We start from the raw sequence: 123,399 nt of genomic DNA on the forward strand, positions 1-123,399 counted from the left end.
ACCTCAGAGAGTAAATAGAGAGGAAATCTCTGAGCTGTGTGGTTGTAATAATGGTATTAGCATCCCACTTCTTCTCATAGTGTTTTTTTTTTCGCTGTGAGCAGGGGATAGGGAGGCCTATAGCTTGGATTTGGTCTTGAGGGAGTAAAGCAAATGGGACTGTTTATGTAGAAGTGTTAAAATGAAAAGAACTGCCTTGGTAGCACAGTCGATACAGCCACAATGAATGATGAACATGGAAGTGGTTGCCGTAACCATATGTCCATCCATCCATCCACCTTCTTATCTGTTTCCTGGTTAGGGTCACGATGGGTCTAAAGCCTAGCTGGAATCATTGGGAGTGTAGGACAGGAATACCCCCCCCCCCCAGAGCACCAGTCCATTGTAGGGTGCCACACACGCATTCAGTCACACTAGGGGGCAATTTAGCATAGCCAAGTCAACTACCATGTGTTTTTTGGAAAGTGGAAGGAACCCGGAGCGCATAGGGAGAACATAACAAACTCCTCACGGACAGTGATCAGAGCTAGGATTGAACCCACAACTCCAAACCTCTCTTATTACTGTACTTTGGAGTTATGATAAAATGTAGTAATTATGGGTAACAGTACCGTTAAAAATAATATAGGCATTATTGTACTTTTGGTGCTTATTCATAAAGCTGTCTGAGAGAACCGGATCTCCGCCACCTTTAAACCACCGCTTTCAGAACTGCAGATGACCTTTAGATCTAGTTAAAAGTTCCAGCAGTTGTGTCTGGCCCAGTTCGAACCAGTGAATCAAATTTTGCAAAATCAGTCATCTCAGCTCCTCCAGCTTTCCTTTCCGAGACCTTACGCTCTTGCTGATAACTATAAAACAGGTTTGCACAGGTCCCTTTCCTGCAATTGGATAATTAGCGATCTTCAGCAGCCCTGTGGTTACACGGCTGGTTATTTGAGGACAGATGAGGCAGAAACATTTTGGTTCCCGCCTTCAACCTCCAACCAAAGCCCTCAACCTGCAAGTGATCATAATCTCCACAACATGGGCTACACAGCACATCTGTCGAACTGAACTCTAAATAGATAGCAGGCCACAGATAAACGCATCCTCAAACAAAGTCTCGAACCGGCAGACCTGTTTGTAATCAACTGTGGTCCAACAACTCAAGAGGATATCAGTACCACAACATCGAATAGTAGGGAGAATTAGTCACATATGAGGTGGCAATCTTTTAGCGCCAAAATGCCCACACACATGCACGCACGTACACGCAAACACAGCCAGATTGTGAATTCTAGGCAAGGCAATGAGAGCAGGAAGTGAAAGGCGGTATTCTGTGGCAAATTTTTGCACAATCTGGGACACCAAGCTCCACTTCCTTCTTCTACACAGGACTGATCCCACATTCTAACGCCCCAAGGGCCCAGACACACTACGCACACATTGCTCATGAGCAGTTTCAGTCTTTTTATCACTGAAAATGACAATGTGTTACATTAGAAGTTCTTAACCCTGGTCTTGCAGTGCCCTTATCCTGCATGGTTCAGTGTTTTTCCTGCTCCAGCACAGGAAGAGCTTGCTAATGAGCTGAGCAGTTGGATCAGGTGTGCTGAAGTAAGGAAACGGCAGAAAATGCAGGACATGGCTACTCAAAGACAGAGAATAGGAAACACGCTCTTAAGCGTAGCGGTTTCTAAATGGCTCTTGGCTGTAAAGTTCTACAAAACGAAGCTTTGATTGGTACATTTACATTCAGAACAGTCTTCACATTTGCACGTCATATACAAAAATGGTTCTTTCAAAAGTCATCCATTTAAATTTCTTTGAGGAACCAAAGGTTGTTTTTTTGTGGCAATGGTTGCTCTTGCACATTTCATTATTTCCCCTGCTCCAACACCCGTAATCCAACTAATCCAGGCTGGATTTCCCAAAAGGATATTAGCACATGCATTAGATTACTCTTAAATGGTTAAATGTAAGTGTCTAGCAGTTGATATGATTATGTTTGGAAACTGAGGCTTCATTACAGTTTTTCTCAGTCGCATTTCTCAAAACTATGTGTCCAACCTCCACATCATCTGCTCACTGGTGGCCATCATAAAAGTCATATCTCAGGCAGTTTAAACAAATAGCAGATGCTTTTTTTTGTTTGTTTTAGTTTTTTGTTGTTTTTGTCTGCTGTTTCATACATTATCAATCACTTTTTATCAATCACTTGATCAAAACGCCTAGGCTTTAGTTCACTTCATACATCATGACATTCAAAGGTGCTGCACCAGTTGTCAGCACCTGTGAAGCAGATTTTAACATCTATCAGACTTCTTTAGGAAAATTGAACTGCCGATTAGCTCTCTTGTGACTCATGACTGTCACTGATGAAGGTGAACTTTGGATCAACAAATAGTTCTCTAAAATAGCTCAGAAGTGCTTCTCACTAACCTTCAAATGACATACACTGATCAGCCATAACATTAGCAATCTCTGAAGGTGTCCTGTAGAGTTCTGGTTGTTCTTTCTCAGAGCATTGTTGGTAGGTACTGACCACTGTATACTGAGAACAACTCACAGCACCCGTCTGATGTTTTGGAGATGTTCTGACCCAGTTGTCTAGACACCACAGTGGCTCAGATTCTGGGCATTTTTTTCTGCTTTTAACACATCAATACCTTCGAGAATTGACTGTTCACCTGCTGCCTAATATTTAGGCCCCAACCCTTGACAGGAACGTTTTTCACTTCACCTGTCTAATGTTCTGATCGGTCTCTGTGACAGTGGAAGAACAACAAGGAAATTAGACAACAAATTACACTACAAACAGTAAGAGCATGTTAATAGTTTTAATACAAATCGTTAAACAAACAGATAAAGTAACTTTTTTTCTTTCTGATGAAAGATATTTTCTCATGTTTCTGTATAGATATATGTGTAGAAGAAATGTGGGTAAGCTTTAGGACAGCCTTTTACAGAAAAATTAATCCGGCTGGGAATTCTAAGTTGAGTGACATTTGCTTTGATTTTCCGTCAGTGTTTGCTTCCACAGTTACTTCATATTTGGTGTATGGATTTTTACAGCTTTAAACACTTTATTTTTAACCTCTTTTTGAAAACAACATTTTCTCCAAAAAAACTGATCCATATGTACCTGCATCTTCACAACCACGCTTCACAACTTCAAAAGTGCCCAGGAAAATAGTGTTTTTTAAGGTAGCTGACTTTATTTTATTTTTGTATTTTTTTCTTATTGTCATTCAAAAAAAACCTGAAAGAAGAATATTTGACCATATAGGCTGATAGGCATATAGGTAATTTATTGGTCTAGGAAATTGAGTGTATTTCAATATGCAATCATTTAATTCCATGTTAAAATTGTATTTAGAAAATGTATTAAAGTCCCTCTCACCCTTGAACATACACCTACTTGAAGCCCTATAAGAGACTATAAGTGGAGTGGAGTTCTGCTCTGCCCAGCACATCGTAGACTTTTCCTTACCTCTGATTCAACTAATCATCTTATTAACCAGCCTTTCCTGAGTTCATCTGGGTTTATTTGAGGAGTACACTGAGCAAACGAGCTCTATTCCCTGGCCTGAATGGAGAACTGGTTTAGTTGGTCAGAGGCCACTCTCCTCACAGTCTGTTGTGTGGTCGTGTGGTTTTCTTTCAGCTCTTCCGGTCTCTCCCACAGCTTCCATAGGGGCGGCTGCCGATGGAACGTTCTGTCAACAGGAACCCTCTGTCTGATAGGGACCCACTGTGGGGAAACCACCTCCATACAGAGGCACTGCGTCACTCCAACACTTGCAATCATCTCAGAGTCAGACTAGGTCAGATTTTTTTTCCAGCTCTGTATAAGGATGACTAGAGGTGATGCGACCAATTTCCTTATATTCCAAGAAGTTTGTGGACGCCTTTCTTCTAAAAATTAAGTGTATTAAAGCAACACTATGTAACATTTTTGTCTTCACAATCATTGTGATGCTCCACTGACTGAAAAAGAGAGAAAATGCATCTTTTACTTTATTGACAGTTCTGTATCTCTCAGCTTGTCAAGAAAAACACGTTCTTTAGTGGTGGAGCAAAGCATAAATATAGGGGGAGTCCAGGAGCAAGACTCTTATGAAAAGGCTTTACACTCGATATTGGAACATTGCAGTGAGCCCCAGTAGAGAATGTAGTTTCACTACTCCACATCCCAATGCTTAAGGGCATTATACCCTTCTATTCGACACTTGGCATTAATCTGTGTAACTTTAGGCTCATTTGCGATTGCTCCAGAGTGTCCCATTTTATCGGCAATGCTACATTCTTAAGAAACAGTGTTCTTGGACTCACAACAAGAACAATAGTGGAACACATTTTGGTGCTATACGGAACAACAATAATATAATGTTAGGATATTATATATACAGTAGAACCATCATCAATATACATAACCCTTTAACATACCATCCACATGGTTCATTGAGTGCCTATGGTTCAATATAGGACCCTTGAAGAACATTTTAAGAATGTATAATATCTTCAGTCAACAGTGTCAGCAGTGCACCTTAAAAGTGGGAGTGGTGCCTAAGTGGTTGGGTTACAAAACCTTTTAACCAAGCATCCAAATGGATCCATGAAGAGTTTGTAACACCTTTATCAGCAACAGACCCACCTTGAATGTAGTAGTGGAGGCTCCATGTTTAGAGCACTGGGTTACTGATCACAGGGCTGTGGCTTCAATACCACTGCCATTGTTGGGCCCTTGAGCAAGTCCCTTAACCAGGTCCTTGCTCCAGGGTCACCGCAAGGCTGACTTTGTGATCTGACCCCTGCTTTCTAAGCTGGGATAGGCAAAGAGAACCTAGAACTATATGTTGTGAGTGTAATGTTAATAAGAAAATAAGGACGGCGGCTCAGTAGCCTAAACACTAATGTGTTGCCTAATGCTAATGAGGAAGATTCCGAGCCTTGTGCAATGTGGGTCGTCTCACCTTTACGAACAAGGCAGAAATAGTTTCTTTGTGAGAGAAGAAGGGGAAAAAATAAGCTTGACTGTTTCACTCCTCCCTGAAGTCACAGTCACATCCGTGACAGTCTAATGAATGGAGGTGCTGAAGTTTGGATTGCACGTGACGTCATCCACAGTGCAAGTTACACGTACAGAAAATAGAGCTCTACTAGCAGGAAAAAGAAATCTCCCATTACTGTCTATTCAATCATGTGCCAGCATATTTAAGACTGAGGCTGATTCCAGAGCACGGATGGACCTGATCTATGGCCCGAGCTCATCAACAGCAATCGTTCATCATTGAGAGAAATAATTGTTTGTGTAACAAGTGTTTGTTTAGATAACAAATTAATTCAGCAAATAGCACGAGTGCTCGTGAAACAATAGCATCTGTCATTAGGCTCCCATAATCAAAATAACGAGCCACGGACTCGCAAGCAAGCAGCTAATGACGTGACTCTGTAGTGGATGGTGTTGAAATATTTTCCTCTCCTCTTTTTTTTTTTTCCTCTTCCTTGTCGCAGGTCTCAGGTTGCAATCAAGGAGGAGCTGAGAGTCCTGCGGGGCCTCGAGCTGGAAGCTGCTCTTCACATATAAAGCGCTTCCCCCAGCACGCCGGGAAAGAGTGAATCACTGCTTTCTAGGAGGCGTCTCTCTCTCTCTCCCTCTCTCTCTCTCTTTCTCTCCAAAAAAGCTCCCTGCATCCATAGCAGCTCCTCATTAGCACCGGCTCGCTCCTCTTCGGCGTTTAGCGGCTCCGACTCACTTCGCTTCGTTTTTTGCTTTCTTGTTTTACGCGCAGGTGTTGAGCTCACCTGAGCGCAGGTGCTACTAGCGCACACATAACCTGCATCAGACGCGCGTGCACACAGTCCCACAGCTTTGGCGGTCAGCAGCGTGAGCGCGCACATGGCCGCGCTGATCACTTCGTACTCCTCGTGGCCCGAGAGTTTCGAGTGTCCCGCCACGGGAGACGGGGACGGAGGGGACGCGCGCGGGGGCCAGCGCGTTCCCGCGGACAGGGCGCCGGAGCCGCGCATCCGCAGACCCATGAATGCGTTTATGGTGTGGGCCAAGGATGAACGCAAGAGGCTGGCGGTGCAGAACCCGGACCTGCACAACGCGGAGCTCAGCAAGATGCTGGGTAAGAGGAAGAAAAACGGAATAGTGTTGTTGTCATCTTCTTGCTATTATTATTATTGTTATTATTATTATTATTATTATAGCTGTATGTAACATCTTGCTTAGCAACGATTTGAGTTTTAAAAAAAGTTTCGTAGAGCAGCAAAAACTTTTCAAATCAGAGATTATCTTGTCTGAATCGCTGAATTATATTACAATTTAAATATGTAATAATAATAATAATAATAATAATAATAATAAAAGTCTGTAATAACGTGCCTGCTCAGTCAACTCTTCGCTTCCTGTCAGAAATAAAGTTTAGCTGTTTGAAAGATTATAAAACTCCTGCAGCTGAGCAGATTCTGATCATACAGACAGTTGTGGGCATCTCTGAAAATTATTTGAATTATTAAAATTCATGGACAAACTATTAATTCACCATTTACAAAGGTGGAATAAATACTTAGCAGAAATAGCGAGGAAGAGTGCCGGGCGGAATCAGACAGTAATCAGTAATGGTACTGAAATGACGTGCGTAAAAAATGCAACACAAATAGATAACAGACTTAATACAGTTTGTATTATTGATGAATTCATTATAAATTAGTATGTTTTAAAATAACTTAAAACATTATTTGAGTCCTTAGTGTGTGTGTGTGTCTAGGCAGTCTCGAATGTAACATTTACTGATTCAAGATTCAAGAGTTTTATTGTCATATGCACAGCAGAAACAGACAGTTACGCTGTACAATGAAATTCTTACTTTGCTGTCCCTCCATTCACCAATAGATAAAGATAACAAAAAAGAAATTAATAATAAAAAATATATACAAAATAAATAAAGTATAATAATATAAGTTGAAGTAAATAAAATTAAAGTAAACTTTTTCCCTTTTTACAATTAAACAATTAAAATAAAAGTTACATGTGCTTTTATGTGCAAGTATGAGCAAGTATGAAGAGCAGCAGCTATAAAGTGCAGGTTGCAAGTAAGAAATGTAAACAATAAACTGGCATTTTGGTTTGTTTGATCCTAGTATCAATTTAGTTGATCTCTTTCATAACTGAAATGATTATTATCCATTTCTAGCTAATTTGAAATGGTAACAAAATACACAATCCACGAATTCACAACAATTGTCAGTTACAATTTTAATACAATATGAGTATAAATAATTAGAACATAAAAACAACAAGGTTATACAATAAATATATAGAATTATTACCTAGATTTGGTTTTCTATGATATTGTCTTTTACTCTGGTCTACATTAGATTTGTTGAAAAAAAAAATTTATTTAACAGAAATAAGTCAGTAATTAAATTTGCTGCTAATTATTGTTTTCATTTCTGATTCGGAGTAGTAGTTTAGCATAGTTTGTATAATTTAAAATATATATATATATTTTAAGTGAATGTCAATATAATACACACACAAGTACTAATACATATTTTCCAGTTATGTTTTTTTCTGCAATTGCTGAAATGTGCTAATTCCATGCCCAGTCCATAACTTCCTGCTTTTCCTGTTTTATAGGAAAGTCCTGGAAGGCCCTGACTCCATCACAGAAGAGGCCATATGTGGAGGAGGCTGAAAGGCTGCGGGTGCAACACATGCAGGACTACCCCAATTACAAGTACCGTCCTCGCCGGAAGAAGCAGCTGAAGCGTATATGTAAGCGTGTGGACCCTGGTTTCCTGCTGACCGGCCTGGGCCCTGACCAGAACTCTCTGTCAGATCCGCGTGGCTGCTGTCACCCTATGGACAAAGAAGACGAAGGTGGTGTTGGTGGCAGTGGTGGATTCTCCTCAACCAGTGCAACGTTACCTGGTGTGAGGGTCTTCAGGGACTCTGCCAGCACTAGCAACTTTGACACGTACCCCTATGGTTTGCCCACACCACCTGAGATGTCACCTCTGGATGCTGTGGACCACGAGCACTCCTCCTACTACTCGTCCTCCAGCTCCATCCCCAGCAGCTCCTGCTCTGCCTCTGGCTCCGGCCCGGAGGATCGACGCCCAACATCGGCTCACATAAGTAGCCCTCCGCCATACCACCCTGACTACTCCCATCAGGCACCTCTGCATTGTGGTGGCACACACCTGGGTCATATCCCAATGTCCCATCAAGGTAGTGGACCAACTCTCATCCCCACACCTCCACTGTCCTACTACAGCACTCCATTCCCTCAGGTGCCTGTCCATCATGGCCTCCAGGGACACTTAGGCCAGCTCTCGCCCCCACCTGAGCAAGGTCACCTGGAGAACTTGGACCAGCTAAGCCAGGCTGAACTGCTGGGTGAGGTGGACCGTGATGAGTTTGACCAATACCTAAACTCCAACAACTATCACCCAGAACAGGGCGGGATGACCGTGACAGGACACATCCAAGTAACTCCAGCATCTACCGGCCCCAGCAGCACCACAGAAACCAGTCTCATCTCTGTGCTGGCTGACGCGACAGCCGCCTACTACAACAATTATGGCATTTCTTAAGAAATGGGACACAGTGACAAAAAGACACTATGTGTGGACAGAGACCATGGGCTGTAAGTGGGTCACCCATGTAAGCAAGGAAAAGCTGAAGGAAAGGATGTCAAGGGACACCTCAGGGATGCATAGATAAAGCTCTAAAGTTCATTCCCATCTTTGTTTCCAGGAAAAGAGGACAAACTGGACAAACTGTCAGTCCTGCTGAAATGTTCTCAGACGTTGCTACTTGTACATTTGCTCTACAGCTTATTTATGTATCTATATGTTTTTTTTTTTTTTTGCATTAATCCATATTGTATTGCTGTTTTCTTCTGTCTTAATAATCATGTCTTTAATCAAACCTCAGTTGTTTTACCTCAAGACACTGTATTTAAAATGAGACTGGACTCCTCCGCAGATCTTTCACGGGACACATGAAGGAAATAGTCTCGTTTTTTTCTAGCAACACCCATATGAATATATATATATATATATATATATTGTACTCATAAATTGTTACCAAGAAAATAATAATGATGAATATTATTGTATGCTGATTTAGGTTTTTGTGCCATTAATTTAATTGAAATAAAATACCAAAATTACCATAAATCTCCACAGATATAAGTGTCATATGAATAGCCATGGCTGCAATGATATGATATTGAAGATCGACACTGAATGATCATAAAAAGTGAAGGACCTGTACACTGAATTGTCTATGTTCTAACAAGAGCAGCACAACGACACTATCTGCTGTAGTTTTGGACGACCTGGAAAGAATGATCTGTAGATGCTGTTTATGGTTTTGGGAAATATTAAATGAATGTTTTGAGCAGCGGGGTCTGAAAACGGGCGCAGGAAATAAAAACAACATTTGAACGGATTTTAAAACACACACAGTCTCCTGGTTTTCTAGTCTTGAATAGAAAGGCCTTGTTCCATTTAAGGTTTGGTTTGTCTTACGTGTTTTACGCTTCTTTTCATTCTTTTATACCATTCAAATCCAGCGTGGATGCTCCTTCTTTTGTAAATTGGTAATTTACACACAACCGTTTCGGAGTCGTTTACAAGCGAGTCAGTTTGTGTTGTATAATTTGAAAAAAAAAAGATTCATTCAGAATATATATTTTTAGCAAATTACACACACTTTGTTTTAGCTTTGCTTCCAGGAATATGCCTGTACGTTTTTTTTTGGCTGGGCGCTTTGATGCCACATTACGCGCTGCGCTGGGAAGCTGGTGGGATACACCCACCCACCCAGCCCGCGTTCCCGCTGCTAACACCCCGTCTCGCGCTCAGTTTCACTCCTCCACAGTTCAGGGGATTAGTGTTAGAACAGGCTCGGTTGCCGCTGCCTCGCCGCCTCCATCTCTGCTGGCCTTTTGTTCAGCCCTGTCTTATTCTGGGTGCGTGTTTTTTTTAAGTAGCATGCCCCCCCTCACTCCCCTCCCCATAACCCCCCATACCCCAACCCCCCCACCCAACTCTCATCCCCCTCCTCGCTCCTATCTTGCTGATGCAGACTTTCATAATCTCCGCGAAATAAATAAATAGGCTATACCTCTGTTTTACGCGTTCATCGTTTTTCTTTTCTTCCTTTTTTCACTCCCAAATTCTTCTTCTTCTTTTTCGATAAAAGGAATCTGGAAGAATAGGGGTGGGGGCATAGAGGGAGAGAAAGCGGGTGGTGGCGGGCGTTTGACAAATCCTGGAGTCTGGCTTGGTCTTCCTGCATTTTTTGGGAACGGTTGAGTCGCGTTCCTTGTAAAGAGGATGTTGCGGAGGAGCAGTGTTTCCTGCCTGATAAGGGTAAAGCCTCTCTCCGTCAGGATGTTTGGGCCCCGGCCGGTCCCCGCATTAAAAGAGCCCGTGGCGAGGGAAAAGGGAACCTGCTGTTCGTTTTAGCAGGGAGGAAACATGGCTCTCACTGATTAATATCTCACACACCGCAGTTTTTCAGGCCTCTTAATTTGACCCTCTCTCTGGCCTGACCACACACATATTGGACTTCCAGCACAGGTTCTCCCAGCCTATATAATCCTTATACTTCGTTCATAAATACATATAGACATGCTATTATGGATCTTTTTGTTTGTTTGTTTGTTTGTTTTTATTTGTTTATTTTTTATCAGTCGCCACTCCACTTGTGGTTTTGATTCCCATCTCTTAGCTGTTCACCTCTGGTCAATCTGATTACAGGAAATGAAATGATAACATTCATCATGTGCCACTGTTTGAAAGCTACCACGGTCCACTGTGGGAGATTGTTATTCCTTTTGCCTGTGGCTGTATATGCATGCTTGACTAAGATGGCATTTGGGAGACAGGGGCTAAAGGCTGCTTGGTTAGGCAGCCCTCAGGCCAGGGGCTTGCTTTGCCTCATCTCAAGAGTCGGAGCTGGCGGTCCTCCACTTTAACCCGCTGCCCTAGGGGTAGGGCATGGTGACATGCTAAAGAGCAGTTTGTTTTCTCAGTCCAAAGACTGGGCCAGAGTTTCCCAGTCCTTTAGTGAAGTGATTGCTTGTTTTGCTTATTTAGGCTACATACTTACTCCTGATCCACTAAGTTGTGTAATGAAATGAACCAAATGTGTGGAGGCACATACAGACCTTTATTAATGAAATGTTAAATTTATTGAATTGTTTAATTTATGACTTACAATATTTGTCATTTTATAATAACTGCTATATTAAACTCTGTATAATTTCAGCAATGACACACAAGAAATAAATAACAACTAAGTATATTCCTCATATTGCTAAAATTGTTTTGATTGCAATCCAATCAGTTTAAAGTATTACTGATTCCTTCATCATAAAATATCAAATTTCCACTCAACTTTATTAAAAAATAAAAATTGTATACAAATACAATATTGTATTGAGTGTATTATTATATTATTAGAATTTTGTTATTTGAATTATATTATAATTAAGAACGGTAAATAAATCAAATGTTCAAATTGTACACATTCCCTGACTCTTCAAATCTTGTGCTAACACCAAGCAACAATAAACTCTTCTCTAAGAAACTGTTTAAGAAAGATCTGAAAACTAAAGTAATCAATACACATAAGGCATTATTAGGTAATAAGAAGATAGCCAGGTGCAGGTGGTTATTGAGAAATGGCAATTCAGGGTCAGGATGAGATCTGGAATACCAAAACTCTCAAAAACAACTATTAAAACAATTAAAATCCAAAAATGACTGCCAAGAACCTACAGTAAGGTTTCGCTGAGTCAAGAGGGTGGCTATGCAGCATTGTTTGTGCAAACACAAGCTTCATAGAAGACTTGTAAGAAGGAAACCTCACTTGCGACCTCATCACAAAAATTCAGCATCAAGACAAGCCTGATGAGTTTTGGAAACAAGTGCTGTGGACTGGTGAAGTTTCATAAAACTTTTAGGCCACAACAAGGAAAGGTGTGTTTAGGAAAAAAGCATTCCATGTAAAGAACACCTTGCCAACTGTGACGGGTTGATCCATTATGCTTTGGGGTTGTTTTGCTGCCAGTGACTTTGGCAATATTACACTAGAAGAGAGAAGAATGGATTCCACAAAATACCAGAACATCCTGGACGAAATATAATTTGTTAAAGCTGAGGCTAAAGCTGAAATAATACCCAAGAATATTTCAGAACTATAAGCCATCTGTAAAAAAAACCTACTACATTTACAATAAATTAATAAAAAATAAAAGGACAAAGTGTGTTTGACCAATGATGCACAATATGAATATATACATTGAATGAGCATGCTCCAGGATCAATGATCACGCTCAACCAGAGCTGGCCAGTCGTGAATATATGAGTGCTCAGTTTTGCTTGACACAGGAAATGAGGGCAAACATTCAGCTCATCTGCTCCAGTCCTTTCCTGTGTGAGACTTGAGTCTTTCTGAGCTTGAGCTAAGAATATACTGTTCTCAGTGTCATCCAAAAAGTGGCCACTATTTCCCTTCTGTTCCCTAAATAGGCTAAAGAGGTAGGTCGATCCCAACAAGGTTGCTGAAAAACATGCTAAGTGTTTGAGATTGTGGCCTGTATAATGTTTTAAAGACACAAAATTGACCCGTTATCTTATAACCTGAACATTTTCACATACACAGTTTCTGTCCTGTTCGATAAGAAATGTGTATAAAACAGTATTTTATTTGCCATTTTAGTCATATTCACATATGTTGTTTTTACTGGAACCCTCAAGATGCACAGTACTTGTCTCTGCAGGAAACAGGCTGAGTAAACAAATTTCCCTTTTTTTAATGGCCTCTTCTTGTTTTTTTCTCCGTGATTGCTCCCTGGATTGGGTCCAGTCTCAGGTCAGCTCTGTGGAACGTGGCCGTCAGGTAGTCTCAACTATTTCCTGTTTCCTTTGTGGTGACGTCACATCGCCAGGCAGATAAACAAGCTAACCTTTGCAGTGCGAGCCATCCCTCTCATGGCAGGTATATGATGCTGTGACAGTATGTGGGCGGCCCTGGTGAGCACATCTGGCTAAAATATTAAGCATCCTGAGGGAGAGGAGATCATACTTAATGACGTCCCTAATGGAGACACACTGGCTTGGGTTCTGACCGCCAAGCCTGCCCGGGTGTGGACAAAAGCTGCACGAACGCATTAGACCTTGTGTGGAAACGAGCAATGATAAACATCATATAGTGCCAGTCTTAAAGGAAGTCTGGAACTTAAAGGAAGTGACTTACTGGAGGTACGTGTCATGAGTGTAGTAGCTTGGCTTTTTTACAGATAAGGGATTTTGATGGCCAAAGCATATATCCAAACGCATGCATCTAGTAATCTAGGGCACAGTGGGGCACTTTCATCTACTGTGAGGCTGTAGGGACAAGCTGTTTGGTCACCTTATTGACCAAATATCTGAAAAGGAGACCAGATACATTTTGAAATGACATCACAGAATTCAAAGTTCTATGTTAATACACACAGTCATTGCCCTGTCTCTTTAAATCCACATTAATACAATGCCATCCTACTCAGTCACTCCAGTAGAACATATCTTCTCTTCCAAGCCGTCCTACCTGAACAGTAGCCTGCCTGGTGTGGTCACTCTGCAGACTAGCACATTCAGCCACCTGGGACACAGAGCAATAATAACCTGCTTACTATTCATACTTGGCATCGATTACTGGTGGCTGGGGATTATAGGTCTAGCTATTCTCCTGCCCATTGTGGTGGAACAACAGACTCGGCAGGCAGCGGTGGTGCAGGCGTGGTGTAGGGTTGGTTGAAGAATGGAGCAGACCCGGCCCAGGGCCCTGTGCCATGCGGTGGAGCCAGCACACCCCTACAGATGGGGACCCCTGGAAAACTTGAGGGACGCTGGAGCCGGCCAACGGCCACCCACCTGTACCTGCATATGAATACGCCAGCAGTATGGAGTACAACACCTGTTTTCTGCAGATACCGAAAGGTGCCATTAACTGGGAAAATGAGGCTGGTTTTCTTCTGCCAGTCTCGCGGATGGGAATACAGCTCTTCATTTGCCGCTCCAGAGGAAACTGATTCCAATATTAACATTGTATATGCCATGTTTGCTACTGTTTATCCAGTAGTTTTGCCATGCATAGCAATTATGGGATTATTCTAATTTGGATTCAACCTTATGCGAAAGAAAAATGCATACATAATTAGTAAAACAAGAAAGATCAATGTACAGAGGACATTTCTGAAAACTAACTGATAACACCGAAATCAGCTTTGGAAAAAAGCTTTAGTAATCACAACTAAACACACCTTTGACCTAATGCTAAAAAGAGCTCTTCCTCAATCTCTGTGACATGTGTGTCAGATTCTGCCTCACTTGTGATATGAAACACACATGATGAAATGATGTGTGTAGATAATTAGTGGCTCTATGCCATACACATGGCAAATGCCTGATAATACTAATGTGCACCTCCTACCAGGGTCAGTGTGAGTAAGCATCACCGGCTGCAGGTTTGTTTTTGTGCAGCAACGAAGCTCCCTGGGGTGCAATAACTCTTAACCCCAATGTGGAGGAGGATGTTCCTATTGTGCTTCCTAATTGCAATGTGGATCTTTCATTTAGTCTGTGCAACAATCTCGTCACATCCTGTTATACCACTGGCAAGAGGTCTTGGTGGACACCCAAATGTGGTGAAATGGCTTTGACTCGCTGGCATTGCAAAGTTATCATTGGTTCCTCTAATTCCTTCCAAAATACAGTTTATCTATTCACCAATCAGCTTGCATTACCAATGAGAAGGCTGTGATATCTTTTACATGATATATTATGATTTGTTAATTATAAAGAAGCAACTTAAGCTTGAAGTATTCTGGATATTTATAACCTAAGCCTCTGAAAGACGGTGTTCATCATCCCTGTTTACAATGCAGACGGTGTAGCTGCACTGTTTGTGGATAGCATTGCATTACCATTGTCTTCAGTTCCTAGAGGCCTTTGAGCTTCAAGTACATCTCAGCTTGACCCACCATTCTTCAAGACCTCTGTCCAGCCACCCAAAAATAAACTTGGCTGTCTTGGAGTCCCTTGCTGTCATTAACACAATCAACAAATAAATGTCATCAATTGTGCGTCTTTGTAGGTATCAGCACTGACTCTTGTGTTAAGCAATGTCTTAGCTCAGTGGTACACTCTTAAAAATAAGGTGCTATAAACAGTATTTTGAGTGATGCCAAAAAAGAACCACCTTTGGTTCCATAAAAAACTGTTTCTTGTAGACATGTGTGAGTGTAAAGAACATTTTAAATATCCCAAAAAATGTACTCTTGATTTAAAGGTCCTTTATTGATTTAAAGGTCTTTATCGATTAAAAGGTTCTTTGAGCGATGCCATAGAAAAAACACTTTTGGCTCCATATAGAACCTTTTCCGATGACAGAGATGTGATAAATCAATAAAGAACCTTTTCATCGATAAAGACCTTTAAATCCATAAGTAAATGAGTGTAACTGAGTTTAGAGAACCCTCTTAAATTCACCAAAACAATCTGTGTTCACTGAACAAAACAGTGGGCATGTTTAGAAGAGCAGCAAGACAGGAAGGAAGAACTAGGCTTCCCCCTCATTCCTCTGGGTCTTATTACATTATTATTTCATGTAAGCTTTGGTTATACCATATTATTCTCAGTCTGAAGATCTATAAATATATTTACATAAACATATATATTCATAGATCTATAAAAGTAAATATATACGTTTGAGTCTTGGTTCGTCTCAAGGTTTCTTCCTCTTGAAGAAACGCCACAGTTGGCCTTGGCTTGCTCAAAAGTGGCTCAGACCCAAATCTCTATAAAGCTGCTTTGTGACAAACATTCATTTAAAAAAACTCTATATCAATAAATTCGAATTGAATTGAATTCATATAACATATATGCCGGCTCTGTTCCATTACCACACTATATACAGTACACCAGTTTTTTCTAAACCTTCCATAAGGTTTTGAGATATCAGTATTATTCTCACTAATCAGAACCATATTTCTAAAACAATATGTCAGAGATATGAAAGAGCACATATTTTAAATGCATTTCAAACTAGTCAAAATCTACAGTGTAGGTCTTTGTAATTATAATTTCTACTTAAAATAATATGTAAAAATACTTTCTACTAAAAATAATATAAAGTGGATATATTTAACTGGACCTTTTATTTGACCATAATTATGTAAAGATGATCTTTGAAACATTTGTTAACATACACATTATATGTGGACCTCAAGAAAAATGATAAAGAGTACATAATAATTAGTAAATAAAGAGTATTAGTATATAAAGAGTATATAATAAAAACATCTACAAACCTTGTTTACAAACCTTACTTTAATTATCTTTATTTATATTTAATATTTTTCTTATTCATATTATGTTATATTAAATAAGCATTTCACAGAACTTTAATTGGGCTAATTAAAAATATATAAATGCAATAAGTCACTAGAATTTTAAGTTGGCCAGACGTTTACATACTTGTTTAGCGTATTTACACTAAACAATAAAAAATACATTTTCTGGCTAGACAATACAGCACTTTTGTAAGTCACTCTGGATAAGAGCACTTGCTTAAAATATAAATGCAAAGACAAATGTGCTATAAAAAACATACCAAGAATCAGAGGAACTTAAGAGGAGTACTGATTCACTTTTAGTGTTGGAAAGTGAAATGTTTAAATATCTGTGATGACATTCCACCCTATTAAAGGTGCGTCCAATTGTCCAGAAATCACAAATTCTGTTGCATTTTGGGCATGTGAAATCTGGATCGATGACTCATTTTGATAAAATGAATCCGTTTTATTATTAGTGTGTATTAGTAAAAAACAATAATAACAATTGTTTGGTTTTGGAATGGAACTCTTCATTTCTTTATTTTGTAAGTCTGGCATGTAATATATCAGAAAATTATTTTAATATCATTTACAAATATGGTTCTTTAAAAAAGCACCCATTACCCATTTTAAAACATGTGCTCAGAAGCGTTACAGGACTAAATATAAGTACAAAAACAACACCTCAAAGCTCTTATATTCCATATCTTCTGCACCATCCTGTTTTTAAAGAAAGGAAAGAAAATGAGCTTTTGTTTACACAACTGATTTCCTGAAATGGTAGTAATGATCATGATGAGTGATGTCTTAAAGTGTTCCATCCTGCTGTCTGTCTATTGTGGGCAGTGCCATTTCTTGTAGACACATCAAACTGGCAGTGTGACCTAAGTGCTAAATAAATGTACTTCTTGGCCTCTGAAGTATGTTGAAATCAGATAACTTTAAGTACAAGTAGAACTATGTTCAAAGGAGTCACAATAAGTACAAGTCAAGATATTATGAGCTGAATTTAAGTCCTCCTAAACATTAGTTGAAAAAAATGTTCACAGTCAAATATGTCAGTGCAGTAAAAAAAGGAATTTCCAGCACCTTGATCCTACATGTTTATGTGTGGTAACAGCGGGAGGAGCAGTAGCATGCTGACCTTGGCTACTGCACAAAGCAGCAGCACTTCCCCACATGTGTGCGGACATTTCTGTATGAATGTTGTTGATGTCTGGACGTTGTTGATGTCTGTTAGGAATCTCTTCCTGGTGGATGCTCAGGCTCATTTCCTTTAAGAATTCACATCAAATGAAGCTCCTGGAAATGACTCATATGTCCCCAAAGGTTGACAGCGTGTCATGACAGCATCTTGACAGGTGCAAAACAGGATGTTCACAATTTAATGCATGTTGTGAACACCATATGCTAGAGCACTTCTTCAAGGAGGGCCAAAAGTTAGTGATAGTATGTCTTAAAGCCAGTTAACTTTAGCTGTCTGGTTAAAAAAAAGTACATACCTGGGTTGAATATACTGGACCACAATTCATGTTTTGCCTAGGAATAGAATTCAAATCTGGTATAAAAAAAACACCTTTAAATTGAAAAAACCTACTTATCACAAGACTGTGGCCCTAAAGACCTGGGTTTGACATCCTGGCTACAAAGTTGTAGTTTACTGTGATCTTGGAAAGAATATAACCTCTAACCACTGTGGGTTTTTTTTCAAATGTCACTTTACTGGGTTATTTTTAGAGTGCTGGAAGGTTTTGAGTAGTTATCTTAGCCCAATGACACTGACACAACTTATTTTCTCACCAAAAGTCACAGAAACAACCCAGCCAATGGATTAATTATTAATTAACAGCACTTGATGATACTGATTACAACATAATCAGTTAGACAGCTTTTCTTTAGATAGTTTTGCAAACTCACAGCTGGCAGAAATTGGTGAGTAAACATCCATAAAAATGTTTTACCAATTAGTTACTGAAACCTATGTGTTTGAACTTTGAACTGCTGACTGCTAGGATTGATGTTAGCCATGTTCCAATGTTTTTCTAGAGGGATGCTGGAAATTTTTACATTAGTTCAAGTAGATATTAATATTACCTTGTATTAGCCTACCAGTGTTACTTAGCTAACCTAGTTAGAAAACAAACATGCATGGGTGCGCATGATGGTGTTTGCATTTTCCCTTGATATGTGGTCTTTCTCACTATGGAATTTACCTTATCAATGAGGAGATTGGGGTAGAGGATTGGGGCATTAAGGAGATGAGGGTGAAGTAATGAGGTATTGAGGAGACATGGGTGAAGTGATTAGGCATTGAGGTAAATTAATAAGGCATTGAGGAGATGAAGGCTGAGTATTGGGGTATTGAGGAGATGAGGCTGAAGTAATGAGGCATTGAGGAGATGTGGGTAAAGTAATGGGCATTGAGGAGATGAGGGTAAAGTAATGGACATCGAGGAGATGAGGGTAAAGTAATGGGCATTGAGGAGATGAGGGTAAAGTAATGGGCATTGAGGAGATGAGGGTGAATTAATAAGGCATTGAGGAGATAAGGGTAGAGTATTGGGGCATTACGGAGCTGAGGGTGAAGTAATGAGGAGTTGAGGAGATGTGGATGAAGTAATGGACATTGAGGAGATAAGGGTGAATTAATAAGGCATTGAGGAGATGAGGGTGAAGTAACGAGGCGTTGAGGAGATGAGGGTGAAGTAACGAGGCGTTGAGGAGATGGAATGGAGTATTAGGGAGTTGGTGACTGACAGGAGTTTTGTCAGACACTTACACATGTGGTGATGTGGTGATGTCATTGCCAATGTATATTTTTTATAATGTTCTACATATTTCAGTCTGTTTGAATTAGTATGTATAAGGATAAATCTTAGACTGCTCGCCAGCAGCGTTAAAATGTCCAAATTCCAAGTTATTATTCGAACATTTTATAGATGGCTGAAAAGCATTGAGTGCTCCCAACAACAGCGTTATTTCAAAGACAAAGCTGTCCTATATAAATATGTCAATATATGTATTTTGAAGCCATGCAATGATGTGGCGCAGTCAGGATGGCCGAGCGGTCTAAGGCGCTGCGTTCAGGTCGCAGTCTCCCCTGGAGGTGTGGGTTCGAATCCCACTTCTGACAGCATTTATCTTTATTGTTTCTGTGCCTTTAAAACAACAGGAGAAGAGAAAACATACACAAATAAACTCTCTTTAGGAGTCAAACTACAGGAGAATAGATTACACAAACTTTTATAACAACAGCAGATACTGCATGATACACAGTGTACAGCAGAAAGTGAAAGTACTATCTCTCACTGCTTTTTTTTGACGGTTTTAGCCCTGTTGCTTTGTACCAAGTAACGATGTTGACACAGTAGGTTTAATATTTTGCTCTTTGTTGTTCATTAGTCCTTAGGTCATGGGCTCACATGACACAGATAAACAAGCCAAATAAAGCTTGTTTGAAATATGTAAAACTTTTCATTCTCCCACTTAAAAAAATGAGAGAAGTCTGTAATTGACCTCATAGGTAGACCTCAACTATGAGAGACAAAACGAGAGAAAAAATATCAGAAAATCACATTGTCTGATTTTTAAAGAATTTATTTGCAAATAATGGTGGAAGATAAGTATTTGGTCAATAACAGAAGTTCATCTCAATACTTTGTTATATATCCTTTGTTGGCAATGACAGAGGTCAAACGTTTTCTGTCTTCACAAGGTTGGCACACACCATTGCTGGTATGTTGGCCCATTCCTCCATGCAGATCTCCTCTAGAGCAGTGATGTTTTGGGGCTGTCGGCGGGCAACACAGACTCTCAACTCCCTTCAAAGGTTTTCTATGGGGTTGAGATCTGGAGACTGGCTAGGCCACTCCAGGACCTTGAAATGCCTCTTACGAAGCTACTCTTATGTTGCCCTGGCAGTGTGCTTGGGATCATTGTCATGCTGAAAGACCCAGCCACGTTTCATTTTCAATGCCCTTGCTGATGGAAGGAGGTTTGCACTCAAAATCTCACAATACATGGCCCCATTCATTCTTTCATGTACACGGACCAGTCATCCTAGTCCCTTTGCAGAGAAACAGCCCCAAAGCATGATGTTGCCACCACCATGCTTCACAGTTGGTATGGTGTTCTTTGGATGCAACTCAGCATTCACTCTCCTCCAAACACAACGAGCTGTGTTTGTACCAAACAGTTCTACTTTGGTTTCATCTGACCATAAGACATTCTCCCAAAACTCTTCCGGAATATCCAAATGCTCTCTAGCAAACTTCAGATGCGCCCGGATATGTACTGGCTTAAGCAGGGGACCGCGTCTGGCACTGCAAGATCTGAGTCCCTGGCGGCGTAGTGTGTTACTGACGGTAGCCTTTGTAACGTTGGTCCCAGCTTTCTGCAGGTCATTCACTAGGTCCCTCCATGTGGTTCTGGGATTTTTGCTCACCGTTCTTGTGATCATTCTGACCCCACGGGCTGAGATCTTGCATGGAGCCCCTGATCGAAGGAGATTAGCAGTGGTCTTGTAGGTCTCCCATTTTCTGATTATTGCTCCCACAGTAGATTTCTTCACACCAAGCAACAGAAGAAATCACTAATCATGGATAAGAACCAGAATTGTTTTTTAACTGAACTAAAACTACAATCAATACTTATGTTACATATCAACGTCGTATTTGTTGCTAAATAAACATTTTTCAGTTGATCAAGTGGAGTAACATATACTTTTGAGCACAGCAAAGGATTTCTAAAACAATGTATTTGTAGATGGGGTTTCAGTGGTTGTCTAAACAAAAACAAAAGCCTAATAATAACGTAAGTCTCAGAAAAGTGTTTTTGGTATCTCAGACTGCTCGCCAGCAGCATTAAAATATTCCAAATTCCAAGTTGTTACCCGAAGATTTTATAGATGGTTTAAAAGCATTGAGTGCTCCCAACAACAGCGTTATTTCAAAGACAAAGCTGTCCTAAAAACCTGTGATAAATATCTCAAAATATGTACATTAAATCCATGTCGTGACACGTTGCGTGGAAAAGTGTCACTTCGTGATGTTGCAGCGTTTAAATCAGCTGTGCAGCACAGTCAGGATGGCCGAGCGGTCTAAGGCGCTGCGTTCAGGTCGCAGTCTCCCCTGGAGGCGTGGGTTCGAATCCCACTTCTGACAACACAAATCTTTATTCTTTCTGTGCCTTTAAAACAACAGGAGAAGAGAAAACATACACAAATAAACTCTCTTTAGGAGTCAAACTACAGGAAAATAGATTACACAAACTTTTATAACTACAGCAGATACTGCATGATACACAGTGTACAGCAGAAAGTGAAAGTACTATCTCTCACTGCATTTCTGACGGTATTAGCCCTGTTGCTGTATGCCAAGTAACGATGTTGACACAGTGAGTTTAACATTTTGGTCTTTGTTGTTCATTAGTCCTTAGGTCATGGGCTCACATGACACAGATAAACAAGCCAAATAAAGCTTGTTTGAAATATGTGAAACTTTTCATGGGATGATCCATTGTTTTTTCACTGTACTTGGTTTGGCAGCAAATGCGAGGAGATGCATTCATTTAATAATTCTTATTACAATATATTATAAATATGCATACACGTTTTATTAACTTTATTTATATGTTTCAGTTATTTTATTTCTGTTGGAGTTAGAAGGCTGAAACATGCATTGGGACATTGAACAATCACACTATCACTATATAAGAAACCAGGTGTGTGTTGCTTTAGTGTGAGTAGATCAGACACAGCAGTGCTGCTGCAGCTTTGAAGCACTGTGTCCACTCACTGTCCACGCTACTAGACACTCCTACCTAGTTACTCTACTCTGTAGATGTAAAGTCAGAGACAGAAGCACGTCTATTACTGGACAGTTTGTGTTTTGAGAGAAACGTCTTAACAAGCCTGGCGCATTTTGACACATATTTGAGCACATATTTAACTGATAATTAGAAAAGTGTAATACTATGATATACTAATGAAGTAAAGCAGCTCTTTTACACCACGAGTGAATCCAGGAAAATGTTGCTAGTGTTTAATTTTAGTCTGTTTTTGTCTTTAGTGTAAGTAAAGCTGCAGCAACGGCAATGAACAGGTGAAGACATTCGGATTCACCCAGTTAAACATCACCTTACTAACTGTAGTAATCTCTCCTTTATGTGTTACATGAATCTTGATTAAGCACTTTTGGCGGAGAAGGTGGATGCCTCTATCTTTTAGCCCAGTTTGAACGGCCCGTGTTGAACTCCCGACCAGCAACTGCCGCCCTCTGAAAAGGGATGGCGGAAAGGAGAGTGCGCTAGGTAGTCGGTCTTAGACAGTCCTGTTGTAGATGTTATATCAGGGCAGAGACCTGGACCTATAGCTACAGCAAACCAGTGGTAGACCTCTCTGAGATGAACAGTGCACTCCTGTGTGCGGTGATATATACAATAGAAGAACCTCAACGTCGCATATTTTGCTAAATAAACGTTGTTCAGTTGATCAAGTTCCGTTTATCAGCTTGTATATTTTAACATTCAGTGGTTGTCCAAACAAATGACCAAAAAAGCCTAATAATAACGTAAGTCTCAGAAAAGTGTTTTTGGTATCTCAGACTGCTCGCCAGCAGCATTAAAATGTTCCAAATTCCAAGTTGTTACTCAAAGATTTTATAGATAGCTGAAAAGCATTGAGTGCTCCCAACAACAGCGTTATTTCAAAGACAAAGCTGTCCTATATAAATATGTAAATATATGTATTTTGAAGACGTGCAGTGAAGCGGCGCAGTCAGGATGGTCGAGCGGTCTAAGGCGCTGCGTTCAGGTCGCAGTCTCCCCTGGAGGCGTGGGTTCGAATCCCACTTCTGACAGCATAAATCTTTGTTCTTTCTGTGCCTTTAAAACAACAGGAGAAGAGAAAACATACACAAATAAACTCTCTTTAGGAGTCAAACTACAGGAGAATAGATTACACAAACTTTTATAACAACAGCAGATACTGCATGATACACAGTGTACAGCAGAAAGTGAAAGTACTATCTCTCACTGCTTTTTTTTGACGGTTTTAGCCCTGTTGCTTTGTACCAAGTAACGATGTTGACACAGTAGGTTTAATATTTTGCTCTTTGTTGTTCATTAGTCCTTAGGTCATGGGCTCACATGACACAGATAAACAAGCCAAATAAAGCTTGTTTGAAATATGTAAAACTTTTCATTCTCCCACTTAAAAAAATGAGAGAAGTCTGTAATTGACCTCATAGGTAGACCTCAACTATGAGAGACAAAACGAGAGAAAAAATATCAGAAAATCACATTGTCTGATTTTTAAAGAATTTATTTGCAAATAATGGTGGAAGATAAGTATTTGGTCAATAACAGAAGTTCATCTCAATACTTTGTTATATATCCTTTGTTGGCAATGACAGAGGTCAAACGTTTTCTGTCTTCACAAGGTTGGCACACACCATTGCTGGTATGTTGGCCCATTCCTCCATGCAGATCTCCTCTAGAGCAGTGATGTTTTGGGGCTGTCGGCGGGCAACACAGACTCTCAACTCCCTTCAAAGGTTTTCTATGGGGTTGAGATCTGGAGACTGGCTAGGCCACTCCAGGACCTTGAAATGCCTCTTACGAAGCTACTCTTATGTTGCCCTGGCAGTGTGCTTGGGATCATTGTCATGCTGAAAGACCCAGCCACGTTTCATTTTCAATGCCCTTGCTGATGGAAGGAGGTTTGCACTCAAAATCTCACAATACATGGCCCCATTCATTCTTTCATGTACACGGACCAGTCATCCTAGTCCCTTTGCAGAGAAACAGCCCCAAAGCATGATGTTGCCACCACCATGCTTCACAGTTGGTATGGTGTTCTTTGGATGCAACTCAGCATTCACTCTCCTCCAAACACAACGAGCTGTGTTTGTACCAAACAGTTCTACTTTGGTTTCATCTGACCATAAGACATTCTCCCAAAACTCTTCCGGAATATCCAAATGCTCTCTAGCAAACTTCAGATGCGCCCGGATATGTACTGGCTTAAGCAGGGGACCGCGTCTGGCACTGCAAGATCTGAGTCCCTGGCGGCGTAGTGTGTTACTGACGGTAGCCTTTGTAACGTTGGTCCCAGCTTTCTGCAGGTCATTCACTAGGTCCCTCCGTGTGGTTCTGGGATTTTTGCTCACCGTTCTTGTGATCATTCTGACCCCACGGGCTGAGATCTTGCATGGAGCCCCTGATCGAAGGAGATTAGCAGTGGTCTTGTAGGTCTCCCATTTTCTGATTATTGCTCCCACAGTAGATTTCTTCACACCAAGCAACAGAAGAAATCACTAATCATGGATAAGAACCAGAATTGTTTTTTAACTGAACTAAAACTACAATCAATACTTATGTTACATATCAACGTCGTATTTGTTGCTAAATAAACATTTTTCAGTTGATCAAGTGGAGTAACATATACTTTTGAGCACAGCAAAGGATTTCTAAAACAATGTATTTGTAGATGGGGTTTCAGTGGTTGTCTAAACAAAAACAAAAGCCTAATAATAACGTAAGTCTCAGAAAAGTGTTTTTGGTATCTCAGACTGCTCGCCAGCAGCATTAAAATATTCCAAATTCCAAGTTGTTACCCGAAGATTTTATAGATGGTTTAAAAGCATTGAGTGCTCCCAACAACAGCGTTATTTCAAAGACAAAGCTGTCCTAAAAACCTGTGATAAATATCTCAAAATATGTACATTAAATCCATGTCGTGACACGTTGCGTGGAAAAGTGTCACTTCGTGATGTTGCAGCGTTTAAATCAGCTGTGCAGCGCAGTCAGGATGGCCGAGCGGTCTAAGGCGCTGCGTTCAGGTCGCAGTCTCCCCTGGAGGCGTGGGTTCGAATCCCACTTCTGACAACACAAATCTTTATTCTTTCTGTGCCTTTAAAACAACAGGAGAAGAGAAAACATACACAAATAAACTCTCTTTAGGAGTCAAACTACAGGAAAATAGATTACACAAACTTTTATAACTACAGCAGATACTGCATGATACACAGTTACAGCAGAAAGTGAAAGTACTATCTCTCACTGCATTTCTGACGGTATTAGCCCTGTTGCTGTATGCCAAGTAACGATGTTGACACAGTGAGTTTAACATTTTGGTCTTTGTTGTTCATTAGTCCTTAGGTCATGGGCTCACATGACACAGATAAACAAGCCAAATAAAGCTTGTTTGAAATATGTGAAACTTTTCATGGGATGATCCATTGTTTTTTCACTGTACTTGGTTTGGCAGCAAATGCGAGGAGATGCATTCATTTAATAATTCTTATTACAATATATTATAAATATGCATACACGTTTTATTAACTTTATTTATATGTTTCAGTTATTTTATTTCTGTTGGAGTTAGAAGGCTGAAACATGCATTGGGACATTGAACAATCACGCTATCACTATATAAGAAACCAGGTGTGTGTTGCTTTAGTGTGAGTAGATCAGACACAGCAGTGCTGCTGCAGCTTTGAAGCACTGTGTCCACTCACTGTCCACGCTACTAGACACTCCTACCTAGTTACTCTACTCTGTAGATGTAAAGTCAGAGACAGAAGCACGTCTATTACTGGACAGTTTGTGCTTTGAGAGAAACGTCTTAACAAGCCTGGCGCATTTTGACACATATTTGAGCACATATTTAACTGATAATTAGAAAAGTGTAATACTATGATATACTAATGAAGTAAAGCAGCTCTTTTACACCACGAGTGAATCCAGGAAAATGTTGCTAGTGTTTAATTTTAGTCTGTTTTTGTCTTTAGTGTAAGTAAAGCTGCAGCAACGGCAATGAACAGGTGAAGACATTCGGATTCACCCAGTTAAACATCACCTTACTAACTGTAGTAATCTCTCCTTTATGTGTTACATGAATCTTGATTAAGCACTTTTGGCGGAGAAGGTGGATGCCTCTATCTTTTAGCCCAGTTTGAACGGCCCGTGTTGAACTCCCGACCAGCAACTGCCGCCCTCTGAAAAGGGATGGCGGAAAGGAGAGTGCGCTAGGTAGTCGGTCTTAGATAGTCCTGTTGTAGATGTTATATCAGGGCAGAGACCTGGACCTATAGCTACAGCAAACCAGTGGTAGACCTCTCTGAGATGAACAGTGCACTCCTGTGTGCGGTGATATATACAATAGAAGAACCTCAACGTCGCATATTTTGCTAAATAAACGTTGTTCAGTTGATCAAGTTCCGTTTATCAGCTTGTATATTTTAACATTCAGTGGTTGTCCAAACAAATGACCAAAAAAGCCTAATAATAACGTAAGTCTCAGAAAAGTGTTTTTGGTATCTCAGACTGCTCGCCAGCAGCATTAAAATGTTCCAAATTCCAAGTTGTTACTCAAAGATTTTATAGATAGCTGAAAAGCATTGAGTGCTCCCAACAACAGCGTTATTTCAAAGACAAAGCTGTCCTATATAAATATGTAAATATATGTATTTTGAAGACGTGCAGTGAAGCGGCGCAGTCAGGATGGTCGAGCGGTCTAAGGCGCTGCGTTCAGGTCGCAGTCTCCCCTGGAGGCGTGGGTTCGAATCCCACTTCTGACAGCATAAATCTTTGTTCTTTCTGTGCCTTTAAAACAACAGGAGAAGAGAAAACATACACAAATAAACTCTCTTTAGGAGTCAAACTACAGGAGAATAGATTACACAAACTTTTATAACAACAGCAGATACTGCATGATACACAGTGTACAGCAGAAAGTGAAAGTACTATCTCTCACTGCTTTTTTTTGACGGTTTTAGCCCTGTTGCTTTGTACCAAGTAACGATGTTGACACAGTAGGTTTAATATTTTGCTCTTTGTTGTTCATTAGTCCTTAGGTCATGGGCTCACATGACACAGATAAACAAGCCAAATAAAGCTTGTTTGAAATATGTAAAACTTTTCATTCTCCCACTTAAAAAAATGAGAGAAGTCTGTAATTGACCTCATAGGTAGACCTCAACTATGAGAGACAAAACGAGAGAAAAAATATCAGAAAATCACATTGTCTGATTTTTAAAGAATTTATTTGCAAATAATGGTGGAAGATAAGTATTTGGTCAATAACAGAAGTTCATCTCAATACTTTGTTATATATCCTTTGTTGGCAATGACAGAGGTCAAACGTTTTCTGTCTTCACAAGGTTGGCACACACCATTGCTGGTATGTTGGCCCATTCCTCCATGCAGATCTCCTCTAGAGCAGTGATGTTTTGGGGCTGTCGGCGGGCAACACAGACTCTCAACTCCCTTCAAAGGTTTTCTATGGGGTTGAGATCTGGAGACTGGCTAGGCCACTCCAGGACCTTGAAATGCCTCTTACGAAGCTACTCTTATGTTGCCCTGGCAGTGTGCTTGGGATCATTGTCATGCTGAAAGACCCAGCCACGTTTCATTTTCAATGCCCTTGCTGATGGAAGGAGGTTTGCACTCAAAATCTCACAATACATGGCCCCATTCATTCTTTCATGTACACGGACCAGTCATCCTAGTCCCTTTGCAGAGAAACAGCCCCAAAGCATGATGTTGCCACCACCATGCTTCACAGTTGGTATGGTGTTCTTTGGATGCAACTCAGCATTCACTCTCCTCCAAACACAACGAGCTGTGTTTGTACCAAACAGTTCTACTTTGGTTTCATCTGACCATAAGACATTCTCCCAAAACTCTTCCGGAATATCCAAATGCTCTCTAGCAAACTTCAGATGCGCCCGGATATGTACTGGCTTAAGCAGGGGACCGCGTCTGGCACTGCAAGATCTGAGTCCCTGGCGGCGTAGTGTGTTACTGACGGTAGCCTTTGTAACGTTGGTCCCAGCTTTCTGCAGGTCATTCACTAGGTCCCTCCGTGTGGTTCTGGGATTTTTGCTCACCGTTCTTGTGATCATTCTGACCCCACGGGCTGAGATCTTGCATGGAGCCCCTGATCGAAGGAGATTAGCAGTGGTCTTGTAGGTCTCCCATTTTCTGATTATTGCTCCCACAGTAGATTTCTTCACACCAAGCAACAGAAGAAATCACTAATCATGGATAAGAACCAGAATTGTTTTTTAACTGAACTAAAACTACAATCAATACTTATGTTACATATCAACGTCGTATTTGTTGCTAAATAAACATTTTTCAGTTGATCAAGTGGACTAACATATACTTTTGAGCACAGCAAAGGATTTCTAAAACAATGTATTTGTAGATGGGGTTTCAGTGGTTGTCTAAACAAAAAAAAAAGCCTAATAATAACGTAAGTCTCAGAAAAGTGTTTTTGGTATCTCAGACTGCTCGCCAGCAGCATTAAAATATTCCAAATTCCAAGTTGTTACCCGAAGATTTTATAGATGGTTTAAAAGCATTGAGTGCTCCCAACAACAGCGTTATTTCAAAGACAAAGCTGTCCTAAAAACCTGTGATAAATATCTCAAAATATGTACATTAAATCCATGTCGTGACACGTTGCGTGGAAAAGTGTCACTTCGTGATGTTGCAGCGTTTAAATCAGCTGTGCAGCACAGTCAGGATGGCCGAGCGGTCTAAGGCGCTGCGTTCAGGTCGCAGTCTCCCCTGGAGGCGTGGGTTCGAATCCCACTTCTGACAACACAAATCTTTATTCTTTCTGTGCCTTTAAAACAACAGGAGAAGAGAAAACATACACAAATAAACTCTCTTTAGGAGTCAAACTACAGGAAAATAGATTACACAAACTTTTATAACTACAGCAGATACTGCATGATACACAGTTACAGCAGAAAGTGAAAGTACTATCTCTCACTGCATTTCTGACGGTATTAGCCCTGTTGCTGTATGCCAAGTAACGATGTTGACACAGTGAGTTTAACATTTTGGTCTTTGTTGTTCATTAGTCCTTAGGTCATGGGCTCACATGACACAGATAAACAAGCCAAATAAAGCTTGTTTGAAATATGTGAAACTTTTCATGGGATGATCCATTGTTTTTTCACTGTACTTGGTTTGGCAGCAAATGCGAGGAGATGCATTCATTTAATAATTGTTATTACAATATATTATAAATATGCATACACGTTTTATTAACTTTATTTATATGTTTCAGTTATTTTATTTCTGTTGGAGTTAGAAGGCTGAAACATGCATTGGGACATTGAACAATCACGCTATCACTATATAAGAAACCAGGTGTGTGTTGCTTTAGTGTGAGTAGATCAGACACAGCAGTGCTGCTGCAGCTTTGAAGCACTGTGTCCACTCACTGTCCACGCTACTAGACACTCCTACCTAGTTACTCTACTCTGTAGATGTAAAGTCAGAGACAGAAGCACGTCTATTACTGGACAGTTTGTGCTTTGAGAGAAACGTCTTAACAAGCCTGGCGCATTTTGACACATATTTGAGCACATATTTAACTGATAATTAGAAAAGTGTAATACTATGATATACTAATGAAGTAAAGCAGCTCTTTTACACCACGAGTGAATCCAGGAAAATGTTGCTAGTGTTTAATTTTAGTCTGTTTTTGTCTTTAGTGTAAGTAAAGCTGCAGCAACGGCAATGAACAGGTGAAGACATTCGGATTCACCCAGTTAAACATCACCTTACTAACTGTAGTAATCTCTCCTTTATGTGTTACATGAATCTTGATTAAGCACTTTTGGCGGAGAAGGTGGATGCCTCTATCTTTTAGCCCAGTTTGAACGGCCCGTGTTGAACTCCCGACCAGCAACTGCCGCCCTCTGAAAAGGGATGGCGGAAAGGAGAGTGCGCTAGGTAGTCGGTCTTAGATAGTCCTGTTGTAGATGTTATATCAGGGCAGAGACCTGGACCTATAGCTACAGCAAACCAGTGGTAGACCTCTCTGAGATGAACAGTGCACTCCTGTGTGCGGTGATATATACAATAGAAGAACCTCAATGTCGCATATTTTGCTAAATAAACGTTGTTCAGTTGATCAAGTTCCGTTTATCAGCTTGTATATTTTAACATTCAGTGGTTGTCCAAACAAATGACCAAAAAAGCCTAATAATAACGTAAGTCTCAGAAAAGTGTTTTTGGTATCTCAGACTGCTCGCCAGCAGCATTAAAATGTTCCAAATTCCAAGTTGTTACTCAAAGATTTTATAGATAGCTGAAAAGCATTGAGTGCTCCCAACAACAGCGTTATTTCAAAGACAAAGCTGTCCTATATAAATATGTCAATATATGTATTTTGAAGACGTGCAGTGAAGCGGCGCAGTCAGGATGGCCGAGCGGTCTAAGGCGCTGCGTTCAGGTCGCAGTCTCCCCTGGAGGCGTGGGTTCGAATCCCACTTCTGACAGCATAAATCTTTGTTCTTTCTGTGCCTTTAAAACAACAGGAGAAGAGAAAACATACACAAATAAACTCTCTTTAGGAGTCAAACTACAGGAGAATAGATTACACAAACTTTTATAACAACAGCAGATACTGCATGATACACAGTGTACAGCAGAAAGTGAAAGTACTATCTCTCACTGCTTTTTTTTGACGGTTTTAGCCCTGTTGCTTTGTACCAAGTAACGATGTTGACACAGTAGGTTTAATATTTTGCTCTTTGTTGTTCATTAGTCCTTAGGTCATGGGCTCACATGACACAGATAAACAAGCCAAATAAAGCTTGTTTGAAATATGTAAAACTTTTCATTCTCCCACTTAAAAAAATGAGAGAAGTCTGTAATTGACCTCATAGGTAGACCTCAACTATGAGAGACAAAACGAGAGAAAAAATATCAGAAAATCACATTGTCTGATTTTTAAAGAATTTATTTGCAAATAATGGTGGAAGATAAGTATTTGGTCAATAACAGAAGTTCATCTCAATACTTTGTTATATATCCTTTGTTGGCAATGACAGAGGTCAAACGTTTTCTGTCTTCACAAGGTTGGCACACACCATTGCTGGTATGTTGGCCCATTCCTCCATGCAGATCTCCTCTAGAGCAGTGATGTTTTGGGGCTGTCGGCGGGCAACACAGACTCTCAACTCCCTTCAAAGGTTTTCTATGGGGTTGAGATCTGGAGACTGGCTAGGCCACTCCAGGACCTTGAAATGCCTCTTACGAAGCTACTCTTATGTTGCCCTGGCAGTGTGCTTGGGATCATTGTCATGCTGAAAGACCCAGCCACGTTTCATATTCAATGCCCTTGCTGATGGAAGGAGGTTTGCACTCAAAATCTCACAATACATGGCCCCATTCATTCTTTCATGTACACGGACCAGTCATCCTAGTCCCTTTGCAGAGAAACAGCCCCAAAGCATGATGTTGCCACCACCATGCTTCACAGTTGGTATGGTGTTCTTTGGATGCAACTCAGCATTCACTCTCCTCCAAACACAACGAGCTGTGTTTGTACCAAACAGTTCTACTTTGGTTTCATCTGACCATAAGACATTCTCCCAAAACTCTTCCGGAATATCCAAATGCTCTCTAGCAAACTTCAGATGCGCCCGGATATGTACTGGCTTAAGCAGGGGACCGCGTCTGGCACTGCAAGATCTGAGTCCCTGGCGGCGTAGTGTGTTACTGACGGTAGCCTTTGTAACGTTGGTCCCAGCTTTCTGATGGTCATTCACTAGGTCCCTCCGTGTGGTTCTGGGATTTTTGCTCACCGTTCTTGTGATCATTCTGACCCCACGGGCTGAGATCTTGCATGGAGCCCCTGATCGAAGGAGATTAGCAGTGGTCTTGTAGGTCTCCCATTTTCTGATTATTGCTCCCACAGTAGATTTCTTCACACCAAGCAACAGAAGAAATCACTAATCATGGATAAGAACCAGAATTGTTTTTTAACTGAACTAAAACTACAATCAATACTTATGTTACATATCAACGTCGTATTTGTTGCTAAATAAACATTTTTCAGTTGATCAAGTGGACTAACATATACTTTTGAGCACAGCAAAGGATTTCTAAAACAATGTATTTGTAGATGGGGTTTCAGTGGTTGTCTAAACAAAAACAAAAGCCTAATAATAACGTAAGTCTCAGAAAAGTGTTTTTGGTATCTCAGACTGCTCGCCAGCAGCATTAAAATATTCCAAATTCCAAGTTGTTACCCGAAGATTTTATAGATGGTTTAAAAGCATTGAGTGCTCCCAACAACAGCGTTATTTCAAAGACAAAGCTGTCCTAAAAACCTGTGATAAATATCTCAAAATATGTACATTAAATCCATGTCGTGACACGTTGCGTGGAAAAGTGTCACTTCGTGATGTTGCAGCGTTTAAATCAGCTGTGCAGCACAGTCAGGATGGCCGAGCGGTCTAAGGCGCTGCGTTCAGGTCGCAGTCTCCCCTGGAGGCGTGGGTTCGAATCCCACTTCTGACAACACAAATCTTTATTCTTTCTGTGCCTTTAAAACAACAGGAGAAGAGAAAACATACACAAATAAACTCTCTTTAGGAGTCAAACTACAGGAAAATAGATTACACAAACTTTTATAACTACAGCAGATACTGCATGATACACAGTGTACAGCAGAAAGTGAAAGTACTATCTCTCACTGCATTTCTGACGGTATTAGCCCTGTTGCTGTATGCCAAGTAACGATGTTGACACAGTGAGTTTAACATTTTGGTCTTTGTTGTTCATTAGTCCTTAGGTCATGGGCTCACATGACACAGATAAACAAGCCAAATAAAGCTTGTTTGAAATATGTGAAACTTTTCATGGGATGATCCATTGTTTTTTCACTGTACTTGGTTTGGCAGCAAATGCGAGGAGATGCATTCATTTAATAATTCTTATTACAATATATTATAAATATGCATACACGTTTTATTAACTTTATTTATATGTTTCAGTTATTTTATTTCTGTTGGAGTTAGAAGGCTGAAACATGCATTGGGACATTGAACAATCACACTATCACTATATAAGAAACCAGGTGTGTGTTGCTTTAGTGTGAGTAGATCAGACACAGCAGTGCTGCTGCAGCTTTGAAGCACTGTGTCCACTCACTGTCCACGCTACTAGACACTCCTACCTAGTTACTCTACTCTGTAGATGTAAAGTCAGAGACAGAAGCACGTCTATTACTGGACAGTTTGTGTTTTGAGAGAAACGTCTTAACAAGCCTGGCGCATTTTGACACATATTTGAGCACATATTTAACTGATAATTAGAAAAGTGTAATACTATGATATACTAATGAAGTAAAGCAGCTCTTTTACACCACGAGTGAATCCAGGAAAATGTTGCTAGTGTTTAATTTTAGTCTGTTTTTGTCTTTAGTGTAAGTAAAGCTGCAGCAACGGCAATGAACAGGTGAAGACATTCGGATTCACCCAGTTAAACATCACCTTACTAACTGTAGTAATCTCTCCTTTATGTGTTACATGAATCTTGATTAAGCACTTTTGGCGGAGAAGGTGGATGCCTCTATCTTTTAGCCCAGTTTGAACGGCCCGTGTTGAACTCCCGACCAGCAACTGCCGCCCTCTGAAAAGGGATGGCGGAAAGGAGAGTGCGCTAGGTAGTCGGTCTTAGACAGTCCAGTTGTAGATGTTATATCAGGGCAGAGACCTGGACCTATAGCTACAGCAAACCAGTGGTAGACCTCTCTGAGATGAACAGTGCACTCCTGTGTGCGGTGATATATACAATAGAAGAACCTCAACGTCGCATATTTTGCTAAATAAACGTTGTTCAGTTGATCAAGTTCCGTTTATCAGCTTGTATATTTTAACATTCAGTGGTTGTCCAAACAAATGACCAAAAAAGCCTAATAATAACGTAAGTCTCAGAAAAGTGTTTTTGGTATCTCAGACTGCTCGCCAGCAGCATTAAAATGTTCCAAATTCCAAGTTGTTACTCAAAGATTTTATAGATAGCTGAAAAGCATTGAGTGCTCCCAACAACAGCGTTATTTCAAAGACAAAGCTGTCCTATATAAATATGTCAATATATGTATTTTGAAGCCGTGCAGTGAAGCGGCCAAGTCAGGATGGCCGAGCGGTCTAAGGCGCTGCGTTCAGGTCGCAGTCTCCCCTGGAGGCGTGGGTTCGAATCCCACTTCTGACAACACAGATCTTTATTCTTTCTGTGCCTTTAAAACAACAGGAGAAGAGAAAACATACACAAATAAACTCTCTTTAGGAGTCAAACTACAGGAGAATAGATTACACAAACTTTTATAACTACAGCAGATACTGCATGATACACAGTGTACAGCAGAAAGTGAAAGTACTATCTCTCACTGCATTTCTGACGGTATTAGCCCTGTTGCTGTATGCCAAGTAACGATGTTGACACAGTGAGTTTAACATTTTGGTCTTTGTTGTTCATTAGTCCTTAGGTCATGGGCTCACATGACACAGATAAACAAGCCAAATAAAGCTTGTTTGAAATATGTGAAACTTTTCATGGGATGATCCATTGTTTTTTCACTGTACTTGGTTTGGCAGCAAATGCGAGGAGATGCATTCATTTAATAATTCTTATTACAATATATTATAAATATGCATACACGTTTTATTAACTTTATTTATATGTTTCAGTTATTTTATTTCTGTTGGAGTTAGAAGGCTGAAACATGCATTGGGACATTGAACAATCACACTATCACTATATAAGAAACCAGGTGTGTGTTGCTTTAGTGTGAGTAGATCAGACACAGCAGTGCTGCTGCAGCTTTGAAGCACTGTGTCCACTCACTGTCCACGCTACTAGACACTCCTACCTAGTTACTCTACTCTGTAGATGTAAAGTCAGAGACAGAAGCACGTCTATTACTGGACAGTTTGTGTTTTGAGAGAAACGTCTTAACAAGCCTGGCGCATTTTGACACATATTTGAGCACATATTTAACTGATAATTAGAAAAGTGTAATACTATGATATACTAATGAAGTAAAGCAGCTCTTTTACACCACGAGTGAATCCAGGAAAATGTTGCTAGTGTTTAATTTTAGTCTGTTTTTGTCTTTAGTGTAAGTAAAGCTGCAGCAACGGCAATGAACAGGTGAAGACATTCGGATTCACCCAGTTAAACATCACCTTACTAACTGTAGTAATCTCTCCTTTATGTGTTACATGAATCTTGATTAAGCACTTTTGGCGGAGAAGGTGGATGCCTCTATCTTTTAGCCCAGTTTGAACGGCCCGTGTTGAACTCCCGACCAGCAACTGCCGCCCTCTGAAAAGGGATGGCGGAAAGGAGAGTGCGCTAGGTAGTCGGTCTTAGACAGTCCTGTTGTAGATGTTATATCAGGGCAGAGACCTGGACCTATAGCTACAGCAAACCAGTGGTAGACCTCTCTGAGATGAACAGTGCACTCCTGTGTGCGGTGATATATACAATAGAAGAACCTCAACGTCGCATATTTTGCTAAATAAACGTTGTTCAGTTGATCAAGTTCCGTTTATCAGCTTGTATATTTTAACATTCAGTGGTTGTCCAAACAAATGACCAAAAAAGCCTAATAATAACGTAAGTCTCAGAAAAGTGTTTTTGGTATCTCAGACTGCTCGCCAGCAGCATTAAAATGTTCCAAATTCCAAGTTGTTACTCAAAGATTTTATAGATAGCTGAAAAGCATTGAGTGCTCCCAACAACAGCGTTATTTCAAAGACAAAGCTGTCCTATATAAATATGTCAATATATGTATTTTGAAGCCGTGCAGTGAAGCGGCCCAGTCAGGATGGCCGAGCGGTCTAAGGCGCTGCGTTCAGGTCGCAGTCTCCCCTGGAGGCGTGGGTTCGAATCCCACTTCTGACAACACAGATCTTTATTCTTTCTGTGCCTTTAAAACAACAGGAGAAGAGAAAACATACACAAATAAACTCTCTTTAGGAGTCAAACTACAGGAAAATAGATTACACAAACTTTTATAACTACAGCAGATACTGCATGATACACAGTGTACAGCAGAAAGTGAAAGTACTATCTCTCACTGCATTTCTGACGGTATTAGCCCTGTTGCTGTATGCCAAGTAACGATGTTGACACAGTGAGTTTAACATTTTGGTCTTTGTTGTTCATTAGTCCTTAGGTCATGGGCTCACATGACACAGATAAACAAGCCAAATAAAGCTTGTTTGAAATATGTGAAACTTTTCATGGGATGATCCATTGTTTTTTCACTGTACTTGGTTTGGCAGCAAATGCGAGGAGATGCATTCATTTAATAATTCTTATTACAATATATTATAAATATGCATACACGTTTTATTAACTTTATTTATATGTTTCAGTTATTTTATTTCTGTTGGAGTTAGAAGGTTGAAACATGCATTGGGACATTGAACAATCACACTATCACTATATAAGAAACCAGGTGTGTGTTGCTTTAGTGTGAGTAGATCAGACACAGCAGTGCTGCTGCAGCTTTGAAGCACTGTGTCCACTCACTGTCCACGCTACTAGACACTCCTACCTAGTTACTCTACTCTGTAGATGTAAAGTCAGAGACAGAAGCACGTCTATTACTGGACAGTTTGTGTTTTGAGAGAAACGTCTTAACAAGCCTGGCGCATTTTGACACATATTTGAGCACATATTTAACTGATAATTAGAAAAGTGTAATACTATGATATACTAATGAAGTAAAGCAGCTCTTTTACACCACGAGTGAATCCAGGAAAATGTTGCTAGTGTTTAATTTTAGTCTGTTTTTGTCTTTAGTGTAAGTAAAGCTGCAGCAACGGTAATGAACAGGTGAAGACATTCGGATTCACCCAGTTAAACATCACCTTACTAACTGTAGTAATCTCTCCTTTATGTGTTACATGAATCTTGATTAAGCACTTTTGGCAGAGAAGGTGGATGCCTCTATCTTTTAGCCCAGTTTGAACGGCCCGTGTTGAACTCCCGACCAGCAACTGCCGCCCTCTGAAAAGGGATGGCGGAAAGGAGAGTGCGCTAGGTAGTCGGTCTTAGACAGTCCTGTTGTAGATGTTATATCAGGGCAGAGACCTGGACCTATAGCTACAGCAAACCAGTGGTAGACCTCTCTGAGATGAACAGTGCACTCCTGTGTGCGGTGATATATACAATAGAAGAACCTCAACGTCGCATATTTTGCTAAATAAACGTTGTTCAGTTGATCAAGTTCCGTTTATCAGCTTGTATATTTTAACATTCAGTGGTTGTCCAAACAAATGACCAAAAAAGCCTAATAATAACGTAAGTCTCAGAAAAGTGTTTTTGGTATCTCAGACTGCTCGCCAGCAGCATTAAAATGTTCCAAATTCCAAGTTGTTACTCAAAGATTTTATAGATGGTTTAAAAGCATTGAGTGGTCCCAACAACAGCGTTATTTCAAAGACAAAGCTGTCCTATATAAATATGTCAATATATGTATTTTGAAGCCATGCAGTGATGTGGCGCAGTCAGGATGGCCGAGCGGTCTAAGGCGCTGCGTTCAGGTTGCCGTCTCCCCTGGAGGCGTGGGTTCGACTCCCACTTCTGACAGCATAATCTTTCTGTGCCTTTAAAACAACAGGAGAAGAGAAAACATCCACAAATAAACCCTCTTTAGGAGTCAAACTACAGGAGAATAGATTACACAAACTTTTATAACAACAGCAGATACTGCATGATACACAGTGTACAGCAGAAAGTGAAAGTACTATCTCTCACTGCATTTCTGACGGTTTTAGCCCTGTTGCTTTGTACCAAGTAACGATGTTGACACAGTAGGTTTAATATTTTGCTCTTTGTTGTTCATTAGTCCTTAGGTCATGGGCTCACATGACACAGATAAACAAGCCAAATAAAGCTTGTTTGAAATATGTAAAACTTTTCATTCTCCCACTTAAAAAGATGAGAGAAGTCTGTAATTGACCTCATAGGTAGACCTCAACTATAAGAGAGAAAACGAGAGAAAAAATATCAGAAAATCACATTGTCTGATTTTTAAAGAATTTATTTGCAAATAATGGTGGAAGATAAGTATTTGGTCAATAACAGAAGTTCATCTCAATACTTTGTTATATATCCTTTGTTGGCAATGACAGAGGTCAAACGTTTTCTGTCTTCACAAGGTTGGCACACACCATTGCTGGTATGTTGGCCCATTCCTCCATGCAGATCTCCTCTAGAGCAGTGATGTTTTGGGGCTGTCGGCGGGCAACACAGACTCTCAACTCCCTTCAAAGGTTTTCTATGGGGTTGAGATCTGGAGACTGGCTAGGCCACTCCAGGACCTTGAAATGCCTCTTACGAAGCTACTCTTATGTTGCCCTGGCAGTGTGCTTGGGATCATTGTCATGCTGAAAGACCCAGCCACGTTTCATTTTCAATGCCCTTGCTGATGGAAGGAGGTTTGCACTCAAAATCTCACAATACATGGCCCCATTCATTCTTTCATGTACACGGACCAGTCATCCTAGTCCCTTTGCAGAGAAACAGCCCCAAAGCATGATGTTGCCACCACCATGCTTCACAGTTGGTATGGTGTTCTTTGGATGCAACTCAGCATTCACTCTCCTCCAAACACAACGAGCTGTGTTTGTACCAAACAGTTCTACTTTGGTTTCATCTGACCATAAGACATTCTCCCAAAACTCTTCCGGAATATCCAAATGCTCTCTAGCAAACTTCAGATGCGCCCGGATATGTACTGGCTTAAGCAGGGGACCGCGTCTGGCACTGCAAGATCTGAGTCCCTGGCGGCGTAGTGTGTTACTGACGGTAGCCTTTGTAACGTTGGTCCCAGCTTTCTGCAGGTCATTCACTAGGTCCCTCCGTGTGGTTCTGGGATTTTTGCTCACCGTTCTTGTGATCATTCTGACCCCACGGGCTGAGATCTTGCATGGAGCCCCTGATCGAAGGAGATTAGCAGTGGTCTTGTAGGTCTCCCATTTTCTGATTATTGCTCCCACAGTAGATTTCTTCACACCAAGCAACAGAAGAAATCACTAATCATGGATAAGAACCAGAATTGTTTTTTAACTGAACTAAAACTACAATCAATACTTATGTTACATATCAACGTCGTATTTGTTGCTAAATAAACATTTTTCAGTTGATCAAGTGGAGTAACATATACTTTTGAGCACAGCAAAGGATTTCTAAAACAATGTATTTGTAGATGGGGTTTCAGTGGTTGTCTAAACAAAAATTAAAGCCTAATAATAACGTAAGTCTCAGAAAAGTGTTTTTGGTATCTCAGACTGCTCGCCAGCAGCATTAAAATATTCCAAATTCCAAGTTGTTACCCGAAGATTTTATAGATGGTTTAAAAGCATTGAGTGCTCCCAACAACAGCGTTATTTCAAAGACAAAGCTGTCCTAAAAACCTGTGATAAATATCTCAAAATATGTACATTAAATCCATGTCGTGACACGTTGCGTGGAAAAGTGTCACTTCGTGATGTTGCAGCATTTAAATCAGCTGTGCAGCGCAGTCAGGATGGCCGAGCGGTCTAAGGCGCTGCGTTCAGGTCGCAGTCTCCCCTGGAGGCGTGGGTTCGAATCCCACTTCTGACAGCACAAATCTTTATTCTTTCTGTGCCTTTAAAACAACAGGAGAAGAGAAAACATACACAAATAAACTCTCTTTAGGAGTCAAACTACAGGAAAATAGATTACACAAACTTTTATAACTACAGCAGATACTGCATGATACACAGTGTACAGCAGAAAGTGAAAGTACTATCTCTCACTGCATTTCTGACTGTATTAGCCCTGTTGCTTTATGCCAAGTAACGATGTTGACACAGTGAGTTTAACATTTTGGTCTTTGTTGTTCATTAGTCCTTAGGTCATGGGCTCACATGACACAGATAAACAAGCCAAATAAAGCTTGTTTGAAATATGTAAAACTTTTCATGGGATGATCCATTGTTTTTTCACTGTACTTGGTTTGGCAGCAAATGCGAGGAGATGCATTCATTTAATAATTCTTATTACAATATATTATAAATATGCATACACGTTTTATTAACTTTATTTATATGTTTCAGTTCTTTTATTTCTGTTGGAGTTAGAAGGCTGAAACATGCATTGGGACATTGAACAATCACGCTATCACTATATAAGAAACCAGGTGTGTGTTGCTTTAGTGTGAGTAGATCAGACACAGCAGTGCTGCTGCAGCTTTGAAGCACTGTGTCCACTCACTGTCCACGCTACTAGACACTCCTACCTAGTTACTCTACTCTGTAGATGTAAAGTCAGAGACAGAAGCACGTCTATTACTGGACAGTTTGTGTTTTGAGAGAAACGTCTTAACAAGCCTGGCGCATTTTGACACATATTTGAGCACATATTTAACTGATAATTAGAAAAGTGTAATACTATGATATACTAATGAAGTAAAGCAGCTCTTTTACACCACGAGTGAATCCAGGAAAATGTCGCTAGTGTTTATTTTTAGTCTGTTTTTGTCTTTAGTGTAAGTAAAGCTGCAGCAACGGCAATGAACAGGTGAAGACATTCGGATTCACCCAGTTAAACATCACCTTACTAACTGTAGTAATCTCTCCTTTATGTGTTACATGAATCTTGATTAAGCACTTTTGGCGGAGAAGGTGGATGCCTCTATCTTTTAGCCCAGTTTGAACGGCCCGTGTTGAACTCCCGACCAGCAACTGCCGCCCTCTGAAAAGGGATGGCGGAAAGGAGAGTGCGCTAGGTAGTCGGTCTTAGACAGTCCTGTTGTAGATGTTATATCAGGGCAGAGACCTGGACCTATAGCTACAGCAAACCAGTGGTAGACCTCTCTGAGATGAACAGTGCACTCCTGTGTGCGGTGATATATACAATAGAAGAACCTCAACGTCGCATATTTTGCTAAATAAACGTTGTTCAGTTGATCAAGTTCCGTTTATCAGCTTGTATATTTTAACATTCAGTGGTTGTCCAAACAAATGACCAAAAAAGCCTAATAATAACGTAAGTCTCAGAAAAGTGTTTTTGGTATCTCAGACTGCTCGCCAGCAGCATTAAAATGTTCCAAATTCCAAGTTGTTACTCAAAGATTTTATAGATAGCTGAAAAGCATTGAGTGCTCCCAACAACAGCGTTATTTCAAAGACAAAGCTGTCCTATATAAATATGTAAATATATGTATTTTGAAGACGTGCAGTGAAGCGGCGCAGTCAGGATGGCCGAGCGGTCTAAGGCGCTGCGTTCAGGTCGCAGTCTCCCCTGGAGGCGTGGGTTCGAATCCCACTTCTGACAGCATAAATCTTTGTTCTTTCTGTGCCTTTAAAACAACAGGAGAAGAGAAAACATACACAAATAAACTCTCTTTAGGAGTCAAACTACAGGAGAATAGATTACACAAACTTTTATAACAACAGCAGATACTGCATGATACACAGTGTACAGCAGAAAGTGAAAGTACTATCTCTCACTGCTTTTTTTTGACGGTTTTAGCCCTGTTGCTTTGTACCAAGTAACGATGTTGACACAGTAGGTTTAATATTTTGCTCTTTGTTGTTCATTAGTCCTTAGGTCATGGGCTCACATGACACAGATAAACAAGCCAAATAAAGCTTGTTTGAAATATGTAAAACTTTTCATTCTCCCACTTAAAAAAATGAGAGAAGTCTGTAATTGACCTCATAGGTAGACCTCAACTATGAGAGACAAAACGAGAGAAAAAATATCAGAAAATCACATTGTCTGATTTTTAAAGAATTTATTTGCAAATAATGGTGGAAGATAAGTATTTGGTCAATAACAGAAGTTCATCTCAATACTTTGTTATATATCCTTTGTTGGCAATGACAGAGGTCAAACGTTTTCTGTCTTCACAAGGTTGGCACACACCATTGCTGGTATGTTGGCCCATTCCTCCATGCAGATCTCCTCTAGAGCAGTGATGTTTTGGGGCTGTCGGCGGGCAACACAGACTCTCAACTCCCTTCAAAGGTTTTCTATGGGGTTGAGATCTGGAGACTGGCTAGGCCACTCCAGGACCTTGAAATGCCTCTTACGAAGCTACTCTTATGTTGCCCTGGCAGTGTGCTTGGGATCATTGTCATGCTGAAAGACCCAGCCACGTTTCATTTTCAATGCCCTTGCTGATGGAAGGAGGTTTGCACTCAAAATCTCACAATACATGGCCCCATTCATTCTTTCATGTACACGGACCAGTCATCCTAGTCCCTTTGCAGAGAAACAGCCCCAAAGCATGATGTTGCCACCACCATGCTTCACAGTTGGTATGGTGTTCTTTGGATGCAACTCAGCATTCACTCTCCTCCAAACACAACGAGCTGTGTTTGTACCAAACAGTTCTACTTTGGTTTCATCTGACCATAAGACATTCTCCCAAAACTCTTCCGGAATATCCAAATGCTCTCTAGCAAACTTCAGATGCGCCCGGATATGTACTGGCTTAAGCAGGGGACCGCGTCTGGCACTGCAAGATCTGAGTCCCTGGCGGCGTAGTGTGTTACTGACGGTAGCCTTTGTAACGTTGGTCCCAGCTTTCTGCAGGTCATTCACTAGGTCCCTCCGTGTGGTTCTGGGATTTTTGCTCACCGTTCTTGTGATCATTCTGACCCCACGGGCTGAGATCTTGCATGGAGCCCCTGATCGAAGGAGATTAGCAGTGGTCTTGTAGGTCTCCCATTTTCTGATTATTGCTCCCACAGTAGATTTCTTCACACCAAGCAACAGAAGAAATCACTAATCATGGATAAGAACCAGAATTGTTTTTTAACTGAACTAAAACTACAATCAATACTTATGTTACATATCAACGTCGTATTTGTTGCTAAATAAACATTTTTCAGTTGATCAAGTGGAGTAACATATACTTTTGAGCACAGCAAAGGATTTCTAAAACAATGTATTTGTAGATGGGGTTTCAGTGGTTGTCTAAACAAAAACAAAAGCCTAATAATAACGTAAGTCTCAGAAAAGTGTTTTTGGTATCTCAGACTGCTCGCCAGCAGCATTAAAATATTCCAAATTCCAAGTTGTTACCCGAAGATTTTATAGATGGTTTAAAAGCATTGAGTGCTCCCAACAACAGCGTTATTTCAAAGACAAAGCTGTCCTAAAAACCTGTGATAAATATCTCAAAATATGTACATTAAATCCATGTCGTGACACGTTGCGTGGAAAAGTGTCACTTCGTGATGTTGCAGCGTTTAAATCAGCTGTGCAGCGCAGTCAGGATGGCCGAGCGGTCTAAGGCGCTGCGTTCAGGTCGCAGTCTCCCCTGGAGGCGTGGGTTCGAATCCCACTTCTGACAACACAAATCTTTATTCTTTCTGTGCCTTTAAAACAACAGGAGAAGAGAAAACATACACAAATAAACTCTCTTTAGGAGTCAAACTACAGGAAAATAGATTACACAAACTTTTATAACTACAGCAGATACTGCATGATACACAGTTACAGCAGAAAGTGAAAGTACTATCTCTCACTGCATTTCTGACGGTATTAGCCCTGTTGCTGTATGCCAAGTAACGATGTTGACACAGTGAGTTTAACATTTTGGTCTTTGTTGTTCATTAGTCCTTAGGTCATGGGCTCACATGACACAGATAAACAAGCCAAATAAAGCTTGTTTGAAATATGTGAAACTTTTCATGGGATGATCCATTGTTTTTTCACTGTACTTGGTTTGGCAGCAAATGCGAGGAGATGCATTCATTTAATAATTCTTATTACAATATATTATAAATATGCATACACGTTTTATTAACTTTATTTATATGTTTCAGTTATTTTATTTCTGTTGGAGTTAGAAGGCTGAAACATGCATTGGGACATTGAACAATCACGCTATCACTATATAAGAAACCAGGTGTGTGTTGCTTTAGTGTGAGTAGATCAGACACAGCAGTGCTGCTGCAGCTTTGAAGCACTGTGTCCACTCACAGTCCACGCTACTAGACACTCCTACCTAGTTACTCTACTCTGTAGATGTAAAGTCAGAGACAGAAGCACGTCTATTACTGGACAGTTTGTGCTTTGAGAGAAACGTCTTAACAAGCCTGGCGCATTTTGACACATATTTGAGCACATATTTAACTGATAATTAGAAAAGTGTAATACTATGATATACTAATGAAGTAAAGCAGCTCTTTTACACCACGAGTGAATCCAGGAAAATGTTGCTAGTGTTTAATTTTAGTCTGTTTTTGTCTTTAGTGTAAGTAAAGCTGCAGCAACGGCAATGAACAGGTGAAGACATTCGGATTCACCCAGTTAAACATCACCTTACTAACTGTAGTAATCTCTCCTTTATGTGTTACATGAATCTTGATTAAGCACTTTTGGCGGAGAAGGTGGATGCCTCTATCTTTTAGCCCAGTTTGAACGGCCCGTGTTGAACTCCCGACCAGCAACTGCCGCCCTCTGAAAAGGGATGGCGGAAAGGAGAGTGCGCTAGGTAGTCGGTCTTAGATAGTCCTGTTGTAGATGTTATATCAGGGCAGAGACCTGGACCTATAGCTACAGCAAACCAGTGGTAGACCTCTCTGAGATGAACAGTGCACTCCTGTGTGCGGTGATATATACAATAGAAGAACCTCAACGTCGCATATTTTGCTAAATAAACGTTGTTCAGTTGATCAAGTTCCGTTTATCAGCTTGTATATTTTAACATTCAGTGGTTGTCCAAACAAATGACCAAAAAAGCCTAATAATAACGTAAGTCTCAGAAAAGTGTTTTTGGTATCTCAGACTGCTCGCCAGCAGCATTAAAATGTTCCAAATTCCAAGTTGTTACTCAAAGATTTTATAGATAGCTGAAAAGCATTGAGTGCTCCCAACAACAGCGTTATTTCAAAGACAAAGCTGTCCTATATAAATATGTAAATATATGTATTTTGAAGACGTGCAGTGAAGCGGCGCAGTCAGGATGGTCGAGCGGTCTAAGGCGCTGCGTTCAGGTCGCAGTCTCCCCTGGAGGCGTGGGTTCGAATCCCACTTCTGACAGCATAAATCTTTGTTCTTTCTGTGCCTTTAAAACAACAGGAGAAGAGAAAACATACACAAATAAACTCTCTTTAGGAGTCAAACTACAGGAGAATAGATTACACAAACTTTTATAACAACAGCAGATACTGCATGATACACAGTGTACAGCAGAAAGTGAAAGTACTATCTCTCACTGCTTTTTTTTGACGGTTTTAGCCCTGTTGCTTTGTACCAAGTAACGATGTTGACACAGTAGGTTTAATATTTTGCTCTTTGTTGTTCATTAGTCCTTAGGTCATGGGCTCACATGACACAGATAAACAAGCCAAATAAAGCTTGTTTGAAATATGTAAAACTTTTCATTCTCCCACTTAAAAAAATGAGAGAAGTCTGTAATTGACCTCATAGGTAGACCTCAACTATGAGAGACAAAACGAGAGAAAAAATATCAGAAAATCACATTGTCTGATTTTTAAAGAATTTATTTGCAAATAATGGTGGAAGATAAGTATTTGGTCAATAACAGAAGTTCATCTCAATACTTTGTTATATATCCTTTGTTGGCAATGACAGAGGTCAAACGTTTTCTGTCTTCACAAGGTTGGCACACACCATTGCTGGTATGTTGGCCCATTCCTCCATGCAGATCTCCTCTAGAGCAGTGATGTTTTGGGGCTGTCGGCGGGCAACACAGACTCTCAACTCCCTTCAAAGGTTTTCTATGGGGTTGAGATCTGGAGACTGGCTAGGCCACTCCAGGACCTTGAAATGCCTCTTACGAAGCTACTCTTATGTTGCCCTGGCAGTGTGCTTGGGATCATTGTCATGCTGAAAGACCCAGCCACGTTTCATTTTCAATGCCCTTGCTGATGGAAGGAGGTTTGCACTCAAAATCTCACAATACATGGCCCCATTCATTCTTTCATGTACACGGACCAGTCATCCTAGTCCCTTTGCAGAGAAACAGCCCCAAAGCATGATGTTGCCACCACCATGCTTCACAGTTGGTATGGTGTTCTTTGGATGCAACTCAGCATTCACTCTCCTCCAAACACAACGAGCTGTGTTTGTACCAAACAGTTCTACTTTGGTTTCATCTGACCATAAGACATTCTCCCAAAACTCTTCCGGAATATCCAAATGCTCTCTAGCAAACTTCAGATGCGCCCGGATATGTACTGGCTTAAGCAGGGGACCGCGTCTGGCACTGCAAGATCTGAGTCCCTGGCGGCGTAGTGTGTTACTGACGGTAGCCTTTGTAACGTTGGTCCCAGCTTTCTGCAGGTCATTCACTAGGTCCCTCCGTGTGGTTCTGGGATTTTTGCTCACCGTTCTTGTGATCATTCTGACCCCACGGGCTGAGATCTTGCATGGAGCCCCTGATCGAAGGAGATTAGCAGTGGTCTTGTAGGTCTCCCATTTTCTGATTATTGCTCCCACAGTAGATTTCTTCACACCAAGCAACAGAAGAAATCACTAATCATGGATAAGAACCAGAATTGTTTTTTAACTGAACTAAAACTACAATCAATACTTATGTTACATATCAACGTCGTATTTGTTGCTAAATAAACATTTTTCAGTTGATCAAGTGGACTAACATATACTTTTGAGCACAGCAAAGGATTTCTAAAACAATGTATTTGTAGATGGGGTTTCAGTGGTTGTCTAAACAAAAAAAAAAGCCTAATAATAACGTAAGTCTCAGAAAAGTGTTTTTGGTATCTCAGACTGCTCGCCAGCAGCATTAAAATATTCCAAATTCCAAGTTGTTACCCGAAGATTTTATAGATGGTTTAAAAGCATTGAGTGCTCCCAACAACAGCGTTATTTCAAAGACAAAGCTGTCCTAAAAACCTGTGATAAATATCTCAAAATATGTACATTAAATCCATGTCGTGACACGTTGCGTGGAAAAGTGTCACTTCGTGATGTTGCAGCGTTTAAATCAGCTGTGCAGCACAGTCAGGATGGCCGAGCGGTCTAAGGCGCTGCGTTCAGGTCGCAGTCTCCCCTGGAGGCGTGGGTTCGAATCCCACTTCTGACAACACAAATCTTTATTCTTTCTGTGCCTTTAAAACAACAGGAGAAGAGAAAACATACACAAATAAACTCTCTTTAGGAGTCAAACTACAGGAAAATAGATTACACAAACTTTTATAACTACAGCAGATACTGCATGATACACAGTTACAGCAGAAAGTGAAAGTACTATCTCTCACTGCATTTCTGACGGTATTAGCCCTGTTGCTGTATGCCAAGTAACGATGTTGACACAGTGAGTTTAACATTTTGGTCTTTGTTGTTCATTAGTCCTTAGGTCATGGGCTCACATGACACAGATAAACAAGCCAAATAAAGCTTGTTTGAAATATGTGAAACTTTTCATGGGATGATCCATTGTTTTTTCACTGTACTTGGTTTGGCAGCAAATGCGAGGAGATGCATTCATTTAATAATTGTTATTACAATATATTATAAATATGCATACACGTTTTATTAACTTTATTTATATGTTTCAGTTATTTTATTTCTGTTGGAGTTAGAAGGCTGAAACATGCATTGGGACATTGAACAATCACGCTATCACTATATAAGAAACCAGGTGTGTGTTGCTTTAGTGTGAGTAGATCAGACACAGCAGTGCTGCTGCAGCTTTGAAGCACTGTGTCCACTCACTGTCCACGCTACTAGACACTCCTACCTAGTTACTCTACTCTGTAGATGTAAAGTCAGAGACAGAAGCACGTCTATTACTGGACAGTTTGTGCTTTGAGAGAAACGTCTTAACAAGCCTGGCGCATTTTGACACATATTTGAGCACATATTTAACTGATAATTAGAAAAGTGTAATACTATGATATACTAATGAAGTAAAGCAGCTCTTTTACACCACGAGTGAATCCAGGAAAATGTTGCTAGTGTTTAATTTTAGTCTGTTTTTGTCTTTAGTGTAAGTAAAGCTGCAGCAACGGCAATGAACAGGTGAAGACATTCGGATTCACCCAGTTAAACATCACCTTACTAACTGTAGTAATCTCTCCTTTATGTGTTACATGAATCTTGATTAAGCACTTTTGGCGGAGAAGGTGGATGCCTCTATCTTTTAGCCCAGTTTGAACGGCCCGTGTTGAACTCCTGACCAGCAACTGCCGCCCTCTGAAAAGGGATGGCGGAAAGGAGAGTGCGCTAGGTAGTCGGTCTTAGATAGTCCTGTTGTAGATGTTATATCAGGGCAGAGACCTGGACCTATAGCTACAGCAAACCAGTGGTAGACCTCTCTGAGATGAACAGTGCACTCCTGTGTGCGGTGATATATACAATAGAAGAACCTCAACGTCGCATATTTTGCTAAATAAACGTTGTTCAGTTGATCAAGTTCCGTTTATCAGCTTGTATATTTTAACATTCAGTGGTTGTCCAAACAAATGACCAAAAAAGCCTAATAATAACGTAAGTCTCAGAAAAGTGTTTTTGGTATCTCAGACTGCTCGCCAGCAGCATTAAAATGTTCCAAATTCCAAGTTGTTACTCAAAGATTTTATAGATAGCTGAAAAGCATTGAGTGCTCCCAACAACAGCGTTATTTCAAAGACAAAGCTGTCCTATATAAATATGTCAATATATGTATTTTGAAGACGTGCAGTGAAGCGGCGCAGTCAGGATGGCTGAGCGGTCTAAGGCGCTGCGTTCAGGTCGCAGTCTCCCCTGGAGGCGTGGGTTCGAATCCCACTTCTGACAGCATAAATCTTTGTTCTTTCTGTGCCTTTAAAACAACAGGAGAAGAGAAAACATACACAAATAAACTCTCTTTAGGAGTCAAACTACAGGAGAATAGATTACACAAACTTTTATAACAACAGCAGATACTGCATGATACACAGTGTACAGCAGAAAGTGAAAGTACTATCTCTCACTGCTTTTTTTTGACGGTTTTAGCCCTGTTGCTTTGTACCAAGTAACGATGTTGACACAGTAGGTTTAATATTTTGCTCTTTGTTGTTCATTAGTCCTTAGGTCATGGGCTCACATGACACAGATAAACAAGCCAAATAAAGCTTGTTTGAAATATGTAAAACTTTTCATTCTCCCACTTAAAAAAATGAGAGAAGTCTGTAATTGACCTCATAGGTAGACCTCAACTATGAGAGACAAAACGAGAGAAAAAATATCAGAAAATCACATTGTCTGATTTTTAAAGAATTTATTTGCAAATAATGGTGGAAGATAAGTATTTGGTCAATAACAGAAGTTCATCTCAATACTTTGTTATATATCCTTTGTTGGCAATGACAGAGGTCAAACGTTTTCTGTCTTCACAAGGTTGGCACACACCATTGCTGGTATGTTGGCCCATTCCTCCATGCAGATCTCCTCTAGAGCAGTGATGTTTTGGGGCTGTCGGCGGGCAACACAGACTCTCAACTCCCTTCAAAGGTTTTCTATGGGGTTGAGATCTGGAGACTGGCTAGGCCACTCCAGGACCTTGAAATGCCTCTTACGAAGCTACTCTTATGTTGCCCTGGCAGTGTGCTTGGGATCATTGTCATGCTGAAAGACCCAGCCACGTTTCATATTCAATGCCCTTGCTGATGGAAGGAGGTTTGCACTCAAAATCTCACAATACATGGCCCCATTCATTCTTTCATGTACACGGACCAGTCATCCTAGTCCCTTTGCAGAGAAACAGCCCCAAAGCATGATGTTGCCACCACCATGCTTCACAGTTGGTATGGTGTTCTTTGGATGCAACTCAGCATTCACTCTCCTCCAAACACAACGAGCTGTGTTTGTACCAAACAGTTCTACTTTGGTTTCATCTGACCATAAGACATTCTCCCAAAACTCTTCCGGAATATCCAAATGCTCTCTAGCAAACTTCAGATGCGCCCGGATATGTACTGGCTTAAGCAGGGGACCGCGTCTGGCACTGCAAGATCTGAGTCCCTGGCGGCGTAGTGTGTTACTGACGGTAGCCTTTGTAACGTTGGTCCCAGCTTTCTGCAGGTCATTCACTAGGTCCCTCCGTGTGGTTCTGGGATTTTTGCTCACCGTTCTTGTGATCATTCTGACCCCACGGGCTGAGATCTTGCATGGAGCCCCTGATCGAAGGAGATTAGCAGTGGTCTTGTAGGTCTCCCATTTTCTGATTATTGCTCCCACAGTAGATTTCTTCACACCAAGCAACAGAAGAAATCACTAATCATGGATAAGAACCAGAATTGTTTTTTAACTGAACTAAAACTACAATCAATACTTATGTTACATATCAACGTCGTATTTGTTGCTAAATAAACATTTTTCAGTTGATCAAGTGGAGTAACATATACTTTTGAGCACAGCAAAGGATTTCTAAAACAATGTATTTGTAGATGGGGTTTCAGTGGTTGTCTAAACAAAAACAAAAGCCTAATAATAACGTAAGTCTCAGAAAAGTGTTTTTGGTATCTCAGACTGCTCGCCAGCAGCATTAAAATATTCCAAATTCCAAGTTGTTACCCGAAGATTTTATAGATGGTTTAAAAGCATTGAGTGCTCCCAACAACAGCGTTATTTCAAAGACTAAGCTGTCCTAAAAACCTGTGATAAATATCTCAAAATATGTACATTAAATCCATGTCGTGACACGTTGCGTGGAAAAGTGTCACTTCGTGATGTTACAGCGTTTAAATCAGCTGTGCAGCGCAGTCAGGATGGCCGAGCGGTCTAAGGCGCTGCGTTCAGGTCGCAGTCTCCCCTGGAGGCGTGGGTTCGAATCCCACTTCTGACAGCACAAATCTTTATTCTTTCTGTGCCTTTAAAACAACAGGAGGAGAGAAAACATACACAAATAAACTCTCTTTAGGAGTCAAACTACAGGAAAATAGATTACACAAACTTTTATAACTACAGCAGATACTGCATGATACACAGTGTACAGCAGAAAGTAGTAATCTCTCCTTTATGTGTTACATGAATCTTGATTAAGCACTTTTGGCGGAGAAGGTGGATGCCTCTATCTTTTAGCCCAGTTTGAACGGCCCGTGTTGAACTCCCGACCAGCAACTGCCGCCCTCTGAAAAGGGATGGCGGAAAGGAGAGTGCGCTAGGTAGTCGGTCTTAGATAGTCCTGTTGTAGATGTTATATCAGGGCAGAGACCTGGACCTATAGCTACAGCAAACCAGTGGTAGACCTCTCTGAGATGAACAGTGCACTCCTGTGTGCGGTGATATATACAATAGAAGAACCTCAACGTCGCATATTTTGCTAAATAAACGTTGTTCAGTTGATCAAGTTCCGTTTATCAGCTTGTATATTTTAACATTCAGTGGTTGTCCAAACAAATGACCAAAAAAGCCTAATAATAACGTAAGTCTCAGAAAAGTGTTTTTGGTATCTCAGACTGCTCGCCAGCAGCATTAAAATGTTCCAAATTCCAAGTTGTTACTCAAAGATTTTATAGATAGCTGAAAAGCATTGAGTGCTCCCAACAACAGCGTTATTTCAAAGACAAAGCTGTCCTATATAAATATGTCAATATATGTATTTTGAAGACGTGCAGTGAAGCGGCGCAGTCAGGATGGCCGAGCGGTCTAAGGCGCTGCGTTCAGGTCGCAGTCTCCCCTGGAGGCGTGGGTTCGAATCCCACTTCTGACAGCATAAATCTTTGTTCTTTCTGTGCCTTTAAAACAACAGGAGAAGAGAAAACATACACAAATAAACTCTCTTTAGGAGTCAAACTACAGGAGAATAGATTACACAAACTTTTATAACAACAGCAGATACTGCATGATACACAGTGTACAGCAGAAAGTGAAAGTACTATCTCTCACTGCTTTTTTTTTGACGGTTTTAGCCCTGTTGCTTTGTACCAAGTAACGATGTTGACACAGTAGGTTTAATATTTTGCTCTTTGTTGTTCATTAGTCCTTAGGTCATGGGCTCACATGACACAGATAAACAAGCCAAATAAAGCTTGTTTGAAATATGTAAAACTTTTCATTCTCCCACTTAAAAAAATGAGAGAAGTCTGTAATTGACCTCATAGGTAGACCTCAACTATGAGAGACAAAACGAGAGAAAAAATATCAGAAAATCACATTGTCTGATTTTTAAAGAATTTATTTGCAAATAATGGTGGAAGATAAGTATTTGGTCAATAACAGAAGTTCATCTCAATACTTTGTTATATATCCTTTGTTGGCAATGACAGAGGTCAAACGTTTTCTGTCTTCACAAGGTTGGCACACACCATTGCTGGTATGTTGGCCCATTCCTCCATGCAGATCTCCTCTAGAGCAGTGATGTTTTGGGGCTGTCGGCGGGCAACACAGACTCTCAACTCCCTTCAAAGGTTTTCTATGGGGTTGAGATCTGGAGACTGGCTAGGCCACTCCAGGACCTTGAAATGCCTCTTACGAAGCTACTCTTATGTTGCCCTGGCAGTGTGCTTGGGATCATTGTCATGCTGAAAGACCCAGCCACGTTTCATTTTCAATGCCCTTGCTGATGGAAGGAGGTTTGCACTCAAAATCTCACAATACATGGCCCCATTCATTCTTTCATGTACACGGACCAGTCATCCTAGTCCCTTTGCAGAGAAACAGCCCCAAAGCATGATGTTGCCACCACCATGCTTCACAGTTGGTATGGTGTTCTTTGGATGCAACTCAGCATTCACTCTCCTCCAAACACAACGAGCTGTGTTTGTACCAAACAGTTCTACTTTGGTTTCATCTGACCATAAGACATTCTCCCAAAACTCTTCCGGAATATCCAAATGCTCTCTAGCAAACTTCAGATGCGCCCGGATATGTACTGGCTTAAGCAGGGGACCGCGTCTGGCACTGCAAGATCTGAGTCCCTGGCGGCGTAGTGTGTTACTGACGGTAGCCTTTGTAACGTTGGTCCCAGCTTTCTGCAGGTCATTCACTAGGTCCCTCCGTGTGGTTCTGGGATTTTTGCTCACCGTTCTTGTGATCATTCTGACCCCACGGGCTGAGATCTTGCATGGAGCCCCTGATCGAAGGAGATTAGCAGTGGTCTTGTAGGTCTCCCATTTTCTGATTATTGCTCCCACAGTAGATTTCTTCACACCAAGCAACAGAAGAAATCACTAATCATGGATAAGAACCAGAATTGTTTTTTAACTGAACTAAAACTACAATCAATACTTATGTTACATATCAACGTCGTATTTGTTGCTAAATAAACATTTTTCAGTTGATCAAGTGGACTAACATATACTTTTGATCACAGCAAAGGATTTCTAAAACAATGTATTTGTAGATGGGGTTTCAGTGGTTGTCTAAACAAAAAAAAAAGCCTAATAATAACGTAAGTCTCAGAAAAGTGTTTTTGGTATCTCAGACTGCTCGCCAGCAGCATTAAAATATTCCAAATTCCAAGTTGTTACCCGAAGATTTTATAGATGGTTTAAAAGCATTGAGTGCTCCCAACAACAGCGTTATTTCAAAGACAAAGCTGTCCTAAAAACCTGTGATAAATATCTCAAAATATGTACATTAAATCCATGTCGTGACACGTTGCGTGGAAAAGTGTCACTTCGTGATGTTGCAGCGTTTAAATCAGCTGTGCAGCACAGTCAGGATGGCCGAGCGGTCTAAGGCGCTGCGTTCAGGTCGCAGTCTCCCCTGGAGGCGTGGGTTCGAATCCCACTTCTGACAACACAAATCTTTATTCTTTCTGTGCCTTTAAAACAACAGGAGAAGAGAAAACATACACAAATAAACTCTCTTTAGGAGTCAAACTACAGGAAAATAGATTACACAAACTTTTATAACTACAGCAGATACTGCATGATACACAGTGTACAGCAGAAAGTGAAAGTACTATCTCTCACTGCATTTCTGACGGTATTAGCCCTGTTGCTGTATGCCAAGTAACGATGTTGACACAGTGAGTTTAACATTTTGGTCTTTGTTGTTCATTAGTCCTTAGGTCATGGGCTCACATGACACAGATAAACAAGCCAAATAAAGCTTGTTTGAAATATGTGAAACTTTTCATGGGATGATCCATTGTTTTTTCACTGTACTTGGTTTGGCAGCAAATGCGAGGAGATGCATTCATTTAATAATTCTTATTACAATATATTATAAATATGCATACACGTTTTATTAACTTTATTTATATGTTTCAGTTATTTTATTTCTGTTGGAGTTAGAAGGTTGAAACATGCATTGGGACATTGAACAATCACACTATCACTATATAAGAAACCAGGTGTGTGTTGCTTTAGTGTGAGTAGATCAGACACAGCAGTGCTGCTGCAGCTTTGAAGCACTGTGTCCACTCACTGTCCACGCTACTAGACACTCCTACCTAGTTACTCTACTCTGTAGATGTAAAGTCAGAGACAGAAGCACGTCTATTACTGGACAGTTTGTGTTTTGAGAGAAACGTCTTAACAAGCCTGGCGCATTTTGACACATATTTGAGCACATATTTAACTGATAATTAGAAAAGTGTAATACTATGATATACTAATGAAGTAAAGCAGCTCTTTTACACCACGAGTGAATCCAGGAAAATGTTGCTAGTGTTTAATTTTAGTCTGTTTTTGTCTTTAGTGTAAGTAAAGCTGCAGCAACGGCAATGAACAGGTGAAGACATTCGGATTCACCCAGTTAAACATCACCTTACTAACTGTAGTAATCTCTCCTTTATGTGTTACATGAATCTTGATTAAGCACTTTTGGCGGAGAAGGTGGATGCCTCTATCTTTTAGCCCAGTTTGAACGGCCCGTGTTGAACTCCCGACCAGCAACTGCCGCCCTCTGAAAAGGGATGGCGGAAAGGAGAGTGCGCTAGGTAGTCGGTCTTAGACAGTCCAGTTGTAGATGTTATATCAGGGCAGAGACCTGGACCTATAGCTACAGCAAACCAGTGGTAGACCTCTCTGAGATGAACAGTGCACTCCTGTGTGCGGTGATATATACAATAGAAGAACCTCAACGTCGCATATTTTGCTAAATAAACGTTGTTCAGTTGATCAAGTTCCGTTTATCAGCTTGTATATTTTAACATTCAGTGGTTGTCCAAACAAATGACCAAAAAAGCCTAATAATAACGTAAGTCTCAGAAAAGTGTTTTTGGTATCTCAGACTGCTCGCCAGCAGCATTAAAATGTTCCAAATTCCAAGTTGTTACTCAAAGATTTTATAGATAGCTGAAAAGCATTGAGTGCTCCCAACAACAGCGTTATTTCAAAGACAAAGCTGTCCTATATAAATATGTCAATATATGTATTTTGAAGCCGTGCAGTGAAGCGGCCAAGTCAGGATGGCCGAGCGGTCTAAGGCGCTGCGTTCAGGTCGCAGTCTCCCCTGGAGGCGTGGGTTCGAATCCCACTTCTGACAGCATAAATCTTTGTTCTTTCTGTGCCTTTAAAACAACAGGAGAAGAGAAAACATACACAAATAAACTCTCTTTAGGAGTCAAACTACAGGAGAATAGATTACACAAACTTTTATAACAACAGCAGATACTGCATGATACACAGTGTACAGCAGAAAGTGAAAGTACTATCTCTCACTGCTTTTTTTTGACGGTTTTAGCCCTGTTGCTTTGTACCAAGTAACGATGTTGACACAGTAGGTTTAATATTTTGCTCTTTGTTGTTCATTAGTCCTTAGGTCATGGGCTCACATGACACAGATAAACAAGCCAAATAAAGCTTGTTTGAAATATGTAAAACTTTTCATTCTCCCACTTAAAAAAATGAGAGAAGTCTGTAATTGACCTCATAGGTAGACCTCAACTATGAGAGACAAAACGAGAGAAAAAATATCAGAAAATCACATTGTCTGATTTTTAAAGAATTTATTTGCAAATAATGGTGGAAGATAAGTATTTGGTCAATAACAGAAGTTCATCTCAATACTTTGTTATATATCCTTTGTTGGCAATGACAGAGGTCAAACGTTTTCTGTCTTCACAAGGTTGGCACACACCATTGCTGGTATGTTGGCCCATTCCTCCATGCAGATCTCCTCTAGAGCAGTGATGTTTTGGGGCTGTCGGCGGGCAACACAGACTCTCAACTCCCTTCAAAGGTTTTCTATGGGGTTGAGATCTGGAGACTGGCTAGGCCACTCCAGGACCTTGAAATGCCTCTTACGAAGCTACTCTTATGTTGCCCTGGCAGTGTGCTTGGGATCATTGTCATGCTGAAAGACCCAGCCACGTTTCATTTTCAATGCCCTTGCTGATGGAAGGAGGTTTGCACTCAAAATCTCACAATACATGGCCCCATTCATTCTTTCATGTACACGGACCAGTCATCCTAGTCCCTTTGCAGAGAAACAGCCCCAAAGCATGATGTTGCCACCACCATGCTTCACAGTTGGTATGGTGTTCTTTGGATGCAACTCAGCATTCACTCTCCTCCAAACACAACGAGCTGTGTTTGTACCAAACAGTTCTACTTTGGTTTCATCTGACCATAAGACATTCTCCCAAAACTCTTCCGGAATATCCAAATGCTCTCTAGCAAACTTCAGATGCGCCCGGATATGTACTGGCTTAAGCAGGGGACCGCGTCTGGCACTGCAAGATCTGAGTCCCTGGCGGCGTAGTGTGTTACTGACGGTAGCCTTTGTAACGTTGGTCCCAGCTTTCTGCAGGTCATTCACTAGGTCCCTCCGTGTGGTTCTGGGATTTTTGCTCACCGTTCTTGTGATCATTCTGACCCCACGGGCTGAGATCTTGCATGGAGCCCCTGATCGAAGGAGATTAGCAGTGGTCTTGTAGGTCTCCCATTTTCTGATTATTGCTCCCACAGTAGATTTCTTCACACCAAGCAACAGAAGAAATCACTAATCATGGATAAGAACCAGAATTGTTTTTTAACTGAACTAAAACTACAATCAATACTTATGTTACATATCAACGTCGTATTTGTTGCTAAATAAACATTTTTCAGTTGATCAAGTGGAGTAACATATACTTTTGAGCACAGCAAAGGATTTCTAAAACAATGTATTTGTAGATGGGGTTTCAGTGGTTGTCTAAACAAAAACAAAAGCCTAATAATAACGTAAGTCTCAGAAAAGTGTTTTTGGTATCTCAGACTGCTCGCCAGCAGCATTAAAATATTCCAAATTCCAAGTTGTTACCCGAAGATTTTATAGATGGTTTAAAAGCATTGAGTGCTCCCAACAACAGCGTTATTTCAAAGACAAAGCTGTCCTAAAAACCTGTGATAAATATCTCAAAATATGTACATTAAATCCATGTCGTGACACGTTGCGTGGAAAAGTGTCACTTCGTGATGTTGCAGCGTTTAAATCAGCTGTGCAGCGCAGTCAGGATGGCCGAGCGGTCTAAGGCGCTGCGTTCAGGTCGCAGTCTCCCCTGGAGGCGTGGGTTCGAATCCCACTTCTGACAACACAAATCTTTATTCTTTCTGTGCCTTTAAAACAACAGGAGAAGAGAAAACATACACAAATAAACTCTCTTTAGGAGTCAAACTACAGGAAAATAGATTACACAAACTTTTATAACTACAGCAGATACTGCATGATACACAGTTACAGCAGAAAGTGAAAGTACTATCTCTCACTGCATTTCTGACGGTATTAGCCCTGTTGCTGTATGCCAAGTAACGATGTTGACACAGTGAGTTTAACATTTTGGTCTTTGTTGTTCATTAGTCCTTAGGTCATGGGCTCACATGACACAGATAAACAAGCCAAATAAAGCTTGTTTGAAATATGTGAAACTTTTCATGGGATGATCCATTGTTTTTTCACTGTACTTGGTTTGGCAGCAAATGCGAGGAGATGCATTCATTTAATAATTCTTATTACAATATATTATAAATATGCATACACGTTTTATTAACTTTATTTATATGTTTCAGTTATTTTATTTCTGTTGGAGTTAGAAGGCTGAAACATGCATTGGGACATTGAACAATCACGCTATCACTATATAAGAAACCAGGTGTGTGTTGCTTTAGTGTGAGTAGATCAGACACAGCAGTGCTGCTGCAGCTTTGAAGCACTGTGTCCACTCACAGTCCACGCTACTAGACACTCCTACCTAGTTACTCTACTCTGTAGATGTAAAGTCAGAGACAGAAGCACGTCTATTACTGGACAGTTTGTGCTTTGAGAGAAACGTCTTAACAAGCCTGGCGCATTTTGACACATATTTGAGCACATATTTAACTGATAATTAGAAAAGTGTAATACTATGATATACTAATGAAGTAAAGCAGCTCTTTTACACCACGAGTGAATCCAGGAAAATGTTGCTAGTGTTTAATTTTAGTCTGTTTTTGTCTTTAGTGTAAGTAAAGCTGCAGCAACGGCAATGAACAGGTGAAGACATTCGGATTCACCCAGTTAAACATCACCTTACTAACTGTAGTAATCTCTCCTTTATGTGTTACATGAATCTTGATTAAGCACTTTTGGCGGAGAAGGTGGATGCCTCTATCTTTTAGCCCAGTTTGAACGGCCCGTGTTGAACTCCCGACCAGCAACTGCCGCCCTCTGAAAAGGGATGGCGGAAAGGAGAGTGCGCTAGGTAGTCGGTCTTAGATAGTCCTGTTGTAGATGTTATATCAGGGCAGAGACCTGGACCTATAGCTACAGCAAACCAGTGGTAGACCTCTCTGAGATGAACAGTGCACTCCTGTGTGCGGTGATATATACAATAGAAGAACCTCAACGTCGCATATTTTGCTAAATAAACGTTGTTCAGTTGATCAAGTTCCGTTTATCAGCTTGTATATTTTAACATTCAGTGGTTGTCCAAACAAATGACCAAAAAAGCCTAATAATAACGTAAGTCTCAGAAAAGTGTTTTTGGTATCTCAGACTGCTCGCCAGCAGCATTAAAATGTTCCAAATTCCAAGTTGTTACTCAAAGATTTTATAGATAGCTGAAAAGCATTGAGTGCTCCCAACAACAGCGTTATTTCAAAGACAAAGCTGTCCTATATAAATATGTAAATATATGTATTTTGAAGACGTGCAGTGAAGCGGCGCAGTCAGGATGGTCGAGCGGTCTAAGGCGCTGCGTTCAGGTCGCAGTCTCCCCTGGAGGCGTGGGTTCGAATCCCACTTCTGACAGCATAAATCTTTGTTCTTTCTGTGCCTTTAAAACAACAGGAGAAGAGAAAACATACACAAATAAACTCTCTTTAGGAGTCAAACTACAGGAGAATAGATTACACAAACTTTTATAACAACAGCAGATACTGCATGATACACAGTGTACAGCAGAAAGTGAAAGTACTATCTCTCACTGCTTTTTTTTGACGGTTTTAGCCCTGTTGCTTTGTACCAAGTAACGATGTTGACACAGTAGGTTTAATATTTTGCTCTTTGTTGTTCATTAGTCCTTAGGTCATGGGCTCACATGACACAGATAAACAAGCCAAATAAAGCTTGTTTGAAATATGTAAAACTTTTCATTCTCCCACTTAAAAAAATGAGAGAAGTCTGTAATTGACCTCATAGGTAGACCTCAACTATGAGAGACAAAACGAGAGAAAAAATATCAGAAAATCACATTGTCTGATTTTTAAAGAATTTATTTGCAAATAATGGTGGAAGATAAGTATTTGGTCAATAACAGAAGTTCATCTCAATACTTTGTTATATATCCTTTGTTGGCAATGACAGAGGTCAAACGTTTTCTGTCTTCACAAGGTTGGCACACACCATTGCTGGTATGTTGGCCCATTCCTCCATGCAGATCTCCTCTAGAGCAGTGATGTTTTGGGGCTGTCGGCGGGCAACACAGACTCTCAACTCCCTTCAAAGGTTTTCTATGGGGTTGAGATCTGGAGACTGGCTAGGCCACTCCAGGACCTTGAAATGCCTCTTACGAAGCTACTCTTATGTTGCCCTGGCAGTGTGCTTGGGATCATTGTCATGCTGAAAGACCCAGCCACGTTTCATTTTCAATGCCCTTGCTGATGGAAGGAGGTTTGCACTCAAAATCTCACAATACATGGCCCCATTCATTCTTTCATGTACACGGACCAGTCATCCTAGTCCCTTTGCAGAGAAACAGCCCCAAAGCATGATGTTGCCACCACCATGCTTCACAGTTGGTATGGTGTTCTTTGGATGCAACTCAGCATTCACTCTCCTCCAAACACAACGAGCTGTGTTTGTACCAAACAGTTCTACTTTGGTTTCATCTGACCATAAGACATTCTCCCAAAACTCTTCCGGAATATCCAAATGCTCTCTAGCAAACTTCAGATGCGCCCGGATATGTACTGGCTTAAGCAGGGGACCGCGTCTGGCACTGCAAGATCTGAGTCCCTGGCGGCGTAGTGTGTTACTGACGGTAGCCTTTGTAACGTTGGTCCCAGCTTTCTGCAGGTCATTCACTAGGTCCCTCCGTGTGGTTCTGGGATTTTTGCTCACCGTTCTTGTGATCATTCTGACCCCACGGGCTGAGATCTTGCATGGAGCCCCTGATCGAAGGAGATTAGCAGTGGTCTTGTAGGTCTCCCATTTTCTGATTATTGCTCCCACAGTAGATTTCTTCACACCAAGCAACAGAAGAAATCACTAATCATGGATAAGAACCAGAATTGTTTTTTAACTGAACTAAAACTACAATCAATACTTATGTTACATATCAACGTCGTATTTGTTGCTAAATAAACATTTTTCAGTTGATCAAGTGGACTAACATATACTTTTGAGCACAGCAAAGGATTTCTAAAACAATGTATTTGTAGATGGGGTTTCAGTGGTTGTCTAAACAAAAAAAAAAGCCTAATAATAACGTAAGTCTCAGAAAAGTGTTTTTGGTATCTCAGACTGCTCGCCAGCAGCATTAAAATATTCCAAATTCCAAGTTGTTACCCGAAGATTTTATAGATGGTTTAAAAGCATTGAGTGCTCCCAACAACAGCGTTATTTCAAAGACAAAGCTGTCCTAAAAACCTGTGATAAATATCTCAAAATATGTACATTAAATCCATGTCGTGACACGTTGCGTGGAAAAGTGTCACTTCGTGATGTTGCAGCGTTTAAATCAGCTGTGCAGCACAGTCAGGATGGCCGAGCGGTCTAAGGCGCTGCGTTCAGGTCGCAGTCTCCCCTGGAGGCGTGGGTTCGAATCCCACTTCTGACAACACAAATCTTTATTCTTTCTGTGCCTTTAAAACAACAGGAGAAGAGAAAACATACACAAATAAACTCTCTTTAGGAGTCAAACTACAGGAAAATAGATTACACAAACTTTTATAACTACAGCAGATACTGCATGATACACAGTTACAGCAGAAAGTGAAAGTACTATCTCTCACTGCATTTCTGACGGTATTAGCCCTGTTGCTGTATGCCAAGTAACGATGTTGACACAGTGAGTTTAACATTTTGGTCTTTGTTGTTCATTAGTCCTTAGGTCATGGGCTCACATGACACAGATAAACAAGCCAAATAAAGCTTGTTTGAAATATGTGAAACTTTTCATGGGATGATCCATTGTTTTTTCACTGTACTTGGTTTGGCAGCAAATGCGAGGAGATGCATTCATTTAATAATTGTTATTACAATATATTATAAATATGCATACACGTTTTATTAACTTTATTTATATGTTTCAGTTATTTTATTTCTGTTGGAGTTAGAAGGCTGAAACATGCATTGGGACATTGAACAATCACGCTATCACTATATAAGAAACCAGGTGTGTGTTGCTTTAGTGTGAGTAGATCAGACACAGCAGTGCTGCTGCAGCTTTGAAGCACTGTGTCCACTCACTGTCCACGCTACTAGACACTCCTACCTAGTTACTCTACTCTGTAGATGTAAAGTCAGAGACAGAAGCACGTCTATTACTGGACAGTTTGTGCTTTGAGAGAAACGTCTTAACAAGCCTGGCGCATTTTGACACATATTTGAGCACATATTTAACTGATAATTAGAAAAGTGTAATACTATGATATACTAATGAAGTAAAGCAGCTCTTTTACACCACGAGTGAATCCAGGAAAATGTTGCTAGTGTTTAATTTTAGTCTGTTTTTGTCTTTAGTGTAAGTAAAGCTGCAGCAACGGCAATGAACAGGTGAAGACATTCGGATTCACCCAGTTAAACATCACCTTACTAACTGTAGTAATCTCTCCTTTATGTGTTACATGAATCTTGATTAAGCACTTTTGGCGGAGAAGGTGGATGCCTCTATCTTTTAGCCCAGTTTGAACGGCCCGTGTTGAACTCCTGACCAGCAACTGCCGCCCTCTGAAAAGGGATGGCGGAAAGGAGAGTGCGCTAGGTAGTCGGTCTTAGATAGTCCTGTTGTAGATGTTATATCAGGGCAGAGACCTGGACCTATAGCTACAGCAAACCAGTGGTAGACCTCTCTGAGATGAACAGTGCACTCCTGTGTGCGGTGATATATACAATAGAAGAACCTCAACGTCGCATATTTTGCTAAATAAACGTTGTTCAGTTGATCAAGTTCCGTTTATCAGCTTGTATATTTTAACATTCAGTGGTTGTCCAAACAAATGACCAAAAAAGCCTAATAATAACGTAAGTCTCAGAAAAGTGTTTTTGGTATCTCAGACTGCTCGCCAGCAGCATTAAAATGTTCCAAATTCCAAGTTGTTACTCAAAGATTTTATAGATAGCTGAAAAGCATTGAGTGCTCCCAACAACAGCGTTATTTCAAAGACAAAGCTGTCCTATATAAATATGTCAATATATGTATTTTGAAGACGTGCAGTGAAGCGGCGCAGTCAGGATGGCTGAGCGGTCTAAGGCGCTGCGTTCAGGTCGCAGTCTCCCCTGGAGGCGTGGGTTCGAATCCCACTTCTGACAGCATAAATCTTTGTTCTTTCTGTGCCTTTAAAACAACAGGAGAAGAGAAAACATACACAAATAAACTCTCTTTAGGAGTCAAACTACAGGAGAATAGATTACACAAACTTTTATAACAACAGCAGATACTGCATGATACACAGTGTACAGCAGAAAGTGAAAGTACTATCTCTCACTGCTTTTTTTTGACGGTTTTAGCCCTGTTGCTTTGTACCAAGTAACGATGTTGACACAGTAGGTTTAATATTTTGCTCTTTGTTGTTCATTAGTCCTTAGGTCATGGGCTCACATGACACAGATAAACAAGCCAAATAAAGCTTGTTTGAAATATGTAAAACTTTTCATTCTCCCACTTAAAAAAATGAGAGAAGTCTGTAATTGACCTCATAGGTAGACCTCAACTATGAGAGACAAAACGAGAGAAAAAATATCAGAAAATCACATTGTCTGATTTTTAAAGAATTTATTTGCAAATAATGGTGGAAGATAAGTATTTGGTCAATAACAGAAGTTCATCTCAATACTTTGTTATATATCCTTTGTTGGCAATGACAGAGGTCAAACGTTTTCTGTCTTCACAAGGTTGGCACACACCATTGCTGGTATGTTGGCCCATTCCTCCATGCAGATCTCCTCTAGAGCAGTGATGTTTTGGGGCTGTCGGCGGGCAACACAGACTCTCAACTCCCTTCAAAGGTTTTCTATGGGGTTGAGATCTGGAGACTGGCTAGGCCACTCCAGGACCTTGAAATGCCTCTTACGAAGCTACTCTTATGTTGCCCTGGCAGTGTGCTTGGGATCATTGTCATGCTGAAAGACCCAGCCACGTTTCATATTCAATGCCCTTGCTGATGGAAGGAGGTTTGCACTCAAAATCTCACAATACATGGCCCCATTCATTCTTTCATGTACACGGACCAGTCATCCTAGTCCCTTTGCAGAGAAACAGCCCCAAAGCATGATGTTGCCACCACCATGCTTCACAGTTGGTATGGTGTTCTTTGGATGCAACTCAGCATTCACTCTCCTCCAAACACAACGAGCTGTGTTTGTACCAAACAGTTCTACTTTGGTTTCATCTGACCATAAGACATTCTCCCAAAACTCTTCCGGAATATCCAAATGCTCTCTAGCAAACTTCAGATGCGCCCGGATATGTACTGGCTTAAGCAGGGGACCGCGTCTGGCACTGCAAGATCTGAGTCCCTGGCGGCGTAGTGTGTTACTGACGGTAGCCTTTGTAACGTTGGTCCCAGCTTTCTGCAGGTCATTCACTAGGTCCCTCCGTGTGGTTCTGGGATTTTTGCTCACCGTTCTTGTGATCATTCTGACCCCACGGGCTGAGATCTTGCATGGAGCCCCTGATCGAAGGAGATTAGCAGTGGTCTTGTAGGTCTCCCATTTTCTGATTATTGCTCCCACAGTAGATTTCTTCACACCAAGCAACAGAAGAAATCACTAATCATGGATAAGAACCAGAATTGTTTTTTAACTGAACTAAAACTACAATCAATACTTATGTTACATATCAACGTCGTATTTGTTGCTAAATAAACATTTTTCAGTTGATCAAGTGGAGTAACATATACTTTTGAGCACAGCAAAGGATTTCTAAAACAATGTATTTGTAGATGGGGTTTCAGTGGTTGTCTAAACAAAAACAAAAGCCTAATAATAACGTAAGTCTCAGAAAAGTGTTTTTGGTATCTCAGACTGCTCGCCAGCAGCATTAAAATATTCCAAATTCCAAGTTGTTACCCGAAGATTTTATAGATGGTTTAAAAGCATTGAGTGCTCCCAACAACAGCGTTATTTCAAAGACTAAGCTGTCCTAAAAACCTGTGATAAATATCTCAAAATATGTACATTAAATCCATGTCGTGACACGTTGCGTGGAAAAGTGTCACTTCGTGATGTTACAGCGTTTAAATCAGCTGTGCAGCGCAGTCAGGATGGCCGAGCGGTCTAAGGCGCTGCGTTCAGGTCGCAGTCTCCCCTGGAGGCGTGGGTTCGAATCCCACTTCTGACAGCACAAATCTTTATTCTTTCTGTGCCTTTAAAACAACAGGAGGAGAGAAAACATACACAAATAAACTCTCTTTAGGAGTCAAACTACAGGAAAATAGATTACACAAACTTTTATAACTACAGCAGATACTGCATGATACACAGTGTACAGCAGAAAGTAGTAATCTCTCCTTTATGTGTTACATGAATCTTGATTAAGCACTTTTGGCGGAGAAGGTGGATGCCTCTATCTTTTAGCCCAGTTTGAACGGCCCGTGTTGAACTCCCGACCAGCAACTGCCGCCCTCTGAAAAGGGATGGCGGAAAGGAGAGTGCGCTAGGTAGTCGGTCTTAGATAGTCCTGTTGTAGATGTTATATCAGGGCAGAGACCTGGACCTATAGCTACAGCAAACCAGTGGTAGACCTCTCTGAGATGAACAGTGCACTCCTGTGTGCGGTGATATATACAATAGAAGAACCTCAACGTCGCATATTTTGCTAAATAAACGTTGTTCAGTTGATCAAGTTCCGTTTATCAGCTTGTATATTTTAACATTCAGTGGTTGTCCAAACAAATGACCAAAAAAGCCTAATAATAACGTAAGTCTCAGAAAAGTGTTTTTGGTATCTCAGACTGCTCGCCAGCAGCATTAAAATGTTCCAAATTCCAAGTTGTTACTCAAAGATTTTATAGATAGCTGAAAAGCATTGAGTGCTCCCAACAACAGCGTTATTTCAAAGACAAAGCTGTCCTATATAAATATGTCAATATATGTATTTTGAAGACGTGCAGTGAAGCGGCGCAGTCAGGATGGCCGAGCGGTCTAAGGCGCTGCGTTCAGGTCGCAGTCTCCCCTGGAGGCGTGGGTTCGAATCCCACTTCTGACAGCATAAATCTTTGTTCTTTCTGTGCCTTTAAAACAACAGGAGAAGAGAAAACATACACAAATAAACTCTCTTTAGGAGTCAAACTACAGGAGAATAGATTACACAAACTTTTATAACAACAGCAGATACTGCATGATACACAGTGTACAGCAGAAAGTGAAAGTACTATCTCTCACTGCTTTTTTTTTGACGGTTTTAGCCCTGTTGCTTTGTACCAAGTAACGATGTTGACACAGTAGGTTTAATATTTTGCTCTTTGTTGTTCATTAGTCCTTAGGTCATGGGCTCACATGACACAGATAAACAAGCCAAATAAAGCTTGTTTGAAATATGTAAAACTTTTCATTCTCCCACTTAAAAAAATGAGAGAAGTCTGTAATTGACCTCATAGGTAGACCTCAACTATGAGAGACAAAACGAGAGAAAAAATATCAGAAAATCACATTGTCTGATTTTTAAAGAATTTATTTGCAAATAATGGTGGAAGATAAGTATTTGGTCAATAACAGAAGTTCATCTCAATACTTTGTTATATATCCTTTGTTGGCAATGACAGAGGTCAAACGTTTTCTGTCTTCACAAGGTTGGCACACACCATTGCTGGTATGTTGGCCCATTCCTCCATGCAGATCTCCTCTAGAGCAGTGATGTTTTGGGGCTGTCGGCGGGCAACACAGACTCTCAACTCCCTTCAAAGGTTTTCTATGGGGTTGAGATCTGGAGACTGGCTAGGCCACTCCAGGACCTTGAAATGCCTCTTACGAAGCTACTCTTATGTTGCCCTGGCAGTGTGCTTGGGATCATTGTCATGCTGAAAGACCCAGCCACGTTTCATTTTCAATGCCCTTGCTGATGGAAGGAGGTTTGCACTCAAAATCTCACAATACATGGCCCCATTCATTCTTTCATGTACACGGACCAGTCATCCTAGTCCCTTTGCAGAGAAACAGCCCCAAAGCATGATGTTGCCACCACCATGCTTCACAGTTGGTATGGTGTTCTTTGGATGCAACTCAGCATTCACTCTCCTCCAAACACAACGAGCTGTGTTTGTACCAAACAGTTCTACTTTGGTTTCATCTGACCATAAGACATTCTCCCAAAACTCTTCCGGAATATCCAAATGCTCTCTAGCAAACTTCAGATGCGCCCGGATATGTACTGGCTTAAGCAGGGGACCGCGTCTGGCACTGCAAGATCTGAGTCCCTGGCGGCGTAGTGTGTTACTGACGGTAGCCTTTGTAACGTTGGTCCCAGCTTTCTGCAGGTCATTCACTAGGTCCCTCCGTGTGGTTCTGGGATTTTTGCTCACCGTTCTTGTGATCATTCTGACCCCACGGGCTGAGATCTTGCATGGAGCCCCTGATCGAAGGAGATTAGCAGTGGTCTTGTAGGTCTCCCATTTTCTGATTATTGCTCCCACAGTAGATTTCTTCACACCAAGCAACAGAAGAAATCACTAATCATGGATAAGAACCAGAATTGTTTTTTAACTGAACTAAAACTACAATCAATACTTATGTTACATATCAACGTCGTATTTGTTGCTAAATAAACATTTTTCAGTTGATCAAGTGGACTAACATATACTTTTGATCACAGCAAAGGATTTCTAAAACAATGTATTTGTAGATGGGGTTTCAGTGGTTGTCTAAACAAAAAAAAAAGCCTAATAATAACGTAAGTCTCAGAAAAGTGTTTTTGGTATCTCAGACTGCTCGCCAGCAGCATTAAAATATTCCAAATTCCAAGTTGTTACCCGAAGATTTTATAGATGGTTTAAAAGCATTGAGTGCTCCCAACAACAGCGTTATTTCAAAGACAAAGCTGTCCTAAAAACCTGTGATAAATATCTCAAAATATGTACATTAAATCCATGTCGTGACACGTTGCGTGGAAAAGTGTCACTTCGTGATGTTGCAGCGTTTAAATCAGCTGTGCAGCACAGTCAGGATGGCCGAGCGGTCTAAGGCGCTGCGTTCAGGTCGCAGTCTCCCCTGGAGGCGTGGGTTCGAATCCCACTTCTGACAACACAAATCTTTATTCTTTCTGTGCCTTTAAAACAACAGGAGAAGAGAAAACATACACAAATAAACTCTCTTTAGGAGTCAAACTACAGGAAAATAGATTACACAAACTTTTATAACTACAGCAGATACTGCATGATACACAGTGTACAGCAGAAAGTGAAAGTACTATCTCTCACTGCATTTCTGACGGTATTAGCCCTGTTGCTGTATGCCAAGTAACGATGTTGACACAGTGAGTTTAACATTTTGGTCTTTGTTGTTCATTAGTCCTTAGGTCATGGGCTCACATGACACAGATAAACAAGCCAAATAAAGCTTGTTTGAAATATGTGAAACTTTTCATGGGATGATCCATTGTTTTTTCACTGTACTTGGTTTGGCAGCAAATGCGAGGAGATGCATTCATTTAATAATTCTTATTACAATATATTATAAATATGCATACACGTTTTATTAACTTTATTTATATGTTTCAGTTATTTTATTTCTGTTGGAGTTAGAAGGTTGAAACATGCATTGGGACATTGAACAATCACACTATCACTATATAAGAAACCAGGTGTGTGTTGCTTTAGTGTGAGTAGATCAGACACAGCAGTGCTGCTGCAGCTTTGAAGCACTGTGTCCACTCACTGTCCACGCTACTAGACACTCCTACCTAGTTACTCTACTCTGTAGATGTAAAGTCAGAGACAGAAGCACGTCTATTACTGGACAGTTTGTGTTTTGAGAGAAACGTCTTAACAAGCCTGGCGCATTTTGACACATATTTGAGCACATATTTAACTGATAATTAGAAAAGTGTAATACTATGATATACTAATGAAGTAAAGCAGCTCTTTTACACCACGAGTGAATCCAGGAAAATGTTGCTAGTGTTTAATTTTAGTCTGTTTTTGTCTTTAGTGTAAGTAAAGCTGCAGCAACGGCAATGAACAGGTGAAGACATTCGGATTCACCCAGTTAAACATCACCTTACTAACTGTAGTAATCTCTCCTTTATGTGTTACATGAATCTTGATTAAGCACTTTTGGCGGAGAAGGTGGATGCCTCTATCTTTTAGCCCAGTTTGAACGGCCCGTGTTGAACTCCCGACCAGCAACTGCCGCCCTCTGAAAAGGGATGGCGGAAAGGAGAGTGCGCTAGGTAGTCGGTCTTAGACAGTCCAGTTGTAGATGTTATATCAGGGCAGAGACCTGGACCTATAGCTACAGCAAACCAGTGGTAGACCTCTCTGAGATGAACAGTGCACTCCTGTGTGCGGTGATATATACAATAGAAGAACCTCAACGTCGCATATTTTGCTAAATAAACGTTGTTCAGTTGATCAAGTTCCGTTTATCAGCTTGTATATTTTAACATTCAGTGGTTGTCCAAACAAATGACCAAAAAAGCCTAATAATAACGTAAGTCTCAGAAAAGTGTTTTTGGTATCTCAGACTGCTCGCCAGCAGCATTAAAATGTTCCAAATTCCAAGTTGTTACTCAAAGATTTTATAGATAGCTGAAAAGCATTGAGTGCTCCCAACAACAGCGTTATTTCAAAGACAAAGCTGTCCTATATAAATATGTCAATATATGTATTTTGAAGCCGTGCAGTGAAGCGGCCAAGTCAGGATGGCCGAGCGGTCTAAGGCGCTGCGTTCAGGTCGCAGTCTCCCCTGGAGGCGTGGGTTCGAATCCCACTTCTGACAACACAGATCTTTATTCTTTCTGTGCCTTTAAAACAACAGGAGAAGAGAAAACATACACAAATAAACTCTCTTTAGGAGTCAAACTACAGGAGAATAGATTACACAAACTTTTATAACTACAGCAGATACTGCATGATACACAGTGTACAGCAGAAAGTGAAAGTACTATCTCTCACTGCATTTCTGACGGTATTAGCCCTGTTGCTGTATGCCAAGTAACGATGTTGACACAGTGAGTTTAACATTTTGGTCTTTGTTGTTCATTAGTCCTTAGGTCATGGGCTCACATGACACAGATAAACAAGCCAAATAAAGCTTGTTTGAAATATGTGAAACTTTTCATGGGATGATCCATTGTTTTTTCACTGTACTTGGTTTGGCAGCAAATGCGAGGAGATGCATTCATTTAATAATTCTTATTACAATATATTATAAATATGCATACACGTTTTATTAACTTTATTTATATGTTTCAGTTATTTTATTTCTGTTGGAGTTAGAAGGCTGAAACATGCATTGGGACATTGAACAATCACACTATCACTATATAAGAAACCAGGTGTGTGTTGCTTTAGTGTGAGTAGATCAGACACAGCAGTGCTGCTGCAGCTTTGAAGCACTGTGTCCACTCACTGTCCACGCTACTAGACACTCCTACCTAGTTACTCTACTCTGTAGATGTAAAGTCAGAGACAGAAGCACGTCTATTACTGGACAGTTTGTGTTTTGAGAGAAACGTCTTAACAAGCCTGGCGCATTTTGACACATATTTGAGCACATATTTAACTGATAATTAGAAAAGTGTAATACTATGATATACTAATGAAGTAAAGCAGCTCTTTTACACCACGAGTGAATCCAGGAAAATGTTGCTAGTGTTTAATTTTAGTCTGTTTTTGTCTTTAGTGTAAGTAAAGCTGCAGCAACGGCAATGAACAGGTGAAGACATTCGGATTCACCCAGTTAAACATCACCTTACTAACTGTAGTAATCTCTCCTTTATGTGTTACATGAATCTTGATTAAGCACTTTTGGCGGAGAAGGTGGATGCCTCTATCTTTTAGCCCAGTTTGAACGGCCCGTGTTGAACTCCCGACCAGCAACTGCCGCCCTCTGAAAAGGGATGGCGGAAAGGAGAGTGCGCTAGGTAGTCGGTCTTAGACAGTCCTGTTGTAGATGTTATATCAGGGCAGAGACCTGGACCTATAGCTACAGCAAACCAGTGGTAGACCTCTCTGAGATGAACAGTGCACTCCTGTGTGCGGTGATATATACAATAGAAGAACCTCAACGTCGCATATTTTGCTAAATAAACGTTGTTCAGTTGATCAAGTTCCGTTTATCAGCTTGTATATTTTAACATTCAGTGGTTGTCCAAACAAATGACCAAAAAAGCCTAATAATAACGTAAGTCTCAGAAAAGTGTTTTTGGTATCTCAGACTGCTCGCCAGCAGCATTAAAATGTTCCAAATTCCAAGTTGTTACTCAAAGATTTTATAGATAGCTGAAAAGCATTGAGTGCTCCCAACAACAGCGTTATTTCAAAGACAAAGCTGTCCTATATAAATATGTCAATATATGTATTTTGAAGCCGTGCAGTGAAGCGGCCCAGTCAGGATGGCCGAGCGGTCTAAGGCGCTGCGTTCAGGTCGCAGTCTCCCCTGGAGGCGTGGGTTCGAATCCCACTTCTGACAACACAGATCTTTATTCTTTCTGTGCCTTTAAAACAACAGGAGAAGAGAAAACATACACAAATAAACTCTCTTTAGGAGTCAAACTACAGGAAAATAGATTACACAAACTTTTATAACTACAGCAGATACTGCATGATACACAGTGTACAGCAGAAAGTGAAAGTACTATCTCTCACTGCATTTCTGACGGTATTAGCCCTGTTGCTGTATGCCAAGTAACGATGTTGACACAGTGAGTTTAACATTTTGGTCTTTGTTGTTCATTAGTCCTTAGGTCATGGGCTCACATGACACAGATAAACAAGCCAAATAAAGCTTGTTTGAAATATGTGAAACTTTTCATGGGATGATCCATTGTTTTTTCACTGTACTTGGTTTGGCAGCAAATGCGAGGAGATGCATTCATTTAATAATTCTTATTACAATATATTATAAATATGCATACACGTTTTATTAACTTTATTTATATGTTTCAGTTATTTTATTTCTGTTGGAGTTAGAAGGTTGAAACATGCATTGGGACATTGAACAATCACACTATCACTATATAAGAAACCAGGTGTGTGTTGCTTTAGTGTGAGTAGATCAGACACAGCAGTGCTGCTGCAGCTTTGAAGCACTGTGTCCACTCACTGTCCACGCTACTAGACACTCCTACCTAGTTACTCTACTCTGTAGATGTAAAGTCAGAGACAGAAGCACGTCTATTACTGGACAGTTTGTGTTTTGAGAGAAACGTCTTAACAAGCCTGGCGCATTTTGACACATATTTGAGCACATATTTAACTGATAATTAGAAAAGTGTAATACTATGATATACTAATGAAGTAAAGCAGCTCTTTTACACCACGAGTGAATCCAGGAAAATGTTGCTAGTGTTTAATTTTAGTCTGTTTTTGTCTTTAGTGTAAGTAAAGCTGCAGCAACGGTAATGAACAGGTGAAGACATTCGGATTCACCCAGTTAAACATCACCTTACTAACTGTAGTAATCTCTCCTTTATGTGTTACATGAATCTTGATTAAGCACTTTTGGCAGAGAAGGTGGATGCCTCTATCTTTTAGCCCAGTTTGAACGGCCCGTGTTGAACTCCCGACCAGCAACTGCCGCCCTCTGAAAAGGGATGGCGGAAAGGAGAGTGCGCTAGGTAGTCGGTCTTAGACAGTCCTGTTGTAGATGTTATATCAGGGCAGAGACCTGGACCTATAGCTACAGCAAACCAGTGGTAGACCTCTCTGAGATGAACAGTGCACTCCTGTGTGCGGTGATATATACAATAGAAGAACCTCAACGTCGCATATTTTGCTAAATAAACGTTGTTCAGTTGATCAAGTTCCGTTTATCAGCTTGTATATTTTAACATTCAGTGGTTGTCCAAACAAATGACCAAAAAAGCCTAATAATAACGTAAGTCTCAGAAAAGTGTTTTTGGTATCTCAGACTGCTCGCCAGCAGCATTAAAATGTTCCAAATTCCAAGTTGTTACTCAAAGATTTTATAGATGGTTTAAAAGCATTGAGTGGTCCCAACAACAGCGTTATTTCAAAGACAAAGCTGTCCTATATAAATATGTCAATATATGTATTTTGAAGCCATGCAGTGATGTGGCGCAGTCAGGATGGCCGAGCGGTCTAAGGCGCTGCGTTCAGGTCGCAGTCTCCCCTGGAGGCGTGGGTTCGACTCCCACTTCTGACAGCATAATCTTTCTGTGCCTTTAAAACAACAGGAGAAGAGAAAACATCCACAAATAAACCCTCTTTAGGAGTCAAACTACAGGAGAATAGATTACACAAACTTTTATAACAACAGCAGATACTGCATGATACACAGTGTACAGCAGAAAGTGAAAGTACTATCTCTCACTGCATTTCTGACGGTTTTAGCCCTGTTGCTTTGTACCAAGTAACGATGTTGACACAGTAGGTTTAATATTTTGCTCTTTGTTGTTCATTAGTCCTTAGGTCATGGGCTCACATGACACAGATAAACAAGCCAAATAAAGCTTGTTTGAAATATGTAAAACTTTTCATTCTCCCACTTAAAAAGATGAGAGAAGTCTGTAATTGACCTCATAGGTAGACCTCAACTATAAGAGAGAAAACGAGAGAAAAAATATCAGAAAATCACATTGTCTGATTTTTAAAGAATTTATTTGCAAATAATGGTGGAAGATAAGTATTTGGTCAATAACAGAAGTTCATCTCAATACTTTGTTATATATCCTTTGTTGGCAATGACAGAGGTCAAACGTTTTCTGTCTTCACAAGGTTGGCACACACCATTGCTGGTATGTTGGCCCATTCCTCCATGCAGATCTCCTCTAGAGCAGTGATGTTTTGGGGCTGTCGGCGGGCAACACAGACTCTCAACTCCCTTCAAAGGTTTTCTATGGGGTTGAGATCTGGAGACTGGCTAGGCCACTCCAGGACCTTGAAATGCCTCTTACGAAGCTACTCTTATGTTGCCCTGGCAGTGTGCTTGGGATCATTGTCATGCTGAAAGACCCAGCCACGTTTCATTTTCAATGCCCTTGCTGATGGAAGGAGGTTTGCACTCAAAATCTCACAATACATGGCCCCATTCATTCTTTCATGTACACGGACCAGTCATCCTAGTCCCTTTGCAGAGAAACAGCCCCAAAGCATGATGTTGCCACCACCATGCTTCACAGTTGGTATGGTGTTCTTTGGATGCAACTCAGCATTCACTCTCCTCCAAACACAACGAGCTGTGTTTGTACCAAACAGTTCTACTTTGGTTTCATCTGACCATAAGACATTCTCCCAAAACTCTTCCGGAATATCCAAATGCTCTCTAGCAAACTTCAGATGCGCCCGGATATGTACTGGCTTAAGCAGGGGACCGCGTCTGGCACTGCAAGATCTGAGTCCCTGGCGGCGTAGTGTGTTACTGACGGTAGCCTTTGTAACGTTGGTCCCAGCTTTCTGCAGGTCATTCACTAGGTCCCTCCGTGTGGTTCTGGGATTTTTGCTCACCGTTCTTGTGATCATTCTGACCCCACGGGCTGAGATCTTGCATGGAGCCCCTGATCGAAGGAGATTAGCAGTGGTCTTGTAGGTCTCCCATTTTCTGATTATTGCTCCCACAGTAGATTTCTTCACACCAAGCAACAGAAGAAATCACTAATCATGGATAAGAACCAGAATTGTTTTTTAACTGAACTAAAACTACAATCAATACTTATGTTACATATCAACGTCGTATTTGTTGCTAAATAAACATTTTTCAGTTGATCAAGTGGAGTAACATATACTTTTGAGCACAGCAAAGGATTTCTAAAACAATGTATTTGTAGATGGGGTTTCAGTGGTTGTCTAAACAAAAATTAAAGCCTAATAATAACGTAAGTCTCAGAAAAGTGTTTTTGGTATCTCAGACTGCTCGCCAGCAGCATTAAAATATTCCAAATTCCAAGTTGTTACCCGAAGATTTTATAGATGGTTTAAAAGCATTGAGTGCTCCCAACAACAGCGTTATTTCAAAGACAAAGCTGTCCTAAAAACCTGTGATAAATATCTCAAAATATGTACATTAAATCCATGTCGTGACACGTTGCGTGGAAAAGTGTCACTTCGTGATGTTGCAGCGTTTAAATCAGCTGTGCAGCGCAGTCAGGATGGCCGAGCGGTCTAAGGCGCTGCGTTCAGGTCGCAGTCTCCCCTGGAGGCGTGGGTTCGAATCCCACTTCTGACAGCACAAATCTTTATTCTTTCTGTGCCTTTAAAACAACAGGAGAAGAGAAAACATACACAAATAAACTCTCTTTAGGAGTCAAACTACAGGAAAATAGATTACACAAACTTTTATAACTACAGCAGATACTGCATGATACACAGTGTACAGCAGAAAGTGAAAGTACTATCTCTCACTGCATTTCTGACTGTATTAGCCCTGTTGCTTTATGCCAAGTAACGATGTTGACACAGTGAGTTTAACATTTTGGTCTTTGTTGTTCATTAGTCCTTAGGTCATGGGCTCACATGACACAGATAAACAAGCCAAATAAAGCTTGTTTGAAATATGTGAAACTTTTCATGGGATGATCCATTGTTTTTTCACTGTACTTGGTTTGGCAGCAAATGCGAGGAGATGCATTCATTTAATAATTCTTATTACAATATATTATAAATATGCATACACGTTTTATTAACTTTATTTATATGTTTCAGTTCTTTTATTTCTGTTGGAGTTAGAAGGCTGAAACATGCATTGGGACATTGAACAATCACGCTATCACTATATAAGAAACCAGGTGTGTGTTGCTTTAGTGTGAGTAGATCAGACACAGCAGTGCTGCTGCAGCTTTGAAGCACTGTGTCCACTCACTGTCCACGCTACTAGACACTCCTACCTAGTTACTCTACTCTGTAGATGTAAAGTCAGAGACAGAAGCACGTCTATTACTGGACAGTTTGTGTTTTGAGAGAAACGTCTTAACAAGCCTGGCGCATTTTGACACATATTTGAGCACATATTTAACTGATAATTAGAAAAGTGTAATACTATGATATACTAATGAAGTAAAGCAGCTCTTTTACACCACGAGTGAATCCAGGAAAATGTTGCTAGTGTTTATTTTTAGTCTGTTTTTGTCTTTAGTGTAAGTAAAGCTGCAGCAACGGCAATGAACAGGTGAAGACATTCGGATTCACCCAGTTAAACATCACCTTACTAACTGTAGTAATCTCTCCTTTATGTGTTACATGAATCTTGATTAAGCACTTTTGGCGGAGAAGGTGGATGCCTCTATCTTTTAGCCCAGTTTGAACGGCCCGTGTTGAACTCCCGACCAGCAACTGCCGCCCTCTGAAAAGGGATGGCGGAAAGGAGAGTGCGCTAGGTAGTCGGTCTTAGACAGTCCTGTTGTAGATGTTATATCAGGGCAGAGACCTGGACCTATAGCTACAGCAAACCAGTGGTAGACCTCTCTGAGATGAACAGTGTGCAGTGTGCTCTTGTGTGCAGCGATTTAGACAACAGAAGAAATCACTAATCATGGATAAAAACCAGAATTGTTTTTTAACTGAACTAAAACTACAATCAATACTTATGTTACATATCAACGCCGTATTTGTTGCTAAATAAACATTGTTCAGTTGATCAAGTGGAGTAATATATACTTTTGAGCACAGCAAAGAATTTCTAAAAAATGTATTCAGTCATTTTATAAAAGGGGTTTCAGTGGTTGTCCAAACAAATGACAAAAAGCCTAATAATAACGTAAGTCTCAGAAAAGTGTTTTTGGTATCTCAGACTGCTCGCCAGCAGCATTAAAATGTTCCAAATTCCAAATTGTTACTCGAAGATTTTATAGATGGTTGAAAAGCATTGAGTGCTCCCAACAACAGCGTTATTTCAAAGACAAAGCTGTCCTATATAAATATGTCAATATATGTATTTTAAACACGCTGAGTGAGAAAGCGTTCAAAGCACCTGCGTATGTAGTCAGGATGGCCGAGCGGTCTAAGGCGCTGCGTTCAGGTCGCAGTCTCCCCTGGAGGCGTGGGTTCGAATCCCACTTCTGACAGCATTAATCTTTATTGTTTCTGTGCCTTTAAAACAACAGGAGAAGAGAAAACATGCACAAATAAACTCCATCTAGGAACCAAGCTACAGGAAAATAGAGCACATTAACACTTTTCAGCTATGATATCTGATGATACATATCCGTACATGCATTTACCAAATGAATCCTGTTTGAAATATGTTAAACATTTTGTGAGATAATCCATTGTTTTAAATGTGAGTTTTTATCAGTGCGATATGTATGGACCTGCATTCATTTAATAATGGTTGATGTAATTACATTTTTTTCTAGTGTTAATTGTATTTTTTCAGTACTTGTATATCTGTTGATTTTGGAAGGCACAAACAAACATTGCAACATTGAACAATCACACTATCACTGTACAGTGCATGCAAGACACACACACACACACACACACACACACACACACACACACACACATATACATATATATATATATATATATATATATATATATATATATATATATATATATATATATATATATATATATACAGTGGGGAAAAAGTATTAAGTCAGTCACCAATTGTGCAAGTTATCCCACTTAAAAAGATGAGAGAGGTCTGTAATTGACATCATAGGTAGACCTCAACTATGAGAGACAAAATGAGAAAAAAAAATCAGAAAATCATATTGTCTGATTTTTAAAGAATTTGTTTGAAAATAATGGTGGAAAATAAGTATTTGGTCAATAACAGAAGTTCATCTCAATACTTTGTTATATATCCTTTGTTGGCAATGACAGAGGTCAAACGCTTTCTGTAAGTCTTCACAAGGTAGGCACACACCATTGCTGGTATGTTGGCCCATTCCTCCATGCAGATCTCCTCTAGAGCAGTGACGTTTTGGGGCTGTCGGTGGGCAACACAGACTTTCAACTCCCTTCAAAGGTTTTCTATGGGGTTGAGATCTGGAGACTGGCTAGGCCACTCCAGGACCTTGAAATGCTTCTTACGAAGCTACTCTTTTGTTGCCCTGGCAGTGTGCTTGGGATCATTGTCATGCTGAAAGACCCAGCCACGTTTCATATTCAATGTCCTTGCTGATGGAAGGAGGTTTGCACTCAAAATCTCACAATACATAAGTAAAATCTCACAATACACAATACACAACGAGTTGTGTTTGTACCAAACAGTTCTACTTTGGTTTCATCCATAAGACATTCTCCCAATACTCTTCCGGAATATCCAAATGCTCTCTAGCAAACTTCAGATGCGCCCGGATATGTACTGGCTTAAGCATGGAACACGTCTGGCACTGCAAGACCTGAGTCCCTGGCGGCGTAGTGTGTTCTCTCTGAGATGAACAGTGTGCAGTGTGCTCTTGTGTGCAGCGATTTAGACAACAGAAGAAATCACTAATCATGGATAAAAACCAGTTTTTTTTTAACTAAACTAAAACTACAATCAATACTTATGTTACATATCAACGCCGTATTTGTTGCTAAATAAACATTGTTCAGTTGATCAAGTGGAGTAATATATACTTTTGAGCACAGCCAAGAATTCCTAAAAAAATGTATTCAGTCATTTTGTAGATTTCAGTGGTTGTCCAAACAAATGACAAAAAGCCTAATAATAACGTAAGTCTCAAAAAAGTGTTTTTGGTATCTCAGACTGCTCGCCAGCAGCATTAAAATGTTCCAAATTCCAAATTGTTACCCGAAGATTTTATAAATGGTTTAAAAGCATTGAGTGCTCCCAAGAACAGCGTTATTTCAAAGACAATTTGTCAGGATGTTAGTCAGCGCAGTCAGGATGGCCGAGCGGTCTAAGGCGCTGCGTTCAGGTCGCAGTCTCCCCTGGAGGCGTGGGTTCGAATCCCACTTCTGACAGCATAAATCTTTATTGTTTCTGTGCCTTTAAAACAACAGGAGGAGAGAAAACATACACAAATAAGCTCTATTTAGGAGCCAAGCTTTTAATTTAGTACAAGAAGATCAGACACAGCGGTGCTATTGCAGCTTTTAAACACTGTGTCCACTCAAAACTTTATTGTTTCTTATATATATGCTACATTTAAACTATTTTGCCGAAAAACAGCCCCAAAGCATGTTGTTTCCACCCCCATGCCTCTCAGTGGTGTTTTTGGGATGCAACTCAGCATTCTTGCATCTTGCATCTTGAGATTTGAGTTTTTAACAAAAAGTTCTATTTTGGTTTCATCTGGCCACATGATATTCCCCCAATCCTCTTCTGGATCATCCATATGCTCTCTGGCAAACTTCAGACAGGCCTGGACATGTACTGGCTTAAGCAGGGGGACATGCCTGGCATTGCAGAATTTGAATCCCTCTCTGTGTAGTGTGTTACTGATGGTAACCTTTCTTACTTTGGTGCCAGCTCTCTGCAGGTCATTCATCAGGTCCCTCCATGTAGTTCTGGGATTTTTGTTCATCGCTCTCATGATCATTTTGACCCCACAGGGTCAAACTAAAGAATATCATTTGTCTTTTATATCTTCCATTTTCTTAAAATTGCTCCCACAATTGATTTATTCACACCAACTTGCTTGCCTATTGTAGATTCACTCTTCCCAGCCTGGTACAGGTCTACAATTTTCTTCCTGGTGTCCTTCGACAGCTTAACATAGTTAAGTTCAAAGTCTGACTGTTTGAGGCTGTGGACAGGTGTCTTTTATACAGATAACAAGGTCACACAGGTGCCGTTAATACAGGTATACAGCTTCTGAGCAATGATGTTACCTAGGAGCCAAGGTACAGGAAAGGAGCACAAAAAAGTATTTCTAGTTCAGACAAAACCTTCAATTCACAGAAACACCTTCAATTACTTATCAAAGTTGCAAACTAAGCAAGAAAATGTGCTGTAATTTTTCAGCTTCACTTAAAACACCACATCTGTTTTCCACACTGCAATGATCATTACAAAATAGAATGACTATGATTACAGATAGTAAAGGTTAGAAGACAGAATCATGCCAAAATCCATCCTCAGTCAGATTAGGCCACCTATTAAGCCTAGATTTATACTTTATCTTTCGTGACACACTGCAGAACCCACAATCAATGGGGGCACAAAAAGGGGTTCCACACTAGTACCCATACAAGGTCAGCCACCTACTGGCCAGATCAGCCATCTACTGTCTTTTTTGTCTGAATTATGAGATTCAGTTCAACTGAAAGGCATTTTTAAGTCATTAGATTTCATATTGTACTTCATTTCTGCTGACATACCAGCTGATCTAGTGATTTGAAGTAATTATGCAGCGGAGTGTAATAAACAAATCACTACTCCAGGTTAATACCTGAAACTGAATTGGGCCTGTTTCTTTTTTAGGGGGAATTCTTGATAAAAAGTAGATGGCAGCCAGTCAACAGTGGAAAAGAGCTACTGCTCCTCACACCCTCATGGCAATACATGTTTGGAGCAATAGATAATTGCTGGATTACAAACAAATTACAAAAAAAGTCAAGGCAGCCCTATAAACGTTATTAGTTTAAAGCATTTATCACTTAAATAACAAAATAATATTTCCTGCTCTTACATGCCCACAACAGGTATATCCAGATAGACTTTCATTAAATGCAATCATATGGATTGGTTAGAACTCCTTGAAAAGCCTATGGTCCTCAGTAGAAACCGAGTAATAATAAAAAATATATACTAATATACTTAATAATGAGTTCACATGAACTTCCATTAATTCTGTAAGACTGAAATAGCCGAAGAGACACAACTAAATGCATACAGTCATGCAAAAACAATCAGGACACCCCATTAAATATTTAATTTTTTTATAAAGAAATATAGACATATTTATACTTGATCTCCTTTTAAACAACATTTGAAAATAAAGGTGATGTAGCTGCATAATCTCTGCCAAAGCAATGATAAAACAATTAGAATAGATCTAGATCTAGAATTGATCTAGCAAAGATGCCAATTCCTACTGAACACAAAGGTTAGGACACCCTATGCTCCAAGTGGGCAATTTGGGCAAGGTTTCAAGTAGGTAAAGCAAATGTATTATCTGGACCTGGCTTTTCCACCAAAGTGGCAAAATATGTTTCTGTGAGATAATGTACCAAGACAAAGGAATATTAGCTAAATTCACTGATTTTTACAAAAGATACATTCTTTGCATGAGCCTGTTTAGCTTTCGAGATGGGTATCAGTTAGTGGAAACTGAATAGCTTCAGATTAATCCAGATACTGTTATGAACATACAGCATTGCCTTTGAGCATCTAAGATCATTCATCACAGAGAGACATGAGAAACAGGATGCTTTTAGCCAAGTACAACCTCATCCCTAAGTGTCCTAATTAGGGTTTCATGCACATGCAGTACACACACACACACACACACACACAGATCATTAAAGACACAGGCTTGTAAAGTGTGTTGAGCATGACTATTGTTTCACTGGAAACAATCACCTTTTTCTAGCTATTGTAATGCAAATATGGGTTTAAAATTACAGCACCTACATTTTGCTAATCCTCGAAGAATGCAACGGTTGTGCAATGTAATATGAGAAGATGATTGTACAGCACTGCCAAAAACAGCCTTTACAGCATATGGAACATTTAAAAGGCAAGTTGCACGACAAGGTTCATGGCTCATCTACTGATTTTCAGCATTTAGATTCGGTACTCTTTAGCACAGCACTGAATTGATTAGTGCTTCAATAGTACTTGAAGCCTAGTAGCAGTAATTTGTTTTATAACTAAAGTGATTAGTTGATATTTATTTTTTAAATTCACAAATAGGAATGCTAAAGTGTCTGTGCTGTATAATAATCCTCGGTTTAATATCATTTTTGTATATTGGTTTGCTTGCTCTTCATGTGTGTAAACATAAAATTTAAAACAGTGATTAAATCCAGAAAGGACAGTGACCAATACAACTGCAGCTTGTCGAGGAGGTTCTTAGTAATTAGGCCTGACGTGCCTATGGAGGCAGCAGCGGCTAAGCCCAGGTGTCAGCGTTCACGTGTGGGCCAAAGAATTAGGTCTCCTGCTGAGAAAGTGATGCTTCTTGGGGCCACAGGTTACCATACTGTAAGATAACTTCTCTCTATCTATCTATCTATCTATCTATCTATCTATCTATCTATCTATCTATCTATCTATCTATCTATCTGTCTGTCTGCCTGTCTGTCTGTCTGTCTGTCTATCTATCTGTCTGTCTGTCTGTCTGTCTATTCAGTTTTTGTTTTTTACTTTCATTGCTGACAAATGTGCAAAAGCATACACACACAGCTTGTCTAGCCATTGTAGAGAAGACAATTCAATATAAATATATATAAATAGATCGAATTGTAGAAAAAATATATACATAATGTTAGTTTATGTATGTCTATCTAGTGTCTATCTATCCACTGATGTGTAATAAAAATTTCTATCTGTGAAATTATTTGTGCATTTCACTTTGACTACTGAGAAGCCAGAGAATTTGAAAGGAATTCAGGAAGAGGGTTTGTCTTGGAGAGGAAAACAGAGGAGAGTGTTCGTCAGGACGTCAGCTGCAGATCCTCTGACTCAGGGGTGGCCTCCTAGGGTCTTGCAACACATGACTCATAATAAAATAAATCTGCCAGCTCATTTCTCCTAGCCAAGCTCCTTATGACATACACGCAGATGGTGGGACAAGAGTTTACCCATGGTATGTGTAATGATTCTTCGCAGGAAGGGGGCTTATTGGTGAATAAACATTTCACCCCCCTTCTCCGTACCCATTACCACTAAAGACTTTACATCTGTTTGTTTGGAGTGCTCTTGCAAGCTGCAGGTGCCTGATAAGAAAGACATCAACACATTACTGGCATTGAGAAATATTTACACAAAGTCAGTACTTAACAACAAGCTGTTTCCTACTGTTTTGACTATGTATGTATATGTTCCCCCTAAATGGCTGATCACACCTAATTAACCAATACAATACATTTATAAGCTTCTCTAAAAAATACATTTATAAGCTTCTCTTGTCTGTTTTATCGAGACACCTGACTAATGTTCTTAGGTGAGACAAAATCAAGACATTTTCTTATGTCATGTCAAAATCCTAACATTTACTTTATAGGCTGCTACATATGTGAACTGTGAAATACAGTGGTGAGACAATGCCATGCAACCCAGATATCAAACGACTCATGGCCCAGTTCAGGCCCACACTTACATTTTCATCCAACCCACCTCCCACTGTGCAATGGCAACAAAGACATAGTCTAAATCTGGGTGCTGGAACACAGCCGCACCCACATTTTACATTAGGCTGTATGTGTGCCACATGTGACTCAAAGTTCAAATGCCATGACCTAAGATAAATGTGATGGCTACAGTTGGGCCAGTTTTGGGCCACAAAATACACTTGACAAAATAACCTGAAATGACCACAATCATGTGTTATCTGGGAATCAGACTAATTGCTTTATTTAAACATTGTGGCAACAAGAGTTAACATTGTATGTTCCTTGGAATTGCCAGTGGTTTCAGGCTTGCATTGCCCACTCCTATATCTAACTAGTTTGCACCATTTAGGTGTTGGATTGTTATGTTCCATCTGTTACCAGTTTATTATTTAATGTAATTTTTATTGTCTTTGTTGTACAGGGTATTTATGTCTCTAATGGGATTGTTAATTAAGTCTCACAGATGAATGCTATTTGGAATGACTACTTACTGTTTTCTTCTTACAGTCATGTAAAAATGAAGTCGTCTGGATAAGAGAGTAGTTTATCCACTAACCAGCATCTGGGCCACCCACCGGGTTAACAAGATCATCCTGATCAGCCTCTACACTGCCTTCTCTGTTCTGTGCTAGATGTGTTCCAGCAGCGCTGGAGTTATTGATATTATTGTTTAAGCCAGTGTTCCTCATGTGTTGTCCTGAAGGAGCTAGATCACACCTGATTTAATCCAGGACTGACTGTTAACTGATAATTCAAATCAAATGTTTTAGACCAGCAAAAATACTTAGCATTTCCATGGTCTATCACAGCTAAATTTGAGCAACCAGGCAAATGTCTTACATGTGATTCTTTGTAAATAAGCACAAATTATACTTGTTGTGTCTAGTGGCTTGTAAATGAGAGGTATGTGAATGCATGTGAAAATTCAGGCCACATCTTATGTATGGCAGTAATGGGTGCAAATCATTGTGTTTGACTTGTGCCTGGCATGAAGGAATCAAAGTTCCAGCAGTTTCCAGTGTGAGTGTAATTAATCCACCCTGGCTTCAAGAGCTGTACACACAGCTACTCTTCATGAACTGAATAACATGTTTGGGAAAAGACAACATACTCCTCAATCAACTCTGGAGCTTTGGGTAGCTCACTTGTATAGGAATTGCCAGTGCAATAACACATTTAACCAATGAATAACTGAGCAGCCAATTGTCTAGTCCTTAATGGTAAAATAAAGCCCTACAGGTGTTTGCCTTCTTGACCCTTCAGAAATGTTAGTAAGCTAGTTGTTTATGTATAAACATAATTAATTGGAGTGCAGTGCCATTGTGTTCTATGAGGATCAAAAATGTCTGAAAAAAATGAAAACTGTAATTTGAGTTCTGTGCAATGTTTTAGAAGGGAAGCCACTTTAGCTTTACTTGTCATAAGTTCTCAACACCTGATGCCTACCGTCATTAGTTCACAAGACTTGTAATTGGACCTGCATGCCAAGTTTGTCTCCTCTTTATGCAATGGTCTATGTCTTATCATGTGTGCAAAGCCTCAGCAGATTTTGATGCAATCAGGGTGATTAGTGGAGCTTTTCGTTCTATCCTTAGCTTCCCAAGGCCCCGATTAGCAGGTAGGCCCTCAGTTGGAGGAGGGCTTTTGAACTGGCAGTTTACTGCAGCTTCTGCTTTACTCCCAACTCACTCTATGTGGAGTCAGTTTGGAGGAGCCATTGCACCTCTATGGATGGTTTCTCTAATTACTTTTCTTTCTTTCCCAGCTGAAACACTATAGTTCTTGACATGGTGAGTATTTTAGTTATGTATTAGCCTTTATTTTAGATTTGTGAAGTCCATGTTCACAGATGTTGGCAGTATTTGATGTCTTTTTGACAGCTTTTCTGAATAATTGCCTTTGCCGACTTTTGCTTTGCAGTGTCTCTAGGAATAGTAGTGACTTCAGTGAAGCTGCTTTCAACATTTTAGTAAATTATAAAAACACACTGGTTGAAACTGGAGTGATTGTACAGTAAATGTGAGAATCTGATTTCAAGTGCAAGGAATGTTTAGTGTAAGTTAGAATTTTACCTTATAATAGTTTAATTTTGCTAGCAATGATTTTTTTTCTTTTTTTTTTCTGAAAACAACTCAGAACGTCAGAACCTCAGAACAGTCATTTGAAAGTATGCAATGTGCATTCACAAAGATTTAAGAAAGCAGCCAGCTTATTTTAGCATCTGTTACTTATACAGCTTGCACCCCATACACCACTGACATCACTGCTGTTGTTTTGGGAAACATAATGGCTTTCTTACGATTTGTGTTTTTTGTTGACAATACTCAATGTGTCATTGCTTCCATCAAAAGCACAAATCAGATCAGGCTTGTTGGTAATTGGAAGTGAATGTGACATCTTCACCCTTGCCAGATAGGAGGATGTGGTTTTTGAATTTCCTCAGTTCACCCTTTGGCTGCCAGTCCACCTGGAGGCAAGATTGGATAATCTGGAAGTGTATATAATGTCTATATATATATATATATATATATATATATATATATATATATATATATATATACACATTATGTCTACATATATATATATGTCTACATAATGTCTACATATATATAGAATGTCTATGTTTTTGTGTATGTGTATGTAAATTAGTAGGATAGACCTTTGAGAAAATGACTTTTGAGAATATTATGGAAGGAGTGCCTCATGATACTTCATGTACCAGTCCAATAATGGATGCAGCAGCACAGTGTATGATATGAACTGTGTTTAGTGTTAAAACCAAATAGCTTATTGATATAGTGACACTATTTATTAAACCAGAAATCCATTGTCTTTTCAAAGCTAAACTTAATATTTCACTTAAAACCTATAATGGTGCACTTGCCAATGTTAAATTAATATATATATATATATATATATATATATATATATATATATATATATATATATATATATACACTCTTTACATATATTTAACTTTCTATCAACATTTATTGTTCATTGAAGTAAAAAAGATACAAGCTTCCTGTTGAACAGACTGTTGTCAGAAATATGTTTATCTACACGTTCAATATATTTTGCGGCTTACATAATTTCCTTGTTAAGCAGTGTGGTGTGCCTTTTTGACCCCTCGGGTTGTTACCTGTGCACATCCATTTTTTCTTCGCAACTGTAGATAAGCTCTTTACTTTAAGTCAGACAAAGCTCCATGTCCGTCCTTTCTATCCCTTGTTACTTGTAGTCTAATGCTTGTTTGCTGTTTAGTGTGGCTGTAACTTAAAGATCAAGTGTCAGGTAATGCGTACTGTGTCTTGATTTGCTTGTAGAATTAATTTAATGAATTTGTTTTGATTAGGAATTTGCTGTAGATTGGTGATTTTCAGCCATGACTTTAAAAGAATGTGTTAGATTGGGATTTGATATGCTGCATTGAGAAAAGACTTCATCTTAAACATGTTTTCTATTACCGTGTAATATAGTATCTTGCAAAAATAATAGTGTATAATATAGTGTCTTGAAAAATCTAACAGCATTAGCATAATTCACTTAATGTTTATTTAAATTACATTTTAACACAAATCAGCATAAATTGTGACACACCTTTCTATGATGTTATGAGATACAATTAATATTTTTGTAAGTGCTACTACACTTATATAGACCTACAGACTTATGCAAGCATTTGTGCTCCCCAGTTGAATTACGTATTAAGTAAATAAGCTGAGTAAATAAGTTCACATGAGCTCATTGCTCAACAGTAACGTACTACTGCACTTTATTAAGCATAATTATTGTGTATTTGCTGAATTCAACATATAGGGGGAAAAACATTAGATGTGGTGTGTATGAATGTATTGGCACATTAAATAGGTTAAATAATGTTCGAAAATGAATAGGAATCATGTCTAAAATGTGCAGTTTTTTATATTTAAGTTTGCATCCTTTAGAGACTTTTTTCCACTTATAAATACACATATATAGGAAGCTAAGCCAATAATGACCAATCATCACCTTATTTTACTTTCTATCTTTGGAATACTACAAATAGAACTTAAGAGTGTTGTATTTTGGTCCTATCACCTATAATCCTATACTGTCCAAACTTTAACCTTACTTAACATTAACCTTGCTGGTGTGATTAAGAAGAGTGAGTTCTCATGTACTTTAATATACTGTTTCCATTTAAAAGTATTACATCTTAGATGCTCTGAAAGATTAACAAAAATACTGTCAGGTACATGCATTATCTGTTGTATTCAGTGAGCATATATACTATTCCATTAGAAAATAGTATATACCATCAGGTCAAACATTCTGTTGATAAACACTAGCTTCTTGCTACCATCTTTTTCAGCAAAGAATGAAGGAGAAGAGATTGACTGTTTGTGGACCGCCAAGCCACAGGTGTGTTGGAGGAAACTAACACCTACAGCCCTGTTCTGACAGCTGGCCTTTTGGCCTCTAGCCAGAATGGCCTCACATAAGCGCAGCTTCCAGTGCTTTGATGCCATTGTGGACAGCTGCCCTCACAAGCCCTCTTTTCCTGTCAGTCATCATTTTGGAGCACCTCAAAGAAGCTCTCATAACTCAACACGCCTGGAGCCAGTGGAGGATCATGTATGCTACCTGTGTGCCGAACATCAGCAGGCCAAACTGATGACCTCTGAGGCCTCAGGGATTCAGTCTACTTCATGGTATCAGCCCCAAAGCCAGCAGAACCAGTATGCACACAAGAGGCCCTCAAGACCAGATGGAGAATCTGTTGAGGATGCAACACACCACCATCACCACCACCACAGGCACTCCAAAAAGATTGTGCTTGTTAAGAATAGTGACCCATCCGTTCAGAAGACCATTGTGCTACACCGCAGGACAGTGCGGAGCCTTGGTGTGTTTTTGGATGATGTATCTGAACTCATGCAGTGTCTCATCAGGAAGGTGTACACACTGGAAGGCCACAAGGTAAGGTCTAAATGTTAAACTATGTGGGTTAGTTGTATGTCAATTTCCTCTTTATTTCACAAAAGGCTAACAGCAACACCTATTTTAGAAGAATAGGGAAAAGCTTACAGACAATGCGAATTAGTTAAATGATTTGTTTATTGCAAAATGTTTCTTTTTTTGGTCATATTTTTTGGAGTCTGCTGTAGATAACAGTTGAGGAAAATCTCATATGCAATTATGTCATGCATACATCTAATTAGGACTGAAGTACAAGACAACTCACTGTAATACAGAGGCCTCTTGTGGTGAAAGCTGGGAACATGTATTGACTATTCTGTTCTGTGATTGTACCGAAGCTTCATATCTGTCTTCTTTATTCACCTAGACCCATTTAACATTACTAGTGAATTGTAAACTATAAATTCACTTGATTTCAATTTTTAAATGAGTGGTGTAATTGACCACATTTTACAGAGCCATTTACTTTAGGCACACACCAAAGAGACCCTGCCTGCATCAAAACAATTCAGGTGTTAAACGGGTTTATAGCTGATATTTAAAAAAAAAAGTTGAACTTGGTTTTGTATCATGCTCACAAAAGATGTAAATACTGTGAATGATCAAAGGTGTGACTGGTGGCATGACATAGTGGCTTAACTTTGACATACAGTTTAACTTTGTTTGAATTGCTTGACATGACAACCCAAAAAAAACAGGACAACCCAAAAAAGACTCCAGGTAGTAAAATGCATGTTTCCACATGGCTGGAAAAAATGGGACTAACCTCTTAACACTCCAAAGCTTATTATTATTCAGTAACTATAGGGACTTCTGTACAAACTGGTGGGGCCATTCTTTGGTAATAGATATTTAAAATAATATTTTTATAGGGTTTTTAGGAGCTAAAATAAGATATCACAGATATGTAAAGTGTCTGTCTAGTAATGAAAAAGTCGATTATACCCTCAGCTGATGATTTACATTTATAATATGAGTATCACAAGAAATAGTCTTACTGGGACAGAGCAGTGGAAGAGAAGCAGGCAGTTTATACAACAAGACAAGCCATTACCATTACACACATTCCAGTAAACACACACAATAATAATAATATACACAATTTGATGTGCCAATAGATATATCTGCTTTGATAGTGAGTGGGATGTTGGAAAAAAAGTTATTTTCCTTTAAGTTGGTTTCTTAGCTTAGAGCGTGTCTGGAGCTCATCCAGGCTTTTCCTGCTCAACAGAACTGAACTGCCCAGGCCTTGCTGGTTTTGCTTAACACTGCTGGCTTTTGTGGGTCTGGTCCAGGCACATCCTTTTAGCTCTGCCACAGGCATGTACTTCCCAGAGAAAACATGCTGTAAGGCAGCACACACCCCTCCATGGGGACCTTGCTGATACAGAGATGCCACTGGGAATGCCACAAGGACAGCACTGCAGCACGTCCTACAAGCACTAGAGCTAAGACTTTGTTGTCAGCAGTTAAAAAGTTGAACTTCTAAGAGAACAAGAGAAATAACAGAATCAAGTGGAACAGTCAGCAAAACATGTGGTGTCCGAGATACAGCACAGTACAGTCTCCAGTTGTTCAATAGTGTAGCTTATATTTACACAAGTGACATAACTGGCTCCTTGTAGTAATACAGTAGTAAATGCAGTAATGTTATTACTTAAACTATGTGTGTTCTGTATTCAACAGCACACAGTGAAGGACTAGTAGCATCTCTTATTATTTTGTAAAGATCATGTGTATCCTTAAGATAAAGTTCAGTTTGTGAGAATTTAAATAGAAGACTTTTCACTCTCAGTAAATGTCAGCTTGCTAAGGATTGCCTGAACATGATCTCATGTGTCACTGGTTTGTTTCATCTGCTGCATGTGTCATCTCCTCTACTATCTTTTGAGTGACTTCCTCCTACATTGTTCTAGTCGGAAGCAATCGGGATATTCCTTCACCGGTATTTTTTTTTACATTGTAGTGATGTTCCAGCACCCTGCGAATAACTATTAATCTTACTCAAATCAGAGCTATTTTGAACCAACAGAAACAGGTCAATGGCTTGAAAACACATAGTTTGAGATGCTCAGAAATGTATCTTTAACAGTTCCCATTAATAATCTTGAAACTCTGAAAATGAAAAGTTTTAAAGAACTGCAATGCAAGCATATTTGGCATGAAGCTGGCATTGTATTAAGGATTGGAGTGTCATTTTTGATATTTCGTCATGCTTAAGGGCTCTAAATCTGCTCTTTGTTAAGGAATAGAAGTTATTCTGTTCATTATTCATGGAATTAAATGTATTGCCACAAAACCTTCTTTTTCTGCCTTTTACATCATTTAAAATGTTTTAGTTTAGAATATGCATGTTTAATATGACAAATTGATGCTGATTTATTTTTCATGGTCTATTCAGCATGAGGTTCTGACAATGTAAAAGAAAATTGTTTTAAAATTTTTATGTCAAAATTAAACACTGGTAGGTTGTGTGCATGATGTGTAGCATATTTTGAAAGTAGTGGTCAAAAATACTCTACTATACATAAAGTAAAATATGATGGCAGTTTTTGTGAGAATCAGTTTGTTTATAACAAAAATGTTGTGTGTTTTTTTTTTCCAGATTGACAGCATTCAGAGTCTCTTGCAGTGCCCCAGTATCTTGGTTTGTGTGGGCCGTGAACCATTTCACCCATTGTTGTTGGACAACTTCCGGAAACATTCTGACAATAAACTTCCAAAGCTTATCCTAAAGTCTCGCTCCAGTGCCTGTAATGAAGAACAAGGATTTAAAAATGGTATGCTGCTGTTTTTGTTTAGATTTCTGAATTTATATTTATTTATATATTTTTGATACATTTGTAGATGTTTAATCACAATAATGAATGGATGGATTGAAGAATGTGTCCTCAAGCAACATAAAGTGCAGTAAACCAAATTAATCATTTTCAGCCTAACAAATACAGTTAGTTATATAACAAGACAGTTGTTATATAATTTACACTATTGTATAGTACCCTCATAATTACATTTATTTTAATTTTATATTTATAGTAAATTTCGGACTTGAAACCAAGAAAACCATCATCCATCCAAGAGCATATTCAAGCGACAAATCAGCCAGGCACGCCATGTCATCGGAAAAGTCCTTTCCAAACGTTGTTCCACCATTTCATGCTGGTCCTTTTTCTCAAAAAAGAGAAAGTGTGATGGACGATGACATTGAAAAGCGGGTTCTGGTCAATAAGGATGGTAGCTTGTCAATGGAGATGAAAGTGCGATTTCGACTGCTAAATGATGAGACATTGCACTGGTCCACAGAGATAAAAAAGTCTTCAAGCACATTGAATGAATCCATCACAGGGTACAATGATGCCTACCATCTTCAACATGCCAATACTGAGAGTTGCTCAGAGGCAGAGTCCATTTCTGAAGCTGAAAATACCAAATTTCACCAAAAGCATTTGGAGGAGACTCACTGTCAGCACTGCTGTACTCACTGCCAGGAGTATGACATTTGGAAAAATCCAATTCTTGGTGAACAAGGACCTGTAAGACACATCAGATCATCAAGTTCAAGTGCATCCTCACACAAAATAGTCTGCCAAAAGGCATCGGTTGACAGCATGTGCACTATGTCTAGTGAGGAATATACAGAGCATGTAGTAGAAAATGCAACTTGCTTTCAGCAGACCGTTGAGGGGGAGTGTGATACCACAGTTGAATATTGTACCATCAGTCGTTGCTGCAGTCGCAGTGAAGTATGTTCAGTGTCTTCAAAGAAGGCTTACACTGAAGAGAAATGTGGAAAAAGTGAGAATAGTCATGCACTTGATGACAATGACAACAATAAACATGAAAGTACATCTACTATTCCTATTAAGAATGCTCAAAAAGACCAGGTGAGTGTCCACATTACCCAGGTCTCAGTGGAAGAAAACAGGACTGTATCTGTTGAAAGTATTTCCTCACAAGTCTTGGCATCCCTAAAAGAGGATCAGGATGAAGAAGAAATTGATGGCCCTCCAAGTCACTCAAGAGCATCCCTGAGTAACAACCAAGGGGACGATGAAGAAACTAGAGATGCTGTTTCAAGCCCACATTCCATCACACCCTGTAAGTCACCGGCATCTCCGAAACAACGCTTATCACCCAGGCCACCAAGTAAATCCTCGGGTTCCTCAGCAAAATCTAGATCAAGACAATGTCAATATCAAAAATCAAAAGATATGAATGTGACTGTTGAAAATGAGGCATCTGAATGCAGTACATTAGAGACAAGCACTCAAACCAATGAAATGTTCTTACATGAAACTGATATGCAAGAAATAGCAAATGAAAAGAAGAAAGCTCGAAGCTCTCCATCAACGATACCAAAACCAGAAAATGATAATGGAGATGTTACAGCAGAACATGCTGAGAACAAAGAACGATCTTCAAGTGCCATGTCCAACAAATCAAATGCCTCTGGAAAATCACATAAATCCAAAGTGAACGTAGTATCGGAACAGGAACACACCGATAGCAAAAACAATATTGAGGAGAGAACAGCAAGTGCCATGTCAACTAAATCAAATATCTCAGCAAGATCAATGCAGTCTGAACTTTCAGATGTTTCACATAAAGAAACAAAGGAAGCTGAATCACAAATAGAAGAAAGAGTCCAAAGTGCCATGTCTAATGCTTCTATAAGATCAAAACAGTCAAGACTTTCAGAAATGGCAGCTGATGACTTTGTTGATGACCAAATAGAAGAGAGAGTTCCAAGTGCATTGTCAACAATTTCAGCTAGATCACATACATCAAGCACATCAGAGCTGGAAATATTAGAGCTGAAAACAGATGGGAGTATGGAAATAGATGAAAGATCTCCTAGCAACATGTCTCTAAAATCTAATGCTTCTGCACAATCAAAGAAATCCTGTTTTTCAGAAGTAACTCCTGTAGTACTTGAAGACACTGAGTCACAAGAAAGAGTACCAAGCACTATGTCAACAAAATCGAATGCATCAGCAACATCCAAGAAATCACACAAATCACGAGGAACACCAGCAGACACAATGAGAACAAGTGATAGAGAGTTAGAGGAACGGGTACCAAGTGCCATGTCTGCAAAATCTAATATATCTGTGAGATCCAGAAATTCCAACATTTCAGAAGTAGCCCCTGCAGATGAAGATTCAGAAGAACATTTTGAGCGGAAAGCTGAAAGTGCCATGTCGCATACCTCTGGAGGATCTAGAATGTCAAATTTTATTGCAGAGGAAGACTCACAAGATAATGAGGCAAGAGAAGATGAACAAAACACAGATGCAAGATCTACAAAGTCAAATACTTCTACAAGGACAAATAAATCAAGGGTTTCATCAGTAGCCCCCAAAGAAGCAGATGAAGAATTAGAGAAAAGAGTCTCAAGTTCTATGTCTTCTAAATCTGTTACTTCTGAAAGATCAGAGAAATACAAGATGGTCTCAAAGTGTAATGAAACAGTGGAAAAAATAGAACAGAGACCACAAGAAAGACCTCCAAGTGCTATGTCCTCTAAGTCCCATGCTTCTGAAAGATCTAAGAAGTCTAAAAGCTCAGTGGCTGCAGCAGATGAATCAGCAGACATTGAAGACAAAACTGAAGAACGAGCTCCCAGTGCTATGTCTACAAAATCAAATACCTCTACAAAAACAAACAAGTCAAAAGTATCAGAATATGTTGCAGATATTGCAGAGGAACAAGCTACAGAACGATCTATAAGTGCAATGTCATCCATATCTAATGCCTCTACAAAATCAAATAAGTCAAAAGTATCAGAATATGTTGCAGATATTGCAAAGGAACAAGCTACAGAACGATCTACAAGTGCACTGTCCTCTATATCTAATGCATCTATAAAATCAAAGAAGTCAAAAGCGTCAGAATATGTTTCAGATATTGCTGAGGAACAGGCTACAGAACGATCTACAAGTGCAATGTCCTCCATATCTAATGCTTCTACAAAATCAAAGAAGTCAAAAGTATCAGAATATGTTGCAGATATTGCAGAGGAACAAGCTACAGAACGATCTACAAGTGCACTGTCCTCTATATCTAATGCATCTATAAAATCAAAGAAGTCAAAAACGTCAGAATATGTTTCAGATATTGCTGAGGAACAGGCTACAGAACGATCTACAAGTGCACTGTCCTCTATATCTAATGCATCTATAAAATCAAAGAAGTCAAAAGCGTCAGAATATGTTTCAGATATTGCTGAGGAACAGGCTACAGAACGATCTACAAGTGCAATGTCCTCCATATCTAATGCTTCTACAAAATCAAAAAAGTCAAACATTTCAATTTTGACTAATGAAGATCCAATACGATTAGACAGCCAAACCAATCTCAGACCACAGAGTACACTGTCAATTAAATCTAACACTTCAGAAAGATCTACAAAATCAAGAGTTTCAGAAATCATGAACAAGGATAACGCCAAAGCCTTAGAAGATCAAATAGACCAACGGCCTCTAAGCTCAATGTCAGCTAATTCCAATGCTTCAGGAAAGTCAAATATTGTCAAAGCAGATGAAGCTCTTTGTGCTGAAAAGAAAGATTCAACTGATGTGTCTGTAAAATCCAATCATTCTGTGAAATCAAAAAACTCTGGGAATACTGAGAATGTGGAACGTGTGGCAAGCGCTTTGTCAACAAAATCTAACAAGTCTGCAAAATCTGATGCATCTGTGAAGTCTACCAAATCAAAATCACCAAAGGATGCTTCTGAAAATTTTGAACAGTGGAACAGGACACCTAGTGCTTTGTCCTCCAAGTCCAATGTTTCAACAAGATCTAATTTAATTTCAGAAGTTTTAGAGATTGCAACTACTGACACTGCAGAGGCATGCAATGACAAAGAAGACAGAACTCCAAGTGCAGCCTCAGCCAAATCGAACACCTCTGTACAATCTAAGAAGTCAACTGTTTCAGAATCTGCCTCTACAAAAACTGAGACATCAAAAAAAGGGGGAAAAGTGGCACAATCTGAAAAACGAAATATTGTAGAAGCAACAGTTGAAGAATCAGGAGAGAGAGCAGCAAGTGTTGTATCTGCAAAGTCCAACACCTCTGTAAAATGTAAGAAGTCAGTCATTTCTGTTGCACAATGTGAAAATGTGGATGCTGAAACATGTCAAACTGATGAAAGATCACTAAGTGCATTATCAGTAAAAACCAATTCTTCTAAAAGATCTATAACTTCAAAAACATCAGAGGTTTCCAGGCAGCACATTGGTGATGAAGATAAGGAAGAACGGGCACAGAGTAGCATGTCTTGTCAATCTAACAAATCAAAAGTTTCAGAACATAATATTAAAGAGTGCACCAAGAGAGAGAGAGCACCAAGCACATCATCAGCAAAATCCTATGTTTCTGCAAGATCTAATATGTCAGAAGTATCAAAAGAAGCACATAAGAAAACTGAAATCACCGGTGAGGATGGAGAAGAGGATGGAATTGCAAGAGCATTGTCTCCTTGTTCTTTGTCAGTAAGATCTGATGCTTCTGCAAAATCTAAAAACTCCAAATTATCAGAACTTGGGCCTGAGAATCCAACAATTGAGGATCAAGGGAAGATTGAGGGATCTTCAAGTGCACCGTCACCCACATCGAACATATCTGCAAGATCTAAGAAGTCTGAATTATCAGAAATTGTAATTGATGAATCCCCAGATGGAGATCAGACTGAATTGTCAGCAAAACACCAGAAATCAAATACCTCAACAAGATCTAAGACGCCTAAAGGTTCAGACCAGAGTTTAAAAGCACAAGAGGAGAGATCTCCAAGTGCACTGTCTGCTAAATCCAACACTTCAGCCACATCAAAGAAGTCAGAATTGTCTGATGGACAATCTGAACAAGTGGAATTACAAGAAGAAGAAGTGGATGGAAGAACTTCTATGAAAACACAAAGTGTGATGTCTCCTAAATCCAATGTGTCCTCCACATCGACAAAGTTAAAGGCTTCAGCTTTGGCTGTTGAGCAGACTACTGAGTTTAAAGATTGTAATGAGAGGTCTGCTAGTGCTCAGTCAAGTGGATCTATCAAATCTAAGAAATCCCAAAATTCACAGGTGGGAGCTGCACAGAAGGAGTGCGGTAATGAAATGAACCCCAATGTACTCTCAATCCAAGCAAACACTTCTGAAATACTTAAAAATAACATCTCAGCAGTTGACATGCTTGTCGTAAGATCAAAAAGTCCAGTGTCTGCCAAATCTAACTCCTCTGCAAAATCTAAAGAATCTGTAAGATCTATGAAAACAAAAACATCCAAAGTTAAAGAAGAGAGGGAAAACTCTGAAAATACTACATGTAACAATGCAGAAATTAGTGATACAAGAGCTACAAGCCCTGTTAAGTGTGTCTGTGGGGGCTTGATTAAATCAAAACCTGCAACAGAAATATCTGCAAATAAGGCTAATAGTGAGGAGAGGTCTGCTAGTGCTTTATCTAAAAAATCTGATATATCGGTAAAGTCTAAAACCAGTTCAGTTGCCAGCACTTCTGAAAGAGATCATACCCCGGCAAGTCCTTCAGTTTCCATTGGAATTGTGGAGGATTATGATGCTGAAAATATTGAAGAGGAAAATAGTGTGTCTGGGACAACAACCCCTGTTCCACACATGAAATCAGAAAAAGATTTTTGTTGCACAGACTCCTCCAAAAAAATAGACAACGCAAATCAAGAAGACATGCAAACACCATGTGACAGATCTAAAAGTTCATTGTCAGCAAAGACAAATGGTTCAAACAGGTCCCAGAAGTCTGAAAGTGCTCGTAACAACTCTGCCCAGCCAGTGCCAGAGACTGTATGTGAGATGGCAAGCAATGATTCTGAAACAAAAAGCACTAAGGAACTTAAATCATCTCCAACCAAAGATGTACGGCCATCCAGTAAGGCCTCCAGTATCTCCCGGTCTAAAGAGAAAAAACCTTTGTCAGTGACTGACCGACCAAAAAGTAATATGTCCAATGCATCCTCTTATCTGGAAGTAAAAGGACAAAAGAGTAATTCCAAAAGTGACCTTGGAAATGTGCAGTCAAAAAAGCCCAATAATACAAGAAACACACCCACTAAAAAGGACGAAAAAGATATAACCTCCGAGAATTGTCTCAGTCCTGGCCCATCAAAATCCCTAAACAAATCTAAAAAGCCTGTTATTCTCCTTGGTGGCTCTGATGATAGTGTATTGTCTCAGTCTGTTTCAGAACAATTAAATGAAAATGTAAAGTATTTGAATACTGCAGGAGATGTATATGAGAGGACAAACGCATCTGATAAGACTTGTAGCGGCCCTCCAGATGTCATTGATTATGATAGACCTGTCAGTGACAAAACAAGTGAAAAAAGCAGTAAATGCAGAAACAGGAAAGGGAGCAGCTCTTCACAACAGAAGGCAGATGATGAGTTTTCTGAGTTAGTTCCATCTAACTTACCAAATGCATCTCCAACTGAAGTAGTGAATGAATGGTTGAATAAAATTCCCCTGGACAGTGCTTTATATGACGTTGGTGATGAATTCCATGAAAACTGTGAAGAACTAGAAACAATGAACAGAGTAAGTGAGTCAACATCAAATGCAGGAGAGAATGAAACTGAAGGAGATGTCCATGTCGGTGTGCTTGAAGCACAAACTGAGAAGGAAGCACAACTGGTAACAGAAGAAACTGATAATAGCAAGGAAAAGGATGATGATGTTAAACAAAAGACTCACAAAGACCTTGCTGATGTTAGAAACAACCAATCTTGTCCTGAAAAAGAGGATGTCCCAAAAAGTTTTCATTCTTCAGTCCAGGTTATGAGAGTTTTGCTGAGCCCTAAACTTGATAGGTGCAACAGTTTACCAGAGGTATCTACTGTATATGGACAAAAACTCAGCACCTCAGCAAGAGGACTCTTAGATTGCCTCGTAAATCTTCAGCTGATTGATTTTGATCCCAATGATGTAAACGGCAAAGCTGAAAAATACAAGGACCTCATGAACATACTTCAATCCCTATGGCTTAGTGACCCTTCTGAGAAGATGACTGTCACACAGAAAGGCAAATCCAAAAATCAGCAATCAGTGGATGATGAACTAAAGGCCAAATCATCCTCAGGGGTCGATGTAAGCAGTGGCTCATCTGGCTCTGGAAAGAGCAGTGTTAACGATAGCACCAAGGCTCAGAAATCCCAAACCAATACAGACGGTGAGGGCCTTGAAACACTGACAAAAGTACAAGAGGTTGATGAAACAGAAGGAGAGGAGGTTTTAGAAGTGGTAGACACAATATCTGATCCAGCGACACCAGATATTGCAAGTCGAGTCCAGTGGACTCCTGAGGATGAGGCAGAGGGTGCTGTTGAAGAAATATTAAAAGATAGCAACATTCCAAACTCAGATGATACAATTATGAGTAATGATAGCCCAAGAGATCCACTCGAAACTCCCTCCTCATCCAACACTGGAAATGATAGTAGTGCTAAACAAAATGAAGCTGAAACTGAACATCAAGAAGACACAAGTTCAGGAACCCCTCCATCTGTTCAGAGGGCTCAATTAACAAAAAAGCCTTCACAAGATCCTGACCCTGTTTGGGTGTTAAATCTGCTAAATAAACTTGAGAAACAGTTTATGACACATTATGTCAATGCAATGGCCGAATTTAAAGTACGCTGGAACTTAGATAACAATGAGCAGCTTGATGGCATGATACGTGAATTAAGGGATGAAGTCCATAAGAGGATACAATCAAGCATAGACAGAGAACTCAGGAAAATTCAGGGCCGTGCAGGAAGACCTAGACCACCGAAAGAAGCATTGTCCCGCGAGTCAACTGTTCAAACGGAGCAAAGGCGCAGACGTCTGAAAGTAATGGTCAATCAGTCTATGGATCCAGCAGCAAAAAGTGATGATGATTACACAGGTACAGGAACAGATTTTAGTGATCAGCGCAGTGATGATGAATACTGCCCATGTGACACATGCATGAAAAAGAAAATGGCATCAAGGCCTGTGTTACCTGTGGAGGTCTTAAATACTGCTCCAGTTATGATGGACTTTGACTTGAGAAAAATTCTCCAGCTTAAAAGAGAAGCTCCCACAAGTAACAAAGAGAGTATCATAGAGGAGACTGGGAATGTGGAGTTTACCACAGAGACTGAAGATGTGGCTGAAAATGTTGCGCTTGAGGTTTTGGAGGAAGAGGAGGAGGAGGAAGATAAACTGCATATTCAGCCTAAAGAAAAATCCTTAGAACAAGTCCAAAATAAGACCAATTCAACAAACCACAAAGGGATTGAAAAGAACACTGAAACTGAAAAACAAGACAACAATCAGGACACAACTGAATGTGAAACGGCTAGATCTGAGGCTGAAATTTCCATTGAAAATAAGACTGATGAGCAAGAACATGCGGGAGAAGTGGATACTGCTTATGATGAAACACCTGAGCAGGGTGAGACAGCTGAAACAGAAAATGTGGAGGCAGCCAAGGCTGATACAATAGCAGAAGAGGAAATCGCTGAGGGGGCACCAGCACATGAGGAAACAGTGGAGGCCACTGTGGCTGAAGTGGCAGAGAATAAGGAAAATGTTGATGATGAATTAGCAGAGGGAGAAAGGTCTGTGGAAGGTGAAACAGAGGGAGAAGAGCAACCTCTAGAAACTGAACCTCTGAAAGATGTAAATGAAGAAGATGAAACGATTAGTGATACTGCAGATGATGACAATACAGACAGAGATGAGACTGTAGCAGAGCTCAATCCAGTGGAGGAGGAACTTGCAAAGGATGGAGAGACCACTGATGATGCCATTACAGAAGACAGAGGAACAATGGATGAAAAGCTTGATGACACAAAGGAAGACACTGAAACAGATAATGCTAAAACAGTGGAACAGGAAGATACAACAGCAGATGGAGAGACATCTATGGCTGATATAGCAGAAGATGAAGAGAGGGCTAATGAAAGTTTAGAAAATAGAGACACAGCTGAGGATGAAACAACTGAAGATGGACAGATGTTAGGAGCTGAAATTGCAGAAGATAGAGAGGCAGCTGACAATGGAGCGGCAGATGGATTATCAAATCAAGAAGAAGTTGAAATTGAAGAAACAGTTGGAGCTGAAATGTCAGATGATGAAGAGAAAGCAGAAGCTGAAACAGAACATGGAGAAACAGCTGATGATCACACAGCTGATGATCAAACAAAATATGTAGAAACAGATGGAGCCGACATGGAAGAGGATGGAGAGAGTGCTGAAGCCGAAAAAGGAGCAGATGAAGACAGAACAGAAGAAGATGAAGAGGAAGCTAATGATGGAACAGCAGAAGATGAAGAAATATCTGTTGATGGAACAGCAGAAGATGGAGAGACAGCTGATGGTGAAACAGCAGAAGATGGAGAGACAGCTGATGGTGGAACAGCAGAAGATGGAGAGACAGCTGATGATGGAACAGCAGAAGATGGAGAGACAGTGGACGATGGAACAGCAGCAGAGGATGAGACAGCTGATTATGAAACAGCAGAAGATGGAGAGACAGCTGGTGATGGAACAGCAGAAGATGGAGAGACGGCTGATGAAACAGCAGAAAATACAGAGGCAGCTGATGGAACAGCAGAAGATGAAGAGACAGCTGATGATGGAACAGCAGAAGATGGGCAGACAGATGGTGATGCAACAGCAGAAGATGGAGAGACAGCTGATGATGGAACAGCAGAGGATGGGCAGACAGCTGATGATGGAACAGCAGAAGACGGAGGAGTATCTGTTGATGGAACAGCAGAAGATGGAGAGACCGCTGATGATGCAACAGGAAATGATGGAGGAGTATCTGTTGATGAAACAGCAGAAGATGAAGAGACAGCTGATGAAGGAACAGCAGAAGATGGAGAGACAGCTGATGATGCAACAGGAGAAGATGGGCAGACAGCTGATGATGGAACAGCAGAAGATGGAGAGACAGCTGATGATGGAACAGCAGAAGATGGGCAGACAGCTAATGATGGAAGAGCAGAAGATGGAGGAGTATCTGTTGATGAAACCGCAGAAGATGGAGAGACAGCTGATGAAGGAACAGCAGAAGATGGGCAGACAGCTGATGATGGAATAGCAGAAGATGGAGGAGTATCTGTTGATGGAACAGCAGAAGATGGAGAGACAGCTGATGATGCAACAGGAGAAGATGGAGGAGTATCTGTTGATGAAACAGCAGAAGATGGAGAGACAGCTGATGATGGAACTGCAGAAGATGGGCAGACAGCTGATGATGGAACAGCAGAAGATGGGCAGACAGCTGATGATGGAACAGCAGAAGATGGAGGAGTATCTGTTGATGGAACAGCAGAAGATGGGCAGACAGCTGATGATGGAACAGCAGAAGATGGAGAGACAGCTGATGATGGAACAGCAGAAGATGGAGAGACAGCTGATGATGGAACAGCAGAAGATGGGCAGACAGCTGATGATGGAACAGCAGACGATGGAACAGTCAATCATGGAGAGACAGCTGATGAAAGTTTAGAAAAAGAAGAGACAGCTGGTGACGCTGAGGAAACTGTTCAAAGAGACATGGATGAAAGTGACACTGCTGAAGGTGAGGAAGAAGGAAGAGAAGAAGCTGTTGTAAAAGGTAAGGATCAAACTGATAGCCCTTTGGCTAATTCCAGTATTGAAAATACTGAGGGTCATGATGAAGTAACTGAATTAAAAGCAGATGATGAGGCTGATGATGAAGATGCACCACTTAAGAATGAGGGTGATGTTGTTGTACGCAGCATTGATGACAACGCAAGTAACGAAGAAAGCAAAGAAGAGAATGCAGATGACATAAAAGCAGAAGAAAAGAGGAATTATTTAAATGAACATTTTGTAAATACTGGCGAATCAGCTGAAGGGGGAGATGAAGCTGAGGACGAAACTGAGCCAGATGTGGAAACAGATGATGGCGAGCAAGAGATTCCTGCTGTGCAACCTCCAGTGTGGTCAGGACGGGAAGAGGATCAAAGTGATGAAGCAACAATGGCATCATTCGATGCTGTAGTGAAAACATACACAGGCTCTGATGGAGACGGAGCAGAAGCTGATGTTGAAGATTCTGAAACAGAAGTGAACAATAAGTATGATGACGCTGAAAATGAGGATGAAGAGTCTGCCTCTAAAGACAGAAAACAAGCATCACCCAGCCCTGTGGAAAAGAATGAGGCTGAAAGTCATGCAAAACTATCAGATATTGCAGAGGACATTGATGAAGATGAGGAGCATGAGGAAACAACAGCACAAGATGGAACAATTAAAGATACCGACTGTGGGGAAGGATCAGTTAAAGATGTCCTGACAAGACAAATAACAAAGTCCTCCATGGAGTCTCAGCCAGGTTCTCTGGAAGAGGTTCTGGATGAGGAGACAAGAAGTCAGAAAGGTTTACATCACCTTACTGTCAAAGGCAACTGCATGTATCCCACTATAACCTCAGAGGAAGACACACAAGAAAAAAGTGACACAGAGTCTGTAGACAGACATGTTGCCACCCCTAAGAAAAGTGCTAATAAGTCTAGCAAAATGAAAGGCATCAAATGACACTGCTGATGACCATTTTCAGAATAATGCTTGCAAACATTGGTTTTAGTTACCAAAGACTGGATCCTGTGTATTATGCACTTTACAAATAACTGCTATGGTACTTGCACACATGCACAGCGCAAGCTATGTTGTTAAAAGGGAATAATTGCATCTTTAAAAAATAATGTGAAACAGAAGGGAATAGTTTTGTACTGTCCTGGAGCCTTAGCCTTTATTTATCATCACATCTAGGATATAGAAGTACAGTAATAGTCTCAGAAGTGTGAGTGTATGTGTGTGAACGTATTTTTGTCCACTTCATCATTATACTCTATGTGAAATTGTGGCATTACATCCTTTTGAGGCATTACATACCTGGTTTAAATGATAGCAAAAATAATAAGAATTGCAGGGCCACTAGAATTTTATTAATATGTATTTTTGTTTTGTTTGTTTTTATGTTTTCCTCACAGTAAGCATTTTGAAACTATCAAGGAATAGCTAAATAGACAATACAATAATTATGAAAAATGCTCTTTTAAATTAACATAATATAAAGTATATCAATACTTATATTTATAGTAAGTGGAGTTAAGAAGTAACAAGAAGTAACAAACATGGCTGAAGACCTTCCCCCCAAGTCTAGCGTCCAAAAACTCCACCTCCTTTTAAATCTCTAATTCCTAGCTCTACTTCTCAGAGAGAGGCAACTGGCTTCCCACCACAAAGCAGAAGCCACCTGAAATCAAGCCCAAATTCCTTCTTAGTTATCTCCCCTCTCTTCAGTTTTATCCCAAATCATCATATGCTGATGGCATGGTCCAAACTAACAACGTGTACACGAACCTTAACATATGTGTCAAGCCTGTTTTCACATCAGCATAAAACACACCATCATACTATAAATTGAAAAGCTACAATACTACAATAATGTGCTTGATGAAGAGTTTTGATAAAGAATGATGGGCATGAACAATCTGAATCCCACTTCAGAAGCCTTTAATTCTTAGGAAAATATGCCTTAGATGCTTTGCCACATGAACCGGTGCATAGTATTTCAACTTCATTCATAACCCTATCCTGAAGAAGGTTGCACATTATGAAGAAGACTATAACACACATTTTCCTTTTACAAACTAGGAGCCAAATAAGAAAATAAACAGTAATGCTGTGAAAGGAAGACAGATAAAGCATCACACACTGCATATGTATTCATTTTACTGTCATCTGTTTGCACCCTGCACATAATGACAATAAGGTCTGTATGCCCCCCCTCCCCACCACACCCTTCGAGATCAAGATTATTGTACTGTACCAGTACTGCTCTGGATTACCACCATTTCTGTGACTTGAATGTACAGATGCTCTCAATAAAACACATATAAGTTGACAGAAATTAAACAATAAAACACAAATTTGCCCTCGTTTTTGGTTTGTTTCAACACTTATAATAGGTCTTTTGAGCAAGCCATAGAAGACCCAGTTTTGGTCCATAATAGAGATTCAAGACATTTAAGAGAACAAAATATATTGTCATAGACACTGCAAACAGGCAGGAGACACAATAGACACTATTAAGTGTTAATTAACTATTAAGACAGTTAAAAACCATACAACAGTATAGCCATAGTTAAACTAGAGACATTATATATACATGTGATAAAAAAAAAACAAAAGTAGTTAAAGACAAGTAAAAAGGTAGCTTAGTAAACCTGGTAAGACTTCTAAGGGTCAAAAAACCCTTCACCAAATGTAAAGGTTCTGTACCAATGTAATGGCTCTTTACAGTCACACATCTCTATTACAAACATAGGTTTTTATGGAACCAAAAGTGCATCTTCTATGGTTACGCTCAAAGAATCCTTAGAATCACATCTTTATAAGAGTGCAAAAAGTCTGAATGTTACATTCATTACACTGTACAAATCACATCATTTAATTATTATGACTTATTATTATTATTTATGAGCAGCTAAACTGAGATCAGCAGTGATGGCACAAAGGATTTACAAACATGAATCTGTTCATAATCCTTACCTAGTTTACTGTGTAACCTACTTATAGTCTTGATAACCTATATCCTTACCAAACGCACACATCACAAAACCCCAAAAATTGCATTCTTAGCAGTTTGCATTTGTATGTGTTAACAGATTATACAATAATACCTTAAGTTCCTCACTTCATTCCAATTTACAGTACATTGCTATATTAATGAATGCATTCATATTAATTATTATTATATTTATTATTATTATTATTATTATTATTATTATTATTAATATTATTATTATTATTATTATTAGTAGTAGTAGTAGTATTCAATTCATTATTACTGCCACACAAGTCTCTAGCCCTGTACGTATATTGCAGTCTGATACAGTGTGTCCATTCCTATCACTCTGTCCTTGATTTTTCTGACACTATATATTTCACAGGTTTTAAATAAGGGAGTAATTACTTCAAGAGAACACGTTATTTCTGAACCTTCGATAGATCATAGTGTGACATCTATGACAAAATAAAAAATGCTCCCCCAAAATATTGAAAGAGAAAATCAGCAAACTATTAATAATATGCCCCACCTCATCCATCAGCCAGAGTCCCCCTAGTTAAGAGTCAATTCCCAGCTATTGCGACACCTCAAGCATTTTTTTTTGTTCCCTATCTTGGTTGCCTTAACAGACCGGTCAGTTCATTGAATAGGGGCAGAGCCCAAGGATCCAATACAATGACAACTGCAATTACTCAGGGCACCCAGCAGAGTGAGAACATTTGGAGTCCACTGTGATAATGGATAGTCTGTGGAGCATTTTATAGAGGGGTGCCTCATCTACCTTGTTTAACCATATAAGAATCTATAAGGCCTTTTAAAGTCTGATTGAACTGAGACTTTAGATACATTGAACTGCATCTGAGTCATTTATTTGTCATTTATTGTTAGTTTAGTAAGTGGACATAATCCATAAGCTTCAGTTATCAATAGGTGTATAAAACATGGCAGCATCTGATTCATTTTAATGCTTTCGTTTAGCTGAAACAGAGCCGCATAAGCTATACAATATGTATAGTTTGAATGTTTTAATTAACGTCTGCCTTTGACAGGGTAAGTGTGTGGCTGGGTATTTGAAACTGTCCTGGGAGACTTCATTCCCTACCTGTGCTGTGTTGGAGTCAGAGGTGTGCAGCCCCACTGGACGAGCTTGATGGATAGTCCTCTCTATGTGAGTTTCCATCCACTGCTTCCAGAGGGGATGTGACATAAATAATTGGTGTCACTCCCATCGACCGAGTGCCACACTTGGAGAACGAGCTGTAGTGACTCACATAAAACCACAGCCCAGGCCCCTCCCCACTCCCCAGAATGCCTACAGAGTGCTTGCAAAAAAATGTTAGTGATAATAAGACAGATTATGCATCATAGTAACAGGTGAAGAATTTTCCATTTGGCCTGGAATAACTGGTAAACTTTTCTTATCCTTAATTTAGCCATAAGTCATCTTATGTTAGTAAAGCCACTGAAGATTATTTCAAAAATGGCCCCACATTATATTTAGTGTCTGTAATAACTGTGTAGTTACACTTATAAATATAATTTATAAGTATAAATATGATGTGCATATATCTTAGTGCATATGTATAATAGCATAAGAGAGGGGTATGTTGTTGCAACTGGATATGTGAAAAACACACACTGTTAAGTCACAACTGAAGTTGATACAGATGTGTATTTGCACCATGTGGAATTCATTTATAATAATGAACAGAACACAATTAGTTACATTGCTGTTGTTGTGATTATCAATATGTAACTACACAATTATTAGAGGCTTTGAATATAAAGTAAGAACAAGAATTCTCAAAACCAAGCATTGCTCTTTTAGTAAGAATTAATAATGTACAAAATGGTGTGTAGTACATTTTCAATGAATATAGTTTAGGAATATTTTCTACCAGTATAACATTAATGTTTGAGCAATGATGATATACAATGCAATAAATCTAATTTTAAATGATGCCTTAACATATTTTCTCTATTTTATTAAACTCTGCCACCAATGTGACTTACTGTTGGACAGATTCATTAGAACAGATATTTTTTTATATCTATTTATATGTATATATTTATTGCTTGAACAATGTATATATTGAACTTTGAACAATTATATTATATAATGAGTCTCAATGAAAAATGGTAAAACTTGTAAAACGTGATTTGTTTCTCTATTATGTGTGTCAAAAACAAACATCAATGATGATGATGCAAGAATGAATATAAAAACATTCAGGTTAATAAATAATGTAGCTATGTGACTGATGAAACTATAGGTCCACAAACAGGCCTTTGCAATTTAAGAAGCAAGGAAAAACTCAAAATGATAAATTATACACTGTGTGCTAAAATTATGTGCTAAAATAGCAATAGGACTCTGGTTTCATGCTTGCTTCTATGAACCGCTCAGCAGGACCTTTCCTCAGACTTTCCTCAGAACAGCCAGAAAAACTAATTGAGACATCAGAAGAGTGACACCTCTAAGAATTGTGTAGTCGATCTGGCTGTTGTTGAGGCTGAAGTGCCTGTAACTGAAGCCTGGTGTCCACAGTTGCCCAAACTTGTCTGGTAATGTAGACAAATAAGATGAAATGCAGGAGGAAGCACCTGCTTTGCTGACGAGGAGCTATTTCCACCCTTGGTGCTGGGAGACGTGGAGCTCTGTTCCGGTGCATAACACCGGGGCTTTCCCCATTTTCCCTGTTTACCATCAAGTGTGGTGCCAGTGGCCAGCTGCACAAAACTGTTCTGCTGCAGCCCCATGCTCCCATGCCTCCAGATGTTTCAAACAAACAAGTGTGCCAGCCTGTTGATAGGGAGGAGAGACATGTGACCCTCTGCCAGAATTTCCTCTCTAAGCTCTAAGTTTAATGCATCGCACAGGTGGATGTCACAAGTGCCATGTGGTGTAGTTGTCCAGTGTACATGAACAGTTGTGCATAAATAAAACGTGTTATTTAAACACAATTGTTGCCCAATTAAGAAAAATAACTTAAAGACAGCAGTTGTAAACTTTATTGTATAGTTTAAGCTCTGTATGTGAACCGACACTTCAGTTCCTCACTACTGAATGATTCACAGTAGTTACAGAATAACTGGTGTTGGTTTACATGGTAAGACTTAGGAAAGGAACATGTAGCATATTGGATTATTCCACTAGTTATCAAGATTATAAAGTAGGAAACTGTGATGGCCAGTCCAAGGTATTCATTTCAAGTACCTTATAGTGGATGTACAGTGTTTACCTTGCCACTGGCCACCACACAATTCCAAAGCATAGCAGATGTACTCCCATGCTTAACAGTGGGCAAGGGGTTCTTTATGAAATGCTACTAATTAAAAAACAAAAACTTTAATGTTTTCCACATTCATCCAATCAGGCCACAGTATGTTATTCAGAAACGTGTCTGGCTTGTCTAGATGTTGTTATGCATGGTTCAGGTGTTGTCTTTTGTGATAAGTCAGGTAAGGTTTTGCACAGTTGACTCTTGGTCTGCCAGGTCTCCAGGTCTTGCATTATTTCTCATAATTTCTTTTGACTGTCATTTCTTAATGATATTTCAGGCAGTGAGTCAGCTGCATTTTCAGATCTACAGCCAGCAGCTTAAAGGAGCACTTGATTGTTGAGTGCTAGCACACTAGGCCAAACAAGCTGGAAGGGTGTTCAAATGTTTATGTTTTCATGTCATTCTGTCTAAACATTTACATTTGCAATGTCTTATTTAGCACACCTTTGCATTATTTCTTTACTTTATATCAAGAGGAGAGAAAATGAATATCTTTCAGACATTGAAAAAGCTGGCTAGTTACCAGGGGGTAAATAAATATTCTGATGAGTTGTCAATTAAAATTAGTTAGTTAAAAATATTGATTGATGTGATCTCCAAGTGTGTTATCAGCATATGGTGGACAAATTAAACAAGGTTTGCTAATTCAATTTGTTAATGTAATTGTTAATGATTGACAGGAGGACCTTTCTTCTCCAGCGAGGGACCATCAGGGCAATAGTGGAAACTGTGTTAAAGTGTTTGGCCAGCATGCGTTGCACTGTAGCCTACTAATGTAGTCTTTTATAAAAATGGAGTATATTCAGAACAAAGAGCATTGCCAGAAGATAACTGGAGTGCACAAAACTAGACATATAAGTGACCCACTATATCCTCAGTACATGGACATAGGACAATCACTCAAATGCCACCTACTGAATGACAGTTCTACATTTATTACAAAGAAATAATCATTTTATTTTATTACATTGGTGTTGGAACCCTGTTTTATTCATTGCACCTGACTCAAAATAAAGAGTATAATAATTTTCCTCAAGCTTGCCATATGGTTGTTGTCGCTTGTATTACCATTTTTCAAACGACGCCAACCTTTCTCACTCTGTGTAATCCAGTGATAAATTATAGCATCAAAGCTGGCATGACTTGACCTTCATTATTTATGGTATAGGCCCAATGCCAAGGCCATGTCTTCTAAAGCCATCAGCTTTGGACAAAGACTGATTCCATGGAGGAAGCACAATGTGTGAGGTTGTCCCGGCAGCCACGACTAAACAACTGGCTCTCAAATGCATTGTCCAGTTTATTGCTGAGTTGATTTGTCCATCGTCTCGTATAATAAAAGGAGAATGAATGAGCGAGCCCCTGTCCGGTTTGATGTGTGAGACAGTCAGTGAAGTTTTCCCACACGGTGAGAGGAAGAATGAAAATGGTCTCACACTACACCGCTTCACCCCCCTCTTTCCATATAGGAAGCACCCTGGATGGTTGTGAATGAGGTTTGTCCTCAGATGGGGGGTGATTGGCACAGTTTACTCTAGGTGCGTGAGTATGGGAAGGTGATGCGGATGAGAAAGCTGGGCTTCACTTTTACCATGCTTTTCCTTATTGTTCCTTGAAAGGTTATGCCTCCTGTGCAACATTCCCAAACATCAACGAACCCATTCGGAAAGTCAGTATTAGTCAGTCATATTAAGAAAGGATGTGCTTGGACAGCATGTTGTATTGGGAGCTAGGATTCACATTACAGATGTTATACTCACATACATACATACACACACACACACACACACACACACACACACAATGGAAAGCAGCAGAAGGACAAATTTTGCTGTGTTAGCACATGGTTGACAATATGGGCAGCCTTTCTTTTTCTCTTCTTTTCTCTTTCTTTCGCCCCCTTTTCTTTCCCAGCGCTATTCAGGTTATACTGGGGGACAGGATGCAGTGTCTAGGGATCTAGCTTGTGGGGACGCAGTATCCGCAGACCCTGGGAAAAGCATTGAATACATAACCAGGACAACCTCAACAAAGCTCCCATCACACACCTGCAGCAGATGCTGTCAGTGGGGCCCCTCTTGCTGAACATCACAAACACAGGTGCTCAACCAAAAACCCACACTTGTCTAGCCACAAAGACATGCTACTGCAGTGTTGTGTGATCAGGCAAATAATAATAATAAAAAAAAGATTCCCATAGGAAATGTAAAATGTAGGAAATACGTTTGTGGTGCTGTAAGATTTATTGTTCCTGCCTAATATAATATTGTTCATGTAAGGTTTCATATTAATCTGATAGATGCCTTCCTGGTTTGAAGGAAAAACTGTAAGGACATTTGTTTAGGATGAAAACATTCATCAGAAGCTCATTGTTTGATGCTTGGTGTATTTCCTTCCCGTTGTTGCTCACTGAAACACATCAGGATGAATAATTTCACATCATAGATGGCTGACTGAAATATATTTACATGTAATGAATATAGACTACTGTGTGCTGCTAACATCTTCTCTTTCTGTTTGTTGCCCTATGCTGGTTATTTAATGGTAAAAGTATCACAAATTACATTAAATTAAATTAAACAAACAACCAAATAAACACAACTAGATATAAAAAATGAAAGTAGCAAAATATATTGTTGAATGTGGAATTAAAAACAATACTCATACATGATGCAAAGATATACAGATATACAAAAATGCTAACATTAGAAATAGTACAAATAAACATATAAACAGTACATTGTGGTTGTATATATGTGTGTGTGTTTAGCGCGGTATAGTGGTTTATTTCACCTTCTGTTGCTCTGTGGTATGATTTGTGAGCTTTGCTACCCTCTAGTGGGTTTTTCTCAAAATGTACATTGGAGTGTGTTGAGTGGAATTCCTGTGACTCAGAATAGCCAATACTCAGCATGCAGTTTGGGTGAGCAGATGGTGAGGGGAAATTTGTGTAAATCTTCAGTCATCACTCTACACTGTACATTAGAAAGGTCAACTACAGTGTCATAAAACAGGCCATAGAGCATGTTCTGCATGTGACCTGGTGGTTGTGAGTTCAATCTCTGCAGTTCTTCTCAGTGGCCACATCAGTTTCACATTTTAGTTGCGGCATCTGGCAGTTACCTTTGAATAACTTCCCAACTGCGGCGCAACAATGTCAGTGACCTAATTTCAGTCTCATTTGCTTTAAAGGAAGTATTTTAAGTATCTTTTCTTACAGATGTTTTAGAAGTTTGCATACACTCATCCTGAAGATGAATGTCATGGCAATGTTGGCCTTTCAATAATTTCTTAAACTGTTGTTCTAGGGGAAGAATGTGACAACAGATATGCTTACTAGGAAAAACAATATTTAATTTTGTTTGTTTTTCTGAAATCAACACAGGGTTAAAATGAGATGGCACATATAGAGTTAAAGATATACAAATAGCACACTTAATATTTGGTTAAATGTTGCACCTTGACCAAGCATCGACAAGCTTCTGGCAGAATTCTGGTTGAACATTTAACCACTCTGCTCTGCTGAGTCACATTTGTTGGTTTCCTGGCATGGAAAACCTGACAATTAAGCACAGTCCACATATTTGAGGTCAGGATTATTTTGAGAAGGGCCATTCAAAAGCTTAATGCTAGTCTCTTTATCCATTCAACAGCCATCTCTTATGTGTATTTGGGGGCATTTTCCTGTCAACACACTCAATTGTATCCAATGGTCAACCATGGTTTGAAGTTAAGTTGAAAAATTCTTAGGTAGTCCTCCTACTTTATTAATTTATCCACAGCTCTAGAGGATGTTGCTACCACCACCACACTTTACAATTGGTACAGTGTTTCTGGAGTTAATGTCTAACCTTAATTCCTCCAAACATATTTGTCTCATCTAACCATAAAACTCAAAGTCTTAAAGATTTCATCTATGGAGCAGGGGCCTCTTTTTTGGACAGTAGCCTCTCCATTGATGGCTATTTTTAACATGCTTGACTGTAGACAGTGACACTCCAGGTCACTGCAGGCCTGTGTCTTGGTGCTTTTTGGGTTTTTTCTAAGACCATCTAATTTCAATTCCTGGTTGGGTCTTTTTTACCCAGACCTGGGCAAAGTGGGTACACCCACAGTAGCCTAAGTGCAATTGTTTTATCTGATTATCTTGAAATCTGTAGTTGTTTAGAAATGGCTACAAGAAACAGTCCTTACTATGATCATACTTGTCAAATATGCACTGAGGATCTTGGACTTTCCCCTTTTACTGTGTGTTGGTCAAACTAGTGAGTGCTGACAGACAAACCCTTTTTATGTGGGCACAGAGAAGCAACCAGCTGTAGTCAAGCATTCCTCTAACAGGAAGTTAGGATGTCTGCAATTTAAAAGAAAATGGATTACTTCCAGCAGCACGGATCCATTCTATAAGTGGGTATTTGTACATATTGGACAATGTATACATGTATAAAAATTTTGTGTTTTCTTTTTTCTATGAAATATGTATTTTGTTACTTATTCTGCCTTCTGCCTTATTCTGAAATCACTGAAGCTCAATACTGCCATGAGATTCATGTCCATGATGACTGAATGTAAACTTCACACCACAACTAGATATCTAGATACCAGAAAAAAAAACACAAGTATATATTTGGAATTAACAGATTCTAAAAAAGTACACTAATACGCATGCAAACCAGTGGTGCAGAGATCCCTCTAAATGCTTTATCAGCCTGGCCAGAAACAATCATAGCTGCCTATGATACAGGGCATGCTGGGCAGCTGATAAATATTATTTATTAATCATATTTATTTTCAATAAAACAGTTATATGAACTGTTTATACTAATTATGAATGATGTCTTCACATGCTGGAATGAAGACATTCAAGACAACCTGCAACTTGCTTTTTAGAGCCACACCACAGCACAAAAGACCACAGACACAAAGCAACTCTGCCTGGATGTTGACACCGCTCTTTTTCTCTGTACTGCTAACAAAACAGTGAAGTTTAATACTCATTCATACACATCATGTCTGTCAATAGGAAAGAGCAATGTACTGCTTCTTAGGCTGCATACACACAACCTGGCTATATTATAGTCTGAGTAAGTTATGCACTTTTATTCAAAGATTAATTGACAAAATTATACCTGATCAGCCTGCTTTGTCTTTCAGAAGTGCAGGAATTTGCCTGAGCATGGTTTCTACAAGGCTCACAGTCTAACTAAGTCTTGCAGGCCACTGAAGCAATGAAATCTTACTGCTATTGTTCCTGGTGCCATCCAGTAAAAAATGTCTTGTCTCATGGTGCATTATCATGGTGCATGTCACAACTTTATCCATCTGAGTGTGGAAAAAGTGTAGGCCTGAAGGACTGAACTTTGTCAGTAATGACTTTCAGGTTTGTTGTGCTTTTCAGGCATTCTTCAGTGGGTATCCTGGACTCTAATATGTGTCAGGAAAACATTCTTCACATCAACACACTTGATGAAATGTACAGTTTGTGTGAAGGTGGGGAAAGTACACAATGAACTGTTAACTCAGTGTACAATTTCATTTTAACTGTTGGAACTGTCATTTCCCAGCAGAGTTCCTGCTCCATTTAGCCAACACAGAACCCACTAAAACTGTAGATGTTTCACATTCTCTACTAGTTCTGTCTTCTAAAATTGTTAAGTACAGGAACTTAAACAGGAAAAGTGCATCACAAGATACATTTTCTTTAACATCCTGTAGGGGGCATGAGTACCAATACAAGCTTTCACCCAATCCTGTTATGATTCATTCAAATTCAGTCTATATTTTTTATTTTTTTACTTTGTTCAAGTTATCTAAGGTCATTTTGTCAGCCTGACCAGAAACAATCATGGCGGCTCATGTTGTAGAACATGCTGAGCAGCTCATAAGTAATTATATAATCAGCATATCTATTTCTTAATGAAGCAATAATATGAACTAATTAGATATGAGCATTGTCTATACATGCTGGTGAAGAACAATTGTTGGCAAGAAATCCACAACATCGAGAGCATGTGTATTTTGAATGTCCAAATAGTCATAATTGCTCTTGCTGCCCTAGGCATTTCTCAGATCCCTCCCTTAACCTTCATTTTACCATATCATGTCTTACAGGGCATCATCATTTTATGGTAGAATGAATTAGAGTAGAGGGAAGTTCTGATTAGGAAGTACAGGGGTAGTGTGTGTGTGCTACACGGCCATGGTGGCCTGAGGTTGTGGGTTTGATCGTCTCTCTAGTCACTCTCTCCAGGTACTCTGGTTTCCTCCCCAATACACACTCTGTCTCTGTGTATGTGTATGGAACCCTGTGATAACCTGTAACCCTGTTCAGGAGGCCCAATAATTCCAGGTAGGCCCACTGCAACCGAACCCTTTCTAAATCTTTGCTAACTGTGAAGCATATGGGGTGGATCTAGCATGTTTTGAGAACATGTTGCTGGCTGTGGCATTGTCATTATTGCATGAGTGGAGGGACCCCACAGATTTGGGCCAACAACTCATTTTAATGTTGATGACCCCATTAAGTTACATAAATAACATGCTCTAGTGAAAATGTAGTGTTTGTTCCTACAGGAATATATTGCTTCTTCCAGTTTATCTTGGGAACACAGAAAAATCATTTAAAATCTTAAAATCCTCTTCGTCACACAATAGATTCAGTTTTCACAGCAGAGACAGCTTGCCTTGGTTGTGTGACTTTTAAGAATATCATATGTCCAATGTTCACTTGTCTTATGATTAAGTAAAAAGGTGTCTTGGAGGAATTCACTCTTTTTTTAACTCCTTTAAATTCCAAGGCTTATATAAGACATATAAGACGGTGGGGCAACTCACATGGTAAACGAAGTGTGCAATAAAACGTTCAGCCCATGGCAGGGTTAAATCCTGTTCTTCAAAAGGCATCATTATAATTAACAGTATACCGATCTTACGTGAAGAAAATGTAAGGGGAAAATGCAACAACAAATTTACTGTAACTGAATGAAAACCACAACGGTCCAAGCAGGAAATACATCTCTGTGGGCTACTAAATAACATCCTGCACTAGAGCATGCTTTCAGAGCTACTAAAGTGGTCTAACTTAAAACAGCTTGCTTCTATCTTTATGTCTCTCACAATCCTCTATATAGAGTGCAATACATCTTATTAACAATTGATGCATTTATCAGCTATAATTCCTGACTAAAAGAGGATGTCAATCTATGATCTTAAGGGGAGCAGATCTGAGAAGACATGTAATAACTATGCCAAGTAAACTAAATGTGCATCATCTCCTCAAGAATCCAGGAGAGGAACTCCCTGAAGGAATTACAGAGATGTGTAAAAGATATACTCCAACCAAACTATGGCCACAAACCAATTGTGATTGCATTGCTAGGTGCTATATGTGTAAAGTGTGACAACCATAGTTTCACAGTTTTTTGATGAAACATAGCATTTGGTTTCTACAGTTTAGTTTAATTCTGTATTTTGACTTTGAGTCCAATGTGAAAGCTGTGTGAAGAAGCAGCAAGGTTTGTGAATTGAGCTCTGGCGAAGAGGAAAGGGAGGGGATAAGCAGACTAAATAAACACAACAACTGCTCTGTATTTATCTATTTCGACTAATGTGGTCTCCCAGGGCACACACTGGGCTTCAGCTGCTTTTCAGATAGTGGTTGAAGGGGTGTGTGTGTGTGTGTGAGCCAGTGAGAAAAAGTCAAAGTAAGCAAAATATAAAGAGAGACACTCTTCAGGAGCTCTCTGGCAGGTTCTCTTGCAAAACTGGATTTTGATTTACAGCAAGCCAAGGCTGCAGGAGATGTAAGTAAAAGATTTAACACTGTTTATTTACTGTATATATTTTTAGTTGTTTTAGTTTTAAACAAGCACGAGCAATTTGATCACTGGAATGGAGTACATTTTTTTAAGATGTAGCAGGTGTGTAATGTTTGTCAATGGTCAAAGATGGTAAATGATTTAGAATTCTTTATAATGTTTGTGTTACATACATAGAAATAAAAAATATGTAAGCACTTTTCCACAATTCCCTCTGGATCTCAGCTCGGAATTCATTGTATCATAACTATTCACAGAAAAATGCTATTTCAGATTTTCCTTGATGTCTAATTGCAGCGCTACAGGGCCTAGAGGTCGAGATTCCATATATAATTCATTGCGTGTTAACAAGATTTTTATTTTACATTGTGTGTGAAAGAGCATTATTCAATAAATATCAAACACATCTTCTAACATTCTCCACTGTTTTGTTTTTAATATTGATTCATTTCTTGTATGTATTTTCTTTTATTTCCTTTAAATGAATCTTACATCAGGATAGATAATTACCAAAGGTCACATACTGTTTGTTTGCATTATTCTGGTTTTAATGACACTGTTAGCATATTTCAAGTCAAATATTCAGACCGAAAACTATCTGGTACAAAATTAATTTTAAATAGACTTTGCACACTTCCGCTGTTCTCCATTCTCTCCTTTTCTGAGAGTTCGTATGCTGTGTAATGTGATTGGTCTGTCCATGTCACTGGTTAAGCTTACGTTGCTTTCTGATCCAATCTATGTCTTGGTTATGTTTCACTGTAAGGGTCAGATTAACATTGGGTTATGTTTATCTTTTTGCTTAGACCTCATTATGAGAGTGCAGATGCTTATATGGACTATAGAGCCGAGTGCGGACAGGAGTGGAGACTGACACTTATGCATTAAAGATCAGGTGTGAGCTGGCAGGTACGGTTATGCTACTTTGAAATCTATCTGGAAATGTCAGTGTAATATACTGAAGTATGGTTAGCATTGGTCTGCATGTGTATCTGAAATGAATAGATGGTAAAAACCAAAGAGGTTAGAGCATTAAGAAAATTGTATAACTCTTTCTCTCTCTCTCTGTCTGACTTTCAAGAATGGGCTGTACTTGCAGTGGACAGCAGAAACATAAAGTAAAGGGAAATGTAAACAATCATTCGGCAGCTACCAACAAATCACACGTACGTATTCCTAGTTGCCAGTTCGAAATCAGAAACTCATTACATCACATTGAAAAATTTGACGTGCTATGCATGAATCCTGTTCACTTATCACATTCATTATCTTATTATTACTTTAAACAAATGTATTTACTAAAGTTTTGTTTGCCACATTTATTTTTAGCCGAGACAACATGGGCAGCACGCCGCAGACTATGGTAAGGTCTTTCAGGGTGATTTGCAGAAGTGGATGATTTTTATCAATGTAAATGCGAATGTTATTTTGGAGTGTGGCAGCTGATCATGGTTGGAGCTACAAACCCTCACCATTCAAAGGACCCTTTTTAGCAATGCCAGGCAGCAGCCGAGTCACATGAACTGCACTATGGTCATTATATCACTGTTGGGTCCGTTTTGGCCTGAAGCGAGTAGTTGCTTCATTTAACAATGAGTTGTATGAAAGCATAGCTGCTGTCAAATTCACATTGTGAAAGGCCATTATTATACACAGTAGCTAGTATGGTGTAGTGTAGTATAGTTTATTATGCTGCTACGAGCTACATTTAATTTGTCGTTAAGGGTAAGTTCATCTGTACTTTTGCTTTGATTCTATATTTAGATGAAGATATTGTGATTGCTCAACATGATTTCAAACCAACCAACGAAAGCGATCTTTCATTTAAGAAAGGAGAGAAACTCCAGATCATTCAAGAGTGAGTATATATAACTGAGAACTTTATCAGCATGTGTATTAAGTGAAATAAACTATTTAGCCTCTAAAATGGCTATTTTATGCATTATGCACTTCTAGACTTGTCAGAAGAATATGCCAGCTGTAGTTACTAAATAATATGCTTTAAGAAGTAATAAGGCTGGGCTTTTTTAGAGCTTATTAAACTGAACAATTAGCCTAGGGTTCATATGGTGCAATTACACAGTGCATTAAAGCCAGTAGCATAAATAAAAGCAGATTATTTTAGTTCAATTAATAAATAAATGTAGGCATACAATATGGGAAGTATTGTCTAGCAAACTAGACTAATTGTCATGTCTGATTTCTTTAAAGAAATGGAGACTGGTGGCTGGCTAAGTCTCTTCTTACTGGAGATGAGGGATACATTCCAAGTACATATGTTGCCCGAGCTCACACCCTGGAGGTGGAGAAGTAAGCTGTCGATTTCTGTTTTCACACAATTATTCATGTACTAGCCACGTAAAGTCGATATATAGAGCAGTTCTGAAAATGCAAAATAAATGTTCATGTTTTCTTGTTTGCTGTCATTCTATAGGAGAAATGTAAGGTGGGTTTTCTTTCAATTCTGTATTCCAGATGGTTCTTCAAGGACCTGAGTCGCAGAGAGACAGAGCGTCTCCTGCTAGCTCCTGGGAACAAGGTTGGCTCGTTCCTTGTCAGAGAAAGTGAGACAACCCCAGGTGAGTATTAGAACACTGCTCTTCGGCTGACCAGTTAGTCACATATAGTATGATTTCACTGTGCACAATAACTTTCACAGCTCGGCCTCTATAAGCCGCAATTCAAATTTGTATTTGTGGCTTACTGAAATAACTGAGCTGCCACCATCCTGCAATTTGTCCATGGTCCAGTTATAGTGCAGCTCTCAGAGAGTAGGTACGCTGCCCAGACATGCTTCTTAAACAAGTTCTTGCCCACAGGTGCCTTCTCCCTGTCCTTAAGAGACTCCATCCCAGAACAAGGTGACGTGGTCAAGCACTATAAGATTCGTGCTCTCGACAAAGGAGGCTACTATATTTCTCCCTCCCTGACCTTCCCCTCTCTGAAGGAGCTGGTGCAGTACTACTCCCGTGAGTAAAACAAAACATCTCATTCAACTATAGTTATTTTTGTTTGTTTTTAGTCATATGCAGTTCCCTCCCAGTAGCTAGGATTTCGCCTATCACACAACTAAAGCGTCCGCACTGGCTAGCTTTATGCTGAGTGGTGGGGGAGAGGGAAGGCCTCTCTACCAACCCAGAGAGAGTGGGGTTAATTGTGATTTTTTTGGCATAGAAACATAACATTATGTGATGGTTATAAGAATTACAATTTTACTCATGATATTCAACCTAAGTAAATACTTAAATTGAAATTCTACAAATCTACATTGAAAAATGTTTAAATTACCAAGAAAAACCTAAAAACAAGAAGAAAAGCAATTACCCCTTTCTAGAACTTGTTAAGAGTGTACTATACTTTGCTGCTCTGCTCTGCTCCCCCCCCCCAATTATTTGTTTTTACAAGAATAATTTAAGCGAATGTCTGGAATTTGGATTATGTTTGTCCATGTACAGTTCAGAAGCAAGTTTGGCTAACCGAATTGGTATAATTATGAACCCTGAGCAGGTAGCTGGAAGAGTTAGATCTGCAGTAGCAACCCAATGTGTGTTCCATCACACTTGATCAGAGTCAGTTAGGTTTTCTCATCTCCTGTGTTGAGCACGGGGCCTCATCTATGCTGCGGTGTGTGCTTCCTGTGGTATCTCTAAACATTCTCTCTTAGTCTAAACCACCAGATAAGGAGGCCAGCACTAGCCTTAGCTCATCACAACTTGCTTAGACAACGTTGAAGATATGTTTTTTTATAGATCTGTGTACAGGTTATACCTTTTTCCTGTATGGTCACCTTCCTGTTTCTATTAGATTAAACATATGATGTTTACGGTACAGCTACTGTATGGAATCTTACCCCCAAACATTTTTTTTCCATTACATCAGAGAACTGCTTCATCACATACATGTTTAATATTTATCATAAGAGTCATTCTACCTTAAAAGAATTATGAGGGCTAGATTGCTTAATTATCATAAATGTCATTAGCAGCAGATGGAAATTCCATTAAGCTAGTTTCCACAGGTTCATTTTCTTTTGATTTGTATGCATTCGTAGGATCAGCTGACGGTCTATGTCAGAGGCTTGGAAGCCCCTGTAAATCTGCTGCTCCTCAGAGGCCCTGGGCTCAGGATGAGTGGGAGATCCCAAGGGAAACGCTAAAAATGGTGAAGAGATTGGGTGCTGGACAGTTTGGGGAAGTCTGGATGGGTAAGACACATATAGTAGCACAACACTGATACATTCTATGTCTAAAAGTTTGGAAATACCTGTTCATCCAATATATCTTCTGAAATGAAATTAAGGGCATTAATAAGGAGTTTGAGTTTTGCTGTAATAAATAATCTGGGAATACTTATAGATGTTAAAACATTGCTGGATTTAATGACTTCATCCACAAGAGCATTAGTGTGTCAGGTATTGATGTTAGCTGATTACTGTTGGTAAGGGTCACAAACACCACTTCAACTCCTTCACTCCAGAGAATGTAGGCCCCATTATATCCCACTAACTGATGCTAGGCATTGGGCATGGTGGTTGCAGACTAATTTGGAGCATCCCAAAGTGTAGACGCAATGGTGCTATGCCATGTAAAATGTAAGGCTTGATAATGAGGTCATATTCATAGGGTTGTGGTGAGGTGTGAAAATCTCTCCTTACTGACAGTAACAGTGACTAACAGTCAAAAAATAAAGATGTAAATGGAAAGGAAACCCATACAATTCTTGCCCAGCTTATTACAGTGGTTGGATAAGTGGTCTATGTTAAATGTATAGTTGGAGTCTTTAAATGTATCTGACAGTAAGATGAACTTGACTGAGACAATGTCCTGGAAGCATGCTATAAAATGAACAATTTATTGTAACTGCATTGCTGAATCTTTTTGAGGGGTATACATGTAATACACAGGCTCAGATGATTGATGTTCTGGTGATTTCTTCTCATGCTATGGCTTTTAGAGTAATAAATATGTATAAAGGTCCGTTATGGTAAGGAATGCAACTGGTTTAAGTGTTTCAAAAGCTTACTTAAAAATATCTCTATGTAAGCTGACCTCTAACCAAACTGTACTGTTCCTTCAGTTTAGCTTTACAGTATTAGCTATCTGTTTCTTTAAGCAATCAAATATCACAATTAATTATTTATCTCAAAATCAAATATACATCCTGAATAACTTACAACTAACAACTGGACAAAAATGTAGCTAGGGAAATAATACAATAATTCCTAACACATTGTGCTCAGACGGCAGTATTATTACTTCAGGTAAAATATATGTGAGAAGAAGCTGAAGAAGCTGCTTCCCTGTAAAGAAAAAAATCACCCAAATTCTGCGTATGAGTATGAGTATGCTAATGGTTACACATCTTTGCTAAAGAATCAGAAGGTCATTCAGAAGGGGTTGACGTGAAACAAACTGCCTTTACCGAGTCAGATTTGGTCAGGGTGGAGGTGATAGGAACTGGAGGTGATAAATGTCTATAGTGTTTAATATCTCTAAAAGCTGTCTAAAATTTTATTGCATAAAATAAATTTTTTGTTTTTATTGTTGTTAAGCTTTGGCTTATAACTTCCCGTACATAAAGTACTATCCCGTACATTACTGCCATTGCAAACACAGTTCAGGGTGTAGTTTCACAGGTGTTTTTATATAGTTAAATAAAAGCATAAATAGCAGAAATCATATACTTATGTTGTGAGAATTATGAGCATTGGTCCCTGTCAACTGTATATATATATATATATATATATATATATATATATATATATATATATATATATATATATATATCAAGTTTCACATCAAAGCACATCAAACAATGAATTAAGTAAAATGTATATGTGTGCATATATTCTTTTTTTCTAGGTTATTACAAAAACAACCAGAAAGTGGCTATTAAGACTCTGAAAGAGGGCAGCATGGAACCAGAGGCCTTTCTGCAGGAAGCAAACCTTATGAAAAAGCTTCAGCATGAAAGACTAGTGAAACTTCATGCTGTAGTCACACAACAGCCAATCCTCATAGTCACAGAGTTTATGTCAAATGGTGAGGACAACTCCATTATCACTTGATGCTCATTTAAAACTTTCATACAGAACAACAGGCATTTTTGTCCACAATGTATACACACTGTAAATGTACTCTCAAATTTGTACCTTATATATACAAATAGGTTCCCAAGTAAAAGTTCTACCAAGGTACCCCTGAGCATATTTCTCAACAACGCCCCGATGGGTTCAAATTAACATGTTTTTTTCTAAGACCGTAATGCAGAAGCTAAAGTTCATGTGGAACAGGAGTAGACTGATTGATGCCTGTTTTAAGCATTGCTTATCTTTGTTTCGCTGGATTCATTTCAGGGAGCTTATTAGACTTTCTGAAAACCGAGGATGGCAAGAAATTAAAACTACCCAAGTTAATAGACATGGCAGCTCAGGTAAGTGCAACTTTGATGTCTGTTGCTCTGTTCACCCATCCTTGAAGTGCGTATATATATGACTCCTATTTTTATAGCAGTGAAATGAAAGTTTCCGGTTTGATGTGTTTTATTTTATGGAAAGACATACTATGTCATGCCATGTCGGTGAGAAATCTATCAGACTTGAATATTTAGATATCCTCTCTCAACAAGCTATTTTGAGAGTGGGCGCCAGTCGCAAAGTTGTGTGACAAAGGTAGCGGAAAACACTGAATGCTGTTCTCAGTTTGTGGTCAGGCTGTGAGCGTCAGCTTCTCTCAACCTCCCCACCACTTGATTATTAACTTCCGGACAGGAAGTGATGTCACTTTTTCCATCTTACCTCCTCCCCTGAGATGACATGTGCTCCATAATGTTGCTTGAGAAGCAGAGTCCTGCTTAAAATGCATTACCATTCAGCCTGTTCAGTGATGTCTGCGCTGTCATGAGTGTAGGAAGGAAATAAAATGATTTATTTATTATTAATTAAATTTTGTATATAAATGATGAATGTGCACATAAGTATTTTCTACGTCTATGTTTGAAAAAGTACAAATATTTACACTAAAGCTACTTCTCTGAAATGTTCTATTAAAAGGATATTATGTTTCTATACTGATGAATTATTTGTGTATGTGGATTTGTGTACAGCTATTGTTTATCATTTCTCTGACAGATTTCAGAGGGCATGGCTTACATAGAAAAGAGGAACTACATTCACAGAGACCTTCGAGCTGCCAACATACTGGTGTCTGAAACTTTGCACTGTAAGATAGCTGACTTTGGCCTGGCCAGGATTATAGAATCTGAATACACTGCACAGGAAGGTACAGCAATTATTATCCCTGCATACATTTTGTCTACATTATTGTTTGCAGTCATTTTACATTTTGAAACTTTTACATGCCATACCGTTTTGTTACAAGAAACAACAGTATATAAATATGTCACTTACTTAGAAAATTAAAAGGTTAATGTTACATATACAAATTTTGATGTCAATTCTGATGTGCTGTTCAGGTGGGTTAAAAGTTGGAGGAGTAGATTGAAATCATTATAGAAAAATGATTAAGCATAAAACATTTATCTCCATTAATGTGAATAGTATATATGTACAACCAAATTATATGCAATTTTACAAATATTGTAAAATAAATACATACCACTGGTGGTGGTCCAGTGGTCATTTTGCTTCTTA

At 39.6% G+C, this 123,399-nt stretch overlaps 3 protein-coding genes and 33 non-coding genes across 36 annotated transcripts in view; all 36 read left to right on the forward strand.

Moving 5' to 3' along the window:
- The first annotated feature begins 5,588 nt into the window (after nucleotides 1-5,588).
- Nucleotides 5,589-9,466, forward strand: sox7 (SRY-box transcription factor 7). Its single transcript, XM_072682715.1, has 2 exons — nucleotides 5,589-6,119; nucleotides 7,634-9,466. Exons 1-2 carry the CDS (start codon nucleotides 5,885-5,887, stop codon nucleotides 8,590-8,592), a joined length of 1,194 nt encoding a protein of 397 aa, XP_072538816.1. The 5' UTR covers nucleotides 5,589-5,884; the 3' UTR covers nucleotides 8,593-9,466.
- Nucleotides 9,467-19,444: 9,978 nt separating this feature from the next.
- On the forward strand, nucleotides 19,445-19,527 carry trnal-cag (transfer RNA leucine (anticodon CAG)). Its single transcript has one exon. It is a non-coding gene; the product is annotated as a tRNA-Leu (tRNA).
- Nucleotides 19,528-21,473: 1,946 nt separating this feature from the next.
- Nucleotides 21,474-21,556, forward strand: trnal-cag (transfer RNA leucine (anticodon CAG)). Its single transcript has one exon. It is a non-coding gene; the product is annotated as a tRNA-Leu (tRNA).
- Nucleotides 21,557-23,168: 1,612 nt separating this feature from the next.
- trnal-cag (transfer RNA leucine (anticodon CAG)) lies at nucleotides 23,169-23,251 on the forward strand. The gene has a single exon. It is a non-coding gene; the product is annotated as a tRNA-Leu (tRNA).
- A 1,946-nt stretch (nucleotides 23,252-25,197) lies between these two features.
- Nucleotides 25,198-25,280, forward strand: trnal-cag (transfer RNA leucine (anticodon CAG)). Its single transcript has one exon. It is a non-coding gene; the product is annotated as a tRNA-Leu (tRNA).
- Nucleotides 25,281-26,891: 1,611 nt separating this feature from the next.
- Nucleotides 26,892-26,974, forward strand: trnal-cag (transfer RNA leucine (anticodon CAG)). Its single transcript has one exon. It is a non-coding gene; the product is annotated as a tRNA-Leu (tRNA).
- A 1,946-nt stretch (nucleotides 26,975-28,920) lies between these two features.
- trnal-cag (transfer RNA leucine (anticodon CAG)) lies at nucleotides 28,921-29,003 on the forward strand. Its single transcript has one exon. It is a non-coding gene; the product is annotated as a tRNA-Leu (tRNA).
- Nucleotides 29,004-30,614: 1,611 nt separating this feature from the next.
- On the forward strand, nucleotides 30,615-30,697 carry trnal-cag (transfer RNA leucine (anticodon CAG)). The gene has a single exon. It is a non-coding gene; the product is annotated as a tRNA-Leu (tRNA).
- Nucleotides 30,698-32,643: 1,946 nt separating this feature from the next.
- trnal-cag (transfer RNA leucine (anticodon CAG)) lies at nucleotides 32,644-32,726 on the forward strand. The gene has a single exon. It is a non-coding gene; the product is annotated as a tRNA-Leu (tRNA).
- Nucleotides 32,727-34,338: 1,612 nt separating this feature from the next.
- trnal-cag (transfer RNA leucine (anticodon CAG)) lies at nucleotides 34,339-34,421 on the forward strand. Its single transcript has one exon. It is a non-coding gene; the product is annotated as a tRNA-Leu (tRNA).
- A 1,612-nt stretch (nucleotides 34,422-36,033) lies between these two features.
- trnal-cag (transfer RNA leucine (anticodon CAG)) lies at nucleotides 36,034-36,116 on the forward strand. Its single transcript has one exon. It is a non-coding gene; the product is annotated as a tRNA-Leu (tRNA).
- Nucleotides 36,117-39,747: 3,631 nt separating this feature from the next.
- trnal-cag (transfer RNA leucine (anticodon CAG)) lies at nucleotides 39,748-39,830 on the forward strand. The gene has a single exon. It is a non-coding gene; the product is annotated as a tRNA-Leu (tRNA).
- Nucleotides 39,831-41,442: 1,612 nt separating this feature from the next.
- Nucleotides 41,443-41,525, forward strand: trnal-cag (transfer RNA leucine (anticodon CAG)). The gene has a single exon. It is a non-coding gene; the product is annotated as a tRNA-Leu (tRNA).
- Nucleotides 41,526-43,471: 1,946 nt separating this feature from the next.
- On the forward strand, nucleotides 43,472-43,554 carry trnal-cag (transfer RNA leucine (anticodon CAG)). The gene has a single exon. It is a non-coding gene; the product is annotated as a tRNA-Leu (tRNA).
- A 1,611-nt stretch (nucleotides 43,555-45,165) lies between these two features.
- trnal-cag (transfer RNA leucine (anticodon CAG)) lies at nucleotides 45,166-45,248 on the forward strand. Its single transcript has one exon. It is a non-coding gene; the product is annotated as a tRNA-Leu (tRNA).
- A 1,946-nt stretch (nucleotides 45,249-47,194) lies between these two features.
- On the forward strand, nucleotides 47,195-47,277 carry trnal-cag (transfer RNA leucine (anticodon CAG)). The gene has a single exon. It is a non-coding gene; the product is annotated as a tRNA-Leu (tRNA).
- A 1,611-nt stretch (nucleotides 47,278-48,888) lies between these two features.
- Nucleotides 48,889-48,971, forward strand: trnal-cag (transfer RNA leucine (anticodon CAG)). Its single transcript has one exon. It is a non-coding gene; the product is annotated as a tRNA-Leu (tRNA).
- Nucleotides 48,972-50,917: 1,946 nt separating this feature from the next.
- Nucleotides 50,918-51,000, forward strand: trnal-cag (transfer RNA leucine (anticodon CAG)). Its single transcript has one exon. It is a non-coding gene; the product is annotated as a tRNA-Leu (tRNA).
- A 784-nt stretch (nucleotides 51,001-51,784) lies between these two features.
- Nucleotides 51,785-51,867, forward strand: trnal-cag (transfer RNA leucine (anticodon CAG)). The gene has a single exon. It is a non-coding gene; the product is annotated as a tRNA-Leu (tRNA).
- A 1,947-nt stretch (nucleotides 51,868-53,814) lies between these two features.
- On the forward strand, nucleotides 53,815-53,897 carry trnal-cag (transfer RNA leucine (anticodon CAG)). The gene has a single exon. It is a non-coding gene; the product is annotated as a tRNA-Leu (tRNA).
- A 1,612-nt stretch (nucleotides 53,898-55,509) lies between these two features.
- On the forward strand, nucleotides 55,510-55,592 carry trnal-cag (transfer RNA leucine (anticodon CAG)). Its single transcript has one exon. It is a non-coding gene; the product is annotated as a tRNA-Leu (tRNA).
- Nucleotides 55,593-57,538: 1,946 nt separating this feature from the next.
- Nucleotides 57,539-57,621, forward strand: trnal-cag (transfer RNA leucine (anticodon CAG)). The gene has a single exon. It is a non-coding gene; the product is annotated as a tRNA-Leu (tRNA).
- A 1,611-nt stretch (nucleotides 57,622-59,232) lies between these two features.
- On the forward strand, nucleotides 59,233-59,315 carry trnal-cag (transfer RNA leucine (anticodon CAG)). The gene has a single exon. It is a non-coding gene; the product is annotated as a tRNA-Leu (tRNA).
- A 1,946-nt stretch (nucleotides 59,316-61,261) lies between these two features.
- Nucleotides 61,262-61,344, forward strand: trnal-cag (transfer RNA leucine (anticodon CAG)). The gene has a single exon. It is a non-coding gene; the product is annotated as a tRNA-Leu (tRNA).
- A 1,611-nt stretch (nucleotides 61,345-62,955) lies between these two features.
- On the forward strand, nucleotides 62,956-63,038 carry trnal-cag (transfer RNA leucine (anticodon CAG)). Its single transcript has one exon. It is a non-coding gene; the product is annotated as a tRNA-Leu (tRNA).
- A 1,946-nt stretch (nucleotides 63,039-64,984) lies between these two features.
- On the forward strand, nucleotides 64,985-65,067 carry trnal-cag (transfer RNA leucine (anticodon CAG)). The gene has a single exon. It is a non-coding gene; the product is annotated as a tRNA-Leu (tRNA).
- A 784-nt stretch (nucleotides 65,068-65,851) lies between these two features.
- On the forward strand, nucleotides 65,852-65,934 carry trnal-cag (transfer RNA leucine (anticodon CAG)). The gene has a single exon. It is a non-coding gene; the product is annotated as a tRNA-Leu (tRNA).
- Nucleotides 65,935-67,881: 1,947 nt separating this feature from the next.
- On the forward strand, nucleotides 67,882-67,964 carry trnal-cag (transfer RNA leucine (anticodon CAG)). The gene has a single exon. It is a non-coding gene; the product is annotated as a tRNA-Leu (tRNA).
- A 1,612-nt stretch (nucleotides 67,965-69,576) lies between these two features.
- Nucleotides 69,577-69,659, forward strand: trnal-cag (transfer RNA leucine (anticodon CAG)). Its single transcript has one exon. It is a non-coding gene; the product is annotated as a tRNA-Leu (tRNA).
- Nucleotides 69,660-71,271: 1,612 nt separating this feature from the next.
- On the forward strand, nucleotides 71,272-71,354 carry trnal-cag (transfer RNA leucine (anticodon CAG)). The gene has a single exon. It is a non-coding gene; the product is annotated as a tRNA-Leu (tRNA).
- Nucleotides 71,355-72,966: 1,612 nt separating this feature from the next.
- Nucleotides 72,967-73,049, forward strand: trnal-cag (transfer RNA leucine (anticodon CAG)). The gene has a single exon. It is a non-coding gene; the product is annotated as a tRNA-Leu (tRNA).
- A 1,936-nt stretch (nucleotides 73,050-74,985) lies between these two features.
- trnal-cag (transfer RNA leucine (anticodon CAG)) lies at nucleotides 74,986-75,068 on the forward strand. The gene has a single exon. It is a non-coding gene; the product is annotated as a tRNA-Leu (tRNA).
- A 1,751-nt stretch (nucleotides 75,069-76,819) lies between these two features.
- trnal-cag (transfer RNA leucine (anticodon CAG)) lies at nucleotides 76,820-76,902 on the forward strand. The gene has a single exon. It is a non-coding gene; the product is annotated as a tRNA-Leu (tRNA).
- Nucleotides 76,903-78,674: 1,772 nt separating this feature from the next.
- On the forward strand, nucleotides 78,675-78,757 carry trnal-cag (transfer RNA leucine (anticodon CAG)). The gene has a single exon. It is a non-coding gene; the product is annotated as a tRNA-Leu (tRNA).
- An 8,716-nt stretch (nucleotides 78,758-87,473) lies between these two features.
- On the forward strand, nucleotides 87,474-102,869 carry rp1l1b (rp1 like 1b). Its single transcript, XM_072674346.1, has 5 exons — nucleotides 87,474-88,036; nucleotides 90,642-90,816; nucleotides 91,073-92,224; nucleotides 95,537-96,145; nucleotides 96,782-102,869. The coding sequence occupies exons 1-5, from the start codon at nucleotides 87,545-87,547 to the stop codon at nucleotides 102,607-102,609; spliced, it is 8,256 nt and encodes a 2,751-aa protein (XP_072530447.1). The 5' UTR covers nucleotides 87,474-87,544; the 3' UTR covers nucleotides 102,610-102,869.
- A 12,686-nt stretch (nucleotides 102,870-115,555) lies between these two features.
- Nucleotides 115,556-123,399, forward strand: part of blk (BLK proto-oncogene, Src family tyrosine kinase) — an 11,471-nt gene continuing 3,627 nt past the window's right edge. Inside the window, exons 1-12 of the mRNA XM_072696475.1 lie at nucleotides 115,556-115,733; nucleotides 116,555-116,657; nucleotides 116,830-116,914; nucleotides 117,078-117,111; nucleotides 117,513-117,606; nucleotides 117,960-118,058; nucleotides 118,224-118,327; nucleotides 118,568-118,717; nucleotides 119,800-119,952; nucleotides 121,610-121,789; nucleotides 122,104-122,180; nucleotides 122,878-123,028. Coding sequence (XP_072552576.1) covers nucleotides 116,831-116,914; nucleotides 117,078-117,111; nucleotides 117,513-117,606; nucleotides 117,960-118,058; nucleotides 118,224-118,327; nucleotides 118,568-118,717; nucleotides 119,800-119,952; nucleotides 121,610-121,789; nucleotides 122,104-122,180; nucleotides 122,878-123,028 — 1,126 coding nt within the window. The 5' untranslated portion in view covers nucleotides 115,556-115,733; nucleotides 116,555-116,657; nucleotide 116,830. The remainder of the gene's footprint in view (nucleotides 115,734-116,554; nucleotides 116,658-116,829; nucleotides 116,915-117,077; nucleotides 117,112-117,512; nucleotides 117,607-117,959; nucleotides 118,059-118,223; nucleotides 118,328-118,567; nucleotides 118,718-119,799; nucleotides 119,953-121,609; nucleotides 121,790-122,103; nucleotides 122,181-122,877; nucleotides 123,029-123,399) is intronic.

Source organism: Salminus brasiliensis, chromosome 1, assembly GCF_030463535.1.
Source record: "Salminus brasiliensis chromosome 1, fSalBra1.hap2, whole genome shotgun sequence".
Classification (NCBI taxonomy): Eukaryota; Metazoa; Chordata; class Actinopteri; order Characiformes; family Bryconidae; genus Salminus; species Salminus brasiliensis.

Coding starts and splice junctions, on each gene's coding strand:
- sox7 (XM_072682715.1), top strand. CDS start 5,885: ATGGCCGCGCTGATCACTTCGTACTCCTCGTGGCCCGAGAGTTTCGAG. Junction 6,120..7,633: donor GGAGCTCAGCAAGATGCTGG/GTAAGAGGAAGA, acceptor CCTGTTTTATAG/GAAAGTCCTGGAAGGCCCTG.
- rp1l1b (XM_072674346.1), top strand. CDS start 87,545: ATGGCCTCACATAAGCGCAGCTTCCAGTGCTTTGATGCCATTGTGGAC. Junction 90,817..91,072: donor AGAACAAGGATTTAAAAATG/GTATGCTGCTGT, acceptor TTATATTTATAG/TAAATTTCGGACTTGAAACC. Junction 96,146..96,781: donor AGCTGCACAGAAGGAGTGCG/GTAATGAAATGA, acceptor GTTCATTGTCAG/CAAAGACAAATGGTTCAAAC.